Source organism: Apodemus sylvaticus, chromosome 9 (assembly GCF_947179515.1).
Source record: "Apodemus sylvaticus chromosome 9, mApoSyl1.1, whole genome shotgun sequence".
Lineage (NCBI taxonomy): Eukaryota > Metazoa > Chordata > Mammalia > Rodentia > Muridae > Apodemus > Apodemus sylvaticus.
This window is the reverse complement of record NC_067480.1, coordinates 79,458,118-79,600,402: the sequence shown is the minus strand read 5'-3', so window position 1 is coordinate 79,600,402 and position 142,285 is coordinate 79,458,118. Positions and strand designations below refer to the sequence as shown.

General features: G+C 51.4%; 2 protein-coding genes across 12 annotated transcripts in view; both read right to left on the bottom strand.

Annotated features, from left to right (window-relative positions):
* The window catches only part of Mdfi (MyoD family inhibitor), an 18,153-nt gene extending 7,731 nt beyond the window's left edge, over positions 1-10,422 (bottom strand). The window contains exons 1-4 of one of the 10 annotated variants that reach the window (XM_052192757.1): positions 9,793-10,422; positions 8,934-8,994; positions 8,345-8,456; positions 631-810 (exon numbers count right to left, since the gene is read on the bottom strand). In XM_052192757.1, the coding sequence (XP_052048717.1) occupies positions 631-810; positions 8,345-8,399 (235 nt within the window). In that variant the 5' untranslated portion in view covers positions 8,400-8,456; positions 8,934-8,994; positions 9,793-10,422. Of the gene's footprint in view, positions 1-630; positions 811-4,521; positions 4,550-8,344; positions 8,637-8,671; positions 8,735-8,933; positions 8,995-9,792 lie in introns of those variants that run through there. The other 9 variants (XM_052192753.1, XM_052192760.1, XM_052192755.1 and 6 more) reach the window with 9 other exon arrangements.
* Positions 10,423-49,455: 39,033 nt separating this feature from the next.
* Positions 49,456-105,371, bottom strand: Foxp4 (forkhead box P4). 2 transcript variants are annotated; one of them, XM_052192486.1, is made up of 17 exons: positions 105,285-105,371; positions 86,539-86,777; positions 71,077-71,172; positions 63,280-63,402; positions 62,763-62,849; positions 61,207-61,354; positions 60,882-61,095; positions 60,534-60,638; positions 59,780-59,867; positions 58,015-58,098; positions 57,695-57,863; positions 57,531-57,607; positions 56,680-56,781; positions 53,171-53,292; positions 51,453-51,519; positions 50,823-50,992; positions 49,456-50,518 (listed from the first exon to the last, which is right to left on the bottom strand). In XM_052192486.1, the coding sequence occupies exons 2-17, from the start codon at positions 86,758-86,760 to the stop codon at positions 50,371-50,373; spliced, it is 2,022 nt and encodes a 673-aa protein (XP_052048446.1). In that variant the 5' UTR covers positions 86,761-86,777; positions 105,285-105,371; the 3' UTR covers positions 49,456-50,370. The 2 variants fall into 2 exon arrangements, with proteins under 2 accessions (XP_052048446.1, XP_052048447.1); XM_052192487.1 differs by having other exon boundaries at positions 60,882-61,092.
* Positions 105,372-142,285: the final 36,914 nt, after the last annotated feature.

Genomic DNA, 142,285 nt, shown 5'->3' with positions numbered 1-142,285 from the left:
GAGGCACATTGTTTATGCCAACAAGGCAGGAGAGCACAGTGGCATGGGGCCAGCAGACTTGAGTACCAGGCTTGTGTCCTGCTCTGGTCTAGGTCTGTGCCTCAGTTTCCTCATCTGTAGAATGGGCTTGCTAAGAGCTACAGCGATGACTCTCTAGGAAAGCACTCAAGCTCATTCAGAGACAGAAAATTCACTTTCAGGTACTATCATAGAAGGCGGCAGCTGGGTATTACAAAGTGATCCCGTCAACCCCTTGTTTGGCTCTCAGGGCCAGGGGATCTCCAACCAGGCTTGGTAAAGAAGATGGACTGTGGCTCCTTTCTCCCCAGCTGGGAACTTTCCTCTTTCCTTTGCACCCTGGTCCTGCCCTAAAGGATATACTGTACTGCGGTCCAGCGCCTGGCCCCGCCCAGCAAACCAGTTCTCTCTCTGAGAGACAAAGGTGCCTCTTGCCCTACAACCTTAAGCCTGGCCCCTTCCAGGGCAGAGAGGTAGAGACCTGATGATGTCACATGGCCCACAGGACCACCTCCGTGACACTCCCCTGCCTGCGTCAGCACCCAGTGCAAAGACTGTACTTCTGACAGCAGATCTGGGTTGGATTTCCCACCACAAACCCCTGGGACTCACACGTCACAGCTTCGGTGGGGACATCGAGGTCAGTGCTGTTCAGAGCCTGGTGAGCCCCAAGACCACTGTCTTGGGGCATGGAGGGTGCCGCCTCCTCCAGGGAGCCCTCCTCAGACGATGCCTCTGCAGGGTGAGTGGATCTGGCTACCTCCAGCCCAGGGAGGAGGGACATGGTCTGGGCTAGGGAAAAAGCAGATGATCAAAGATTGTTTTCCTGGTGTCCTGTGTGCCCAGGCCCAGGTCTGACCGACAGCCCAGAGCACCCAATGAGCCCTCACTTCTGGTCCCTTCACGATCACCCCGCTATCACCCCATCTGGCTGTGGTGTTTGACTTCCAAATTGGAAGTTCCCAAATCATAACTCATACATGTGCAAGAGCATGTGGGCATGCATTTGTCCATGGGTGAATACATACATGTGGCATCAGGAGAAGGGGCCTGTGGTATAAAGAGATGTAGGGAAAGAAGAGGCGCACAGTGTAGAGAAAAATGGACGAGCTGCTCAATACTGTAGCTGAAGCCTCAGCCGTGGAGACTGACAGGCACTGGGTGGCAGACGGTGGGAGACTGGGTGGAGAAGGCCGAGCAGCTGAGATCTGGTGACAGGCAGTCTGGGGTGAACAGGAAAGTCAGCTATGAAGGAGAAAGACAAAGCCTAGATAGTCAGGGCCTGGGCGGACCCAAGCAGGGAACTGCTATGAGACAGGAAGAAGGCAGATGTGGAGAAACTGGGTCAGAGAGGGGATGCTGGCATGGGAGAGAAATGAGAGAGCAACCTGGGGGTGAGGAGCCGGGAGGGGCCCAGGCAGGAAGAGAGGCCGGGAGGCAGCCAGGGGCACTGGGAAGAGGTGAACCACAGGCCCTTGTAATTAGAATGGCTCTGGGCAGGGTGGGCGGGATGGATGGGGGAATGAAGCCACCTACAGACCACAGCTCCCCTGGCAACAGGATTGGGCCCCTCGGGCTCCCAGGAAAGCACAGGGGATGGGAGGTGTCTGAGAGCCTTCAGTCTTGTTGTCTGGGTTTGGGGAGATCTGGGGCTAAAGCCAGGGGGTCACAGGACCCAAGCTATGACAATTTGGGGGTACAGTTGCCTCTTAGCAGACCCCAGGCTGTGCTTTGCAGTGAGATGGCGGTGGTTTCAGGGCATGTTCCTTCTACCTGTGTCTCCCCTCATACTTCCCATGCTGGAAGAAAGAAGAAACAGAAGCAAGAAACTCTGAGAGAAGCAGACGTTAAACGGCAGGGCTGTGGGGAGGCAGGTTACAAAGATGTGGGTAGGAAGGTGGAAGGAAACGGGAGTGAGGCTCAAAGGTAAGAGGCCCCCTCAACCTGGATTAAGGAAGCAAAAGTTAAATGTCTCTTGGCAAGTCACGGGGCTGAAATAGGGGACAACAGACAGGCAGAGCTGACAGCCAAAGACATGCCATGCTGTCTGCTAGGTGGAATCCCTACCACGATGGAAGTCGGACACTGAGCTGGCCTAAAGAACACAACTAGGCACTTAGGTCCAAATTCTAGGAAGAAAAGCCTGCTAGTCCCAGACACCATCCCCTGGCCCTTGGAAACATCTCTCCGTGGGCCCAGGCCCTGGGCTGGCATCCTGACTCTCCCACACAGTGTCATGGAAAAGACCCAAGGAAGAGTAAGTTCCATAATTTAAAAAAAGCTTTATCTCAGAGCTAGAGAGATGGCTCAGTGGTTAAGAGCACTGGCTGCTCTTCCAGAGGCCCTGGGTTCAATTCCCAGCAACTACATGGTGACTCACAACCCTCTGTAATGGGATCCAATGCCCTCCTCTGGTGTGTATGAAGACAGGGCACTCATAGACATAAAATAAAGAATTTTTTTTTAAAAAGCTTAGTCTTATTTTTAATTGTGTGTCTGTATGTATATGTGTGTGTGTGTGCACACACATGTAGGTTTGTGCACATGAGCACCATTGCCCACGGAGATCAGAAGAGGGCATCAGCTCCCATCTCCATCCCTCCCCACCTGAGTGCCTTCGGCAGGTAAGGTCTCACTCTGTAGCCCAGGCTGGTTTTTAACATAATGGGCAATCTTCCCTTGGCCTCCTGAGTGCTGGGATTACACGCATGAACCACCACCACACGTGGTTTGTTACAAAATTTGAGTTACCTTGTGTGGGAAGGCGGCACGAATACCCAGATGCACAGCAGAGAGGCCATTTGCCGGCAGTTACCCACTTACCCCGCTAACCTCGCCTTCTCCTTCCTTCCCTTCTCCCCTCCAGCACTTATCAGTAAAGTACCTAACCTAAAAGATGCCTAACCTAGCCAAGCACCGGGTGTACCAGAATGAGGAAAACCAGGCTACTGCCAAAGGAGCTGCCTGCTGTCGTGCAAGTGGCTGTCATATACACTGAGAGGCAGGCTGGCTAGGCCTGGTCATGGTGGCTCACATCTGTCATCCCAGCTCTGGAGAGGTTCAGGCAGAAGCTCTGCCCATGAATTCCAGGTCAGCCTGGGTCACAGAATGAGACACTCTCAAAAGGAAAACAAACAACAAACGAGTGTCTGTGGGCTGCTGGGTGTGATGGGGTAGATCTGTAGGCCTAGCACCTAGGAGGCTATGAGAGTTGCAGGTCTAGACTGAGCTACGTAGCGAGACCCATCTCAAAATAAAATAGAGTAAACTAAACTAAACACTGGCAGGGATATTTACAAGGGTTGATGAGGAAGAGGGCTGGGGTGTGGTTCAGCAATCAGAGAACTTGTTATAATGTTAGCATTTAAGGATGCCAGTGGGGTGTGGTATTACTTACCTATAATCCTAGCAATTGGGGGGTGAGGCAGGAGGATCACAGTTAAATACCAGCCTTGGCTACATAGCAAGTTCAAGGCCAGTCTGGGCCTCATAAGACCAAGTCTTTAAAAAAATTTTTTTAAAAAGCATCTCCTCACCCCATGTGTGTAGGTATGTATACATGTAAGTTTGTGTATATGTAGTTGTGTGTATATGTACACATATATATACATATATGTAAGGATGTGTGTGTGTGTGTGTGTGTGCATATAGGTGTTTGTGTATTTAGGTGTGTGTGGGTAGGTGTGTGTAGGGGTAAAGGAGTGTGTGTATGTAGGCGTATGTGTCTATATGTCGGGGTATGTATGCATGTGTGTGCACATATACATGCCAGGAGGTTTGTTCCCTGGAGAAGGGGAAATCCCGAGTGTAGTGCCCTTCTGAAGAACTCTGGAATTTGGTTTCTTTAAAACAACAATAACAACAATAGCAAAAACAACAACACAGAAATCTTCTAAGAATGTGCTTTCATTTTAACCCCAGGTGTGGGACATGGGGTGGCTATGGACTGTCCACAGCAGAACCATGGTTTTGCCAGCTGCAGGTGATATCTGGAGTTGTGGGAAGTCTCCAGAGGGCACATACATTCAAGGACCCCAAGAGGAAGCGTCAGTGCTTGCTGGTTATTCAGGTCAAAGAAGAAACAAAAGGAAAGAAACTTAATTCAGGGATTTTTCCTAATTCCTCTCTCTCCTCTATCCTGTTTCTCTCCTGTCTAGTGTCAGGGGGTTGAAACTGGGGCAGGGGGAAGGGTGGGAAAAAGAAGAACCCACAAAGTAGCCAAGATCAGCTATAGCTTAGTCCCAGAGCATCGCTGGGTTCGGGGACCTCCAGTTTGACGGGCAAGAGGAAGCTCATAGCACTCGGCACTCTGAGGGTGGTGCTTGGAACAGCGGCTGTCCATCAAAAGCCCTTGGCTTCCCAGGCTTTTTCCAGAGATTGTCAAAGTGTACAGTCCCAATAGAGTCAAGATTCCTGTTCTTTGGTTCTTAGAGCTTGAGGGGGAGGGAGGGGAAGGAGAGAAGAGGAAGAGGAAAGTTTAAGGAGACGGGCATTCATTCCCACCATGATGTCCCATTCATTCAAGTGTCTCTCCTAACAATTATCATCTACATGGCTGGTGACCTTGAATCTAGAAGAAACGAAAAAGTTCTAGAGAGACCAGACCATAGCCCAAGGATGCTGACATTGTAGGAAATTTGACTTTCTAGGACCAAGTCCAGTAGTTCGGCCTCGACACAGAGGGGCGGACCTGACGCTAGGAAGGCCATGGCTGCAGGTAGAAGAGGGGAACAGACTATGTGCACAGAGTGAGGCCTGCACTACTGGAAGGAAAAGGCAGAGTCAGGAAGACCCACCCGCTCCACAGACGCTGCTACCCCACGGGGTCTGGACCCCAAGCCATTGGCTGGGAATAGCACTTCTGGGATGAGTGAGACGGAAGGGCCACAGGTGGGCGGAGGACTCACAGATCAAGGAGGCTAAAGAGCCCAGTTTCCTTTCTATGGCCAAAAGACTCCGCTGTCTGGCCATGGAAAAGAGAGTCTCTGAGAGAATCTCCTGATGTGTGAGTATAAGAGAGGGTGAAGGAACCGTGTAGTTGGGAAAGGCATGCTCAAAGGACCCACTGGATAGAGAGGCGCTGATGTCCGCAGCTGGAGTCCTAGCAGGTGCCATTTGGTCACCTGGTAGTACATCTCCCTCATGCCTGACCAGAACGACATCATTCTTTAATGTACACAGTGACCTCAAACGCGCTAGTGTCCTGCACCTCCGGTGAAATCCAGGTAGGATTCATGCTGACACATGCTCATCCCTACCATGGGTTAAGGTTCTGATCTGCACATCAGAACTCTAGAAAGGAGCAGAAGTTACATATTTAAATTTCCACACTGCACAGGAAAGGCAGGGAGACTCACAGCAGCGGCAGGGACCTACCTCGTGAATTCCCTCGGCCTGTTATCCATCAGGTTGGGGGTAGGGGTGGTTCCTGACCAGGAAGAAAGAGGAGAACCTCTTCCAGGTGGGATGGGTTCACTTTGAGCCCTGCCAGGTCCTGTTCTGGGGTTCCAGGTCCAGGCCCCAGCATTGCCTTTGCAGACAGTGCATCTGAGTGAGCTCCCTGCCCTTTGGGCTATGACTATCTCTAGAGAGAGAAGATCTGGACTTCTGGCCAGAGAATGTCTGGAAACCCACATTTCACTGTCTGCCTGACCAGACATTCAAAGCCTCTGGTCACACTCTTCAGTGAATGTACAAAGGTCTTGTGTTCCAGGCCGACTAGCTCATCCACACCCCTGGGCTGTCGCAGCAGCTTCTGACCGAACTCCCTAAGCAGATATAGTTCCTCGTGAACACACTGCCGCCATCCTTCCTGGTCTAGCCACAATATCAGTTCTTTCTCCAGAAAGCCTTCTCTGACCCCCGCGACATCAGTCCTTTGTCCAAATAGCCACGTTATACCAACAGCTTGGCAACGAAGCACTGGCTTCTGCAGACTGGGCCCTTGGCCATCCCCTTCCCTTTTGGAGGTCAGGATTTACCCCTGTACCTCTGTGGCTGAGTGTTGGCACTCGGAATACCCCACGTTAGGGAAAGGAGAAAGATGGGCCATATCAAGGATTAGGGGTGGCATCTGGCTTTGAACCCTAAGGAGACTGGGGAAGGTGGACTCTTCTGATGTCCATTTCACAAGTGTGGATTCCTAGTCACAGACCCAGTCACTGAGCGGAGGACTGGAGAAGGTCTGAGCGGCCGCTTAGGCTCAATCCAGATGTTTTAGGTCCAGGGGTTTCAATTCCCAGGAAATTGAATTTAGACCCGTGGATAGAAATATAACTTTCCAGTGCTGGGTTAGGGAGCCAGGCTCTTGGGGCTCAGGATTGGGTAAGGTAGAGGCCAGTGGGGGCGGCAGAGTCTCAGTGCCCGACCACCTGCCCCAAGCAGAGGTTTCTGAGTCCGCTTGTGCCCGGTCTGTGTCTTAGATGCCTAGAGGAGGCCATTTGTCACTCCCTGGCTATTGTGCCAGCCGCTTCTACTCTGGGGGACAGGGTAATGGCCTCCCTGTTCTGTGGGCTCACAAGGAGCAAGGGGGATTCTGGTCTCAAAGTCAGGCGTCTGTGGGGTTTTGGCTGAGTCTCCTGCGGTTTGGGCTTCCTGGGAAGCAGGCAGAACAGACCAGGACAAGGGTTATAAAAGCCGCATTGTCCGGCCCAGTTCAGGCTGGGGAGGGGGCTTGCTGGAACACTGGGGGCCTCAAATTACAGGCCAGGACCACGCCTTCCCAGCAGCTCCCCCATGGACTCCTGCAGCCTGTCTGGAGCACAGTTTGCTCCCCAACTCTGCCACTGGGTGGAGAGCAGGTCAGAGAAAGGAGGGGCTCTTGGCTCTTGGAAGGAGACATCACAGGAGAGCTCGGAGAGAAACGAATAAGGAATAAGGGAAGCAAGCAGGGAAGCGTGTGTGTGTGTGTGTGTGTGTGTGTGTGTGTGTGTGTGTGTGTGTGTGAGAGAGAGAGAGAGAGAGAGACAGAGACAGAGAGACAGAGAGAGACATCCCAGACACAAAGGCCTCCAAAACCCCCCGCTCCCTCCCCACTTGTCCTTCCAAGCCAAAGGAGCCAGGCCCTTGGAGGAGGGTACCCCTAGAATTCTAAGTCTTGACTCAAGGGCTCTACCAGAATGGGGACTTAGGGCTGGTGAAGACAGAACACAGACACACTAGTCTCCATTGGCCAGACATCACTCAGTTTTGGGAGACCCTCCATCTCTACAGTTGGGGGAGGCCAGACCAGGTAGACAAGGAGCTGAGACCATCCCTCAAACAAACAAACATCCAAACAAGCTTCCGTGGCCAGGGCAGGGGGTAGGGGCAAGAGGTGGGGTGGAGACCCAGGCCAGAGAAGGAGAAAGGACTTGTCCAAGGCCATGATGGGAATTGGAGGTCCAGGATGGGCTTGGATTTTCATTACTGAGACAGTGTTGGGGAAAGGAGAGGTTGGGTTGGGTGGAGGAAGACAGGGCTTCTGACTGAGCCAAAATAGGGGTTTAAGTCAGGAACTCTGGGCCTACACTTCTGCGCCCTGCCCACTCTGACTCTGAACGACCCTGGCCTCAGAGAAAACTCTAAACTGTGATGATGACCAGGGACTGGAAAGCTGATTGGCAGGTTCCCCCCAGGGAGCCACACACCCTTCCTTAGTCTGTAGCTCCTGGGGCTATCAGGGTAGTTTAGCCTCTGAAGTGGGGGAGGGGGCATTTTACTACGTGGTAGATAGTGTGTGTGTGTGTGTGTGTGTGTGTGTGTGTGTGTGTGTGCCTGTGCCACGCAGGGTAGGGACTGGCCGGAGGAACTTCAGCTAGCAAGAAGGAGGGAAGAGGCCAGGTTCCTAACCACTAGTTGCTGAGACAAAAGTTTTCAAAGAGCGCTCGAGCTGCATTCTGCTTAGTTTGGGGGAAGGGAAGAAGAGAGACTCAGACACCGCCCCCCCACCGCCCAGCCCCTACCCCCCTGCGCCACACACCCCGCCTAAGGCCCTCATAAATATTTACACACCGGGCAGAAATGCTTCGGCCACAAGTCCCAATATTACGGGCAGACATCACGGAGTGTGTGTGTGTGTGTGTGTGTGTGTGTGTGTGTGTGTGTGTGTCTGGGACTAGGGGGAGTTGGAGCCAACTCTATACAGCTATGGCCGCCTGCTCGGGGCCCTGCCTCCTCACCCTAGCCCTCTACTCCCCTCTTCTCCCCTTGAATCTGGTCCTCAATACTGAGACTTTCCACCCCCACCCCATCCAGCTCCTGGGGGCCATCCGCCTGTATGTCTCCAAGAGAACCAACAACCCCACCCCCAGAACTTCTTTCAGCCTTCTACACCACTCTGGTCTACCTTCGAGTTCCATTCCCGCTCCTACCTGGGTCCAGGGCAGCGCTGGGGACTCCATGAGGCGGGTCGCAGCGAGAAGGGCACTGACCGCTCACCTGGGACATCGGCCTGGGACCTGGAGAAAACAGCGCTCAGCGGGCGGGGCAGGCCTCCCTCGCGTGTGCGTGGGGAACCGGAGTGGGTTGCCCTAGCACATACTCGTGCAAGCTGCGCGCTGCTGGCCTAGGCAGGTCACCTCGTGGACCCCGCCATGCGACACCCGGGTGTCGCCCGCGCCCCCTCCCCGCTCACTCGCTCTTGGCTCCCATTCCGGCGCCAGCTCGCACCCACCGATCGCCCCTTCCTTCTTCCTTCTCTCGCTCCAGCCCCCTCGCTCCTCCCCTCTTCCCTGGCCCACCCCGTCCCCGCCCCCTCCTCGCTGTCTCAGCCCCCCTCAGGCGTCCCCTCCCCCGTGCGGGACTCGGGGCTGCCAGGGCAGGACACGTCTGTCCGCGGGGCGTCCGAGGCCTGAGCCCCCACAGGAAGCCAGCTCGTCTGGTTTCCTCCCCTCGCTCAGAGCCAGGATCTCCAGTCTCCCCAGATCTCCGCCTACCCAGGGCCGGGAGAACCTCGCCGGTTGCACAAGGGGCCGCATGTTTTCCTTCGGTCTTAAACTTTGCCAAAGTTTCCAGAATATCAAAAAAAAAAAAAAAAAAAAAAAAAAAGAAAGAAAGAAAGAAGTCACAATCACCCTGGGACAATGGTCTGAATAGTAGTAGCCCTCAAATCGCGTCGTCCCAAAGATCAGAGTAATGTAGTTCTTTGGGCGCCCTTTGTTCCTGCCCTGGATTTCCACTTCGGAGCTGGGTGCCTGGAGTTTGGGGCTCAGCCCTTTAGAAACTGGCCCTCCGGGAAGCCGGGGTAATGTCTCATCAACCTCCCCGGTCCCACAGCAGTCAAAAACATCCCCAAGGCCTGCCACCCCCGCCAGTGCCGGTTGGACATGGGAATTCGTTTTAGAAGTACTGTCCATCCCCTCTCTGGGCTCCAGGCTGGCACCCCAACTTTCTCCCACGACGGTGAGTGTAGAGGGATTGAGGGGAGGCCAGTCTGTTGGTCCGGCTGGAATTGTAAGCTATGCGAAGGAACTGTCACCAAGAAGTGGGGGGTCAGTGGGTTCGGAGACCCTCTGAGTGACTCCAGGAGCCGATTCTGAAAGCTTGTAGGTAACCAGGTGGGGTTAGGCAGGCCCATGGAGGTGATCCTCAGGTAGGAAGTCCCTCTGGGACTCACACTGGACCTGAGCTGCCTCCAAACCAGGCGTCTGCATCCAACCACCAGGGCTAATTAGGGAGGCGGCGGTGGCGCCACGACACGTCTTCTCAGCCCGCGTTACAACCGGGAGGAAAGCTGGGACGCCAAGGACGGAGCTCCCCCACGGTCGCCTCCCAGTCCTCGAAGTCACTACTTACAGCTCTTGTAGGTCTTATGGGCGCCGTCGGGGCCGGGACCCGCGTGGCCCCCACGGCGCCCGCAGCTCTCTCGCCGTCCTCGGCCACGTCCCGGGGATGGGCAGGGGTGGCTGCGCTGGGAGGAAAGCGGGGCGGGAGTGGGGTCCCGCCCTGGCCGTCTAGATGCTCGCTGCGGGGGACTTGGTGCCCCAGAGCCTCGGAGATCGGGCTGCTGTCTGGAGGCGTCGCAGAGTTTGGGAGCACTCCTCCTTCCTGGTAGCGGCTGAGTCACTGCGACGCGCCCGCGGGAGGGTTTGGCCGCTGCTGCATTCTTCCCTGCTTACCTGAGCCGGTAGGCCAGGCCTCACCTGCCTTTAAAAGCAGCTCCCGAGTCTCTCCTTAACTTCAGCGCCCCACCTTTTAAGTTCTGTTTCAGATCAGGGTCCCTTTAAGGAAATTCTTGAGCCTCATTGTTTCTAGTTCGTCCAAGGGATGTCAAAGCGCCCCACTCCGTCAGAAGTCTATGTAGCAGTGTATGCATCTGTGTAGCCACACAAACACCTTTACCTTATGCACGCTAGTTACACAGATGTGCCCCCTTTGAGGACACCGCAATCAGAAGAACTAGTGGACTGGACAGCAGGATTTGAGGGCCACTACTACTAAGTATCTTGATACCGTACCAAGTATCACAAGGGTACAGGAGGTGCAGGGACTTCCTGTTGTTGAGACAACATGCTGTCTGGTGTGGTCACAAACTCCTGTGTGATGACCTTCTGCTCTCTGACTACTGGGCACCACATCCGGTTTGAGGGGCTCTAGAGATGGGGTTCCTGTCTGCGGCATCAGTCTTCCAACTGAGCTATTTCCCCACCATGAGCTTTTTGGTATGCTAACTAGTATTTGAATAAAAAGCATTTTATTAAGGAGGGATCAAGGTGAGACAGAATCTCCTCTCATTGTGTCAACAAGCTGGCCTGAAACTCCTGCTCCTCTGGCCCGGCACCCTAGATACTGGGATTACAGGTGGTCACCATTATGCCTCACTTCATTGAGTTGTTTCTTCTTCTTAAATTATTTTTGAGACAGGGTCTCACTATGTTGCCATGGCTGGCCTGGAACACACTATGTAGATCAGGCTACCCTCAAACACTTCCTTTGCCTCCCAGGGGCTGGGGTTAAAGAAGTATATCACTAGGCCCCACTATTACCAGTACTGTTAATTCTTAGATTATCATACAAAAATAATGAGTTATATCGGTGTGTCATTCTTCCGATTCGTTCCCCTCCCCCACTGCTGTCTCCCTTGCCCCCTTCAGCTGGCTGCCCCTTTATTACATTTATTCCGAGACCCTTGTTCTTCTCTAGCTCCCCTCACATCTCCTTCTATCCTCTCTTGACCCCCTTTCCTGGAGTTTCATCGCATGCACGTACATACAATCTATAGATTGCATTCACATATGTGGTCATACCCATTTGCATAATCTTTAAGGCAAGGCTCCACCACTAAGAGAAGACATGCTGTGTTTGTCTTTCTGAGCTTGCCTTGTCTTGCTGACCATAGTTTCCAGTTTCAGCCATTTCCCCGCAAATATCACAGTTTGACGTTCCTCCAGGGCTGCGTAGAATTCCATCGTATATGTGAACTGCCATCGTATATGTGAACCGCATCTTTGCAATCCATGTATCTGCTGACAAGCATCAAGGCTGGTTGTCCCCTCTGTGAACAGCACAGCCGTGAACCCGGTGAGCGAGTGTCTCTGCGGTACACTGACTTGAAGTCCTTCAGGTGTACACCAGGAGTGGTGTAGCTGGGCTGTGTGCCAGCAGAAGCTTGCTTTCAGTTTGTAGGGGAGCCTCCACGTGGATTTCCATCTGGTGCAGGTATGCATTCCCAGCGGCTGTGAATGAGGCGCCTTGCCTGTGGTAGTGGCTTCCCCTGCCTTCTTGATGACAGCCATTCTGACTGAAGTGAGATGAACAGGGTTGGATGCCCTTTTTATGTCTGCACCTGAGCCAAACGTTCCACCTAGTTTTGCCCTGGTGCTGTCTCCTCCTGAGGGACTTGGCCAGGGTGCCTAAGATGTTCTCCATGTGGCAGCTTGGCAGCTACACCTGGGCACAGCCCTTCCTTCCTTCCTTCCTTCCTTCCTTCCTTCCTTCCTTCCTTCCTTCCTTCCTTCCTTCCTCCCTCCCTTCCTTCTGTCTTCCTTCCTGCCTTCTTCCTTCCCCTCCCTCTCTCCTTTTCTCTTTTTCTCTCTCACTCTCTTTTTCTTTCTCCCTTCCTTCCTTCTTCCTTCCTTCCTTCCTTCCTTCCTTCCTTCCTTCCTTCCTTCCTTCCTTCCTTCCTTTCTTTCTTTCTTTCTTTCTTTCTTTCTTTCTTTCTTTCTTTCTTTCTTTCTTTCTTTCTTTCTTTCTTTCTTTCTTTCTTTCTTTCTTTCTTTCTTTCTTTCTTTCTTTCTTTCTTTCTTTCTTTCTTTCTTTCTTTCTTTCTTTCTTTCCTCTGTAGGCCAAGCTAGCCTAGAATTCATTGTTATTCCCCAGCCTCTGCCTTCCCAGTGCTGGGTAAAGATGTGCGTCATCACCACCCAGCTTTCTTGAAACTGTTAACTACAGAGGAAACCCTGCACACATTCCCTGGTTTTCCTATGTAGACCAGGCTGGCTTTCAGCTCACAGAAATCCATCTGCCTCTGCCTCCCAAGTGCTGGCATTAAAAGCCTGTGGCACCTGCCTGGCTTCTCTTTTTATCTTTTTCTGTTTGTCTGTTTGTATACTTTATGCATACGTGTGTGTGTGGGGTGCATGTCCCATGGTTGTGGAGACGCAGGTTTGATGTGGGCTTTTCTCTTTTGTTTTACTCATGGAGGAAAGGCCTCTTCTCCATCACACCCGGAGCTCGCAGATGTGGCTAGTCTTGCTAGCCAGCTTGTGCCAGGGATCCCGGACTCTGCCTTCTGTGGCTGAGGCCCAAGGCAGGCTTCTGTGCCCCAACCGACATTTACATGGAGTCTGAGGAGCCAAACTCCGGTCCTCACACATCAACTGCTCCCATCTACCCAGCCTGTATTTCTTTCTATATTTCTTCTTTAAAAAAAAGATTCATTTTTTGTTGTTTTTAATTAAATGTATGTATATTTGACTATGTGCTTGAGTGTATACACACATACACAGACACACACACACAGAGACACACACACACACACACACACACACGTGCACATTCATGGGAAATGTCTTAGTTAGGATTTCATTGCTGTGAACAGACACCATGATCAAAGCAACTCTTATAAAGGACAACTTTAATTGAGGCTGGCTTACAGGTTCAGAAGTTCAGTCCATCATCATCATGGCGGGAAGCAGGGCAGCATCCAGGCAGGCGTGGTGCTGAAGAAGGAGCTGAGAGTTTTATATCTTGATCTGAAGGCAACCAGGAGAGACTCTGTCTTCCACACTGGGTGGAACTTAAGCCAAGGACCCGAAAGTCCACTCCCACAGTGATGCACTTCCTCCAACTAGGCCACACCTCCTAACAGTAGCACTTCCCATGGGCCAAGCATATTCCAACCCCCACAGGGAGGCTGTAGACTGGAGATCCCTTGGAGCTGCAGTTTCAGGCAGCTGTGATCAGCAGGATGTGGGTGCTGGGATCTGAACCTGGGTCTTCTGGGAGAGCCCCCTATCCACTCTATAGTTCCTCTGCTCACCAAGAAGGGAAGGGGCTTCATACAAGCCACGTGGGAACAGAGCCTCCCAGCCCAATGTTCTGCTATCACCCTTTCAGAGTCCTTTAAATAACCAAGATGACAAGAAGCCACTGGACAGGCTCTGCGGCCCCAAGGCCTTCCAGAGTACAGCAAGCCCTTCCCCTCCAAATCCTTCTCTGTGTACTCACAAAGACTGGCCACTCCAGTGAGGCACATGTCCAGCAGCACGTGCCAGTCTTCTCCACTTCCTGTCTTGGACAGGGGCCAGTCAGCTGGGCTGCATGCTGCAGCTGGATCACAGCTGTAGGCTCAGTGCCCTAGAAACCAAAGATGGGGCATGGTCTCTATGAGGTAAGACACTCCCAGATGAGGAGGAGTCTCATCCGGGAGTGTGCCCAACTTTTCAGTTCATCTGATCACTCCTGTCTCGGCCCGCATTTATTGGGGACTGCAGGCAGGTACCACAACATCTGGAAGGAGTGGAGATGTTGTGTGTGATAAGGGGAGCCTGCTCTGTAGGAATTAAGGATCACTTTCCAGCTTTAACTGGGCATACTACAAGTGTCTGCTTGTAATTGTAGCATTCAGATGCCAAGGCAGGAGGATGGTGAGATCCAGGTTAGCCTAGGCTACACTTCCAGACCAGCCTGGACTACATAGGGAAACTACATGTCAAAAGCCAGAGCAAACTGAGCATGGTCTTGAGTGTCTATAATCTCTGCACTGGGGGGAAGAAGTAGAGGGGTCAGGAGTTCAAGGCCAGCCTAAGCTACCTAGCAATCTCCAGACCAGCCTGGGCTACGTGAGACCCTGACTCAAAAGAGCAATGACTATAGGGCAGGTGAGCTGGATGAGCAGGTAAAGGGGCCGGCTCTGCCAGCCGCCGCGGCAGTCTGAGTTCATCTGTGTGGAAGTGGATGGAGAGAATCCGCTCTATGAAGTGGTCCTCTGGCCTCCGCGTGTGCACTGTGCCATGTGCACCCTCCCCAGTGCATCCACACTTCTGCGTACAGGCACACGCACAACTATTGAATAAATAAATAAACAAGTAAATACCACCAAGAGCATACCCCCCCAAAAAACCAATCCTTCCTTGATGCTTTCCATGCCCAGACGTAGATACACAGCGAGACCCTGTTTTAATTTTTTTATTTTCTATATTCTTTGTTTACATTCTAAAAGCCTTCCCCTTTCCCAGTCCCCCCCCCCCATATGTCCCATAAGTCCTCTTCTCTCATCCATTCTCCTGTCTTTCCCCCTCCCTTTTCTCTGTCCTGGTACTCCCCTACAATGCTGGATCAAGCCTTTCCAGGAATAGGACCCTCTTCTTCCTTCTTCATGGGAATCATTTGGTATGCTAATTGTATCTTCAGTATTCAGAGCTTCGGGGCTAATTAATATCCACTTATCAATGATTGCATTCCATGTGTATTCTTTTGTGATTGCGTTACCTCACTTAGGATGATATTTTCCAGTTCCATCCATTTGCCTAAAAAATTCATGAATTCATCGTTTTTAATTGCTGAATAGTACTCCATTGTGTATATATACCACATTTTCTGTATCCATTCCTCCACTGAGGGATATCTGGGTTCTTTCCAGCTTCTGGCTATTATAAATAAGGCTGCTACGAACATAGTGGATCATGTGTCCTTATTGCATGCTGGGGAATCCTCTGGATATATGCCCAGGAGAGGTATAGCAGGGTCCTCCGGAAGTGTCATGCCCAGTTTTCTTAGGAACCGCCAGACTGATTTCCAGAGTGATTGTACCATCTTACAATCCCACCAGCAGTGGAGGAGTGTTCCTTTTTCTCCACATCCTCGCCAACACCTGCTGTCTCCTGAGTTTTTAACCTTAGCCATTCTGACTGGTGTGAGATGAAATCTCAGGGTTGTTTTGATCTGCATTTCCCTAATGGCTAATGATGTTGAACATTTCTTAAGGTGCTTCTCGGCCATCCAAATTTCTTCAGGCGAAAATTCTTTGTTTAGGTCTGTACCCCATTTTTTAATAGGGTTATTTGAGACCCTGTTTTAAAAGGAGTCAATGTGAGACGTGAGCCACAGAGCCCTGGACCGTGAGTCCTGCGCACACGCACAAACTGCTTGTGAGGGTGCACAGCTGAGTTTGTATTTTTCTCATAATACATGAGGGTGCACAGCTATAATCCCAGCCCTGGTTTGCATTTTTTTCTAATAATAATACATGGTATCAAATCACTTTTTTATAGGGAGCCTGCATGGGACTGACATGCCTTCTGCATGCATGTTACAGTTGTGTAGCTTGGTCTTCTCGTGGACTCTTACCAGCAGGAGCAGGGGCTGTCTCCGAATCTGCTGCCTGCCCTGGCACCCTTTCCTCCTCCTAGCATTAACAGGAGAGGAGGTGCCTAGTCTTACTGCAACTTGATATGCCATGGCTGGTTAGTAGCCATAAAGGCCTCCCCTTTTCTGAAGAGAAGGAAAGAGGAGTGGATATGAGGTGAGATGGGGAGGGGGAGGGGGGAAAAAGGGAATGAAAATATTGGTAGGGATGTAAAAAAAAAATAAAAATAACCTTTTAAATGTTTTTAGCATCCAGGCAGTGGTGGTGCTTGCCTTTAATCCCAGCACTTGGGAGGCAGAGGCAGGCAGATTTCTGAGTTCGAGGCTAGCCTGGTCTACAGAGTGAGTTCCAGGACAGCCAGGGATATACATAGAAACCCTGTCTTGGAAAAAAAAAAACCTAATAAATAAATAAATAAATAAATAAATAAATAAACAAATAAATAATCTGAAGTGTCCAACTCAATAATTATACCTATGATATTGTGCAACAGCCTGTTTATAAGGTTTTCATCACACCACACAGAAATTCTTCAAATATTAAGCAATATCTCCCTGTATTAGATAGATAGATAGATAGATAGACAGACAGACAGACAGATCCTAGTCCATCAATCTTAAGTTCCTTGACTCGCGGACTTATTTCTCCTACTCATCCTTCAGGTTATTTACCCCTCTGGACAAGCTGGAATCCGTGTTCATCATCTTGGAATAATGTAGCATAAAGATTCAAGCAAATTGAGTAGATCTTCCTGAATTCCACAGTGGCAGAACTGGTGGTGTACCCCCCCTCCCACCCCAATTCAGGGGCGAGCACAAACGCAGTGCCTCAAATTACATAGTCAGATTTTGGGGAAAAGCACAGGGGCCAACCCATGCGGAGTGCACGGATGAGCCTCTCCGTGGAAGAGCCACCACCCCACCATCACGAGGTGGCCCGTGCCAGGTAAGCACCGAGACAGCCATGCCTTACTCTGCCCAAAGGAATGAATATTTTACAGACAGTCTTGCTTAACCTCCTGGTCATTATTTTCCTCGATCCTGATTTCCTTTGACAATCTGATGATAGCTTTAGGCTCCCTCTCCAAAAATTTACTCCACAAGTAAACAAAATTTCCAATACAATCTTGGGAGATTCTTGATCTTCAGAGAGCCCCATGGGAAGACATTGGGGGCTGGGGAGAGAGCACATGGTTGCCTCCGTGGCCCTGTCCCTTGTCAGCTGGGTATTTGACATTAATGATAAAAGGTGACAAAAGTACAATATATGGAAAGTAGGTTGTGTTAGGCAGTGAGAAGAAAGCACTCCCTAATAGCAGAGAGAATAAGACAGGATTTCCGGTAGCAAAGGAAGTTGTGGAATTGGGCAGAGACTGGGTGTAGCCCTGTGTACCCATGGACTCCTGTGGGGGGTCACCTGTTGGGGTACCCTGAAGCAGTCAGGCGGATGTGTAGGGCCAGCCTTCACTGCTGGGAAGATCATCATGCGTTTGGGGTTCCTTTCTGCTTCGGCTCTTACTATAATAAGAAGCAATAGATTTTTCACTTTTATCATGTGCTGGTTTCTGTCCCAATCATCAAGAAAACTGAACCTTCAGGGGGGAGGCTGTGTCAAGCAAGGAGGAGCCGGTTTGCAGCCGTCCCAGAGGACAAATGGACGCCATGCCAGGGGTGGGCAGCTGCTGGCAACCCTAGGCTGGAGCTCAGGGACACACTGGCTGGGTAGACAGCTAAATACAGGAACTGGGTGGCTGTCCCCAAGGATTGCCACACTTGCCCAGGTGCTGCTGACCTCCTAGACTGCCACTGCTGGGCATCAATAGTCACCTCCCAATGCAGAGAAGGGTGCTCTCCCCCCTCCTTCCAGCCCGCCCTCCCCCCACACCACTTTGCCACCCTGGAGGCCTTCTTGTCCCTCAGTAGCTCCTCCCATGGGGATCAGTGTATTGGGAAGGCAGCTTGTTGGCTTTTTAGCTCCACATAAAATTCAGAAGGGGAGAGATGAAACCGAGTGCTCACAGGCAAAGCGAAACACCCACTTCCCTCGTCTCTCTCCTTTGAGGAACTGTGTTTGAAACTGACTGCTTCCCAGCACCTCGCTAGAATAGATTCATGGTTTATTAAGTGCCAAGCACGGCGGTCCGGGAGACAAGGTGCTGTCTCACCCGCTCCACTTTCTGCCACAGCTACGCCCAAGCCTGAGTCAGTACCCACTAGAGATGCTCTCCGACGGCTCCATCCTCTCTCCAACAGAGAGGGCCAGTGTTCTCCGCCTTTTATAGCCAGAGATGCCAGAGACCAGAGAACCTGGGCTTACCCCAATCAATACAGCTGCCTGCCGGGACTTGCCTGGCCGGCCCGGCTGAGGAAAGCTGACTCAGCACTGCCTGCCCCCTGCCACGCCCCCCTCCCCAGCTGGTGCTGTGACTCCCAGCCAGGATCTTTCTTGTTTCTGTGAGTTTTGGGATCTAAGGCCAAGAAAGGCTGACTCAGACATGACCCCTTTAAGGCCTGCAACTTCCTCCTGCGCCGGGGAAATAGGGCATCCTGTGCCTTTGCCAAGAGGACCCACAAGGGAGGTCAAGGAGTTTAGTGACTGAGGTCAGGGACAGAGAAACCTTATTCCCCAGGGTGGGGTTCTCAGGCACCGAGTCGCTGCAATACTGTCCTGACCCTGCTTCCCAAACTTGAAATTCTTACCCGTGGTTAGGCACATACAACTGTCCTCGAGAAGAAAATGGGAGAGAGGATTAGAAACAGGGTCTGTCTTGGGGTTTATCAGAGTAGGACCTGGTCCGGTCCTCTCTAAGTCACTAGATGTACTGTGTCAACTTGACACAGGCTGGAGTTATCACAGAGAGAGGAGCTTCAGTCGGGGAAGTGCCTCCAGTGGTGTCCCTGCACTGTGCCAGCACTGTGCACTGTGCAGTGGAAGAGATCCAGCTGTGGGTCATTTTCTCAGTTAGTGATCAAGGGGGGAGGGCCCCTTGTGGGTGGTGCCATCTCTGGGCTGGTCTTCTTAGGTTCTACAAGAGAGCAGGCTAAGCAAGCCAGTAAGAAACATCCCTCCATGGCCTCTGCATCAGCTCCTGCTTCCTGTCCTACTTGAGTTCCAGTCCTGACTTCCTTTGGTGATGAACAGCAGTGTGGAAGGTGTAAGCTGAATAAACCCTTTCCTCCCCAACTTGCTTCTTGGTCACAATGTTTGTGCAGGAATAGAAACCCTGACTAAGACACTAGACTTGACTTCTGTTGGGGGGGTCTCTCTGCAGACCTGCAGGATGTCCTCTTTCCTAGGACATCAGGAAGGTGCCAATCCTAGGGAAGTCACCAGACACATTTCTCAGCCTTAGCAGCATTATTGACTTTTGAGAGAGGGGTAATTCTTTGTTGGGGAGCTATATAGAGAACTGGAGGGTGTGGGACCTCTGCTCAGCAATGCCAGAATTTACCCAGAAACCCTCTCTAAGCATGGAGATAAAATACCCTCAGGCTGGCAAGATGGCCACTAGGTCAAGGTCCAAGCTGCCAAGACTGAGAAGCTGAGTACTGTCCCTGGGAAGAAGGACAGAGCTGACTGACTCCTTAATGTCCCCAGACATGGCCAAATGTCTCAGGGGGAGCGGTGACTAAAGCTCTCTTGGTTGGGGAATCCTGATCCCGGAACACAGGACATGAGTGTACTGAAGATGTTTGGTGTCCAGGAAAGAGTGTCAGAGAAATTCAGACCTCATAGTGTAAGATCCTGACCCTAGACTAGGAAAAAAGGACGGCCTCTCCAGAGAACTTCTGGGACAAGGGAAGGAGCATGAACAGAACAGGCCCTAGGGAGCCAAAAAGAAAACATGGAAGCACATAAAGCACATCATTTATTTATTTTTCTAAAAATGTTTATTTATTTATTATATATAAGTACACTGTAGCTGTCTTCAGACACACCAGAAGAGGGTGTCAGATATCATTACCGATGGTTGTGAGCCACCATGTGGGTGCTGGGATTTGAACTCAGGATCTTCAGAAGAGAAGCCATCTATCTCTTCATGGTTCCCTTCCCTTCCCTACAAAATGAGGTTCTAATCACACCTGTTGCAGGATATAATGAAACCTTTAATTATTTCTCCTTATAAAATATTTTGTTTTTAGATCACACATATGTATTTGTTTTTAAAGATTTATTTCATTTTAAATGGTGTGGCTTTGGGCTGGAGAGGTGGCTCATTGGTTAAAAGCACTGACTGCTCTTCTGAAGGTCCTGAGTTCAAATCCCAGCAACTACATGATGGCTCACAACCATCCATAATGAGATTTGACGCCCTCTTCTGGTGTGTCTGAAGACAGCTACAGTGTCCTTATAATAAATAAATAAATGAATAAATAAATAAATAAATAAATAAGGCAGACCCTCTAACTGGGGCATAGTGGCGCATGCCTTTAATCCCAGCACTTGGGAGGCAGAAGCAGGTGGATTTCTGCATTTGAGGCCAGCCTGGTCTACAAAGTGAGTCCAGGACAGCCAGGGCTACACCTAAACCAGGATGTGGTGGTTTTAGTGCAATCTTAGTTCTCGGGAGGTCAAGGCAGAAGGATCAAAGTTCAGAGTCGTCCTTAGCCACACAGGGAGTTTGCAGGGAGGCTTGGGCCATCCTTGGCCACACGGGTTTTGTGAAGGAGTGAGATGGCTCAGTGGGCAGCAAACGTGGAGCCTGATTTCGGTTTAATCCTCAGGCTCCTTCGATGGCTGCCGTCCTCTGACTCCAACACACGCTCTGGCTCTACTGCAGGAAATCAATCACTAAAGATTTTAACTTGAAAAATGACAGCAAAAGGAACAAGGCATTAGGAGACTTAGCTCAGTGGTAGAACACTTGCTTACCAAGCGCCAGCAAGGTCCTGGGTTCTGTCCCCAACACTGGGAGAGGAAAAAGGGAAAAAGAAAAAAGGAGAGACACAGAGAGATCCCATGCACACATCCCAGCAATCCTCCCACTGACATTTGTTATAAAGGATAAACCAACTCTGACACGTCATTAGTAACTGGGCTCTCAGTTAATTTGGCTTCCTCAGCTTTGATCTAATATCTTTTCCCAGAGACAGGATCCTGTCCAAGACATCTTATATTTAACTGTCAAAGCCTTCTCTCTCTCTCTCTCTCTCTCTCTCTCTCTCTCTCTCTCTCTCTCTCTCTCTCTCTCCAATTATTTTTGTTTGTTACATATGAATGTTTTGTCTGCATGTATGTCTGTCCGCCATGTTCATGACCAATGTCCACAGAGCCCAGAAGAGGGTATCAGATCCCCTGGAACAAAAGTTAGGCTGGCCGTGAACTGCCGTCCTAGTCAGGGATACGGTTGTTGTGATGAAACACTGTGACCAGAGCAACTAGGGAAGGACAGGGTTGATCTCCCTCACGATTCCATATGACAGTTCATCACCCAAAGCAATGAGAGCAGACAGTCAGGGCAGGAACCTGGAGGCAGGAGCAGATGCAGGGGCATGGAGGGCATGGAGGGCATGGAGGGCATGGAGGGCATGGAGGGCATGGAGGGCATGGAGGGCATGGAGGGCATGGAGGGATGCTGCTTACTGGCTTGCTCCTCATGGCTTGCTCAGCCTGCCTTCTTGTAGAACCCAGGACTGCCAGCCCAGGGGCGGCCCCACCCACAGTGGGCTGGGCCCTCCCCATCAATCACTAATTAAGAAAATGCCCTACGGACTTGCCTACAGCCCGATCTTATAGAGACGTTTTCTCAGTTGAGGCTCTCTCCCCTCAGATGACCATAGCTTGTGTCAAGTTGGCATAAAACTAGCCAGCATGCAGTGGTAGAAGGAACGAGGTAGCTCCTCCTCTGACAACCATGAGAGGTGTGAGCCCACACACAAACACATAAAGCATAAATGTTCAAAATACAAAAACAAATCAAGAGAAAAGGAAAAAAAAACCACAAAACAAACAAACAAACAAACACCCCCAAACCACGAACAGCGCATGCGAGGTGGCACACCAGGCTCGGTGGCACACCAGGCTCGGTGGCAGCAGAGCAGTGTCCTCGGAGGCCATCACAGGGGTACTCAAACACACCACCTTACATGGCAAAATGACTTTGTAGAGACAGAAGGCTACACACCTTGAAATGGGATGAGCTCCTCGGGAGACCAAAGCATCACACAGTCCCCAGCCTTGGGCTGAGAGCAGAGAGGCAGGGTAAGCAAAGATCAGAGAAACAACGCACAGGTGCTCAGTCTTCCCCCCAGATGCACTCCAGGAAAAAAAAAAGTCACAGCCCTGACAACACCTTCGGGTTAGCCCTGTCAGCCCTGAGCTGGACCTCTGACCTAAGAACGCTAATAGAAAACATTCACAGGGCTTAGTGCTGCTGACGTCACGATGATTGCAGCAGCTACGAATGAACGCATGTGCTGGCAAGCGTGGCTGCCGTGGGAAACAGAGTCACTGGGCAAAAATTCCTGCTCACTGCCTTCGCGTGAGCTGCCCCTGGACCCGCAAGTTCAGGTCTTTTAACAACAATCACCAAGACAACATTGTGCTGGGCGTGGTGTTTTATACCTGTATTTCCAGCACCCAGGAGCCTGAGGTGAGAGGATTATATGTTCCAGGCTACAGTGAGATGGATCTGTGGGTAAAGAGGCTAGCGGCCAAGCCTGACGACCTGAGTTCAATTCCTGGGACTCAGACTCCTACAAGTAGTCCTTGGATCTCCACATGTGCATGACCCCTAAATAAATGTAAAACAGTAATAATAGCAACAATAAAAGCAATAAAAGTAATAATAATAATAATAATAATAATAAATAAATCTTCTAAGTTCCAGACCAGCCTGAGCTAGAGTAAGAACCCCATGTCAAAAAGTTCCATCCCTGCTGAGGCAGAGGCAGAGGCAGGTAGACATCTGTTAGTTTGAGGACGATAATACGATAATACGTAGTGCGTTTCAGGGCAGCCAGGACTGTTTGTTTGTTTGTTTGTTTGTTGAGGCAAAAACAAGCAAGCAAACAAACAAAACAAGGTCATCAAGGTGGAGAGAGAGAGAGCCAAGGGCACTAAGTTGTTCCAGGATCTCCATGAGGACTCTGGGACATGTGGGCCCCATAAGGACATCGCACATGGGGTTTTAAGGCTCAAGGAAACCCAGACATGGTGGTGTGTGTCTGCAGTCTCAGGACTGGGAAGGGCAGGCTGCGTTGACCATTAGCTCATCAGGAGTCAGTTGAGGTTCTTCAGGCCGCTGAAGTCCTTTGAAGTCCAAACACTTAGTTGAAGGAGGTCATGTTTGCTATTTCGCCTCCGGTCGAGACTCCCTGTGAAGGTCTGGGTGTAAATACCCCTACATCTTGATCCCCAGCGAGTACCAGCATTTGGGGATGTTGTTGTGGGACTGTTGGGAGGTGGTCCCTAGCGGCAGGGATGTGAACCTCTACTGGGTGGGCTTTGAGGTTCATAGCCTGACCCTGCTTCCTGTTGCATCTCTGCATCCTGGTTCACAGAGATGCGAGCAAGCAGCCTGGTGCTCCAGCCACAGCAGCCGCCAGCTGGGGGCTAGTTGGACGCCATCATGCCTTCACTGCCAAGATGGATTCACTGAGTATGCCTTCAAACTACTAGTCCACAAGAGAAGTAGCTGATACACTACGTCCCTGGAAGAGCTTTGGAGTGACCTGCAGGCACTCACCCATTCATTCATTGTCCGTCCACTCGTGCAATGCTTGCTGTATTCATTAAGTTTTTGTTTTTATTGCTGTGATAAAGCTTCATGACCGTGGGGCTGGAGAGATGGCTCAGGGTTTAAGAACACGGACCACTCTTGCTGAAGAGTGAGGTTCAGTTCCCAGCACCCACATGTTGGCTCTCAGCCATCTATAACTCCAGGTGCCTGAAACACACCACCATCTTCTGGCCCCCTAGGGCACCAGGCATGACCATGGCACACACACATACATACATGCAGGCAAAGTGTTCACAGGCATAAGATCAAACAAAACAAACAAACAAAAAAAAAAACGCAAAAAGACTAACGAATGTATGTATACCCCACCACAGCTAAGGGAATTCAGGAAGAATGAGCTCATTTTGGCTTATGGTTCCAGAGAGGTGAGTCTATAATGGCAGGGGTGTGTGGCAGCACACGGAAGGCGTGTCAGAAGGAGCAGAGAGCTAGGAGATCACATCTTTACAATGAGATGAGAGAGAGAGAGAGAGAGAGAGAGAGAGAGAGAGAGAGAGAGAGAGACTCTGAATCTGAACTGTCAAGCCAACCCCCAAGGAAAGTAACACTTTTTAACACCCCACCCCCACCAAACAGCGTCATGAACTGAGGACCAAGCGTTCAAATGCCTACACCTATAGGGAACATTCTTATTCTTCTTTTATTTGTTTATTTATTTTTATTATGTATACAGTACAGTGTTCTGCCTGCACATATGCCTGCTGGCCAGAAGAGGGCACCAGTTCTCATTATACACGGCTATAAGCCACCGTGTGGTGACTGGGAATTGAACTCAGGCCCTCTAGAGAACATTCTTATACAAGTCACCAGCTATAGAGCCCTGGCCCTCACTCTCGGGTTCCAGAGGGCGGATGAGGGACTGATCGATATGAGTGTGGTCTGGAGCAGGGTAGAACTGTGGCCTTCATGGACTGGGCAAGAGACACTAAACCATGAGAGTCTGGGAGGCTCCACGGAAGCGGCATGTTGGCTCTGAACAGGCAAGCGTCACTGCAGAGATGATGTCAGCAGCTGTCCATATGCATGTGTGCACATGTGCACGTGCATACACTTAAAAATAAATAAATCTTTTAAAAGCTAACTAAATTATAATATTAATTGATGGTGGTGATGGCTATCCAACTCTATGTTAAAATCCTTTGAATTACACATTTGAGGGATTTAGATGGGTAAATTTTGTGGTGTGTGAGTTACATTTTAATAAACTGTTACCAAAAAATAACAGATCATACAAACCTCTGGAGATCCCCGGGGCAGAACATTTGCCCGGTATACTCTGGCCTGCCCTCAGCATCATCACCTCCCTCCCTAAAAGAAAATCAAAGATATTAAAAGAAAGAAGAAACAGAGCAAGGAGAGGGGGCCCTGCCAGCTCCTGGACACACTAGGAGGGGGAGGGGCCATGTCCCAGGAGGCTGGGAGGGGGCAGCCCGCACAGTGGTGGGGGCTGCTGGGGCAGAGCGAGGCAGGGAGAGGACGGCACAGAGAGCTCTTTCAGGGCAGTTGGCTGAGAAAGGAAATAGAAGAGGAGGCAAGGAACTCCTGAGGGAGGAGAAAAGAGGAGCGTCTCTGTTTGTGTTTAGAGGGCGGCAGACTGGAGTGTGTCCTCTGAGAGAAACATCTGTGGAAAGAGAGAGAGGTGAAAAGTTCCAGGATAGAGGGAAGGAAAAAAGAAAGTGGAGGGGCACAGGAGGATCCTTTAACCTCATCACCCCCACGACTTTAGACAAAGGAATGACCCCTGGTACAAGGCCAAGATGAACAGTCAATGTCTTCTCCTGTCTCTCTCATAAGGACTGTCTGGGTCAATACGACATGGTACCGTCTGTTTGCCAGTCAGAAGACTGAGGCACAGACAGGTTGGTGACGGCATGAAATGATACCATAGTTAGTCCTGCTCTTATGTTCTGGCTGAGGGGCTCAGAGCCACCATCTGTTCCCTGGAAGGTTCTAGATGTCGCAGCCTACAAAAGAAAATAGATGTGTTAACCAGATGACAGGCTCTGGCCATCAGGAAGTAGCAGAGAGCAGATTTACTCTTCTGTCTTTAAAACTACAACTCCAGGCTGCAGTATAGTTTCTTAGTGCTCTAGCCTAACAGTCACAATGTTCTGAGTTTGGTCCTCAGTGCCCTCAGCACCTATAGACTGGGTGGTCCATGCCTGTCATCCCAGATCATAACAACAGGCAGAGGATAGGCAGATGAGAAATTCAAGGTCACCCTCAGCTACTTAGGCAGTTCAAAGCCAACCTTGGTTATAAGAGCCTCTATCTCAGTGAAAGAGGTAGTGGTAGTGAGGTGGCTCAGTCAGTAAAATGTTTACTGGGCAAGCATGAGGACCTGAGTTTGAATCACAAGCATCCACTTAAAAACCAGGGATTCTAAAATGGGTATGGGGAGCCCCCCTCTTTCATCCCAGGACTTGGGAGACAGGGGCAATCGGTTCCCTATGAATCTGGGGCCAGTCTGGACTACCTAGTGAATTCCAGGGCAGACAAAGCTACAAAGTGAAATCCTGTTTCAAACAAACAAATAAAACATCTTCACCACCACCACCACCAACAACAATAGACCAGACAGGTATTAGGAAAAATGAAATTCACAGATAAATGAATGAAGGCAGAAAAAAAAATCATCCTAAGTGAGGTGTCCCAGACCCCAAAAGAGAAACATATGGTATGTTTTCTCTTACATGTGGATGGGAGCCTTAAAGCCTATGCATGCTATAATCCTTGCAACCACTGAGGTTAGGGGCCTCGTAATGGAATAGAGGGAAGGGAGACTCTCCCAAGGCAGGGGAAATAGACCGTATGGTTATAGAAAGACAAAGAGAGAACTAGAAAAGAAGGATGTGTGGGGAGGGAGATGGAAGAGAAGGCTAAGAGGAGATACAGGGAGCGACAACTAACACCAAAGGCTGTTTGAGAAACCATAGAGAAACATACTATTGTAGAAATGTCCTAAAATATATAAATGTAAAAATGTAACCTAAATGGAGTTACCAAATAACAGGGAGATAATGCCCCCACAGTACATCTTATGTTCCCAAGTAAAACGTCCAGTGCCAGGAACAGGTTGCATCTTGTTGAGTCATTGGTCAAAGGGGTTCTATAGAAACCCCCCAAACATCACAGGCTATTGCCCAGGCTGGTGGTAACTCTCCACATCCTGACACCAGGGCCCTACTGCTGAAGAGAGCATTTACACATGTCACCAAACCTGGAGAGGTTAAGCTGATGCCCAACTAGGGGTTCACCCCTACTAACTAGCATTAAGGCACTAGAATGTACACTGCGTGTTATTAGAGGAGAAATGTAGTCATCAGCATCTATGTAACCTGTAACACTGACCTGCCTGCAAGATGCAGCGATGCATAATGGTCCAGATGTTGGAAGGGCAACCAACCACTGTCTAAGCAGATTTAAGGCTCACTCTCTGAGTTAAAAACCACTCTGACACTGCTACAGTGTTCAAGAAGCTGAAACTAGAAAGGTCATAGGCCTAAGGGAAAACCAGACACTATTATTCTGCCAGAGGAACCTATCAATAAAATAACATAACAACATATGGCTATACTCATAGATCAATGCCACACTCAGTCCTCGTCAGAGAAGCTTCTGCTTGTACCATGTGGGAACTAACACAACTGGACAGTGCTCAGAGAGTAAGAGACTTGGGAGCCCTCGGTCCTAAAAGGGACGTTATCAATTCCCTTTCTTCAAGGCTTAGGAGCCTATGCAGAAGAGAGATGGGAAGATTGTTAGAGCCAGAGGGGATGGGGGACTCCAAATAAACAGCCTTCCAGATACAACAGGAATAACACCATATGAACTCACAGCAGCCGCAGCCACAGGTCTGTTCAGGTGCAGCCAGACAGGGTCCTATTCTTGAGTTATTTGCAATTGATACCCACTTGCAAAGGAAAATTTAGTTTTTTTCCAGTGGAGTCTCTCTGGATACATTAACCAAATCCCAGGGAAGGGCCCATGCCCAGAGGAGTTGGCCACCACAAAACAAACTCAGTGGTATTTATTTTAAAAAGGATGTTTGTCTCATTTTTCTTTGGGCATTTTTAAAAAATTTCTTGTTCGTTTTGACTTTTGGTGTATGTGCGTGTTTCTTTTGTTGTTGTTGCTGTTTGTGTGTGTGTGTGTGTGTGTGTGTGTGTGAGAGAGAGAGAGAGAGAGAGAGAGAATGAACATAAAGCTGAGTAGTGGGGAGGTGAAGAGAATCTGGTAGAAACTAGGAGGGGGAAAAACATGTTCAAAATATATTATTTGAAAAAAAGCAAATAAATCAGATGTGAATAGGCTAGGTATGGTGACACATGTCTCTAATGCCAGGACTTGGGAAGCAGAGACAGGCAGATCTCTATGAAGTCAAGGCTACCCTCATCTACAGGGCAACTTCCAGGCTAGCCTAAGCTACATAGAGAGAAACTCTGTAACAAGAACAAGAACAAGAACAGCAACAATAACTGCTATTGCTACTACTATAAATACAGAAACAACAGCAGCAGCAGCAGCAAACCAAGCCCAGACACAGGGAGCTAGGGATACAGGTCAACAATTAAGAGTACTGTTCAATTCCCACACTGTGGCTCAGAACTGCCAGTCACTTCAGTTCCAGGGGATCCGACACTTTTCTGTCCTCACGAGGCAGCGGGTACACACATGATGCACAGTCTTGCATGTAGATAAAAGTCTCCCACACATAAAAAGCAGAATACAAAGAACCCAGAGTCTGAGCCTCAGTGTCACACGGAGCACATGAAACAAGGACAGACCAACGCCAGCTGCTCACACAGACCACATACTAGAGCAGCGCCTGGCGCTCACACAGAGCGTTTGCTGAGATTGTATCCATATTGGATAGTGCCTGGAATCCTCTCATCCTCAGAATATTGCTTTAGTGAATGTCTAAACTAGCCTTAGTCAGCTACTCTGTATCTGTGCCAAGAAGTCTTAAAGGCCAGCGTCACAAGGAAACTCTGATTCCGGCTGCGGAGATGGGTCAGAAGTTAAAATGCAAGTGTGAGGACAGATGTTGGGTCCCCAGAACCCACCTGCGTGCCAGGTGGTCATGGGAAGCCACCTGTAGTTCCAGCCTTTGGAAGTGGAGTCAGGAGATTCCCAGAGCAAACTGACTCCCAAGACTTGCCAAACTGGCAAGCTTTGGGTTTGATGGAGACCTTGATAAATAAGGTGGAAGGAACACTGGAATGTGGATCCCAACATCAGTCTCTGGCTTCCACTTGCATGTGTGCAGACACACAGTCACATGATCATAATTCTCCCACGTGATGCTATTCCTGAAGAGATGTGGACAAACTCATCCTAGATAGGGAGCAGTTATCAGATCAAAAAGGAGAACACCACTAAAGTCCACTTGTGTAAGGAATAAGTATATTAATATTCCTTACAGGGATATAGGTGGGACAGCATCACCAAAAGCTGGCCACAGCTTGGGAGATGCTTCTGAAAGCAGGAAACTTGGAGGGCGCTGCACAACCCGCAGGCAGCTCAACAGGCTAGGAAGCGCTGTTCCAGGAAACTCAAATGCGGTTTCTGGAAAAGAAACAAAGTATTTTAAAGACAAGATACACTGCTTTAGAAAAAGAACTGCTTGACTCAGTGGAAGGAAACAAAGTATCTTAAAGACAAGATACACTGCATTAGAGAAAGAGCTGCTTGACTTGGCTGGGGAAAGTCCACAAGGAAAACACCTAATATAGGTGGTGCCCAGGGAGACCAGAGCGGGAGAATAAAGAGATCCCCAGAGATGTCTGGCTTATAGAAAACAATCTAATGCACAATTGGAGACCCAGACTGAGAGAGGGGGTAAACATGCATTTTATGTGTGGGTTGTCGACATGGTTCAGCAGATAAGAGCTTGCTTAGTTGTACCAGGCAGAGGCCAGAGGAGTATGTTGGGTTGGATGTCCTGTTCTATCGCTACCTTATTCCTTTGAGACAAGGTCTCTCACTGTATCCAGAGCTAGGGTCACCACCTGGAAGCTTCAGTGGTCTCTGTCTCTACCCTACACAGTGCTCAGGATATAGGAACTCACATAGTCATGTGGGTCCTTTTTATGTGAGTTCTGGGATTCAAGGGCAGGACCTTAGGCACATTCAGGAAATGCTCTTACCCACCAAGCAACCTTCCAGCACTTAATGTTTTATTGATTCTGTTCATTCATTCATTAATCTATTTATTCACTTTTAGGGATTGAATCCAGGGCCTTGGGCATGTTTGGTGCTCTATCAATGACCTCCATCTCCTGCTCTCTCTCTCTGACTCTCTGTATCTCTTTGTCTCTTTCTCTGTCTCTCTGTCTCTCTACTCCTGGAGACTGAACTCAGGACCTCACTATGCTGGGCAAATTCTCTACTATTGGGCTACATCCTGAGACTACTTTTATTTTGAGACAGGATTTCACTAGGTTGCCCAAGCATCCTTAAACTCATTCCATAGTTCAGGCTGGCCTCAAACCTGTGATCCTCCTGCCTCAGCCTCCTTACTAACTAACTTCCAGGATCACAGGTATGAGTCATCAGGTCCAGGTTACATTTTAGTATTGCAAGTCATTGCTACCAATACAATTATTTCATGAAAATCTTGGTCATAACACTCTAACTGTGGGTCAGATGGCTCAGTGGTTAAGAGCATTTCATGCTCTTGCAGAGGACCTGAGTTCAGTTCCTACCATACTGGATAGCTAACTGCAGTTCTGGAGCATGCACCACCCTCTTCTGGCATCTGTGAGCACTGCACCTGTATTTTCTTTCTTTCTTTCTTTCTTTCTTTCTTTCTTTCTTTCTTTCTTTTTGAAAAAGAAAATTGTGACTGGTGATTTTTAGAGCATGAAGGAGAGGTTTTGTAGAATAAACATTCAACAATATGTGGAATATTGATTTTAAATTAATTATTAAACCAAATATTGCTGCCAGCCCTTCAACAGACTTTGAGGTATTTAATATTACCTACATTCAGTGATTTGTATATTTTTCTCTTTAAAAATGGATGTATGGGAGCTGGAGAGATGGCTCAGCGATTAAGAGCACTGGCTACTCTTCCAGACGCCCTGAGTTCAATTCCTAGCAACCACATAGTGGCACACAATCATCTGTAATGGAATCTGATGCCCTTTTCGGGTGTGTCTGGAGACAGCAACAGTGTATTCATATACATAAAATAAATAAATAAATTTTAAAACAAACAAACAGATGTATGGCAACCCAAGATTTTTGTTGTTTGTTGTTGTAAGGAATGTATGTATATGTGTGTGTGTGTGTGTATGTGTGTGTGTGTATGTCTGTCCTTCATGGGCAGGTTGGTGCCCAGTGTCCATCCTGGAAGGATGTACTCCTCATATATATTTATGGTATATATATTCCTAAGATATACACACACATAAACAAACAGACATATATCTATACCTGTATCTATATCTTAGGGTTTTAATTGCCGTGAAGAGACACAGTGACCAAGGCAACTCTTAAATAGGAAAACATTTAATTGGGCTGGCTTCCAGTCTCAGAGGTTCCGTCCATCATTGTCATGGTAGGAAGCATGGCAGTGCCCAGACAGACATGGTGGTGGAGAAGGAGCTGAGAGTTCTACTTTTCTCTGCACTGTGTTGTCTGGGAGGAGAGGGTGGGCATAGGGTTTAGAAAGGGCAGAAGTGGAGATGTTTCTGGAAGAGGTCTATAAAGATGCCACATAGTGGAGAATAGAAGGAAATACTGTAGAGGAAAAGTTTGATGGACTGTGGTGTGAAGACAGAGTAATGGGAGTAGACGTGTTGGGGACATTGATTATTTGCCCCCTGGGGACAACAGACTCATTGAAAGAAACGCCAGCAGGAGAGAGCGTGCAGCTTGCAGCTGAGGCCTGGGTTCTGAGTCCTTTTTTGAGATGGCTTCTTTACTCCGATTGGTCCTTGTCACCCTGAGAATAGAAGCCAGTGCCACTTGGCAGTCCTAAAAATAAACACAGGCCAGACAAAGATAGAGACAAGGCTGGGTCAGAGCCAGAGACTAGCTAGACTTGCAGAGGGGCTCCTGACTGGCCACATTAAGCCAAGATCCTTATGAATCAAAACCTTGTGATCTGATGGAATCAAAGGAATTCAAGGCTTGGGTATGTGGCTCAACTGGTGGAGAGGCTGCTTAGGACTCATAAAGCCCTGGGTTCAACACCCAGCATCACATAAAACCAAGTGTGGGGAGGCACAGTCCTTTTACACCAGCATTTGGGTGGCATGTGCAAGAGGGTCAGAACTTTGAGTGTGTGGCCAGCCTGGGATACAGAAGATCCTGTCAAGCAAAACAAAACAAACAAAAAACCAAACCAAATGTGAAGTTACTTCTCGTGCCAAAGGTCACCAGAGGATCCCTAGCTCCCCAGGAGCACGCTCCCATGGTTTCCCACCAGAGACACCAACCCCTTAAATCAAGAGAGGCCTCTGCACTGTGCCGTCCGCCAGCCCTCCAACCTCCTGCTTGTCTTGACAATCTCTGTCCTCTCGGGGCCTGTCCCTTTAAGACAACAGTTAAGGTCTCAGCCTGGAAAAACAGAGATTAAACTCCACAAGGATCAGTGGACCATCGCTAGCACAGGCTTTGGTTGTTTTCGTTTATTCTGCTATGTAGCCCAGGCTAGCCTCCATCTCTTCATCCTCCTGACTCAGCCTCCTCTGGGTGAGATCATTGATGTGTCCCTCACTTCTGTCCCCAGCTCTCAAGCCCAGTTTTAGAGGGAGCCTAGCTGCTTCAATCTGGATTCCCTGGACTCTGCTGAGCGCGTTGCTGGGGCAAGTCCAGTCAGCCTGTGTGAATTGCCAGCACCACAGCAGAAGGAGGCAGATGAGGCAGCCTCACGTCTATGTCACAAGTGTGACAGTGAGTAGTGGCTATGTTAAGTCACTTAAGCTTTGGAGTGGTTTTTCTTGTTTAGACACCTGGTTGGCCTGGTACTTGCTAGATCAGGCTGGCCTCCCTCGTGCTAGGATTAAAGTATGTCTTGTTCATCCTTGGAGAGGATTTTATATGAGACAGACGTTCAGAGCTCTGTCTGTACGAGCCTTCTAGATCATTCCATCCCAATAGGATCCTTGAGGGTGGCACTTTCAATTCTGCTTTCAAGTGAGAAAACTGAAGTTCAGGGGTAGCCTCGTCCTGGCCCCCCACTCTCTCAGTTGAGGAGCCATATAGCCTGATTCCTGATCTAGGTCTGTCTCACTACTAGGAAGCGGGGCTGGCTAGAGGGCGGCAGGGAGGGAAGGAGAGGGGAGGGGAGTGGTGGGGGAGGGGGAGAAGGTGTGTGGGGACAATGTCACCTGACATTAGCAAAGGAGTAGCCATACTCTCCATGCCTCTTACCTACATTGGGCCATCCTGGGCTACAGCAGGAGCAGAGTGAGGGAAGGACAGGGCCAGCTGCAGTGGCGACCAGGCTCTGCATCTGGTGAGCAATGATTCTTTGTGGCCAGAGGTTCTTTGATCCAAGCTGACTGGGATGGCAGGCTCGCCCTCCCTGCCCCTCACTTTGTGTGAAATACCTTCTGGTGTTCCAGGGTCCTGGATGAGCACTATTTCCTCAAAGGTCCCCTGGCTTGGCCAGTTCATCTGCCTGCTGCCCCGTGTGTATGTCCACAGAGTGGCTATCACATCACGGGGCCTCCTGCACCGAGCATCCCTTGGTGTATGGAGAGTCCCTGAGCTCAGGGCCACATGAGACTCTCTTTCCAACCCACGCCACTCGCATCCTTTTCCATGGTGAACTCTCTCTGTCCCCTCCCGCTCGCTGTCAGCCTGTGATGCGCTGCCTGTGGTCCCCTCATGGCTCCAAGCTGGACCTGAGCCCTTTGTTCCCCTGGGTTGATTCTCTTCTGATGGCCTAGCCAGGAAGGACCAGGTGGACGAGGGGACCTGCTAATGACACTATTCAGGGGCGAGCACGACTCTGGGGATCCTGCTGGGTCAAGCTCTGCAGGACTGGTCGGTCAGTGCTCTCTGGGTACCTGTTTGTCACACCAGGCAGTGGGCGTTTCTTTGGAAACCTGGGAGGAGAAAGGAACTTTTCAGTGCAATCAATTGTTGGGGAAGAGAGGAGTGTGTGTGTGTGTGTGTGTGTGTGTGTGTGTGTGTGGCGGGGTGGGGGTGGCATAACAGGGTAAAGTCAGCTAGCCTCAGATTTTGTCACAGACAGCTGAGCTAATAGCAAAGTGAAAGAATGTTCTGGAAGCTACTGAATGGACATTGGGGTCTGTTGTGTAGCTTCCTGACACCTGATTGCAGCCTGGAGTATGACTTTGAGCTTAAATTATTGATTCATTGATTGATGTTTGATTGATTGCATGTGTGTGTAAGTGTGGTGTGTGTGTGTGTGTAAGTGTGTGGTGTGTGTGGTGTGTGTGTGTGTAAGTGTGTGGTGTGTGTGTGTGGTATGTGTGTGTGGTGTGTGTGTGTGTTGGTGTATGTGTGTGTTGGTGTGTGTATGTGTAGTGTGTGTGTGTGTGGTGTGTGTGTGGTGTGTGGTGTGTGTGTGTGATGTGTGTGTGTGGTGTGTGTGGTATGTGTGTGTGTAAGTGTGTGGTGTGTGTGTAGTGTGTGTGTGTGGTATGTGTGTGTGTGGTGTGTGTGTGTGTGTGTGGTGTATGTGGTGTGTGTGTGTAAGTGTATAGTGTGTGTGGTGTGTGTGTGTGTTTGTGTAAGTGTGTGGTATGTGTGTGTATGTGTGTGGTGTGTGTGTGTGTGGGGTGTGGTGTGTGTGGTGTGTGTGTGTGTATGTGTGTGGGGTGTGTGTATGTGTGTGTGTGTGTGGTGTGTGTGCGTGTGTGTGTAAGTCAGGACAACTTGAAGGCGTTGCTTCTCTTCTTCTACCATGGGCTTCTCACAGATCTAACGCCAATGCTGGAGGACAGAGCCTTTACCTCAGGAACCACCTCAGCAGCCACACCCTAGACTCTTACTTGTGTGTGGCCTTAGAATTAGAAGGTTCCTGCTGTCACCTCCTCTTAGGTGAATTTCCATTCTCTCAGCTAGCTGAGCGTGGTGGCGCACGCCTGTAATCCCAGCACTTGGGAGGCAGAGGCAGGCAGATTTCTGAGTTCGAGGCTAGCCTGGTCTACAGAGTGAGTTCCAGGACAGCCAGGGCTACACAGAGGAACCCCGTCTCGAAAAAACAAAAACAAAAAAAAAAACCCCAAAAACAAAACAAAACAAAACAAAAACCATTCTCTCAGCTTTGGCAATGTGACACAGTTCTGGTAGGGGCCTCTTCCCTATGCCTCCTCCTGTGTGCCTTCTGAATGGTGGCAGTGTCTTCTTCTTCTTCTTCTTCTTCTTCTTCTTCTTCTTCTTCTTCTTCTTCTTCTTCTTCTTCTTCTTCTTCTTCTTCTTTTTCTTCTTCCTCTTCCTCCTCCTCCCCCTCTTCCTCTTCTTCCTATTCCTCTCCTCCCCCTCTTCTCCCTCCCTCCCTCTCCCACCCTCTCCTCCCCTCCTCTCCCCCACTCCCCCTTACTCCCCTCCCTTTTCCATACACTGAGGTTGGGAGCAGGGCAGGCAGTGTGCCAGGTGAGCACTCTCGCTCACTACAACTGGGCCATGCCTTTCTTTTTTTTCCTTCCTTTTGTTCTCTTTGGAAAGCCCCTCCCTCTGGGAGGGAGAGATGGCTCAGTGGGTGAAGTGCTTGGTGTGCAAGCATGAAGATCTGAGTTCAAATCCCCAGGACCTACATAAAGCTCCCCCAGGGAGGAAGGAGGCAGAAACAGGAGAATCTTGGAAGTTGCAGGACAGCACAACAGAAACCAAAACAAGAGGCCCTGTCTCAAGGTGGAAGGTGAGACCTGGCATCAGCTTGTATCCTAAGCTTTGCACATGCCTTGTGCGAAGGGGTGGGTCTTGCATCCACACATGCAAATGTGTGTGTGTGACAATAAATAGGCCCGGGCGGTGGTGGTGCACGCCTGTAATCCCAGCACTTGGGAGGCAGAGGCAGGCAGATTACTGAGTTCAAGGCCAGCCTGGTCTACAGAGTGAGTTCCAGGACAGCCAGGGCTATACAGAGAAACCCTGTCTCAAAAAACAACAAAAAACCAAACCAAAACAAACCAAAACAAAAAAACCAAAAAAAAAAAAAACCCAAAAAAACAAAACAAAAGAAAGAATGAAGCCCACTCGTCCTCTTGCTCTCTTGTTCTCTTTCCCTCGTGGGCTTTTCCCTTCCCCTCCCTCCATGTGGTGTAGTCGTGGCCAGCCTCTACTTCTCCACTCTTCTTCTCTCTGCCTTTCTCTGCCTCTACTACCCTCTTAACTCCCCTCCCCACGCTCTGAATAAACACCATTGTGTGACACTGTAGCCTCGGGTCGGGGTCGGCACTCACTTCTTCCTGGGCCGCAGCCTCCTAATCCATCGGTGATACAGCAAAGCAAAAGTTGTCTGCTCTCTGGAGAGTCTGTGACTCACCCCATAATCATGTCATTGAGGGCCTGCTGTGGGGCAGGTCCTGCCTGGGCTGGTGTGGGGCAACATGGTGAATGGGGCCTGGTCTGTGTCTGTGTGGTCATGACCCTTCACACACACACACACACACACACACACACACACACACACACACACACACTTTCTCTCTCTCTCTTAAACTACTACACACATGCTCACATTATAAACACAAAAACATTCACACCACACACACACATACATACACACACCACATATACACACACACAAGCACACACACTAACACTACACACACAGACACACATGTACACACAAACACAAAAATACACACTCACACACAAACACACTCACTACATACACATACACACTCATATACACACATAAAACATACACACAAACATCACACACAGACATATACTTTATACACAAACACAAACATCACACACAGACACACACAGAGTAGACGGCGCTCAGAGCCCCTGTCTCCAGTCTCCAGTGTGATACAGTCCCTGGCTACCTGGGGTCGGTGCTGCCGAAATCAGGGCTAAGTGTTACATACAAACAGACTCTCTGTTGCTATGCCTTTCCTTTAGACATTTTCCTCTCTTTGACCTCTCTCCTCCTCTTCTGTGCCTGTCTTCTCTGTATATATTAGTGATCTGACCCCTAAACCTGCAGGGTAGACACTGTCACAACACATTCCAAGGTTAGACTCCAAACTCTCAGGCTGACCTTCTGGAGGGAAGAATACTTGCAGGAGGAGCCTTGGAACCCTCTAGCCTGCCCCGCCCTGTTCCTGGTTCAGTGCCACCATAGCTTTCTTAGGTTGAACCTGGGCTTTCCACATCTTGTGTGTGTCTTGTGTGTAGGAGGCACAGATCTACTCCCTCTGTGAGAAACAGTGAACTTGAGTTCTGTATGGGAATTTGCATGTCTCCACGGTTCCCCCTGGTGCTTAATTAATAGTCAGGTAGGCTGAGTTTCAGCTTGGGGATAATTTCCCCTTAGAATGTCAAAGGTGACTCTCTCTCTCTCTTTTTTAAGTGGCGTGGCTGAACAGTCAAGCACTACTTTGAGTCTCTGCTTTTGCTGTGTCTCTGTGAGTCCGTGAGATCTGCTCTTTCTGCCGGTGTTCTGAAACGGTGGTGGTGCTCTGGGGAACAAGTTTATACTTGCTCTTTGACTTATGCAGCTTAGAAATCCAAGTTGAAAAACTCTTGAATTGCTCTTTTTTTTTCTCTCCCCTGTTTCTTCTCTGACTAACCTGTGCTTGTCTCTTTTGAGAAGTCTTCAATGTTGCCTGGGCTGGCCTTGAAGAACTGGGTTGAGGTATGCCTCCTGCCTTGGCCTCCTAGGTAGCTGGTTCTATAGGTACCATTGTCGTTCCTGTTTTCTTTTATGGTCGATGTTGTGTGTGTGTGTGTGTATATATGTGATTACTTTTAATATGGTCTTTATTTTACCATTAATTGTTATACTTTAATAAATAATAAATATTAATTTATCTCCAGTTTTTTAATATTTACCGACTTACAGATTATTTATTTATTTATTTATTTATTTATTTATTTTTGGTTTTTTGAGACAGGGTTTCTCTGTATAGCCCTGGCTGTCCTGGAACTCACTCTGTAGACCAGGCTGGCCTCAAACTCAGAAATCCACCTGCCTCTGCCTCCCACGTGCTGGGATTAAAGGCATGCGCCACCACCGCCTGGCAGATTTATTTATTTTCATACTATTTATTTGAGTGTTTGTCTACATTCATTTATGTGCACTACATGTGTGCAATGCTGCAGAAGGCCAGAAGAGGGCGCTGGATTCCCTTAGAACTGGACTTACAGATGGTCCTGAGCCACTATGTGGGTGCTGGAAAGTGAACTTAGGTTCAGTGGAAGTATACAGTGCGTGTTCTTGACCACTGGGCCATCTCTCTCCAGCCCCTGTTTTGTTTTATTTTGAGATTGGGTCTCTCATATCCCAGACTGGCCTCAAATTCTCTGGCTAGCAGAAGTTGTTCTTGAGCTCCTAATCTAACCCTCCTGCTTCACTCTACCTCCCAGTCACTGACATAAAAGCTGTGCCTGGATTATGTAGCGTAAGACCCTGAGTCTAGAGCCTGCACATCGTAGGCAAACACTGTACTGGCTGAGCTTCATCTTTGGACCTATTTTTTTGTTTTGTTTTGTTTTGTTCTTTCTTGAGACACGGTTTCGCTGTCTGTGTAGTCCTTGCTGTCCTGGAACTTGCTTTGTAGACCAAGCTGGCCTCGAACTCATACTCATAGAGATCCTGGCCCTATTTTTTTTTAAAGGACATGATCTTGCTCTGTAGCCCAGGCTGGCCCTCCTACCTCAGCCTTCTCAGTGCTGAGACTATAGGTTTGTACGACTATGCCTGGCTAGACCCTGCCTTTAACTTCCAGTCTTCCTGGCTTTTGTTTTCATTTCTGCTATTATATTTTTAGTTTCTAAGACTTCCTTTTGTTCTAGGAATGTTCATGTTTATATTGCGTGACCTGTATTTTATGGCTATAGCATGATATCTGAGAATAAATGATTATTTTAGGCCAGGCATGGTAGTGCACACATTTAATCCCAGCACTCAGAAGGCATAGGTAGGTGGATCTCTGTGAGTTTGAGGCCAGGGTTGTACAGTGAGACCCTCTCTAAAAAAAAGAAAAGTAGTGAAAAAATTAAGCAGAGATTTACTTAAGCATAGTGGGCACAGCTTTAATCCCAGCACTTGGGAAGCAGAGGTAGTTGGATCTCTGCGAATTCAAGGCCAGCCTGGTCTACACAGAGACTTCCAGGACAGCCAGAGGTATTCAGAGAAACCCTATCTCAAAAGAAAAAAGGTTTATTTCAGATTTCCTTATGTGTTTCTGTGTCTGCATGTGTGTGTGCATGTGGGCATGAGCTGAGTGTGTGAGTGTGTGTGTAAGTGGGTGTGACCTGAGTGTGTATGCAGGTGGGCATGAGCTGAGTGTGTGTGTCTAAGTGGGTGTGAGCTGAGTGTGTGTGCATGTGGGCATGAGCTGAGTGTGTGAGTATGTGCAAGTGGGTTGAGCTGAGTGTGTGTGCAGGTGGGCATGAGCTGAGTGTGTGAGTGCGTGTGCAAGTGGTGTGACCTGAGTGTGTGCAAGTGGGTGTGACCTGAGTGTGAGTGCGTGTGCAAGTGGTGTGACATGAGTGTGTGCATGTGGACATGAGCTGAGTGTGTGAGTGTGTGCAGATGGGCATGATCTGAGTGTGTGAGTGTGTGTGCAGGTGGGTGTGTGAGGTGTATGTGAGTTGTGTGTGTACACGTGTGTGCAAATGGGGGTGAGCTGAGTGTGTGCAGGTGGGCGTAAGCTGAGTGTGTGAGTGTATGTGCATGTGTGTGCAGGTGGGCGTGAGCTGAGTGTGTGCAGGTGGGCGTGAGCTGTGTGCAGGTGAACATGTGTGTGCAGGTGGGCGTGTGTGTGCAGGCAGGCGTGAGCTGAGTGTGTGAGTGTGTGTGTTTGTGTGTACAGGCGGGCGTGAGCTGAGGCACCTCATCAGCCCGTCATGAAGGACGGCTGCAGCTCAGCTCTCTCCCTGAGGACTTGGCTGGCGCAGCCACCCACCCTTCCGCTTCCCCAGCTTGTCGTCTTGTCTTGTGTTCATCTTCTGGATTCTATTCCTTAAAATAAAACAATGTCTCCCGTGGCGTCTCCGGCTTCAGGAGGCAGGAGGGGAAGGGCATGAACTCCGTCCGTCTGTCCTCCATCTTTAATTAGAAGTTGCTCCAATTGGGTTTTCTGTTGTCACCTCAAATTCTACTGGACTCGGAGCCTCTCTTTCATCTTCCACCACAAAATGAGCTCCTTCCCCCAAACCCTTGGCCCTGCCCTGCTTTCCGCTGTCGCTGTTACTGAGCTTTAAAACCATAGGGTCCCTTTGTATCTTTGTTTTCCTTGCCTCCTATTTGTGGAACAAGGTCTCCCTCTTCCCCTTCCTCACGGCTCCCTCCGCCCGCCCCCCCTTCCTCTCTGTCTTCTCTCAGCAGGGCAGGAATGAAAGGCTTTGCCCTCACAGCTGATCTCCAAAATGAAAATGTCTGCCTGGTTTTAGTTTTCTTTGGTTCATGTTTAGCTTCTGTTGTTTTGTGTTTTCAGGCAGGGTCCCATTATGTAGCCCAGGTTGGCCTCAAACTCACAATACCGTCCATCTCAGCGTCCCTAAGAAGTCTGTTTCAGAAAAAGAAGAAAGAGGCTTGAGCGCTGGCTCAGGGCTCCAGAGCACGCTCTGCTCTTTCAGAGGGCCCACGTCCAGTTCCCAGCATCCACCTCGGGTAGCTGCAAACTGCCCTGAACTCCAGTTTCAGGACAGCTCAGGCCTCTGGCCTCAACACCTGCACTTACACGCACACAGCATGCCCAGTACACATACACATACCTGCAAAATAAAATAATTTTTTTTCTTTTTAAGATTCCAAGGCTAGAGAGATAGATGGCTTAGTGATTAAGAACATGGACTGCTCTTCCAGAGGGCCAGGGTTTGATTCCCAGCACCCACATAATGGTTCTCAGCCACCTGTAGTTCCAGGTGCTGGGAATATGATGCCCTCTTGTGGCCTCCTCAGGTACTGCATGCATGCAATGTACAGGCAGACATTTAAATATTAAACCAACAAAGCAGGCATGGTGATGCATGCCTTTAATTCCAGCATTTGGGGTAGGGAAGGCAAAGGCATGTGGATCATTGTGAGTTCAAGACCAGCCTGGTCTATATAATGAGTTCTAGGCCAGCCAGGACTACATAGTGAGACCCTGTTAGCAAACAAAACAAAACAAAACAAAAAGAATAGAGGTAGAAGAGGAGGATGTGATGAGCATGTCTATAACCTCTGTCCTTGGGAGGCATAAGCAGCAGGTCCAGGAGTTCAAGGACACCCTCAGAGCCAAGTTGGCCAGAGTCTTTTTCAAAACCCAAACTAACAACAACAAAACACAATCAACAAGGAAACAATAGGCTTAGCAGGTAAGAGCTCTCGAGGTGCTGTGTGAAGACTTGAGTCCGATCTCTGGAGCACACCGAGAGCCAGATGCTGTGATGAACAGGGGTCATCCCAGCACTCCTGCCGCAGAGGGAGGAGGAGCTTGGAGCAATGTCTGGAAGGCCGAGGGCTAGAGAGCTCGGAGCGCATACATGCACAGCAGCAGAGGCAAGAGAGACTCTAAAGCGGGAGTCTCAGATCGCCACATGTGCACTGTGGTGCGTGTGCGCGCATGTGCTGGAGCACACACAGAGACATACCCACACACATGAACACACATATACCCATGCACACACTCATGCATAAACAGACACACATGTGCACACCCAGCACACACAGACACATACCCACACCCATGTACACACCTACACACACCCACATGCCCATGTGCACATATACACACACATGCACACACCCATACCCACGCACACACTCCCATACACCAGACACACGTGCACAACCCCCCACATACACATGCTCACACCCCACATGTGCACACACACAGACACACACAGAGACACACACACATGAGCACACACAGACACAGACACACACACACATGTACACATGCACACCAGCAATAAGAGCAATAATAAAAAAATCAGAGATGGGGAAGAACTGTCCCAGCCACCACACATAAAGTGGGCTACATCCCCAGGCCTTTGTGTAAATATGGCTGACATCCAGAGTGGGAGTCCATGCTTCTGAGGCGAGCAGCAGCTTCCTCCCTCTGACTCTGCTCCAGGCTGCCGCCTCCCTCACTCTCTCAGGGTGCATCCACCCTTCCCAGCCCCTCCCTCTGCCTAGTCGGCCCCCATCACTCAAATGCCCCGGGAGTTGCGCGGACAGGGCCTCTCCTAGGTCCCCCTTCCTCCCGCCTCTGCTTATCATGTGGCTCCCAGGTCTTTGAGGAGAGACACTGTCTAACACATTCTGTATTCCGAGGTTCCCACCCGGGTCTAGAATGCAGGACAGCCTCCATCGATTTTGAATGTGCGCGTGACTGGCCCACTCCGTTTCATTATGTATCTCTCTCGTCCTCTGCAGCTGCCTTTGCTGTCAAGTATTAATAACATCCTTTATTGGCGTCCTCTTAAATAATTAAGGCACTTGGGCGTGTCAAGAAGGACTCTCTTCCCGTGGAAAGGTGCTCAGAGCAGAAGGGACTGGAATAAGTTCTTTCCTTTGGTGGGAATGGGGAAGGAGGTTGTCTCTATGTAGACCAGGCTGGCCCAGAACACACAGCGATCAATCCGCCTCTGCCTCCTGTAGGCCACCATAACCAGCTGGAGATGCTTCTTTTGAACAATTTTTGAAGTTGTGTGTGTGTGTGTGTGTGTGTGCACATGTCAGCTGTTATTCCGTAGAAGCCATTCACTTAGTTCTTTAGATAAAGTTATCTTTCTTTCTAGCCTGGGCTTCCCTGAGTAGGCACTGAATGATCTTTAAGCCCCAGCAAGAAGGATTTCTGTCCCTGTCTCTCCAATGCCGAGATATCATGCATGCACCAGGCCTGCCCCTCCACCTGTAACATGGGCTTCTGGGGCTCGAACTCGGGTCCCCAAGCTTGTGCAGCCAGTCGCCGACTGAGCCATCGCCGCAAGCCCCAGCTGAATGCTAGTTTTTGACTTAAGAGTTTACCTCATTACTCACTGGAGATTGTTTAACATGTGTTCTGTGGCCCCCACGAGGCCCCCAGTACCAGTCTGGGTGTAAAGAAAGAGGCTCAGTTAACCCTGATAACCTGACTTCGGACTCTGAGGTAGAAAAAGACCCACGAGCCAGCTTGGGGTCCTCTCTGAGGCGAAGCAGAATCAGGCCTGCGGCAGCTCGGGAAGAGAATGGCCTCTCTTAGGGTCTTCTCAGTGAGAGCAGACTTCTCGTAGAAGCGTGTGCGAGTGAACTGGCAGCTGTGGCGGTGGGCTAGGGACACGCTGCAGAAAAGAGGTGAGGTAGGTAGACAGGTCCCAGGAGGGGAGGGCTGAGGACCCTTCTTCACACTCAGGCTGATGTGCTGAGCCCCTGCCCTCCCCTGACACTTGCTTGTTCCTGCTTTGGTGCCCAAGGGAGCCCCAAGCGTCAGTGAACCACATCTTATCCACGGCACCCATTAGGCTGGGGCCTTGTTGGTAGAAGAGACGCCCTCTCTGTTTCCTTCCTTTCTGACGCCTCTCTTTCTGCATCTGAAGATGCAGCTAGGCAATCGCATCTTCAAACTTAGATGAGAGTTAATCTGCTTTGCTCTGGCCTGGGCTGAGTGGGTAAAGATTCTTCCTGGGACACAGGCCTCACACCTTGGAATAATCACCTCTTCCTCTTCCTCCACCTCTTCCTCTTCCTCCACCTCCTCCTCTTCCTCCACAGAAAACAGACTCCTTGAGGTATCAGCCCCAGCCACTGAGTTTTACCCCAAGTTTACTTATTTACTGGAGGAGGGTCGTTTGCATGTGGAGGTCCGAGAACAACCTGTGGGAGTTGACTCTCTTCTGACCATGCAGGGCCTGGGGATTGAACTCAGATCTCAGCAGCTAGTGTCTCTACCTGCTGAGCCATCCTGCTACCACACGTTGACTGTTTTGGAGATAAGCTATCAGTCTACTCGTAGCCCAAACTGTCTTCAAGTTCTTGAGGCTTCCTGCCTCAGCCTCCTGAATGGTCGGATGTTGTGGATAGGCCTGGGCTTGTATTTTGATGCTAATTCCACTCCTCAGAGGGGCTGCAGACGAGGAGTTGCCTTGTGAACCTTCTCCCCACCTTAACTTTTCAATAAAGGCTTGAGCCAATGATTGGGCAGGAGGAGGTGGGAGGAGCTGAGAGTCGAGGGGAGGAGCCACGGGAAAAGCAGGAGGAGGAGCTACGGGGGATCAACAGAGAGGCTGCAGAGAGAGGAGCTCATGGCCTGGAGAAACCGCAAGTTATAGGGGATAAAATAGTTGGAATATAGTAGTGCAGTGGGAGGTCGCCCAATCTAGGCTTGTAGCTTGTTTTGTTAGCTGATGGAGGTGAGCTTTCTTTTACCAGGGAATTGGGTTGGAAACAAAGTAGCAACAGGGTTGGAGACAAAGTAGCAACAGTAGGACTACAAGCTTATAGCACCGCTTCCGGCTGCTTCTCCTTGCCCCTCCCTCCTCCCCCAGGCTAGCCTCAGCCTTGCTATATAGTCAAGGCTGGCCTTAAAATCCTGGATTCTCCTGTTTTAGCCCTTAAGACACAGGTGTTTGTTGCATCCGCCGGCCCAGCCAGGCTCTTCTTTTGAAATTGTTACTGCCCTTATTTATTTACTTACTGTGCGCGCCCATGTGTGCCGTGGAAAGCATGCAGAGGCTGGAGGTCAACGTTTAGGAGTCGCTTCTCTCCTTCCTCCATGTAGGCCCCCGCGGTTGAACTTGGGGTTCCTCTAAGGAACGTTCCCTACTACCGAGCCAGCTGCCTGAAAGCCAGCTTTCCCTTTTTTAAATTTGTGTTTATTTATGTTTTGAGATAGGGTCATGCATGTTGAGACAAGCTCAAGCTGGCCTGGAACTTTCCATCCTCCTGCCTCAGTCTCCCTTTGTTCCAGCCCCGGTAACGGAATGACCCACGCTCTCTCTGCCCACCTCAAACTTGACGTCAGTCACACATCTGAAACCCCTGAGGAGTCTCTCCTCTTCCATCCCCTTCCTCAGAAGACAGCCAGATCCTGAGGGCTTAGCACTCCTGGAAGTTCACTAAATCTGTTACATATATATATACCTGACAGAACATTGCTACACATGGTTTCAAACACGCTATAAATCTAAGAACTCTCTGTCTTCCTCCTCCATCATCATCATCATCATCATCATCATCATCATCACTTCTCTTACATTGGCCTTGCTGCTGGGATCTCTTGCTTACCCCTTTTCATTGCTGCAGACTATTCCACTATAACATGCTTGAGGGTCCCCCATCTCTTGGTCCCAACACTTAGCAATACCCAGCTCATTGCCCGGAAATGCACGGACTTTTCCCCATCTCCACCTATTTCTGGGCTATAGGAGCAACTGTCCCTTGATGGATACTTTTGTCACTGTCCTGCCCACCCTGCTCCCCAGAGCAGGGAACAGGTAGTGGCCCGGCATGACCTGGGGTCAATCCCGGTCCCAAAGGCTGGGGGTGGGGCTGGTGCAAGGACACACCCACTTCACCTTTACACTGCCAGCTGGCTGAGCCATCAGGGGTGGCCAGCCCCATGCCTGCCTGGACCCTCCTGCTAGGACAATGGCCCTTTCAGGCCAGGCAGGCACAGGGACAGGCTGTCTTTCCAAACCTCTTTTTTTTTTTACATCATTTATTTATTTTATGTGGAAGCGGAGGACTGAGGTGTGCCGGTTGGAGAAGTCAGTTCCCTTCTTGCACCGCGTGGGTTTCTGGGGCTTGAACTCAGGTCATCAGGCGTGGCAGCAAGCGCCCTCAGCCCATGAGCCCTCTTGGCCCTGTTTTGTAGACTTTTGATCCCCAGGCCCAGGGAGGGGGCCTGGCCCAAGTGGTGGGACTTCTCTGCGGCCTGTGGAAGGGGCCTCTGTGTGTAAAGTGATCAGTGACGCGTGTGCATGCACACGAGGGGCCGTCTGCTCGCTCTCTGGACAAGGCTCCCTTTGTCTGCCTGGCCCGGAGGTGCTGCAGAAGACTTCAGAGGGCCCTGCGTGTGATGGTTTCCTCAGGGCGGCTCGGCCTTCCTCCGCTGCTAACCTAGCTTTACCTCATTCTACCTAGGGAAGAATATCGGCGGGGGCTGAGGGCGGAGGCTCAGAGAGCCACAGTTTAAACCTTGCCTCTGAGGCTCTCTGAACTTAAGTTTCCATAATGAATATCTCCAAGGCAGTAGGTACCAATGATCTCTCTTCCCCACCCCCGCCCCAGGGGCAAATTTAGCCCCCTACTCACTCTGTAGCCCAGGCTGGCCTTGAACTCAATGCTGGTCCTCCTGCTCAGTCTCCTGAATGCTGGGACTACAGGTACAAGCCACCGCGCCATCTGTACAACCTGTTAGCTAATTAGACCATGACTCAGTTTCCCTATCTGAGAAATGGGGATACAGTATCTAACCCAGAGCTGCGGGGAATGAAATGCAAAGGTCCTAGAAGCATCTAGCACACAGTAACATCTCCTTAAATGTTAATACTTTTTTGAGGGATATTTTTAAGACAGGGTCTCGTGTAGCCCAGTGTGGCCTAGGTCTGTATGCATCAGAATGCCCTTCGACTCCTGATCCTCCTGCCTCCCACGGGCTGAGATCTCAGGTATGAGCTACCACACCAGGCTAAATATTGATACTAATTGTTGTTAGAACTGGTTTCATCTCTCCGTGTGACTGGAGTGAGCAGGTGTGGTGGTCTCTGTCTTTGGGTCCCTACACTTTTCCTCCTTCCTTCAGATTGTTTGTAGAATGTCTCATAAGCCCCATGTTGGAAGAATCTCGAAAGCCGCCCCCCCCCCCGCCCCCCAGACATCAAAAAGGAAGCCTGGCTTAGGCGAGGGGGCTCTCAAAGGACTTAGCTCCACCTTCTTTGAGCCCTCTGAGCATTGCAGGTCCTCTTTGTTTGAAGCGCCCTCTGCTGGCCGCGGGCAACAGGCCCTGGGACAGAGTGCTGAGCTCTGGAGGGAAGGATGATTTGGTGTGTGCTGGGAGTCAGGTTCCAGAGAGCTTCCTCAGGGCAGAAATGCTAAAACCAGACCAGGTGCTGACCGGAGGGTGTGGGGTGTGTGGGGAGAGGGACACGGGAGGGTGTGGGGTGTGTGGGGAGAGGGACACGGGAGGGTGTGGGGGGTGTGGGGAGAGGGACACGGGAGGGTGGGGGGGGTGTGGGGAGAGGGACACGGGCTGGGGGAGAGGCTCAGCACTTAAGAGCACTTGCTACTCTTGCCAAGGGCTTGAGTTGGGTTCCCAGCACCTACATGGTGACCCCAAAACCATCTCTAACTCCTGTTCCAGGGGATGTGATACCCTTCTCTGGCCTCTGCAGCACCAGGCGCTTACATACAGGCAGGCAAGAAATTCATACAGGTAAAATAACCTTTAAAAAAATAAATAAAATAATCAGACCCTGTAACAAAACAAAAGGATAGAAGCTAGACTAAATGAAGGACATTTAGTCTAAATGAAGGACACTGTCCTGGTGGGACAGTGACCTAGAGGGAAGATTGCTGGTGCATGGTGGCAGACATCTGTAATCTTAGCACTGGGGAGGAAGAGGCAGTATTCGCCTGAGTCTGGGTCCAGCCCAGTCTCCATACTAAGTCCCAGGACAGCCAGGGCTGTATAGGAAAATCCTGAGTCAGAAATGAAAATGGAAGATGTAAGCTCAAAGGTCCCAGCAACTTCCTGTGTCATATACTGTAGGAACAGTTTTCATCAACATCCAAAGTAGATATTCAGCCTTCTTCTTGACGTAGTTTAATGTTTCTGATAAACATTTCCATCACTCTATGGAGGAATGGAAAGACAAAAACAAAACCCACTAGGATTCTAGTTGAAGCAGGAGAAACTGAAGTTAGACTGCTGGGAGAACTATCCTGAGTACAAAGATGGGAGTTAGGGGGAAAGGATGGCTTCGTGTCCCTTCTAGGGCTGCCCCTGGGAATTGCTATCAGAACAGATCCTCTTTTTGCAGGGCTAGGGTAAGGGAGTTTGCAGCTGACATCCCTGGGTTCTCCTGAGGCCTTCTGTGGAGCTGGGAGAGGGTATAGGAGAGCATGTCAGGTTAGACCGCCCTGCAGGTGTTTTCCAGAGTAAGCAGACGCCATATTGCCCTTTGGAGGCGGGGAGGGCAGATCAGGGCATCAACGAAGCCTATCCGAGTGAGCTGTGTGTGCGTGCATAGCGCGAGCACGCATGCGCACCCGTGTCTACTGGACTCCAAGCGAAGCCCGGTCCTCTCCAGATCAGGTGTGTGTGTGTGTGTGTGTGTGTGTGTGTGTGTGTGTGTGTGTGTGTGTGAGAGAGAGAGAGAGAGAGAGAGAGAGAGAGAGAGAGAGAGAGAGAGAGGAGTGGATGGACAGGCACAAGGAGATCATCTCAGACTCTTGCCAAGTGTACAGTGGCCCAGGCGGCGCGGAGTGGAGGAGCTGAGGCTGGGAATGAGGGTTCAGTGAGCCAAGGTTAGAAGCTGAGGCGCGAGCAGAGGTCAGCAGGCCGTCCACCCGTGCCATAGCCACGGTCCCTGGGAAGTCCCAGCAGCTTGCGGGGGGTGATAGCACTTAAGTTTGCTACTTCTCTTCCCGTGCCCCTCCCCCCCCATTCCCGCCAGCTCATCAGCTTCCCCAAGCACCGGCAAAATAACACCAACTGACATGGGAGATGAAGCCCTAGTGCGTGCCCCGGGAGCAGGATGTCGCCCGCCCACAGTAGAACTCACCTTGGGACTAATAGCTGGGCCACTTCTCCTCACTACCCAGGAACCCCCTGAATGGATTAAACCACCTCCTAGTCTTAACCGAGAGGCACCTGCACTATGCCCCTGCAGACATGCACCCTGGAGTGCACATATGCCCATCCAGGTGACATGATGGCTTAGCTGGCCACCATGCATGGAGCGGCACACAGCTACAACGACAGAGCCCAAGCTGGAACAGAGTGCCCTGGCAGAGACTCCCCTATCAGCATTCTGAGCCGCAAACCCAGGGCCTGGCCCGCAGGGCTCAGAAGCCTGGCATTCACACCAACCAGGGGAAGGGGAACCCAGGATCACCCTTGCCTGGCTCGCCTGCCGCTTCTGCCTTCACCAAGGCTTCTGCCTTCACCAAGTCGTCTCCTCCAAGGCCCCTCTCCTTTCTCACACACACAGGGCCCGGTAAATAGAGGACTTTAATATTTCTGTGCTGGTCAAACGGAACACAGGTGGGGATACACGGGGTAAGGCTGAGGGGGGGGGAGGGGCTTGCCTCTCAGGAGGGCAGCTTGTGTGGGGTAGGGCTAGGGCGTTGGTGGTGAATGTGGGGTTCTCCTGGGAAGTATCCAAGAAGTCTTTCTCAGGGAAGGGGCCTGGTCAGGGTGTTCTGGGCATCCCTTACACCCGGTCCGTGGCCTTGGGTTGGGGGATCCCCCATAGGGGGTCTGTGGAATCTCATCGTTTCCAGCTCTTCTGCTAAAATCCACACTCTCAGTATAGCGGGAACCTGGTCCTGTGGAGGCATCTGAAGAGCCCCGCCCCCAGAAAGCAGCCCAGGGTTGGGGGCAGGATTCTGCCCTCTCCTGACTCCATAGGCAAGGTTAGAGCAGAAGGGAAGTGGGTGGGACCCCTGGACCCTTGAGGGAGGGGAGGAGGGAGTCTTGCCACCAACAGACACTGTAAACTTTGGTTTAACACAATAACTTAAGTGAAGGGACGGCTTCCAGCCTGGGGCCAGGGGGCAGGGTCGGGAGGGCAGGGTGCTGGGGAGGCGGCAAAAGAAAAAGCCAACAAAAAGTTTTGGTTTTTGCTTCCGGCATAAGAAAGGTCTTTGGTCATCCGTTTAACTGGGAGGGGGAGGACAGGAAGAGGTGAGGGGCAGGGGTGAGAGGACCCCATTTCGGGGACCTGTTGGCTGGGGGTGAGGGTGGTCCCAGCCTGGCTTTCTCCGTGCTGTGATGGTCAGGGCAGAGGTCACTGATGCACACAGCTCTGAAGGTGCCCAGTGTGGGGTCCTCAGTGCTTCCTCGAGTTGAGTCGGGGTGCCGCAGGAGTATCCAGCAAACAGGGTGGGGTGGAGGCCTGCTCAGTCTGGGTCCTGTCTCAAGTCGGGGTGTGTGTGTGGGGGGAGGGCACAACTTGCTCCACCCCAGCAGCTGAGGGGTTGGTCTGCAGGTGCACCCCCAGCCTGCTTGCCCTGTTGGGCTTGGGTGGGAAGCTGGGGCTGGAGAACTAATTTTCACAGTTGGGAAAACAAGATGGGGGAAGCTGAACCGGGAAGGGTCCTCTGGCCAGATCCCTCTGCCACAGACAGGGCAGAGGGGGTGAACGTAGGGATGTGGGGGTGACTCAGCCCCGCCTGCGGGTCTCCCCTTGTGCTAAGGGGCCTTGGAGGGGAGCGCTGGTGGGGAGGGAGAGCCCTGCTGCTGCTGCTGCTGCTGGTGGTGGTGGTTGGGATACAGGGAGGGGCTGAGAGGGTCTGAACCCTCCATGTCCTCTATGGGTCCCAGTCCACGGGTTCTGTGTTCTCTAGGGGGGCAGGGATGTGCCTGCTCCCAGGCGTCTGTCAGTCAGGTGGCATGGGAGCTACTGGCCCAGATCTCCCCCGGCTGAGTCCCCGAAGTGCCTTGAGGTTGGAGGGGCAGCAGAGTTGGGGGGGTGGGTGGGCGGGGTCCAGACTGACTGGCAGGGTCTTGGCCTGCCCACCCAGCCCTTAGGACATGTCCTCTCCTCCCAGGTCCTCCTCCAGGTCCCTGTCTTCTGGGGGCCCCACAGTGCTGGAGTTGGGGGCGCCCAGGGGAGGCCCCGGCCGTCGGTCTTCCTCTGCCTCTGCAGGCTCCTCTTTGACTTGAATCTGGTGACTGGATGGGAAGGGTGGTGTGGGTGTGGGGCTGTCAGGGTCTCCCCTTCCTCCCACAAATTAGCAGAAACCCTGCTAAGATCCCACTGTATCTGCTAAGATCCCCAGGCTCTGTGCACAGAGGGGAGGAGGAAGGGGAGGAGGGAGGGAGGGAGAGAAGCAGAAGTGGGAAGTGAGGACGAAGACAGTCTAGAAAGATGGAGGGAGGATTGAGAGAATTGTGGGGAGACTGTCCTATGAAGATGGCTTGCCCCTTCCATAGAGATGTTAGGGGAGGGATGAGACAAGGGCTTGTATGTGCTCACCTGTACTGAGGAGGGGAGAGGCGAGGGGGGCTGCTGCTCCCATTGCTGGGTAGAGGCTCCCCAGGGGCACCCATGTCATCCTGGCTGAGGGGTAGAAGGCTGCTGGCTGAGCCAGGGTTCAGCATGCCGGGACTGCTGAGGAGAGGGAAACTGCTCTCTGCCAGGGCAGCCTGGAGCACACGGGGCGGAGCTATCAGTGGCTGGACACCCTTCCCAGTTGTCAGAGCCCTTATGCAGGGGGACAACTGATCTAGCTTAGTAACACCCCCCTGCCCCCCTTGCTGCCAACACATACCAGCAAGAACTCTTCACCCCATCATCACCCAGCCTTCCAGGAAAATTGGTCTGGCCTAGCAATGCCCGCCCCCCCCCCCCCCACCTGGGGACAGAGGACCTAGTCTGAGGGACTGAGAGATGGGACTCATCCCTGTCTGTTCCAGTCTGCATGTGCTACGCCCACCCTTTCCTCAACTCAGGCTTGAAATCTGAGGGGGGCACACTGGTATGGAGAGGGGCTGAGGGTAAGAGTGGGGCGTGGTCTTTACCCTCCTTCACACCTATGCCCCTCCTCTGGGGGAGGAGGCTAGGAGAACCTGGGACAGGGCAGGGGGGAGCCGTGGGCTCTGTCACCTGATAGCTGGCGTTAAGTGCCCCGTAACTGAGGCCCGAGATCATGTTCTTCACCAGAGTGGGGCTCCTACAGGAGAGAAGGCAATCTCAACTCACACATCCGCAGATGACCTTCCCCTGACGCAGAGCCAGGATGAAGAGGCGCACCTCACTCTCCCACTGCTGAAGGGATCTCTATTTTTTTTTGTTTGTTTTTTGTTTTGTTTTTTGGATTTGGTTTTTTTGAGACAGGGTTTCTCTGTGTAGTCCTGGCTGTCCTCGAACTCAGAACCGCCTGCCTCTGCCTCCCAGAGTGCTGGGATTACAGGTGTGCGCCACCACCGCCCAGCCCTGCTCTGTTTTTAAAGCACACAGATTGTAGGGAGCAGGGACTTCCAACCTTAGAGCGATCTGGGCCGGATGGGTTGGGAAGCAGGAGCCAGCTTTCCCAGAATGCCCCTCTCACAGGGCATGGCCAACACTTTCTCCCTCTGACCATTCTCTCATATTCTAATCCCCCCCACTCAGGCACACACCTTTAATCCCAGCATTCAGGAAGGAGAGGCCAGCAGATCTCTCGAGTTCAAGGGCAGCCTAGTCTACAGCATGTGTTTCATGACAGCCAGGTCTATACAGAGAAACCCTGACTCGTAAAACAAAACAAAACAGAACTTCCGATCACTAGCTTCCATCTCCCGAGCACTGGGTTACGGACATGCGCCATCATGCCTGTTTTCTGAAATTTGACAAAGTCTGACCTACAGCGTACGTTACCCCTTGTACGTAAAGTCTGCTTTCTGGATCTCTTGAACTCAGGGCAGGTGAGGCATGTGCTCAGACCTGTTCCCAGGAGCACCATACACCACACAGGCTCTAGAAGCCAGCCTACTGGGGCAACCAAGGCTCGGGGCTTGCCTCCTCCTGTCCCCTGCCACCACCTCACCCCCACAGAGCTTCTCAGAGGTGGCCCAGTAAGGGAGAGGCAGAGGAGCAGTAGAGCCCAGGCTGGTAATGAGAGGCACTCACTACCAAGTGTGGGAGGCTAGAATGTGGGCATCCCGCCATCTTACCCTGGCCCTGCTACTCTGCAGCCGTACAGCAAGCCTGTGGCTTGGGAGAAGAAAGATTGGATACTAAAGGTATCTTAGCCTCCTTCAGGTTTCCCTAAGCTAGGAGCCCGGTGCCAATGTATGCAGGCAAGAACGTGGGTGCTGGTGGGATAGGGATAGGTTCTGACCCACTGTGTGCTGAAACAGCGTAGTAAACCTGATGTGAGGCCCGGCTCTGGACCCAGCTCTGCCACCAACCTGCTTACCCGCTGGCTTCCCGCCAGCCCCTGATCCCCTCCACTCAACTCCTCCACTGTGAAATAAAGATGCGGGGTCCAGGATTCTTATCCTATAGCACGAAGAGTTTAGGACGGTAGCTGTCGCCTCAGGCCACACGCCAGCTCTAGCCACGCTCACCGTGGGCTTCATCTCTCTGGCACCCTGCTCCTCCCCATGATTCCCTCCCTTAGTCAGAAGTGAGACCGGAGGATGGCAGTGCCCATCTCTGGATGGCCAGTCCCGTCCATGCAACCTGCCAAGCTCACTGGTCTCCTCCACCCTGGACACCCGCAGTCCCTTCCCGGGGGGGTGGGGGTGGGAGGCATCTGGAACCCAGGGTGTCCCCGGGAATCAGGAGCTGAGCTGGTTCGAGCCAGGCTGGGACAGCTCACCCTGCTAGGGCCCACATACCCTGTCATCTTTGGCGGTCTCCGTTTCTGATATTCCCGCTCATCCACAGTCCACACGGCTCCCTTGACATTCTCCACACGGACGAAACACTTGTGCAGGCTGAGGTTGTGGCGCACGGCATTCTGGGGGATGCAGTAAATGGGATTCACCTCCGTTCCGGTGAACAGACAGAGAGAAGCTTCCCATGGTCCCACATCTCACATCCCAGGGAACAACTACCACATTCCCCGCACAGGGGTAGTGAGAGGGAAAGTTCTTAATGTCTGTCTCATCTCAGAAAGTGTTGATTCGGATAGGGTGTGGTGGCACATGCCTTTAATCCAAGCACTCGGGAGGCAGAGGCCAACCTGGTCTATACAAGGGGTTCAGGCCAGCCTGGGCTATGTAGGAGCCCAGTCTCAAGGAAAATGCTGTTGCCAATGAAATTAAATTGTTCCTTTTTCCATCTTCACTGACCAAATATACTGGCAGAAATCATTCCTGACTTCTGATTTTAAGCTTGCACAGGGACCCTGGTGGCTGAGAAAGGCTGGGACACTGTGCCTCAGGCATACAGGAACATTGCAAATAACGTCTGCTCCTAGCTCACGGTCCTCACTACCTTTACTGAACCCCTAGGAGTCGGGGGTGGGGTGGGGTGGGGCTTTGAGCTGTGGCTCTGGACAGACAGCTCCATGGAAGCACAGGTATCCATTGGAGCCTAACAGAAACCAATTGCTGACTTGAAAAGACAACCTAAGCCTACAGCGGTGAGACAATAAGACAGGGAGAAGGTAAGACATCTTGTCACTACCTCCTCCTGGAAAGAGAACTTCAGAAATTGAGGTCACCTGGTTGGAGGGACGCATGGGCGGGGCTGCTGGGCCCAATTCCCTCTGGAAGCCTGGGTGGTGGCGCTGATCCACCTATCTCCCATCCCAGGTCCCTTGGCCCCACCTCCATATCTCCACTCTCAGTTTTTCTGTCTCTCACCAGCAGCCCCAGCCCTGTCCCCATTACATGTCCCCACCAGTCTCCTCCAATCGGCCCATCCCCGGCTCCTCTTTACATTTCTAAACGGGGAAGAAAGCGGGCAGGGCGGGCAGTGGGTGCCCCTGGAGATCCCCTCTCCCTCTCTCCCATCCAACTCTTGCCTCTTGCAACTGGCCCGATTTCATTACCAATTTTAATTTGCCTCTAATTAAATCCTGTGTATTTTTCCGACTCGCTTGCTAATCCACGAGGGAGGCGGGCGGCTGGAGTGGAATCTCACGGAGCGATAATTACAAAGGGCCTAATCACGCCGGGGCTCCTGCTTCGGAATAAATTTGCCCGCATTACGGGGCTCCGATCCTCCGCTTTGCAAATGAGAATGACCCCAATTTCCGAGGGTGGCCTCGCCGGGGCTTTTTTCCCTCGTTTCGAAGCCTGATTCGTGACGAGAGACTAATTCGTTACGCTGAAACATTAACGGCAATTTAAGGGGTCTGGCGGGGGCTGTGTAAACAAAGGACAGGCCCACAACACAGGCCCTAGGAGGGGACGGACATGGGAGGGCTGCTGAGGACCACCGACTTGGCAGATGGTAGCTCTGTCCCTAAGAAATGGCAGCTGGCTTGGCACACGCCCACTGCCAAGCCTCGATGTCCTAGGTCTAAAGCAGCCATCATGGTCTCTGGATGGGGACCAGAAGGGGTGCAGGTGGGGGAATCAAGAAATGTAGAGAGAGACGGCCCGGAGAAGGTGCAAAATAGACAGGACAGAAGCAGAGGGAAGAAACCACAGGCTACTCTTTCCCCAGTAGCATGAATGAAGTTGGCTGGCTGCAAAGAACTCTCAAAGACAGTGTGGATCTCCTGACAGGGCAGCGAGACACCCCTGGGTGGCGCAGATAGCAACAAGCAACAGTGTATCAGATTAGGTTTGTGTGTGAGGGATGAAACAGAGACCAAGGCGAGGCTTTCCGCATGGCCACTGAGTCGCTGTGAAAGCCACCAGAACCAGCTCTACACTGTTTAGGTGATGGGATTTTATCATCTGTAAAGTCGGCCATATGTCCTGGCCTAGACGTCGGAGGCTGGACCAGGTGGCTCTTAAAACGCGATGCTAGCTCAAAAAGAGGGCAGGGCTGTGGTTGCCAGGAAGTGACATCACTCATAACCAATCAGAGTGGCTGCCCCAGCTACATAGTCTCTTTAAGCTTTGGGAGCTTGGCATAGGAAAGGGAAGATGCCACGAAAGGCCCTTCTGGTAGTCCTTTGTACATTACCGAGGTAGAAACGACTGGGCAGCTGCAGATCCTACCCAGTGCTTGGCAGTGCCCTGGCACGGAGGGCCTCCTCAGTTACACTGTGGAGAGACCCGTCACACTGCAGGAGGTGGTCTGTTAGACTGCAGTTTTATCATTGGCCAGCAGGGGGACCCGAGAGCCAGGGATACTGAGAGAGAGCCGTCCTCTCCGGAATCTAGACTTCCTGAAAGGGCCAATACTCCACCCCCACTTCCTCCTCCTCGTCCAACTCCGCCTTAATTTAGATACCACCTTCCCATTTTGCTTCTTAGTGCAAGACACACACACACACATGGTGCGCATGCATACCCTATCTCGACCACAGAATGGTTTAGTGTCCCAGCCTACATCTCTGGCCCATTTTCCTAGTGCCCTGCATTCTTCTGGTCTCTAAGGAAAATGCTATGGCTGAAAGTGTTAAATGACTAATTGAATAGAGACAATTATCTCCCTGCCACTGGTAAGCTGGGTTGTGCATGTATCCATGTGTCCCTGGGAATGGTCTATGGGCCTCAGTCTACATTGGGGCCAGTATACACACACCTTTGACCTCCTCCTAAACTTGATTAGTTATGAAATCTAGACCCATGAATTTACCCCAAGACCTGCCACTGAGCTGACCGTCAGCCCTCCCGAGGCCCTGTATCAGAGGGTTGGATTTTTTGTGCCATAGAAGAGAGAAGTAGTTTCTTCCCATTAAAGAGACAGCGCAAGGTTGGTCAAGGTCATTAAAAGGAAGACACTGTGAGCCTAGCACACAAGGGCTAGGTTCCACACCCAGCAACTGCCTAACGGTGTGGTGATGTTCACTTGAAATCTTGGCAACTTGGAGAGGTAGAGTCATGGTGATCATTTGAACCCAGGGCTTTAAGACCATCTGTTTTGTTTTTTGAGACAGGGTTTCTCTGTATAGCCCTGGCTGTCCTAGAACTCACTCTGAAGACCAGACTGGCCTGGAACTCAGAAATCCACCTGCCTCTGCCTCCCAAGTGCTGGGATTAAAGGCATGTGCCTACCTGGCTAGACCATCTGACACAATGTAGTAAATCCTGGATTTACAAAAAGGGAGTTAGGAACACTGGAGTTCCTGCTGAGGGGATCGGGTGAGGGCTGTTTGTGGCCCTGGTGGGCTATTTCTGCAGAACTGTTGAGAAAGTGTTAGGTAGGTAGCCTTGGTCTCAGTAGGATGGTGGCAGTTTAGAGAAGAAAGTCGGGATGAGGGAGATAGGGCAAGCCTTACCTTCCAGGTGGCCGTGTTTCTTCGGAAATAGGCGAACATCCTGGTGAACCAGTTATAGATCTCATTTAGAGTCAGCTGCCTATCTGGAGTTTCCAGAATGGCCTGCAGGCAAGGAAAGGGCAAAGAGACTCTCAGCCTAGATCTGGAGGCCTCAGGGCCCCGTGTCACTCCTGAGGGCCCCGTGTCACTGCTGAGGACCCCGTGTCACTCCTGAGGGCAGGAGGTCCATGGCAATGTGTGGACCCGATGGATAGAGGCAGGGTCTTTTGAGTGGCAGGTTGGGAGTCCCCGCTAAGCTAATGAGCTAAGAGAGCTGAGGGTACCGGGAGCCCGGCCTCCAGAGGCTACACGTGTGCACCAGGGGCACGGGAGCCTCTTTGGGGTTGGAGTGAGGGGAGAAGCGGGGCTTCACGTGCCCTACCCCGAGGAAGCACTACTGTTGAGGCAGTTGGGAATTTTCTTTATTTGGGCAAAGTGCACCCTGACAGTGTGAGAGGATGCACACCTGCAGGAAGTACCACAGAACAGCCTCGCGTGTAAGCCATGTGTTTATGAATATCGAGTGTGAGCATTAAGAACATGAGGACTGTGGACAGGAGACAAGGAACCGGAGGAGGAGGAAAGCGAAGTGTAGGAATGCAGAAATGAGCGTCACACTGTGCATACGGAAGGACAATAAAAGTGACCGGGCACGTACCCAGTGAACTCAGGCGACAAGCTACAGCCTGCAGGAGGCAGATGGGATGAGAGGGGCCCAGGAGGGATGAGAGAGGCCCTGACCTCAGGGTCAGGCATCAGGAGGCCTGGGTGCAGCTAACTGGCCTTCCTCATCCTTTGCCGTCCATGCCTACCTGGCGGATAAGGGAGGCGTAGGTGAAGGGGGGCCTGACGTCAGCGTTCTTGTAGAACTCGTGATTCTGGGCCAATTCTGGGGGGAGACAGACAGAAGGTGAGGGAGCCTGAGGGGGAACCCACATCGGTGTGGGGGGCGGCGTCCCTCCTACCGCAGCCTCACCTGAGGAGATGGGGGAGCAGAACTTGTCGTTGCTTCTCCTGCGGGCAGGGCCCCCACCGTGCAGAGAGGCAGAGCCCAGGCCAGGGGGACGCAGGGGCGTGACAGGGGCAGCGGCCGAAGTTGGGGGGTGCACGAGGCCATCTGGGAATGGGTCTGCGGAGACGGTCACCTTGGAGAATGAGGAGGAGCCAGGGGCTGGGTTCAGCTGTGAGCAATGGGGTTGGTGCAGAGAAAAGCACCCGGAGAGGCTGTTCCCTGAAGGCCCAGGCTGTGCTTTGGGAGGGCGTGGGGATGCTGGGGAGTGGGGGCAGGGCACTCACGGGCTGGCTGAAGGGCTTGGGCTCTGAAGGGCGCATGTGCAGATGTGCCATCATGGCCTGCAGCCGCTCGCTCTCCTTGGCCAGCTGTGAGGAGGCACAGGTAAGGAGGGGCACAGTGGGGGGATGGGTTCTCATCTCTTACAGGCTACCTGCCACCGCCACCGAGGCCCCTCAGAAAGTCTCAGCGTGCGCGCACACATACACACACACACACACACACACACGCACGCGCATTCCCTCCCTTTCCCCACTTCTCACACAGACAAACCCCTCCCACCTGTCTCATACACACATACAAGCACACACACACATACACATATACACAGGTGCACACACACACACTCACTTAGTGCTTTTCTCACATCTCTCTCTCTCACACACACACACACAACATGCCTCCTCCATCTCAGTCACACATACACATACCTCCCTCTCCTCAACTCCCCAGACTTGCACACATGCACACACACTTACCTCCCTTTCCCCACCTCTCTCTCACAGACACACACACTCCTCCCTTCTCTCACCTCTGTCACATACACACATACACAAACACATGCACACATGAGCTCATACACACACCTACCTCCCTTTCCCTATCTCTCTCTCACACACACACACATACACCTCCCTCTCCTGTCTGTCTGTCTGTCTGTCTCTCTCTCACATACACACACCCCTCCCTGTCTGTCTCTCTCTGTTACACACACATACACACACACACACTCTCTCTCTCTCACACACACACACACACACACACTTTCTCTCTCTTTCTCTCTCTCTCTCTCACACACATACACCTCCCGCTCCTGTCTGTCTGTCTGTCTCTCTCACACACACACCCTTCCCTCTGTCTGTCTCTCTCTCTCTGTTACACACACACACACACACTCTCTTTCTCTCTCTCTCTCTCTCTCTCACACACACACACACACACACACTCTTTCTCTCTCTCTCTCTCTCACACACACACACACACACACACACACGCACACGCACATGCACACACGCACGCGTACCTTCTCCCCCTCCCACAGAGGCACCTGTGCCCTATTAGCCTCACTTCTGAAAACTTGCTAAAGGCCTTGGCCAGTCCTTGCCGCTCTGGACTCCCACCTCCTCGGCACCAGGATGTGAAGCTCTCTCTCTTTCTCCACAGCCGTCTGGGCTCACACCACCTCACACACTTACACACGGCAACCTTCTTCCAACCAGCAATACCTTTCTCCTACCCCAGTGCCTGCCTGGCTCACTACCGAAGAGGTATGTGGGAATGGAGAAATGATTCACTTCCTCCATTCATAAATCTGAGGCATCTTTTACAACCACCCTCTCCCCACCCTGTGCGGAGCCAGAGATGGTTAAACACAGATGGCTGATTCGGTGACTCTCTTAAGGACTCGATACCGGAGCAAGGGTTCGAATCCCAGTCCCTCCATTCCGAGTGGCTACTTGAAAGTTACTGAGGCTCCCTAGGCCTGTGTTAAGTGGATATGACAGTATCCTGCAGGCAGGCTACTCTGAGGATGCCTTGAGCAACCTGGATGGCGGAGGAAGCACGCCGGCGGGCACGGCAGGCCTGCACGTTAGCCATCACAAGAGTCTTGTTTTTACGTGGCCCCTGCATACAGGGCCTCGGCCTCAGCTCGCCCTCACGACTCAGCTGTCCTCACCTCACATGATGGTAAATAAGACCTAGAGAGCAGAAGAGGGACTCTGACCATTGGACCTCCCAGGACCCTCCCTGCACACCCCTGGGTCACACCTGGATCTCCAGCTGTTGGACCACCTGCATCTGCACGCGACATTGGGCCGTGCTCCGGTCATCCAAAGCATGCTCTGTGTTGAGGTGTCTTAGGGAGAAGGAGGGCAGGAAAGAGAGTGAGTGCAGGGTTTTGCTACTTTACAGCTCTAACCCATCCTCCAAGCCCGCCCGGAGTCTGTCAGCCAGCCCTTAGCCAGAAAAGCAGACAGAAGAAGAGATACAAAGAAGAGAAGGGTGGAACAAAGGGGGGGGGGTGCGGCAGTTGAGGAAGCTTTCTCCTCAGCCTCCTTTGATGTCTTAGCTAAAACCGGGCTACAGAGAGATCTAATTGCAAATGAACTAATTAAGTAAACCTCTGACGAAGCGTGAAAACAATTTGTTTGACCCTGATGCTGCAAGGGTCCGGGAGACAGCGGAGTTAATCAGTCAGTGACAGAGCTTGGCACTGTGGTGGCAGCTGGCCGCCTGCTGCCAGCGCCTGTGTGCCTCCCACCCTGCCTGTCCTCTGGCTGGCTGTCCTAGGCCATCACTCTGCAGGATGTGGAGAGATAGGCTTCCTCCTCTGACACCCCTGCTCTGGAGTGAGTGGGGGAGAGTCGGGGAGAAGCTGCCAGCGGGAATGTGGGGGGGACAGGGAAGGCAGTGGAAGAGCTAGGCCACCCCACGTCCGGTTCTGCTAGGACAGTAGGACCCCAGGTGACAAGAACTGGCTGGACAGAGGGTTCCTGCTGGGAGAGCGCTGGGTGACACCTACTTGATAAACTGGCCCAGGTCTTCACACAGGGTCTCACAGCCTGGCCACTTGCACTCCCCGTGTCCGTAAAGAGGGTGGGAACTGGGGGTCTCCTCATGGGAGGAGCTGGAAGGGGAAGGAAAGCGTAGTGGTCAGAGCTGCGGATGCCCTCTCCTCAGCGGCCCTGGACCCAGCTTTTGTCTCTACTACTGGTTTAGCATTCTGGGAGGAGAGGTGAACTCCTGCCTGGGTCCCCGAGGTCCAGCCCCCTCCCTCCCTCTAGATCCCCACCACAAGTGCCACCCTCGAGGTTCCAAGAACAACCCAGAGCAGAGCCTTGCCACGTGCTACCCCCATGGCCATCCCTACCTGTCTCTCCGAGATGTGAGCACAGTGGGTTGTCCGTTGGGTAAGGGGTGGTGGGAGAGGGGTGGGGAGACCTTGGGGGGGCTGGCGAACGAGGTAGCAGTAGCAGCTGTGCTGGCGAGGTCCAGCCCCTCCTGCCTGCCGCTGTCCTCAGCAGGCTGCCCTGGGGCACCCTCCCCTTTCCACAGCTGGGGCAGGTCTGTCGGGCACACGGCTGCTGCGGGAGACAGAGGCTGGCTGTCTGGCTGGGAGCACAGCGGAAGGGCCCGTGCCTTATCCAGGGCTTAGTGAAAGCTGTGGGTTGGGGGTGGGGCGGGGCATCGCTCACCTTGCGGGAGGGCCTGGAGGGGCCCTGAGGCTTGGCTAGGCTGCAGGCTGACCAGCCCCTGCCTCTGTAGGTTGAGCAGGTGCTGTTGCTGCAACTGTTGCATCTGCAGGAGCTGCTGCTGGAAGGCCAACTGTTTGTTCCCCAGAGCCTGGGAGGGAGGCCGAGGGGGTGGGCAGAGAGGGGTGCCGTTGGCCTCAGCCGTGCCATCTGGCCCCCACGCTGCCGCCACCCCCTCCCAGGGCCTGTCAGCCCCTGGAGCTGTCGTGGTGGCGTCTGCAGCTGCAGCTTCCCTGCTCCCGGCCCAGCTTCCATAGGGCTGCATGCCTTCTCGCAGTAAACACACGCATGCACGCACGCACGCACACGCGCAAACACACACAGCCAGACCCAGACACGCAGCACGACGCCCTCCCCCCTCCCTCCTCCTCCTCGGCGGCAGCTTCTGCTGTGCACACTGCAGCTGTGTGCTGGGGAGGGTGGGGGTGGCGGTGGTGGGGTCTCTCTCTCATCACAGTGATCGATGAGTCTGTCAGATCTGGGGACCACTCCCACCTGGAGGAAGACCCCTCCCCACTTGCTCAGGGCCTCCTTCTTCTGGGGTGGGGTAGACTTCACCCCCCCCCATCCCATCCTAGTTTAGATACAGTGCTAAAGGACTGGATGGGACATGACCAGCCTCGGCTGAGTCCCGGAACAGTGACGTCATCGCTGCCCAGACCCAAGCTCCCACATATATGTTCCCCCACCTCTCCCGATTCAGTTCTTCACACAGGCACTGACAAGTCAGGCTGTCAGCAAGTTTCCTTAGCCCAGAGAGTCAAGCATATCCTGGATGTTTGGGGATGCAAGGATCTCTGCCTGCCTGCCTGGGGTGGGCTGGTATATATTTGGGGGTAGCAGTTCTTTAAGGCGAGAGGATAAACAGCTTAGAGAATCAAAACCAGATCTGTAGCAGTTGAAAACACACTGTGCTGAGGGGGGTGGGATACCTTGCTACCACCATTGCAGCTTTCTGGGAGGGGGCAACCAGGAAGTGGGGTTACAATATTGTCAGGAATGAGACTGCCTAGGACACAAGGTGGAGCAGAAGGCTGGGCTGGGGAGTTACAAGGATAAACTGGTGAGGGCTACACAAGGTATCATGGGGCAGGACAGAGGCCAGGGCAGGCTGAGGTATGGAGGTATACTGCTGAGAGCCCTCAGGATGGGGCAGCTGGCTCTCCAGGGGACAATGTTAGCAGGGAGATGGCACGACAGGAGTCTGCTGCACACACATCTGATGGCTTGCACACACACACACACACACACACACACACACACACACACACAGACCATACAGTCTGAGGCATGGAAAGAATGGTTAGGGATAAATGGTTGGAGGCATATAACTTCTCTCTCAAACTTCCTTACAACTTTTTTTTTCTTTCTGGTTTCCTATTATTCCCACAAGGCCACTCTTTTTGTCAGGCTAGAAGGGAAGGGGGGCCGGGCTGTAGGTTTTGGGACTGGAGCCCTCAGGGGACATCACTGAAGGAGGCTGGGCCGGCATCGCTCACCTCTTTGGGCTGCTGTTTTCCAGCCTGCTGCTGGGTGAGGAGCTGCAGGTGGAGCTGTTCTTGTTGCTTCTTGTAATATTCCTGCAGCTAGGGGAACAAGAGGGGGCAGTTTCCAGGGGCTGCTAGAAGCAACCTATCCCTTCCTTGCAGGCAAGACAGGGGAGTTCAGTCAGTGAACAGGGCTAGGCAGGGAGAGAGACCTAATCTCTTCAGCATGTCAGTGTGTGTGTGTGTGTGTGTGTGTGTGTGTGTGTTGGGGATTGGGAGGCACGGTATTCCAGTACATCAGCCTGCTCCCCTCAGAGTTCTAAAGTGAGGTCAGCACAGGAGAAAGAAGGGTGGAAAATATTGGGGACTGTCCCAGGAGCCCTGGAGGAATGCAGATCCACCTGGCATGGGCAGTCTCTCCGGTTTCTGCCACTGCCTAGGTCCTCAGTGAGACTCAGGGAGGGAGCAGTGGGGGTGGGGTAGGGGTGGGGGGATGGGAGGTGTCTGCCCTGGGGCTAGCTAGACTCACCTGCTGGAGCATGAGAGCCTGTTGCTGCTGCAGCAAGGCCTGCAGCTGAGGTGGTGACAGGATCTGCTGCATCTGCTGGGGGGTAAGCATCTGCTGGGACATCATGGCCACAGACACAGGCACCTGTGGGATTCACCCCATGAGTCAGAGGCAGGACCCAGGGCCTCACCCACAGCATGGCAGAGTAACCCCCCCACCCCACCCCCGCCCCGTGCGCTTGCCTGGCTTCATAGTCTGGCTCTGCCACCTATGAGGCTGTGTCTTTTGACTTTTTGCTTTAAATGTTTATGTTTATTATTATTATTATTATTATTTTGCTATTTTTTCCAGGGGCTGATGAGACAGGGTGTCATTATATCTCCCAGGTTGGCCTTGAACTCCTAATCTTCCTATTTCCAAGTCACAGGTCTATGCCTCTATACGTCATCTGTTTTATTTGAAGACATTCCCATTCTGTAGCCCAGGCTGGTTTCGAACTCCTCTTGCCTCAGCCTTTCAAGTGCTGCAATTACAGAATGAGCCACACACTCCATAGAGCTTTGGCTCTGACATATGATTTACCCTGTTCTCTGATAAAAGGTAAACCAGCCATAGCATCAACCTCTTCAGGCTACGAGAGGATTAACAAAAACAGCAGTCAGAGGCTAGCACCTAGCAGTGGCTGACTGGAATGGCTGTGGTTGTGGGAAGCCTGGTTCCAGATGTGGGAGATTAGACGGCACTGCAACAGGCCACTGGGCCACTGGGCCGCTTCCAGCTCCTATTTAGCATGTTTGAGACAACTAGCCAAGGTGAGCCTGTGCAGGAGGGCAGCCGAGACAGAATCGAAAGCTGCCCACCGGCTGGACATGGTGATGACTGCCTGTAATCCCAGCAAGCAGCCAGATCTTGCGAGTTTAAAGTCAGTCTGGTGGACATAGCAAATCCCGCACCAGCCAGAGCTATATGATGAGATCCTCTGTCTTCCCCAAAGCAGCACACTTGACATGATCACACTCTGGCACAAGCCCAGAGCAGAGGCCCAGAGAGCACACACTCGAGAGACCATTCTGGTGACTGTGCATGTGAGTGGAGCGGACAGCATAGTAGGCCAGCAGGTTTAGAGTTGCTTGCCCTCTCTGGTATGTCACTGTCCTCAAACACAGGAGTTGGGCTTCAAGAAATGAACTCAGGATCCCTGAAGCCCAAAGAGAGGGGCTGTCTGTCTCCTGATCCTGTTAGCGCTCTCTAGGAGGCGCAGGATTCATTCACCTGCAGTACAATGGCTTCGAGAAAAAACAATGACATCATAGTTTCCCATCGGTCTACCTTCTTTGAGCTCCCCCAGACACAGCAACGCAGTCTGAGCCATCACACAGTCCTATAGTGGCAGCCAGATGCTCCCAAGGGTCTGTCTGTAACCTTAACCATTCTGTGAGCCCGGCACACACACATGACTAATTTTCTACTCCCATGCACTAAGGCAAGATCTGGGGCACAACAGGCGCTCAGCTGAGTACTTGCTCCCAGAACTGAAAGGCCTTTTCCCAACTGACCAGAAGTTTCTTTGTAGGTCCTAGGACCCAGAGGGAGGGGAGGGGGTAGGGCTGTCAGGAAGCAAGCCAGCAAGCAGGTCCTGGGTTGAGACGGCCTCAGTGTCTAGGGGACCCTTCCCTTAACCCTTAAATCAGAGATCAGAAAGCTCTCAAGCAAGAGGAACAACCCCCTGCCCCTCCCCCATGTCTCAATGTCCCCCAATTCTTCTTTCCCCTACCCATAACCAGTGGCTGGCCTTTCCCCAATACTCCCAGCCCAGATCTGCACTGAAGCTCCCAGGAAGGGTGACAATCCAGCTGTTAGTTTCAGACACAAACAGACCTTGCTTAAAGCTTCCGGGGTCCCAGGCAAGGTGACAATCCAGTTAGTCTCAGACACATGCACACACAGACCCTTGTGGGCTTTTGTTTTTAGGTCCCACTCCTACCCAGAAGTGAACTGGACAGGTCAGATAGCTATGACAACCTGGGATTTGAGCTCTTGTCTACAAAGGACAGGAGTCCCACCACAGGCAGGCCTAGAGGATGGCAGACAGGGACTGGGCTAGTCTAACCTGGAGTAGCCACGTGGCTCAGGGTGGCTCAGCTCTCAGGGTGACTGCCCTCTTTGAAGTTTCAACCCCAAGGCTAGGGGTGTGATCCTTGGTAGTGCACTTGCCTAGCATGCAAAAGGCTCTAGGGTTGAACCCCAGCACTGTATAAAGTCAGGTGCTAAGCATTAGAAAGCAGAGGCAGAAGAATCATGGGTGCAGTCTTAGACTATATATTGAGTTTGAGGACAGCTTGGGATCCATAACACTGACCCAGAATGTAATAAAACAACAACAACAACAACAATAAAAACAACTTTGCTAGGCAGTGGTGGTGGTCACGCCTTTCATCCCACCATGCAGGAGGTAGATCTCTGAGTTTGAGGCCAGTCTGGTCTACAAAGCAACTTCCAGGACAGCCAGGGCTACACAGAAGAACCTTGATTTGAGAACCCCAAAATAACTAGTAATTACATAATAAGAGAAAAAGGGCAGATAGCACCGGGTCAAGGAGCCTAGGTCACCTGACTGAGGAACTCAGGCTTGAGGTGTCCGCCTCTCAGCTGGGGCACCCCGTGAGAAGGGGAAGGGAAGGACAGTCACAGTAAATGCTCAGTGTTGGGGTGCCACCCACCCACCCACTTTTAGGCACCTAGAAGCAGGTGCAGGACCTAGCTCCGTGGTCTGCAGACACCTCAGTTCCTTAGCCCTAGAGAGATCCTGTCTGGGGTAAAGTTTCCTCCTCCTCCTCCATTCCCCCTTCTCCTCTTCCTCTTCTTCCCTCCTCCTCCCGGGGTTTTTCCTGAGACAGGGTTTCTCTGTGTAGCCCTGGCTGTCCTGGAACTGGCCTTGTAAAGCAGGCAGGCCTTGAACCTAACTCAGAGACCCACCTACCTCTGCCTCCAAGTGCTAGACTTAAAGGTGTGTCACCAGCCAGGCTGGTGGTGGCACACGCCTTTAATCCCAGCACTTGGGAAGCAGAGGTAGGTGGATTTCTGAGTTCAAGGCCAGCCTGGTCTACAGAGTGAGTTCCAGGACAGCCAGGGCTACACAGAGAAACCCTGTCTCAGGAAAAACCAAAAACCCAAAACTAAAAAAAAAAAAAAAGGTGTGTCACTACTGCCTAGTTTTTTTCTTTCAAAAATATAATTTATTATTATTGCTGTATGTGTATGTAGGTGTGTGAGAGAGGGGGAAGGGAGGGATGATGGAGAAAGGGAGAGGGAGAGACACACCTCCACAAGGACAACTTTCGGGGAGCTGGCTCTCTTCCCATGACAGTTCTAACTCCTTTAACTCCGGTAGCCAGGCTTGGTAGCAGACACTTACCCACTACGTCTACCTCGCTGCTCAGTGAAATCACTAGGCATCACTGTCCCTACTGGCCTTTGGGATTTGAACGCCTTCTCTTCACAGCCTCAGGAAGGAGACAATGAAGAGGCTGCTACTGACTTAAGAGGGTGCCAGGCGTGTGGCCAGGCCATTTGTCCCTGAATGCCCAGATCAACCACTGAGTCCTGTCCAGTAGGGAGACCCAGAAGATCCTCCTGGGCACCAAGGTGTGAATGACTGACAATGTCATGCCCTATTCTTCCTTGGGGCTTTCTTACTTGGAGGCAGGGGAATGGGAGAGACATCTTAACAGGCACTTCTGGCCCCTGTGCCTCTCTCTGGCCAGTTGGCTGCAGAAGCCTCGGTGGACACTTAGACAGCCTTCGCCCTGCGTTCTGTCTCCAGGTGGCTGGCCCAGCAGGGCTCTGACGTGAAGGGAGGCCCTCCCTCTCATGGCATCCTTGAAGACCCACTAGGCTGGGCTGGGTCAGTATGGACACTGGTCAGCTGGGAGGCTCAACAGCTGTGGTCTAGAGACCAGCCTAAGCAGATAAATGGCCCATAGTGCCCCGGCAGGGAGCATGCTGACTGAATTTTCAGCCAGCTCTGCTCGGGCCCTAGCCCTCCACCTCCTCTGAGTGCAGGAAAGACAGTGGTGGCCAGGAATGGGGTTGAGTGTCTATGAAGTCTGAGGCAGGAGGATTACCTCAAGTCTGAAGCCAGCCTGAGCAATATAGTGAGTTCCAGGCCAATCAGGACTATAACCATGAGACCTTGTTCCAAAGAACTAAATAAAACGGGAGAGGAAAAGGGTAGGAATGGAGCTTAGTAGTAGCACTTATCCAAATTCCCACAGAGCACTGTGTTTAACTCCTAGCACTACACAAACCAGGGGTGGGGGGTGCATGCCTATAATCCTAGGTGCAGACAGAGGAACCAGAAGCTCAAGGTCCTCGTCCTCTATATCTACCTATAGAACTGGAGGCTAAGCCGGGCGGCGGTGGTGGTGGTGGTGGCGGCGGTGGCGGCGGTGGCGGCGGCCGGCAGTGCACAAGGCCAGCCTGGTCTACAGAGTGAGTTCCAGGACAGCCAGGGCTAAACAGAGAAACCCTGTCTCAAAAAAACCCAAATCCAAAAAACCAATAAACAAACAAACAAACAAACAAATAAAACCAAAAAATAAAAATAAAAATAAAAATAAAATAAAAGAACTGGAGGGTAGCCTGAGCTACATGAGACCCTATCTAATGTTTTGTTTTTGAGACAGTTTTTCTCTGTGTAGCCCAGGCTTTCCCGAAACACGCTCTGTAGACCAAGCTGGCCCTGAATTCAGAGATCTGCTTGCCTCTGCCTCCTGAGTGCTGGGATTGAAAGTGTGCTCCACCGTAGCCTGACTGGGACCCTATCTCAACCAAAATGAAGAAAAAAAAGAAAGAAAACTCCATAAAACACAAAGAAAAGGCACAACTTTTGGAACTGTGGAGCTGACAAGCCAATGACCGTCACCCTTTCTACGTCCTGGAAATTCCTGGTGCCTGCTCCGCCTCCTATGACTGATTTCTACCTGTCTACAGCACCGGCACCCCTCCCTCAGCCTCAGTGGTGTTTGGAAGCTCACTGATGCTGGCTGCAGGAAGATAGTAAATGAGGTAAGGGACAAGTGGCCCTTCCAGGGGCAGAATGTGCCCATGGGGCCCCAACAACCTCCCTCTGTGACCCATGTCACTCAAGTCCCAATCCACAGCACACAATTTCTGGTAAGCGGTCAGCCTTAGTCTCCCATGTCCTCACCAGCCCAGAGCCCACAGGAAAGCTATTTCTAGGCTCCTGGGCCCTGAGTCCCACTGTCTCTCCTTAGGGACAGTAAAAGATGGCATGTGGATGGGAGACATGGAGATCAAAATTGGCTGCAGGATAAATACGATTGGGGGGAAGCTCAGCTGCAGCCAGCCCCACGGACCCCACGGACCCCACGTCCCTGGGACCCTAGGGGCTTCAACGGCACTGGACTTGTCTGACTGAACAACCTCATAAAACTGAGCTCTGAAGCCAGTACTTTGGGCTCAGTGAGCTCTCTGCCCTTGTTCGCAGGGTGTGACGGTTTTAATCGTCAACTTCACACAACCTGGAATCACTTGAGAATAGAGTCCCGATGAGGGACGGTCCAGATCAGGTTGGCCAGTGGGAGCGCCTGTAATGCATGGTCTTGATCACATTAATTGACAGGTGAGGTGTGTGTGTGTGTGTGGGTGGGACTTAGCCAGAAAATGAACTGCCTGTTGGCACAGCTCCCTGCACTGTGTCAAGAAGGCAAGCGACCCTGGGCACGCATGCGTTCGTCCTCTCTGCTCTTGGATGTCCCTAGCCACCTTGAGTTCCTGCCTTGAATTCTCCGTAGTGAATATATCCTGGGCTCGTGAGTCTACTAAACCCTCTCTTTCCTGAACTGTTTTGTTCCAAGGTACTTTATTACAAAATTAGGACACAGAGTGACTTTGGACTAGTTAGACACCCTCTCAGAGCCTTTTTTTTTTCCTCATTTGAAAATGGATTAATAATAGCAGCTGTCCCAAGGGTATGAGGGCCGGCGCTGGATAAGCACTCTGCATCCAGGCTGTCGGGTGGGGTGGCTCTTTTGGTAAACGCTCCCTGCAATGTGACTTGAGAAGTCCTGGAGTTTGAACTTCAACACCCACCCCTGGGACCTGTCGGCCAGCCAGTGTGCTACTGAGACTGTCTCAGATGAGGCGGTGAGGATCCTGACGCTGCCTTGGGGATGACACGGGAGGTTATCCTTCTGGCTGTCACAGGTACTTGCTCATATGTGCACACAAATATGCACACATGTGCACACATGTGAAAGAAAAAAAAGCACTTGGTATGTGCTGAATGGGGGGGTTGGGGTTGGGGGGAGAGGAGCTGATTCCTGGGAGGTGAAAATGTAAAGAAAGAGCATCTTTTCTCTCTCAGAGCCCACCACGGCAGTTCGCTTTGGCAGGGAAGGCGTGCTAAGGAAGTGACCTTCGGATCACCATCCCGGCCCCCAGCTGGAAAGTCCCCCCTGATGCGGGTTCTCCACCAGAGCCACCCAACTCCTCCTGTCCTGCTGGGGGTCGTGAGGCACTTTCCAGCTGCAGATGGGGGGAAGCGGTGGAGGTCAGGGTCCTGTTCCACAACTCACACCTCCCTGTTTTACAAGGAGGTCCTAAGCCAGCCCAGCACGGGAAGCATCCATGGGGAGAGCCCTCATCCTATGACACCTAGTCTGACAGCCCTGGAGATCTGCTCCCACTCCCTCCTTCTGTCGCTTTTCCAGACTTTGTGCCCCCCCCCAAGCCACACCCCTTTGCCAGCGCCCATCTTGGAAGATCTTAGGAGTGCATAGACAGACAGACAGACAGACAGACAGAGACGACGACAATGACGACAGCTATGGCTGCACAGCTGTCTGGCACCTTGAACTTTTTCAAAGCCCTTTCCAAACATAAGCTTTAAAAAGAAAACCCAAGCATAGATAACTTGTCTCTGGGCACTAGGGCTGCGTCCTGAGAGCCCCCGGAACCTGGAACCTACCTCATGTACCTCACGTCCCTGTTCTCCTCCGTGTGTCCTCCAGGTCCCCTAGGGCCCCAGGGGTCTCAGGATCAACACAGCAGTGCCCACCCCATTCCCCCTTACATAAACTTCCTTTCAGAGCCTGGTTTAATCTTCCCCTCAGCCCCCAGCCCTCTCCTGTCCCCCCCCCCCACACACACAGCAGGGAGGGGCGGAGGGGGGGGATGCTGGGAGGAAGGCCGTTTGCCAGAGTGGTGACCCAGTGGGACCCAGTCTGCAATTCTCCCAAGTTCTTTGTGACACAAAAGGTAAACAGAAGGCCAGGCTTCCCCACCCCCTCCCGCTCCCCCTCCCCCTCCAGCCAGCCAGATGGGCCGACAGGCTGGGGGGGGAGGGGGAGGGAAAAAAGGGCAGATTGTGCAAAGGAAAACAGAAGAGACAGAGAGATGTCAAGAGACAGGAAACGGGGAGAGAATGGGAGAGATGGGGGGAGGGGAGACTTAGTGATTCTTCAACTGAGAAACCTGGGAGGGACCTAGACTCAGTTTAGGGACAGGGTAACTCGTGGGGAGGAAGGAGGACTCCCTGAGAGCCAGTGGGAGGAACCCCAGTGAGTCAGGTCCAGAGAGGTGCAGACAAAGAAACTAGGCAGTCCTAGCCCTGGCCGATCAGGTGGAGACACAGAGGTGAGAGTGTCTCCGCCCCACCCTGCAATGACTGTACTTCTTTTAAGAGCATGGAGCTGGAAAGTCTCTCTGACAGCCCCCACCCCACCAAGAACAACCCCTCGAGCCCTGTCCCCCTTCCCACTCCTGCCTAGAACGGGTGGGTCCCCCCCTTCTCACCTGCACTGCAGAGGCCGACTGTTTACTGTCATTGTTCCCCGGGGAGTTCAGGCTGGAGGCTTGCTGCAACAGGAACTGCCGGGCCACCTGGAGAGCCTGTAAGACAGGGGCTGAGTCAGTGAGAGGCCCCAGCAAGGCCTTCAGAAGTGGCTGGGATCAGGGATGAGTACACGGAAGTGCGGGTGGGGGTGGGAGTGGGAGTGGGGGTGGAGGTGGAGGGGGTAAAGAGGCAGAAGGTAGTGAGGGTCACAGGTCTGTATGGTCTTGGGGTAAGGATGGAGGTAGGAGTCGCTGAGGACAGGGTCACAGTGCAGCCTTCAAGGGCTCCCCCAGGGCTCGGAGAGTCCATTGGTTTTCAATTAAGACAACAAATGAAAGGGTCAAGGGTCAAAAGGACTCTAGGTAAAAGTGCAGGAGGGCGAGGTGAGGTCAGGTCAGAGTAGCTGTTTTTTGCTGAGCATCCACATGACTGGGGCTTTATGGATGTCTGTTTGTCTGCCTATGTATTTTTGAGAAAGGCCATGGCTGCTCTGGAACTCACTATGTTTGAGACCAGGCTGGCCTTGAACTCAGAAATCTGCTGCTGTCACTCAGGGCTGCAGGCAAGCTCTTGATCTTCCTTTATAAAGCCTTGAGGTAGCTTATCAGCTTCCTCTTACAGAAGAGGCAGCTAAATCCCTAGGAGGTCAAGTAAGTAACTTGTCCCAAGATCAGCTGATCTGTCCAGGAAGTCTGACTTAAGGAGGGGAGGGGACTACAGACAGGCCATGCAGCTAGGGTGCACAGGTGGGTGGAGGGGAAGGGTCACTGGCCCCAAGGAAATTGTATTTGAAGGCTGTGTCTAAACGATTAGTCACATGGGTGCCTGGGCTTGGTGGTTGCAGCGACGAAGGACAGAACCAAGGGGATCACAGGAATAGGATGTGGAGTGGGGTGCAGCTAGGGATAGGTGGGGAGTGGTAAGTCTGGCGTGAGACTGAAGGGTCACGGAGGGTCAGGAATATGGGTCTGGGCCAGGAATATGGGCCCAGCCAAGACCTTGTCCCTGAGACCCAGAGGTGGAGGTATGACAGTGGAGACCTGTCCAGTCAGCTCCAGGTTCCTTAAAGGCCTCCTCGAGAGCTGAAGCAGACGTATCCAGGTCCTGGAGGCAGGGCTCTGGCACCAGACAGATGTGGGCTCCAATCCCACCTCTGTATGCAGTTCGCTCGCTGTGACCTTGGGTAAGTCATCCCATGTCTCCGTGGTTCTGTCTCCTCATCCTTCTCTTTATCCGTGAAACTGGGACACTCCCCACCTCAGGATCACTCAGAGGGATTAAAAGACCCATGCCTGCCGCCGACTCGTTGGCATTCGGGGGACATCTGTACCCTTTTCTTCTCAGTAATTCCCAGGTGGCTCCCTACTTAGCCGCTCCCCCACCCCCTCCGCCCAGCCCACACTTGTTAGCTGAAGGTGTCCAACTTGTGGCTGGCTCTCCTACTGCCACTAACACCTGCTCCTTTCTCACGTGGGTCCTACTCTTCTACCCCGGAATCTTTTAGGATAAAACTCTTTTCTTTCCTTTCCCCTACACCCTCTTTGCAATGCTTGCCCCATTTGATCAGGCCCAGGGCCTCCTGCACATCCTTAGGCAAGTGCTCTCCCATTGAGTCACACCTCCAGCTCCTGCAGTACCAGGGATGTGTGTGGTGGACACTCACAGCTCAGCAAACACCCTCTGAGCACCCACTGTGTACCCAGGGTAACTATTTATATACAGTCCACCTGCATGGCCCTTCCCAGTGTTGACTGGCATGGTTTCCTGGGGTTTCAGCCTAGTTTACCTTCGGACGCTATCTAAATACGCACTGGTGTATCTATGGGAACGTGTGCTCCTTGGCAGCCCTGGACCCGACCACTCCGGCTCCTCCCCACCCTAAATGTTCCAGACTTCCAGGAGGAGTCAGAACGCTGCCTCTCCCAAAAGGTTTTCTTTAGAAAGCAGAGAAATCTGACCTTCCTGGGTGGAGACTCTGAGATCACAGGAGGCTTAGCTGGTGAGGAGAGGCGGGGAGGTGGCCTGGGGTCCCTGAGGAAGGTGTTCTGGCCTCTGCGACCTAGCTTTTCTGGCCTCCAGGTCTAACCTTACAGAATGCTTCTTGTTCTCTAAAGCTGGAGAGAGTGATGAGAGGGCGGGCAGGGTCAGAGGACAGTTGTGGGAGTGGGGGTTGACGCCAGAGCTCACCAGCACGGGTGATTCAAAAGAGACGCTGGTCAGTGGGAAGGGGACAGATCCCTGATGTGGGGGGAACAGCAACAGAGGGATTTCTGGGTATGTGGGGGGGGGTGAGGGGGAAGAGCCTGCCCAGTCTCTGAGGCAGCAGAGTAGTCAGGGGAGTTGAATTCAGTCCTCACCCTCTCTCTTACTTTGTGGTCCCATAGAGCATGAAATTACAAGATTTACAGGGTGGGGGCAGTGGAGGCAGCAGAGGCAGCAGGCCCTCCACTCCCCATCTCATAACTCCCTCTTCCTCGCCCCACCCTGCCCCTGCCCTAGGAATCTCCCTCCCGCTTGGGTCAGATTTTTCCCACTCCACCTGGCAGGCTTGTCTGCCCCTTTCCTCCCTTCTCATCCCCACTTTCATTAGCATGAAGTACCTACTGTGTGCTGGGTCAGGCTAGGTGGCCGGGGCTCCTGTCCCCACATGGAAAGGACCTCCAGAGAAAGGCCACCCAGAGAGAAGTCTTGGAGTCCCGGAGGGCCAGCTCATCAGGGGACAAGGAGGAGAAAGAGAGGTGTTCCTACAGTGGTGACAGCACACAGGAAGTGGCATGTGGCAGGGGCAGAGGGGACTGGAAGACACTCCCACGGCAGGCAGAAAGCTGAATTGTGCTGGGGAGGCAGGAGGAAAGACTGGAGAAGGATGGAGGGGCCGCAGAAGCTGGACATTGTGTCTCTGGGCACCCCAGTCACCCATTCATTCATTCATTCTTTCATTCACTAACTCACCCTCCTCTTCCCACCACACGCAGGCCTTGGCCTAGTGATGGGAAGCTGATGGTGGACAAAGTAAGTGCCTTTCTCATGTTTGCCTGGAGCCAGCCTTGACCCAGCGGGGACCTGATGTCACCTAGAGACTACACTGTAGGTGTCAAATGGTGTGTGTGAGCAGATTCCAGTGCTGTGGTCTAAGCTCTCCTCCTTGGATGGCCACGGCATGTCACACAGCGCTTAGGGGGCAATGACTGCTGTTTTGGGCTCTTCTTTATGCCACGGGCTTTGCTGTCTACACATCTAGGCCCTGGCTGAGGAAGAGTGCTCTGGGAGCCTTGGGCATCCCCAAACCCTGGGCTGCCTTTTTGTACACTGCTTGCCTAATGGATCAGGCAGGCCTAAGATCCTGGAGCTTCATTTGAATTTCATTTCTCCATCAGTGAGAAGCACCAAGGGTCAAGGTCTTTTCTGCTCCACCACTGAGGGCTACATGAACCACTGGACCCGCACTCTGTGGTATATGGAAGCAACAGGCCCTGACCTCACAGACAGGCTCACCTATTTTAATGATGCTGACCAAACTGGGGCCACCCATTGTGTGGTTGGGTGTGCATGTATGTGTGTGTGTGTGTGTACATGTGTGCATACCTGTGCATGTAAGTGTGTATATGCATGTAAGTAGAGATCAGAGGACAACTTTTCCCCCTTTTCCTTTATATGGATTCTGGGGTCTGAAGTCAGAAGGCCAGGCTTACACTGGACCAGGAGCCCCTCAAGAGCACAAATATTGTCAATCGCAGCTGTGAGCATCCTATCCCAGCACACAGAGGTCATTATCCTTGCACACAAAGTCCATATGGGTCCAGGCTAAGTGTGGAAGGCTGGCACAGGCCTGTCCCAGGTCACAGGCAAGCCTTGCAGTATCCAACTTCTGGAGAATGTCAGGGGAGCTGAGAGGCCCACAGTGCCAGAGCCGAAGTCTGCGGACATTAAAAGACTCGGGAGGAGCAACGCCCCCAACCTTCAGCCCCACACTAAGCTAGGCCAGGCAGGTGTAACTATGTTCACTTTAGGGGATAGAGAGATGGCTCTGTGATTAAGAGCACTGGCTGCTCTCCCAGAGGTCCTGAGTTCAATTCCCAGCAACCACATGGTGGCTCACAACTATCTGTAATGACATCTGATGCCCTCTTCTGGTGTGTCTGAAGATAGATCACTCATACAAACAAGCATGCAAATAAACAAACCTATATTCACTTTAAAGTCAAGGAAATAGGCCCGAGGTATTGGGGCCCCATGAAGGCACCCTGAGGCTGTAAGCAGAGCCACGAGGTCCAGGCTTCTAGTACTTTGAACAGGAAAGGGGTTGGGGGTGCAGCAGGCTGAGGTGGGAAGGAGACCAGGGCTGTCCCAGAGTTTCTGAGGAGTGGCACCTGAGAGGGAAGGCTGCTCAGATGGCCAGCACGGGCCAAGCCACCAGGGAAACCTTTGTGGTTTCGTGTCTGTATTTTTGTGACAGGGTCTCACTATGCAGTCTTGGCTGCCCTGGAGCTCACTGTGTAGTCCAGGCTGTCCTCAAACTCAGATACCGGGCTGCCTCTGACTCCTGAGCGCTGGGGTTAAAGCGTGCATCATCAGGGAAATCTTAAGGGATAAGAAAGGAAAAAGGGTGGATGAGACTGAAAATTAGGGAGCAGCTCCCCAGCCCCCCTTCTCTCTTCCTCGTCTTCCAACTGAAAAGCATATGTGGGTGGGGTCTGCAGCTTCCGATCTATACTGTACACCGTCTCCACGTCTGACTGCACGCACAAAGCTCTTGTCATGAAACGGGATGAAACCTGGTTCAGCTCCAGTGTCACATAAAACCAATCTAGGTGGTCTCAGTTCAGGAGGTAGAGGTACTAGGATTAAAAGTTTGGGGTCATGCTGGTGGCAGTGGCAGCGGTGGCGGGTGGTGGTGGTGGTGGTGTTGATGGTGACAAACAGGTCTAATCCCAGCACTTGGGAAGCAGAGGCAGGTGGATCTCTTAGTTCAGAGGCTAGCCTGGTCTACAGAGAGAATTCCAGGATAGCCAAAACCAAAAACAATAAAGAGGTATAAGGAGGAGGAAGAAGAGGAAGAGGAGGAGGAAGAGGAGGAGGAGGAAGAGGAAAAAGAGGAGGAGGGGGAAGAAAGAAAGAAAGAAAGAAAGAAAGAGAGAGAGAGAGAGAGAGAGAGAGAAAGAAAGATAGATAGATAGATAGATAGATAGATAGATAGATAGATAGATAGATAGATAGATAGTTAGTTCAGGGCCATCCTTAAATACGTGGTGAGTTTGAGGCTAGCCTGAGTTACATGAGACCTCACTTCAAAACAAAACAAAACAAAACCAAAAAACCACCACACACTATGCTATGTTTTGCGGGACAAGGCTATCCTTCCTCCTCTAAGGGGAGGCTGTATCATTCACTCAGCACACAGACCCTGGCAAAAGAGACAGAGACCTCTCCCCTCCCCCTTTATGCTGAGCGACCTTAGCAAAGCCTGACCCTCAGTCTGTTCCCGCTGAAAAGCTGGAGTGAGCTCTGACTGCCTTCACGTGGATCCCGTGTAGAAACACACGCGACAACATACATGGAGGACTTAGCTCAGCACCTGACACACAACCAAAACACTGCCATTGTCACGAGCGGCCGCCAAGTGCTCGTCGCTGTCACTGCACCTGAGTGAAGGTGCGGCTGGCATCATCCTCCCCTGGCTCACACCCCGTCCAAGCTTCAGGACTCCTTAAGGGAGTTGAGCTCCCCCCCTGCACCGCAGGGCATCAGCGGGATCTCCACAAGCATCTATGGCTGATGGGTGGAATCAGGGAGCATCCAGCAAGGGTCTAGAGCAGAGGCTGAAGCTGCAAGCTGAGAACAGGACTGGCCGCTTTGAAAAGAACACGTCTTGGGGCTGGAGAGACGGCCCCCGAGGTTTAAGAGCATTGGCTGCTCTTCCGGAGGACCAGGGCTCAATTCCCAGCACCCATATGGGGGCTCACAACTGTCTGTAACTCCTGTTCCAGGAGATCCACATATGTAGGCAAAATATCAACTTACATAAAACAAAACAAAAATTAAAAAAAGGACTCAGGAAAGAGGGATCTCCCACCTCTGGGCTGAGGCTATGCAGTTGAAGATGGTGCAGGGATGCTCAGGGCCTTTTGTCAGGCTGAGAACCCCAGGTGGTGTTGGCCCCTTCCCACCCCTCTGTGTGTTGTGGGGGAGGGGAGACCCAGGAATATGCTGGAAGAATACACTGTTTTATCCTCTGCTTGGGAGACTTGAGTATTGGAGGGCATCCAGCCAAGTGGGGTCCAAATAACCCAAGAATTGGTCCGAATGTCCTATCAGTAAAGGAATGTCAGACAGGTCAACAAAGAAGATGTTTACCCAGAGACACAGTGGCACAAGCAGGACCAGCGACCACCAGACCTAAAGCTGGGCTCTGCAGGGAAGCAGACTGAGAGCCTGCCACAGGTGACGGGAGATGCCACACCAGCAAACTACATTCACGGGTGATGCCACAGGCAGCCCTAACCAGCAAACACCACACTTTCTCGTGTGCCTCTGGAAATAACTGACAAAGCTGGAATTCAGTCTCATCCATACTGTGTCCATAGTTATGTGAGCTTCAGGGATTAAACCCAGTCCTGTGCCGATCATGAGTGTGTCTGGGGCACGCTAGATTTAGGCTGGATTGAAGGGGAGCCCAGAAGGCCTCTAGAGATGCTACTTACACCCGCCCCCCTCCCAGCGTCTCACATCCGTTCTTAGGCTGTGAGCTTCAGGCCCAGGACAACCCAGTCCCTGACACTACTGTCCTAGGAGCCACTGTCAAGGTCAAGGAACAACTCCTAACTGCCTGGGCTACCTAGCTTAGAGGGACAACCGACCACCAGACAAACAAATCCTAAGGCAGCTAAGCCCTATGCTGAGAAGAAGAGCTATGTAAAGCACTGCAGGGAGTCTTCTGAGGCTGCTCACCACAGAGGCCCCTAATCCTTCCTAGGGAGAGTATTCAAGGCTGAGAAACAGGTGGTGCAAAGGCCCTGGGGTAGAAAAAGCAAAACATGAGGCTTATGGAGCACATGTGTGAGCCTGCAGGTGGAGGCCATCACCAGATATCTTCCTCAATAGCGCCCCCTTTGACAAGTTTGTCTACTTGGTTGAGCTAGCTGGTCAGTCTCTGCCTTTACAGCACTAAAGATTCTAGACCTTTTAAATGGGCACAGGGGCTAGGACTCAGGTCCTCATGCTTGTTTGCCAAGCACTTTACTTGACTGAGTCACATCCTTGACCTGTTGGCTTTGTCTTTAATCTTATTTTTTAAACATTTTTTAAAAAAGATTTATTCATTCATTCATTCATTCATTCATTCATTCATCATTTATTTATGCTGTTGATGTCTTCAGACACCAGAAGGGGGTATTGGATCCCATTACAGATGGTTGTGAGCCATGTGTGATTGCTGGGAATTGAACTTAGGACTTCTGGAAGAGCAGTCAGTATTCATAACCACTGAGCCATCTCTCCAGCCTGTCTTCAATATTTTTTCTCTTAGTGTATACAGTCTTTTTTGATTGTCTTTGCTTGTATGTGTGTCTATGTACCACATATGTGCCTGGTGCCCACAGAGGTCAGAAGAGGGCATCAGATTAAAGACAGTTGTGATTGTGAGTCACAGGTAGGTGCTGGGAATCAAACCCCAGTCCTCAGGGAGAAAGTCAGTGTTCTAAAACACTAAGCCATCTCTCTAGCCCCGTCTATTTCTGTTTTTTTAAGACAAAATCCTGCTATCTGTGGGCTAACCTTAAACGTATGACTCTTCTCCCTCAGCTTCTCGGTGCACGGACCACAGGCGTGCCAGGCAGGTGGGGTGAAGATTACCTCATTCAACACCCGGTGATGGGGGGTGGTCCTCTGGAAGACTGAGCAGAAGGTGATACCTAGACCCCGGCTAGTAAACAGCTGGCATCTAATAAATGTTCCTACTTGCTCATCCACTGCTTAAAACTCTTTTTGGACAGATAGGAGGGGGGTGGCAGGGAAAGAGGGTCAGAGGCCTGAGGTCAGTGGCGGGCAGCACGAAGGGAACTAAACTCAGGAAAAGACACAGGTTCTTAACCAGGGAGGCTTTGTCTTCCAATGAAGAGACATAAAGACAAAATTACACAGGAAAGGGGGGGGCAAAAATTGTGTGGGGGGAAGACTATAAAACCCCCAAAGTGATTCTACTTTTCTTCCCTTGGATCTCTCTCTTTCTTTTTTAAAGAAAGCTTTTTGGAAAAGGCTGTAAATTTTTTTTTTACACCAACCTCGTAAAAATGACATCGGCACATTCTCAAATTAGAACCATTAAAATGAAACCCAGGGAAGCACATGCAGACAGGCCCTCGAGGGTGGGTGACACCCTGATACAGTCGCAGATTCTCTCCGCCAACTCTACAGAGGGCTCCCTCTTCGTGAAGAGGTCGACCTCTGCAGGTGCACAGCAGTCAAGGAAGGGAGGCTCTGCAGCGCAGAAAGGACTTGGTCCTCAGAAGGCTCCCCCATCCTTCCCTCCCTCGTAGGCAACACAGGTGAGCTTAGCTGGCAACCACAGCCAGAGCCAGCTCGGCACAGTGCTGCCGGGCTGCAGGGTTGGGAGAGACAGGACGGCAGTCCCAGTGTTTGAAGGTATGGTATCCAGCCACTGGACAAGGACCGAAAGTGCAGAGATGGAGATGGTGGTTCATAGTCAGGTCCTCTGGCCTAGCTGTAGAATTCTCTGGAAGCAGGGCTATTCTGCACTGCCTGGCCCCAGCTAATTCTACAGGGGGCTGGGTTTACACTACAAACTGGAAGAGCCCTTCCTACCCTGGACTCCTATTAGAGCATCTCAGAGCAACACTAACTCCAATGGAAGATTTTAGAGGAGCCTTATGGGCGGCTAGGATATAACCCTCCCCCCTTCAACCCTATCCTAAGCCCATTGCCTTCAGGTGAAAAAGATCCCCCAAATCCTCCTCCAGCCCCTCAATCCCTCTCAATGAGGATGAAGTCTTTGCCAAGAAAAGAGGGCGGTCCTTCCCCCAAGCCTGGGAGGGTCCCCTCCCCCAAGTCCCGGCCCTTTCCTCTCTCCTAAAGGGGCTACCTCTTGGTAGAAGGGTGACCTTCGGCTTACTAATTCAGAAAATGGAGGGCAGCCTTTCCCCATGTACTTTTGTGCTGAGGTACAGTTCCGAAGCACTCTCCACCCTGGGCAGTATCTCTCTGTACACCCCAGCTCCTCTGGGGAGGACCTCCATCTCCAGTGGGACAGAGAGAAGTTAGTCACAGGGACCAGCGCTGAAGCAGAGGAATCCAGGGCATGGGGCTGGAGTGCTGAAGACATGGGCCCCGGACCAGCAGGAAGCCTTCAGACAACTGTTGGCAGCCTGTGTGCAGTGGGGCGGGGCTGATCCCCTCTGGAAGCTCCTTTTCCACCCAGTCCTTCTAAGTAGCTTGGGCAGAAGAGGGCCAGATGGAGGAAAGACTCTTTCTATTCTTCTTCTCCCCTCCCCCAACCCCCTGACTCCCCAACCCCCATCTCTTTCTCTTTGGAGGGGGTGAGTTAAAAGCCCATTACTGTGCTGAGCCCCCCCAACCCTTTTGAATCTCCCTCACAGGATGTGACCAGGGTGGGATTTGGCCCGGTTGCTGTGGCAACTGCAGGGGGAGTTCCCAGACGCTAGGCAACCCTCTGGTGACCCTCCCTGACCTGTCACCCCTGCAACCCAAGGACAATGGGAACGCTGGGGCTGGGGGGCCCAGGATGCCTTTCAGCTCGGAGGCTAGAGGCTCTGAATCCCCCCCCCCCACCCCTTGCCAGCTCAGCCTTCCTGGCTCCAAGTCCAGCTGTCTGCCCGCCAGCAAACCGGACCAGTCCCTAAGATCTTCTAAAAGCAGGGGCGTACCTCTCCCAGCCCAAACCCAAAGGGCATCTGTGGGTCCCCACAGCATTTCCAGTAGGAGAGGCTAAATAAGGCTCGACCGTCACTTGCTCAGGGTGACCTCCAACTCAAATAAGGTGACAGGTGACCTTGAACTTCTTAGGTCTCCACTTTTCAAGTACGGGTCTATAGGCCTGTGACATCATGCCAAGTTTATGCTGGGGATTGAACCCACAGCGCCAGGTATGTAGGGCAAGCACTTTACCCACGGAGCTACACCCCCTGCCCTAGAGTTTCTGCTAAAGGATCTGAAAGGTCTGCGGTCTTCCCACACCACCTTCACAGGATCGAGGCTCCACAGAGTACAGCAGTAGATTTGGGGAAAGCCCCAGAGTGACTATAGAGCCAGGGACTCCAGTGGCTCCGTTACTCATAAAGGCTCTGGGAAATACTGAAACAGGGCAGCGAGGGACTTGGTGCAGCCAGAACTGGCCTGGCAGCTAAGCCGCGTCACCTCTTCACCTCTGTTTAAACAAGGTCGCAGCCTGCAGTTGCGTGGAGACGAGCACTAGCTCTTGTTCTGAAGTGACGCGGCTGCCCTCTTCAGCACTGTTTGCTCCAGCCTAAGATCCTGCCACCGCCTGACATCTGACAGCCCTGCCCGGCTGTCTCTCAACTCATTCCTCCTAAAGGCCAGGACTAGATTTGTTTACCCACAGCAGACAGACAGGGACCCACGGACAAAGGGATCAGGGCTCAGACACCCAGGAAGGCAAGATGACAAAATGTGACCTACAGACTTATTTTTGTCAAACTTCTGCCTCGAAGCAGGCACCATGAATGGCCACTTAGGGCAGTGGGCAGAGTCCTCCCTGTGGTCCTCTTTCATGTAGGCTAGCCTCCAACTCTATGTACTGGAGGATGATCTTGAATTTCTCAGTGTCCAGCCTACCACCATGCTCTGCAGGGATGCTTGTACACCTGTGTGTGTGTGTGTGTGTTCACAAGAGTGTGCACTGTGCTCAACTGTGAAGGTGCATGGGTTGAGGTCAGAAGCTAACAGTGGGGTATATTCCTCAATACCTTTACCACATTACTGTTTAAAAATGTATCTATCTATTCTTCAAGGGTCATGGACCTGTATGCAATGTATTTAAATTGTATCAACCCCCATGCCCCTATGCAATGTATTTAAATTGTATCAACCTCCAAGCCTGAATTCCCACTTTATTGAAACAGTGTCTCTCACTTAAGGGGGGGGGGCTTATAGTTCTTATAGTTTCAACTAGACTAAATGGCTGGCCATATTGGGGACTCCTTTCTCTCTCCTTGTCCCCCAAACACACTATGCTGGGATTACAGGTTTATCCTATGACACCCACCATGTATGTGGGTGCCAGGGATCTACACTCAGGTTCTCATACATGCACTGTCTCTACTCGGCCATCTCCACAGCCCCAGAACCACCGAGGGTTAATCAGGGTCTCACCAAGAAGCCCAGACTGTTCTTAAACCCAAGATGCTCTGGCCTCAGCTTCCTGGGTGCTGGGATTCTTGGCCTGCATTGACTATACTTGAAATACTTGTTTTCTGCATTCTTTAATTCAGTTTTGACGACTAGTGTGTATGTATGTGCATGCCGGTGCCCTGGCGCCATGTTGGAAGCTCGTGGACAACTTTCAATAGCTGGGTTTCTCCTTCCACCGAGGGCCTTGGGACTTCAGCTCACTCAGCTAATGACCTGCCTCTTTTTCTTGTTTTAAGAGACCCTTACAGTCAAGCAAGAAGTAGTCTTACTCACCAAGCATTCACACATGTGCTTAGCACCTACTGTGTGGGAGAAGTTCTTCCTTGCACATCAGGCAGGGGACTGGGTGCCTGTCACTGGAGAGACTGCTCAGCCAGGAGGGAGTGCTCCTCAGTCAGGAGGGAGTGCTCCTCAGTCAGGAGGGAGTGCTCCTCAGTCAGGAGGGAGTGCTCCTCAGTCAGGAGGGAGTGCTCAGCCCTGAAGGAGGCATCTGGAGGCTCTCAGGGCTGCAGCCTGTGGTGTGGGAATGACACAGCTCCCTCCCCAGGGAGGGCAAGGTAACTTAATGACATTTAACAGACAGGGTGAATCCAAAAGCTGTCTTCTGCAGACTTCCTGCTTGTGGCTGAAAGGCGGGGAAACCCAAGAGAGCAACTTCCTTTTCTCTATCTTGTCTACCCTACCATTAATAACATAACATAACATAACATAACATAACATAACATAACATAACATAACATAACATAACATAACATAACATATCATATCATCACATCACATCACATCACATCACATCTGTGTTTGGGGGTGGGGGGGAGGAAGGGACACAGCCTCCATTTGTCTGTTAGAAGTAGGAGAATGACCCTCAGACTGTGGTTTCACTTTAGTTGAAAATGTCATAGTTTTAGAGCCAATGAAACCTTTTTTTTTTTTTTTTTGAGTCTCACATATTTTCCTTGGGCCTGGGCCCTTCGCCCACAGTGAGCCCAAATGGATGAAACGGACCTCCGCCGGCCTCCCAGTCCCCATCCTGGTGTATTTGTGAAGTCAACACAGGATTTTCCAGGACTTTGGGATGGTACTTAAAACAAACAGGAACAATTGGACCGTGGAATTGTAATGGGAAGTCTGTCCAGGGCAGAGCCCAGAAACTTGATCGGTACAGACGGTTCTGTCTCTCCCACCCAAACATCTCCCAGTTACCCAGAGGCCTGTGTTTATGCCTTGTGGCAAGCTCTCTAGTTTGCTTTTTAAGATTACATTTTATTTATTTATTTTGTGAGTATGTATGTGTGTACAGGAGACACAGTGCATGCGTAGAGGTCAGGAGACAGCTTGCTGGAGTCAGTTTGCTCCTGCTACCTTGTGGGTCCTAAGGATTGAACTCAAACTATCAGCCTTGGTGGCAAGCCTCTGAGCTGTTTTGCTTTACCCAAGGTTTTTGTTTTTTAATAAAAATTTCCAGTTTAGGTGGCTGTTCTGACCCTCGGCCACAATTGAAATTGTGCATAGTTCTCTTTGCAAAGAGATGTAGTGGGGTCCAAATCAGCAATATGAATCACGCGGTCTCTGGAAACTTCTAGGGGTACATTTTTTTAAATATTTATTTTTAATTAGGTGTATTTTAAATTATGAGTGCAGGTGCCTACAGAGGCCAGAAGAGGGCACCAAATCCCCTGAGATTGGAGTTAGAGATGAGCGGTACCAGTACTGAGAATCAAACCTAAGTCCTCTGCAAGAGTAACACGTGTTGTTAACTGCTGGGTCACCTCTCCAGCCCACGTTTGGAGAATGTGTGTGTGTTATACATATATGATTAAATTTACACACACACACACACCACGATTCTGCTCTATCAGAAAGCACTGACTCAGTGGGTCTCTTCCCACAGAGTCTGCTTAAGAAGGGAGAGGAGACTGCTCACCCAGTCCCAAGGACCATATATCCCTGAGGACTCTGTGATCCCTCAGTCACACATGGTGGAAGAAGAGAACTCTCTGAAACTTCATAAATGCACTGTGTCATATGAATACTACACACACACACACACACACACACACACTTTCACAAATGTAACATAAAAATGAGAGGCCAAGTATGGTGGCTCACTCCTTTAATCTCAGCAGAGGCAGGACCTCGGTGAGTCCCAGGCCAGCCATGGCTACATAGTGAGACCTTGTCTCAAAACAAAACAAGCAAGCAGAAACAAACCAAAAAACACACAAAGATGAAAAGTGATTAAGGCAGACATCCTAAATCCATCACTGACCTCTAGGCACAGGAGCATACATATGCAAACAATATTCACAGAACCCTTTAAGTTCATACGTACTAGAACAAATGTCACACCTGTCTGCTTCTGGTCCTAAGAACTCAGTATTTTAGTGGCTGAGGTTATACAGCTGATAAAGGCACTGGCTGAGACTGAGGACAGGTTCCTTCTGTCCCTGCTTTGAAGACCTCTGATTAGTTGAAGCACCAGTGAGTTGCTTCTAATGCAAGCCTGAAGCCTTAGGTAGTATGGGATGTGGCATGGTGTGGTCTGGGATAGAGAGAAGGCTGGAGGAGGCGCGAAGGCCCTGGCTACACAGCAGAGGAGGATGGTGTGGGGCACATCTGGGATTCTCTGTTCTGCTTCCCCAGATGTGCCCCTAAGGGCCAGGCCATTAGCAGCAGTTTAAGAGGCAAAATCAGACAAGGCTCCAATGCTAAGGCTGGTTCTTCTGAGCTCTGTAAGCATGATCCCTTCCATCTTAACCACTGGGCGGAGCTGGAACCTAGGGGCGGAGCTGGGACCTAGGGGCGGAGCTGGGACCTAGGGGCAGAACTGGGAGCTAGGGGCGGAGCTGGGAGCTAGGGGCGGAGCTGGGACTTAGGGGCTATGCTCATTCATACCTATGCTCTCCACCTAATGCCCCTGCATCTTCAGAGAGGCCAGGCTTGAACTCCTGGACCCCGCCCCTTCAGGGTGGAGATTATAGGCATAGAAGAGGAGAGGGAACACAGCCTGGGTTCCTACTGTGAGCTTTTACATAAGAGCCAGCGCTGGTGAGGTGGCTCCACTGTTAAGACTATTTGCTATTCAATCAAAGGACCTGAGTTCGATCCCCAGCACCCATATCAGGTGGCTCATAACCATTGATAACTCCAGCTCCATGGTACCTGACATTTGGGAACCTTTGCACGAACCTGAACTCACAAGTGCATACCGTGAGCAAAATGTAGACATACACATAGTTAAAAATATAAAAATAAATCTTAATAAGAATGTATGTATGTATGTAGTCGGGCAGTGGTGGCGCACACCTGTAATCCCAGCACTCTGGGTTTGGATTTCTGAGTTCGAGGCCAGCCTGGTCTAGCAGAGTGAGTTCCAGGACAGCCAGAGCTATACAGAGAAACCCTGTCTCAAAAAACCAAATCCAAAAAAAAAAAAAAAACAACCCAAAAAAACAAAAACAAAACAAACAAACAAACAAAAGAATATATGTATGTATGCATGCATGTATGTATGTATGTCAGTTACTGCCTTTCCCTCCCTTCCTAGTTCCTCCTTCACATGCTTTGGCCACCCACTGGTGCCTGTAAGTTCAGCCTCTTCACAGCATGGTTCAGGGCCTAGGCAGACTTGGAATGGTGGATGGCTCAAAGTAGAAATAAAGACATTCCAGTGTGCACAGCACCTCTCTCAGCCCTGCTAACACAGCCAGTTTCCCAGCCACGTGCCTACAAGAGCCAAGACACCCACGCACTCAAAACAGACTTTCAAAGCCTGCTGCCCAGGCGGCTGCCGGTCCTTATGGCTTTGCTGGGACTATTTCAAACTCCATAAACTTGGGCTCCCAGAAGCACTTAGAGCTCCTGAGGCTCAGGCTAGCTATCAGAATAGGAGACACACAGGGACGTCCCTGGAGGCTGGCCCTTCCCACGGAGAAGGCTGCTGGCCGGGACAGAGCCAAGATACCCGGGTGACCCAGAGGGTGTGGGCTAAAGGCCTGGGAAAGTCAGCCTGCTCCTACCTGTTGCTGCTGGAAGTGCAGGAGCTCCGCGGCGCTCATCTCGCCATTGCTGTCAGCTCCGCTGGCCGCTTCCCGGCCTGAGGCGTCCCTACCCGCTGCGGGGGCCGTGCCTGCGGTCCCGGCCCCACCGCCGCCGCCATCAGCCTGCGCAGAGAGGCTGCCCACGCCGTTCTGACCAGACGGAGCCGACCTGATTGTCTCCGATGCAGACTCCACCATCATTGCCGCTCTATCGGGACCTGGAGAAGAGACATGGGGGAGGGGCTGAGGCTCAAGAATAGACGGGCAGGGCAGGTTCTACCTGGGACTGCAACTGAAAGCCGGCCCCACCCATCGCCCACCTCACCCACTCCCGCTCTGAGGGGTCTCTTCCTCAACCTCCCAGGAGCTTCTCCTGAGACCCTCTTAGTGACACCCCTTCCTTAGGGACCTGGTTGAGGGCAGTATATTGAAGCTGAGGCTCCTTCCCTACAACCTCCCATTTCCTCCTTCCAGTAAGACTACATGGGGGGAGGGTAGGAGGTGAGCCTTTGCCTCTTCCCTCGGGGTCCTAAACCTGTTTCAGTCTCTCCTTATAGCCGGGACCTACCACATCTCTTCCTTTTCCACTAGTAAATGGCCCCTGCCTTCTTTCCTACGTAGACACAGCGTTCCCTGGGGGCAGGAACCGCTTTCCCCAGGCCACAGAAGGCCCTAATCAGCACGGGAAACCAGCTGTCCCAAGCCCCAGCTAGCACTCATGGAAGGGATCCCGGGCCCACCACCCACTTTCAAGATCTTAAGTCCTTAGGCCAGCTACCAAAGCTGTTGTATCTTATTTCTTACTACCCACAGCCCAAGAGTCCTCCTCAACAAGGTCTCTACTTAAGGCCCATTTCACTGATGGGAAAACAGAGGCTGGGGTGTATGTGTGTGTGAGAGAGAGCTTAGATAAAGGCTTAGCATGTTGGATTTCCTAGATCCAAGCTGAAGCAAGCCCCACTCCATGTAATTCAAGGATTGAGTGTGGGTTTGCCTGTGGGGCTTTGACTTCTGTTCCCAGCACTATATAAATGGGGGGGTGGGGGAGAGAAAGGGAGGGAGGGAGGGAGGGAAGGAGGGAGAGAGGAAGAGAGGGAAGGAAGGAGGGAGGGAGGGAAGGAGGGAAGGAAGGAAGGGAGGAAGGAAGGAAAAAACCGGCCACGTGCATAATCTCTGTTTGAGAGGTGTGGTAGGAGGAGCTTCAGGCCAGCCTGGGCTACAGGAGAGCTTGCCTCAAAAACAAAAACTCAGGGCTGGAAAGATGGCTCAGAGGTTAAGAGTTCTTGCTTTTAGTTTCCAGCACCCACAACTGGAGGGTTCACAACTGCCTGTAACTCCAGCTTCAGGCGATCTGACAATCTCTTCTGGCCTCCTACACACACACACACACACACACACACACACACTCACACTCTGAAAAAATAAAAAGCCCAAATGAGCAAATTAATTAAAAGCCACGCCTTTACCCGAAGCACGAGGGGCCAGGCCTAGGTACCCTTTCCTTAGACACGGGGAAGACAAGATGCAGTGGCTATAAATTCTCCAGAGAGGTGTGTCTGGAGCAGGGAACAGCAGGAGGAGCAGGGATGGCTGAATTCCCTTCCCTTAGATATGGAAGTCCAACCTCTCACCAGTTGGACAAACTGACTTCAGAAGGGGGCTTTTAGTATGAAAAGCCATTCTGAAGCTAGAAGAGCGAGTGTACACCTTTGACCCCAAGTGTGTGCCTGCAACGGAAGCAGAAGCATCGCGAGTTCATGACTAGCCTGAGCTTTACAGTAAGCCCCGCCTCAGCTATGCCTACCACCAGCACTCGCTATTCACACACACACACACATGCACACACACACGCACACAAAACTCTTCTCACATTCTAGTTTCTATTTCCCAATGGATAACCACCCTAAGGGGAACAGTTGGTACCTACTCTGGGTTGTTTAAAATATGTTTCAAACTCTCTAAATCTCCGTTTCCTTGTCTGTCAAAAGTATTTAGTCCCAGTCTCTTGTAGTCCTTTCAAGACAATCAAAGTACCTGCCCGAGGAAGCTCCCCCGTCCCCACCAGCCATTCCCCAACTACATAATTGCGAGCTCAGAGAAGTCAAAGATTTGTCTGACATCACACAGCAGATCAAGTCACCTGTGCAAGGACTGGAGATCCCAGGTCCCACTGTCTCTCTCAGCCAACAGGATGAGGAAACGGTAGGAAGGAGCTGAACTACTACTTCTCTTCCCGGGGTGGAGGTTCCCAGTAGCATCTTCCTCTCATCCCTACATTCAAGGCTTTCTCTCTCTCCCACTGGACCACTTGCTGAGTCCTTATCTGCACTGTGTGTGTGTGTGTGTGTGTGTGTGTACTGAGGGCACAGGGAAGCTTCCCATCGCTCTGGAGGCCTTCTCAGCTTTTGACTATGGCTTGCCTCTTGTAGGGTTGGGAGAGAGATCCACATAGTGAGTCCTAAAGTGGCCTTGGTCTCACTGTGTTCTCTCATCAGAGTGGCTCCCACTCCCGAGTTCTGGAGCTGGAGCAGGGTTAGGGTGTGGGGGCGACGGTTTGGAAGAGATTAAGCACTCAGTTCCAAGCCTTTAATGGTGGTGTCAGCCCCAGGGCTAGTAGCTGCCAAATGATGGATGGGGTGGGCTCTGGCCTCTACCCACCACAGCACAGGGCTTCAGCCCCCTCCCCTGAAACCACCCACCCCGCAAACTACAGGAGCAACTCCCCCACACACATTCAGGCCTGTGCTTCAGCGGGGGGTGGGGGAGGAACGTGGAAATAGGAAGACAGCAGGGAACCCGCTGCCCACTCAGCTCTCCGGCTCCTCTGTTACCAGCCCTGCTGGGGTAGAGAGCAGTTGCCAGCCCAGACTCCCAGACTAAGCTGGGCCCCAGGGGACAAAGACTAGAGCCTCAGGGGTGTAGGCAGGCAGCGGAGAAAGCAAAGAGAATCTGGCAGCTACTTCCCCCAGGGAAGGGAAAGTGGTCCCCTTCCAACCTTCACAGGAACACAGCAAAGTTGTAACTCTGACAAGCTCTACAAGTTTTGTAAAGGGAGGATGAGGGAGAGGAGGATGCCAACAGATGTGTCCCCTCCATCCCATCGTTCCGGGGAGCGGGACGGGGCCTATCAAAACCAAGTGAACAACATAATTGTGGCCATGTGCCATGTAATAATAGCTATTCAAGGGGCCGATCACTCGAATTGAACAGGGTGAAGCAAACCTCTCATTTGCATGCTTGAGATTATATGCATTTCAAAAGTCATTTCTGCGGGGTGGATGGAGAGCAGCCGGCCCCTTCTGGAGTGCTCCGCCCTCTCCCGGGGCCTTTGCCCACTGACACACACCTAATGTATCTCCTTCCAGGCTTCCAACCACCCACAAGCACCACCCACAGGGCAGAAACTTCCAGGCCCTCTAGGAATCCTCACTTGTGCCCTGGGACACCGGCCCTCTAAGGCTGAGCAAGCCCAAGACAGCCAGCAGCCTCAGGACTCCTGCCCACCTCTTCGCAGGATGCTGTAACGACGGCAGGGAGTCGGCTGTTCCGTGGGTAAACAGGCACTGGTGTATGGAGCCCAGCCAGCTCGAGGGTGGAGGCTTCAGTGGGATGGGGTGCTGGGATATCTTTGTCACAGTGCCTAGGTACTAGGAGGCACATGGGGGCAGTCTAAACTCTGTCACAAAGCAGCCAGGAGCCCTTTGCCTCCCTACATCTATGGACCTCAGTTTCCTTCTCTTCTTGAGAAAGTAGTTTCTCACAGAGAGAATTAGGGATTTGGGGAGGGGCTGCAAAAGTCCCCAGGGCAATTGGTGGATGTGAAGCCACAGAGGTATTTGGGTGCTGCTGGGAGCCACCAGGAGGCCACTAGATACAATGCTGTAGTCCCTTATCCTAAAGGCTCCACCCAACACTGGTCCCAGTTGTCTGCTCTGGGCCCCCCTTCATTCCTACACTCCCACCTTACTGACTTCACACAGTCCTGCTCCCTCTAAATACAGAGTCACCCCTTCCCGCAACAATGCTAACTCAACTTCCACAGCTGCAGAGAGTACAAGCTGTGACTAAATCATTTAGTCCCAGTCGGGTAGCCTTGGGCCCGTCACTCATGCGAGAATGTCCCCAACTCCTAAGCTTGGTGTGTGTGTCTGAAATCTCAGCACTCCCAAAGGGTCTGCAAGGATAATCAGGAGTTCAAGGTCAACCTCAGCTGAACCATAAGTTAGCAGCCAGCAGGCCCTGCTCCTCCCTCAAACAAACCAATAAGGAGTGGACACCAAGCCTTTTCTAATTTCTCTATAGTTTGCTAAGACTTCACCCTGGCATTCCCAGACCACACTCCCACCACACGTCGTGGGTAGTGGAGGACAATTTAGTCGGTGTGTGGAGCTGGATGAGGTGGGATCCAGGATTTGGAGGGTCCCCTAGTCTCCCATTCTTCAGAGTCCCTTGGGAAAGTCCGGCCATTTAAGGAGCAGTGGCCAGTGCGGGTCTCCGGCAAGGATCATTGGAAAGAAGCTAGGTCAAAGCCACAGCCACTTCTTCCGCTTTGGGGAACTCTGCGGCCATCTGGGGGCTCCCACTTTCCCTGAGGCTTTTGCTTTTATGACGCACCCCAGTGGGAATGAAGACAGCAACGCCTTCTCCGAACCAGCCAGGGTCCGCCCTGTCCCCTCCCTGCCGGAAGTGACGGGTTGCACCTAGCTAAGGGCCAAAAGGGCACTCCGGCCTGGGGTGCTTTGGGAGGAGAGAAAAAGACATCAGAGCCCCACACGTGGACAAGCCTTTTGTGCCTTTTCGCGGGCCCATATGGCGTGGGGAGTATTAATTACCATCGCGTTTTAATTAACAGTCGCTTAATCTGAGCCGTAACATTTGCCACGACACCCTGCGCCTCGCCGCGAACCCGCGCCGCCCGCCCTGCCAACTCATCAATTAATTTTTATTGACGTTTTCGTCCCCCAAACAGGCACAATACCAGGGTTTTCCAATTAACACCTCCGCGATCTCTAATTAGTGCAATTAACAGACTGATGGATGCCCGGAGTTTACCCGCGGGGGAGGGAAGAAGGGAGGGGGCCGCGCAGCTTCAGCGCGCTCTCGGGGCGCGCGTCCGCGGGGGGGGGGGGAGCAGCCTGCGCACCGGCAGCTGGCGAGGGGGCAGATGGGGGCGTGGCCACGGGTCACCTGTACCCAGAGTCCAGGTGGCCCTGTGGGTCACACAAACTTGCTGAACGCACTTGGGGCGAGTAAAAGTGAATGTTGTCTACTTAAAACTCCAAAAGGAGACGACGAGGAAGCTGACAGAACATCCTAAAACCTAACACCATAGAAGAAAAGGAGTTCAGGAATGAACCAAAACCTCAGTCTGTTTGTATTGAGCTCCGTTCGAGAGGCTAATTCTATTATTGATCTGAGTAGGACGATAATTTGTATTGCCTAAATGTCTCTAGAGCTGCCGACCCGCTTGTCTGAGGCAGTAAGGCTCCTAGGACCAGAGCAGACTCAGTGAAGAGCTTTCCCATGGTCCAAACAATTTGATGAACCACTAAGGTCATGTAGTCACTCAACAAGCACTTAGGGTCCAATTAAATTCAAAACTTAGATCTAGCCACAAGAGCCTGAACCATTCAGAAAGGACTCAGCCAGGCCAAGGCACCTGGCAGCAGTGAAGGTCCCCCTGCCCCCCTGGCCCCACACCCGTTTTCCTGAGTGTCTGTTTCTGAAAGTGTGGACACTTGTGGGGATTCTCTCTCCCTACGTGTGGCTAGCCAGTCAGGAGGAAGGATGTTGCACTAGCAATGACACTTCACCTATAGTCTCAAAAAGTGTTTAGGCACAATGGTGCGCCAGGTCGCAGAGACAAGGCATCAACCTGCAGTTCTGGAGCTCCTGTTCCCAGGAGGGGAGACAATGAAAAAGACACATAAATGGCCCCTCTCAGCGGAGACGGAGCCTAGCCAACGTGCGTATGCAGAATAAATGTCACCCTGATTTAAATATATATAATGCTTTTAATCTGAGACTTTCATATATACACACAGTGTCTTTAGAGCATCTGAAACCCCTTCGGGGCTCTACCTTAAATGCAGACTCCATTTAAGGGAAGGCCTCTTTTGCTGAACCCGGTGAAGGCTTAGCAGGAAGGATGATCTGCCAGACTCTGGCTTGTATGCTCTGAAAGCACTCGCAAAGGTCATTTCTCAAAAGAGTGCCTACTGGGTTCAGACCTTTCTAGGGCTACGGGTCTCTGACACGGTGACATTTTCTAGGCACGCATACAGACAACATGCGTGTGTCATGGGGTAAAGTACGGGGTCTGCCTTAATGGTCTAGTCCTTTCTTTCTGATTATTCTGCTGCTAAGGGATCTTTAGTAAGAAACAGACGGCAAATGGCTTTCCCGAGCCCTCGACCTTGGTCCTACAGGCAGCTGCGTATACATCTCAAGTCAAGGACCCAGGCACGGACTCTCTCAATGCATCTCTGACCTTCGCTGGCTGCAGGCTACGGGGAGTAGGGAGGGCTCAGCCCGGCAGCCATGTCAACCAGGAGCTGGTCATCTGCCACCCCACTGCTAACCCTTTCCTGTCAGGATTCATGACACGGAACAGGGAGACCACCAGTCTGACGTTGGTGTCCAGATCTCCAATATAGGACTGATGCACTTTTCTCTCCAAGGACCCTTCAGCATCAAATAAGACATCGTGCAAGGTCAGGGAAGGACAGTTCCTAGGACTCCTAAAGGTGCTGCAGCAGTTTAGGGGTTCCCCTGGCCCCTTTCTTCCAGTCCTCCGTTCAGCTTTTGAGAAAAATTAAGGGAGGACCCACAGGTAGAATGCCCCTCAGTGCTGGGATGCAGCTCAGAGACACGGCAGTTGTCCCGCAAGGAACAATGCCCGGGTTTCACACACACACACACACACACACACACACACACACACACAAACACACACACACACACACACAAACACACACACACCCCGCCCCCTGCAACAAACAGCACCCCGCCCTCAAGTTCCTTTCCTCCAGGAGCACGGGGACTTTCCCATCTGTGGATCAGAGGCCTGCACCCCAGTTTCTCCATCCACCTGTGCCTGAATGCCAAGCCTCCATAAATGACATGTGGCACTGGAAGAGCTACCTGTCCCCAGCTCTAGGGACCATTCGAGGCCCCTCAGGGGCAAAGCAAGGATGGCCCATGAAAACGGTCACCTCACCCACACAGTCCTTGACTGGGCTAGGAAGGATTGTAAGGGATGGTTCTCTCCTAAGTTTCAAATTTTTTTATTTTCTAATTCTAAAAGCATCAGACATCTTGATGAAATATCCTGGGAGGGAGGGGTGTATCCTGGGTGTGGTACTACATGCCTAAAATCCCAGCACTGGGGGAGGCTGAGGCAGGAGGATGAAGTTTCAGGCTAGCCTGAGCTGCACAGTGAGATCCGGTCTTAAAGAAACAAACACCCAGGTCTGGCTTCACAAGCCTGTAATCCAAGCACTTAGAAGGCAGAGGCAAAAGGGTCACTGGGAACTTGGGGTCAGCCTGGTCTATGTAACAAGCCCTATCTCTCAAGCCCTCAGAGTTAATTTCGTTAACCCCAGAGTCTGAGACCTGGGCGTTACCTACCTTCACGAATGAGACCAGGACATGGTATGGTTTGCTTAGAAGAAGGTACAATCATCTCTTCTTTTTTGTCTTGTGTTCTTCAGTTTGGCTTTGCTGTTTTCTGAGACATGATCTTACTATGTAGTCCAGGAGCGCCTGAAACTCCTAGGAGTCTCCTGACTGTCTCAGTGCTGGGATTACAAAGACAGTGTCCAGTTTTGGAATTAAGAGTTTTGGAGACAGGGTCTTACATAATCCCTACTGACCTCAAACTGGCAATTCTACTGAGGATGACCTTGAACTCTTGATTCTCCTGCTTCCACTGCCCAGGTGCTCAGATCACAGGCGTGTGCCATCTCTGCCCGGGTTTTTAACTGTGCACTTTAAAGCTCTTGGGTGCATGTGTCCACTGATTGGCACCAGGTTGACCTTTCCTCCCGAAGGCTCAGAATGGGGCCCTGTCTCTCCAGTCTTCACGGCTCCTTCTCCTAGACAGCCTCAGCTCTACATAAGGACCCAACCCTGAGCCCTTGCAGCGTACACAAGCTCCTGGGGCAGAGGTGGGAGTGGGCCTTGTTCTGCAGCTGATGCTGGGTACATGCAGGGGGAGTCTTGGCAAACAGAGGTGAAGAAATCACGGCCCTGGCTTTCAGCAGAGTGAAAAGAATCCTAAGCAAACAAAGGAGGTTAAGGCTCTTCTGAGGGACGGACAGAGACTTGAAAACAAACCATTTCTCCTCCTCACCCATGGTCAGTTAAATCAGACTCTACGGAGTCAAACAGCTTTGCAGAATTCTACAAATGCAGCCAGGGCAGAGAAACTCACTCTCTCTCTCTCTCTCTCTCTCTCCCTCTCTCCCCCCCCCCTCTCTCTCTCACACACACACACACACACTCACACACTCACACACATGCGTTCTCTCTCTCACACACACACATACATACACACACACTCATACACAGGCTCACACACATACACACGCGTTCTCTCTCTCTCTCTCTCTCACACACACACACACACACACACGCTCACACACATGCGTTCTCTCTCTCACACACACACTCATACACACACACATGTGCTCTCTCTCTCACACACACACTCATACACATGCTCACACACACACATGCGTTCTCTCTCTCTCATACACACACACACACACACACACACACACACACACACACCCTCCATTCTGCAAATGTTATGTTATGTACGGAAAGGAAGGATTGGTGCCCTACAGGGTGTGGTACTCCAGAAAGGCCTTCTGCAGGTGACTTCTGAGCTAAGCAGTAAGGCCTCCCAAGCATAATTTCTCGATGTATTTTATTCTCTCTGTGTGTCTGTCATTCTGTGTGTCTCTCTGTCTTTCCTTCCTTATGGTACCGGAGATTGAACTTATGTATGGTTCTTATGTATGGTAGGTGAGGGTGTTATTACCAATGAGTTACGACATCATCCCCAAAAAACATTTCCCCCTCAAGCAGGAGACAGGGTTTCCCTTAGAGAGTCAGGACTAGACCTGAACTCACTCTAACCTACACAGGCCTTAAAAGTGTGCCTGTCCTGGCCCAGCCTCCTGAGCAGTCTTGATGATAGGTCCAGACCTCCAAGTGCATCGGATGCTTCTTAGTCACGGGTCCACTCCTGGTCCCTGACTACCTCACCTCCTGGGGCTCCATACCCAGGCCCTCTTCTCTTCTCCACACTCCTGGGGCTCAGTCTGAAAGAGGAACCAGTCTCAAGACAACACACTGAACAAGGTCATCTAGCCGGGGACCTTTCCCAGCACCCCACCCCCATGGTGACAAATCCACAGACCTGAGACACTTTGCATGACACTTTTTCTCCATTTCACCTTTTGCCAGGAGAATGGGGACATCACAATGCTCCACCAGGCCCTGGCAAGGAAGCCTCATTCAGTGCTCCTTCCTATTACCGTGACCAAAAGGAAGGATTAGCAGAGAGGCAGAGACAAGAGAGACGGGAGAGAGAACCAAAGAGCCCACTCCATCTCATTAAGAAAGTAAACATAAGAGCCATCTAAGTGTCTAATTAAGCTTCTAATTAGTCCCTGCTTGTTACTAATGCAAATTAGATTACTCCGCTTAACTACAGCATGTCCACAACACCCTTGTTAATTGCGGCCTTTTGAAATTAAATTACTCCCTAATTAGCATATCAAAGCCATTGATTCGGAGCTGGGAAAGATGAGGGCATGAGGAGCCTAATGCCAAGTTTGGTTAATCAGACACAGCTAATTAAATAGTGACGTCTTACGTGGGGGGCCTGACGGTTCAGGGGTAGGGGCGACCCATTCAGGGCCCAAGTGACCATCTGGAGCCTGTCTGGAGTCTGGTTCTGGTGCTGCCCTTGGCACCAAGGGCTCCTGTAGGCCTGCAGCAGACCACCTGGTCTGGTACCCCATGGCCCTTGACCCAGCCCCGGCCCCTCTGTCTCCCCAGAAGATTTCTAGGCATGGCATTCAGAAGGATCTTAGGCACCAATCCAAGGACATCTAAAACACAGCAACATGCAAATCCACAAATGCTGAACACCCCTGCACCTCTCTGTCCCTGTGTCAAGATTGGTTTCAAAAAGTGCCTTGTTCTCGCTAGGCCTTTGTAGGCCAGAGCCCACTTGTGAAAGAGACAGAGAGAGAAAGGGGAGAGGGGAGGCGAGGGAGATCCAGGGTTGGAGATGGCTTAGTGGTTAAGAGCACTGGCCTCTCTTCCAAGGGAGACTGTTGGAGCCAGGCACACATGTGGTACACAGACATACGTGCAGGCAAAACACCCATACACATAAAAGAAAGGGAAGAACTAAGTAATATGCCCCCAGTAGCTATGCTAGCCACTGAATAGGCCAGGGGGGAAGCAGCTGCCACTCAATCTCAGTATGTCCTCACTGCACAGAAAGGCAGGCTGTGTTTGATTGTCCAAAGGAAGCCCAAGCAGGGAATATTTATATGACATTTACCATGGGTTGAACTGTGTGGGAACTAGCAAAGGTCACCAGGGGTGAAATTAGTCAATAGGTGGCACCCCTCCCCCTGCGATAACGAAGCATTTCAAGAGACACGTTCCAGTGAACAGGTGATTCCAGCTAAGTCAGATCACGTCCCTGGACCTGGGTCCTCGAGCTGTCATGACAATAATAATCACACCGCGGAAGCCATCCATGTGGAGTGGGTGAGGAGGAAGCTGTAAAGCCTCTCAACCTTTCCGATGCTGCAAACCCACCGCACAGCTCCTCACGTTGTGGTGACTCCCAACCACACATAACATTATTGCCTTGCTACTTCATAACTGTAATTCTGCTGCTGTTGTAACACGAATGTAAATATCTGATATGCAGGATGTCTGATCAGGAACTCCTGCGAAGCATGTTGTTCCTCGTAAATCCTAGAATGGGGTTATCTTATAAAACCTCGCTACCACCGTCTTTCATTCAAGGGATGATCCAGGAACTCCACATGTTTCTGAATGATGTTGAGAGCTGGTTCCTGCAGACGGTTAACCTGGCTGTTAGGAAGCTGTGGTAGAGGGGGCCATACTGGTATATTCTGTCCTGCCAAGGGTAACAACTTCTAAATAACTCCTAAACATGGCGGAATAAGATGGCAGGAGGATGGATTAGTTAGATGGCTCTGCAGGTAAAGGCGCGTGCCACCAAGCCCGACAACCTGAGTTTGATTCCCAGAACCCACGCGGTGGGAGAGACCTGACTCCCGAAAGTTGTCCTTGGACTTCCCCACGTTTGCCATGGCTCACGCTCATGTGTGCACACACAAACAAAATGTTTAAAAAAAGAAAAGAAAGTTGGTGAGAGATTCCCTATTCTGCCTGTCTCCTTCCCTAACTAGGATGTAGCTTCCCAACCCCTCCCAGGTTCTAGCCTGTGGAACACACAGGATCAGGGTCAGAGACAAACCCAGAAGGGTGAGATTTTGTTTGTTTAAGGAGAAACCAAATAGAGAGGAAGACCGTCTGTAAAGGTGAGTCCAGCCAGGACCCAGCTGGAGGGAGCCATGCAGGCCAACCCTGGCCAGGAGGCTCGCAGCAGGGCTTTGACTTTAAAATATATGTGAAATTAAAAGCAGAAAGAAAGAGTTTCTGGGGAGGGGAGGGAGAGGCTGTCTTGGTAAGTGGGGGTGGGGGGGGAGACAGAGACACATAAGGGCCAAGCTTTAGCGGCCTCTCGGAGCTCTCTCTCCCAACGAGATTCAATTAATTGATAACAAGAGGCATCAAATTAATTTCTGGAGGATGTGAGATTCTGATGAAGGGAAATTTCGTCGATGGGGATCAGGCAGGAGGAGGCGGGCAGCACTCCTTTAATCAGGCTCTGCCTGTCTAATTGGCAAAGAGGAGGCTGTGAGAGTCACAGGGTTTCTTGCCCAGAGTTCCACAGCGCCCCCTTCAGGAAGTTCCTTCAAGGGCAAAAGGCCAGGGACAACACAGTTGGGATAAAGATTGTGCACATCCTCAAGAAAGTTAGGCCAGAGACAGGAGGCTGCCCGATCATCACCTGCACAGTAGGAGACCTGATAATGGCAGAGACCAGCAGACCAAAGTCTAGGCAGTGAGTTAGGCATCTGTAGAGGTGCCGTGCAGGGGCCCTCCACAGTACCTGAAGGACCCACAAAGTCATCCTTCAGCATGGGAGCAAAGCACTGGGCTGTGCTCTAGAATAAAGCGCAGATAATGAAACCTGAGCACCCACAATGCACAGGTGCATCCCTAGGCCCAGGTCTTCGTCATCCGCGATCTTTCATCAAGGGACAAGGATGTTCGATACTCTTGAGGCTGGGAGGAGATGGTGGGGATGGCGGAGGCGTTTAGAACGTCCATCACTATTGGGCTCCAATTGGGAAGGGCAGGGACCTCGTGGTCTCTGGGGTAAACCCAGAGAAGACTGTCCCAGGTGACCAAAGATAAGACCCTGACCGCAGCCTACTGCCCTGAGTGCCATTAGCGCCTGGCTCCCCCGCCCCTTCCCCCACACAAAGCATTTCCAGCAGCTGCCCTTCAGGGGACCCTGGGTGCATCTCAATGTTTCACTATTCCTCTCCAATTCTCCCTGGCAGGGCCTTTTCCTTCCTTCACACAGGGAATTCCTACAGAAAAGGAGGAAGCCTTTGGGAGTGACTTCTTTAGGCTAAGGTCTACTACAAATGCAGACTCCTAGAAATGCAGGCCAGCCTGAAGTGTATCCCAGGAGCCAGCTCTGGCTCGGCAGGGTTGAGAAAAGCAGAACTCAGCTCTCCTTACCTGGCCACCTCTCCACTCTCCCCTCACGCTGGGATGGGATGGCTGGCGGTACGGCCAGAATTCTGCACCCACACATGTGCCTTGTCAGAATCCCAGCTGGTTTCTCTTGTCCCCCGCAACCATCTCTACGATCCACATTCCCCTACTTGCTCAATTTGGGTTTCTGAGTTTCAAGAAAGCCCTCTCTCATTTCCTGTCTTCTCTGGGTCTTTCCAATGTGTCTGCAGCACACAGGAAGGATAGGGGTTGAGACGAGTTGCTGGAAAGCCTGTCTCTATTTCCCAAGTTCTATCGTCAAGTCTGGCAGCCATCACTCTTCCCTCTCTGACTGTCTGTCAGTCAGAATTCTGAGACACGCCATGTCCCGTACCATGACTGACTGATAGACAGACAGACAGACAGATCGATTTGGGTTACTTCTGCCCCACTCCCTACTTCAAACAATTTTTCTGCTCACTGTCCTACTATGAGGAAATCCCCCATGTGTTCCCGGCACATTTACACAGCAGTGGCTGGGGTCTGATCCATCAGAACCAACCCCAGTGGGAAAGCAAATTCCCCTCACTGCTATCTGGCATCACACAAGCAGCCCAGCCATCCTGAGGTAGTAGGTAGTAGCAAAGAAGGGACCCAAGAGATGAGGTGTCATCTGGGGCTGAAGGTACAAGCCTAATAGAGCTGGAGGTAAGATTCTCGTGACTTTACTGAAGGTAACTGAATATGTGTGTGTGTGTGTGTGTGTGTGTGTGTGTGTGTGTGTAAGAGAGAGAAGGGGGATCTACTTACCTACAATAAAGCCATGAAACTTCTCCCCTGTTCCCTCTCTCTCTCTCCCTCCCTCCCTCTCTCTCTCTCCGTGTGTATGTGTGTATGTGTGTGTGTGTGTGTGTGTGTGTGCGCGTGTGCGTCTGTCCTGGAACCAAGGAGGGCCACCTGACCAGGAAGACTGCATGACTCGCCACCCCGGGGTTGTATGCAGTAGACCTTCTGTGTGGGGTACTCTTGTTTTCCAGGCCATCAGTGTCCCCCAGTCTCTGAGAGAGCCCAGAATATGCACAAAGTCGGCGGCTAAGGGAAGCAGGGTTCCTCCCAGGAGCCTGGGGCTCAGCACAGCCAGGAGTAAGCAAAGGTGCTCATTTCTGTAGACAACTCCAGCCGGGGATGGGAAGGAGAGCCAACACGTTCAGGCTCCTAGCAAGAAAGGCTCTTGCCTCTTTGAGATGACCATGCAGTGGTAGTTCCTAAATCTGAGACTCTCTGCCTGACAGTTTTCTGTAAGAACAGGAGCATCCATTCCCAAACACTAGGAATCTCCTTTCTGAAAAGAAGAGACACGAGGCTTCCAGTAATTTTTTTTTCCTTCAGCCTTCTGGAGAAGTCTGTCTCACTTGTACTTGTATTTGTCTCCATTAGTGCCTTAAGAAGGCCTAAGGGACAAGCCAGGGTACGTGGCTGTAGGGAATGCAGACCCTTACTAAAGAAAGGCAAGCAGAAAATTCAGCCCTAGCCAGGCGGTGGTGGCACACGCCTGTAATCCCAGCACTCTGGGAGGCAGAGGCAGGCAGATTTCTGAGTTCGAGGCCAGCCTGGTCTACAGAGTGAGTTCCAGGACAGCCAGGGCTATACAGAGAGACCCTGTCTCGAAAAAACCAAATCCAAAAACAAAAACAAAAGCAAAAACAAAAACAAAAAACAAACCCCGAAAATTCAGCTCAGACACAGTAGTGGGAGAAAAGGCTGGGCCAGGCTGCTGAAAGGAGTGTTCAGCCCCTCTAATCCCGCCCTTCTCCCTCACCACAGCGGCGGCTCCAGCCCCTGCTCATTCTGGAGCCCGACAATTTAGTCCTCGCTCTGTGCCTGAGCAGGAGTGAAAACCTCACACAAGTTGCCACCTCTCTCTGGCTTCATTTCCCCAGCCTGTAAAATGAAGGTTTACACTCTAACATTTCCAGTGTTCGGCCCAGTAAGTGGCCTGGCAGTGCTGCTGAACTAATTCTAAAAAGAAAGAAAATGATGCAAAGGCCATCAGTGGATGGCCCTCGGCTGGCCAGACACTTGCTGGGCTGTGGAACTTTACCTCTGATTCAACTCCCAAGCCGCCCTTCTACTCTGGGCTTTGTTGACCTACTTTATAACCTAAGAAAATGGAGGCTCCAGCAGCTTAATTAAGTTCCCCAGAGCCCTATCTCGAGTGCCAAGTTCCAAAGCCCTTTCACTCTGACACATCTACAGCCCTAGGGACCCATGCCTCAGGTTCTAGGGCTCCGGAACCACCTCAGAGGAAGCTATTTTGGCCAATGGAGGCACAGAATCCTGACCAAAAAAAAAAAAAAAAGATGGGCCCATGGCTGCCTTGAGCCCGGGAAAGCTGAGGGAGGATAAGAAATCAAATGAAGGCAGAGAAACTGAGAAGACCCATGAAAGGAAGAAAGTATTTTGTGCTGTTTAGGAAATAAGAATAAAGGCCCAGAGTGGGGGGCGGTGGTGGCGCACGCCTGTAATCCCAGCATTCTGGGAGGCAGAGGCAGGCGGATTTCTGAGTTCGAGGCCAGCTTGGTCTACAGAGTGAGTTCCAGGACAGCCAGGGCTACACAGAGAAACCCTGTCTCCAAAAAAAAAAAAAAAAAAAAAAAACCAAAAACCAATAAATAAGTAAATAAATAAATAAAATAAAAAATAAAAAAATATAAAAATAAAAAAATAGAATAAAGGCCCAGGCTGGGGCATAATGTGTCTGGATGGGAACCATTTGCACTATGGGCAGCGAAGGGTTAAAATGTAGAGAAGAAAGGATGGCTTCAGGGGGAGATGCCCTTTCCTTCCCTCAGGCAGTCCTCTGAAACCAAACCCTTCCCAATGCCACCCCCCCCAACATATCTGTCTCTTCCAGGAATCTGAGGTCCACAGAGGAGATACCCCCCCACCCCCACCCATGACAGCACAAGGGTACCGTAGTACCCAGCCTGGGATCTGCCTAGACAGGGTAGGGACTCGGCAAACACTGAGGAAATTACCAGATCAAAGAAAGCCACCCTCTTCCAATCCACTGCTAAGAAGAGGTGTGTTTGGAGTCCGGGCCCAGCAGGATGTGCACATTCCTGGCAAAAGGGGACCCAACCTGCCAGACAGTCAGAAAGGAAGTTTCAGTCCAAAGGTAGAGGAAAGGGGAGGGTAATAATCTAGGAAGGAAAGGGAACAGGTCCCCCAACAAGTTTGGCCTGACCAGCCCTGCTACCCCGTGTTCAGAGGTTCCTTAATTCTACACCCTCCCTGGGGCCCAGCCTTAGCGCCAGAAGAGACTATAGCCACGGTCTCCTCCATCTTATTGCCAAGGTTGGAACTAAGGTAAAATAAAGTAGGCGCCTTGGTGGAGTGCGTGTGGCACACCTGTAAGGCCAGCATCCCAGAGACTACTGCAAAAGAACTACACTGAATATGAGTGAGGCCGGTCTAGGCAACATAAAGAGACACTGTCTCAAGACTCCACCTCCTCGCCCAGAAAACAAACAAAACAACACAGTGGAAACAGCAGCAGCAACAGTAACAACAACAACAACAAAACAACAACCAGGCACTTAATGATCCCCACAGGATTCAGATAGCACAGGATCTGTGGCGTGTGGAAAGCAGGACACAACATTCCCGGTACCCAGGCCGCCTTGCCCAACAGCCTAGATTGGTGGTCCGCTGCAGTCTCTATACTCTGTTCTCAGTGCACCACAGAGCCAGTAAGCCATTGAAGTGTCTCTCTCCAACCTCCAGAGGATAGTCCCTGAGTCACCCTGGCAAGGGGGAAGTTTCTTAAGTTTAACGAGAGAGAAAGAAAAAGAAAAAGAAAAAGAAAAGAAAAAAGGAAAGAAAGAAGAAAAGCTTGCAGACTTCCCTACAGCGGTTTTCCGCGGGGGCGGGCAGAGGTCGTCTGAGGCCGACCGCTCCCCTTCGGGAGGCTCCTCCTGGCTCCTCGGTTGAGATCAGCCAGGGGCTTAAAATGCCGGTGCCGCAGGGTACCTAGGCCAAGGGGCCAACCCACGGAGATTCACGTGGGTGGGATGGGAAGAGGGTGGTGGAAGGTTAAAGCTTCGCCAGGAAGCGGTGGAACAGCAGGGACCACGCGTTCCTTTCTTCGTGGGGCACGCGGGCAAACCACAGCGACTGTCGCTGAAACTGCGTTCTCTCTCCCGACCCTGAATTACAGACCCAACGCCATCGGCTGCCAATCTAGGCGGGTGCTCCCGCAACTCGGGCAGAGATGTTTTTAATTCGAGGTAAAAATCCCGCATTAGCCAAAATTCTTCGGGGATTGCTCCGGAACCACCAGACGGATGGCTCGGACTCAGGCTTGTTCCTCCCGGCCCCCAAGTCTATGCTCGGATCAGAGCGCCGCGGTCCGCCTGGTTGGGAAACCGGCGCAAGGGTGCGGGCCACAAGCGCTGATCTCCAGATATCTGAAATCCCAGGTGCCAAGGAAGGGAACGTGGAAACCCACAGGGCAGTGTTGGCGCAAGAGGCCCAGGGTGCAAAAAAGAGGGGCACTGTCTGAGGGAAAGGACCCCCGCTGTCCCAACCTACAGAGTCGCCGGATGCAGTATCAGAATGTTCACGAGGTCGCTTCAGTTTGGGGGGTTGGGGAGGAGGTCAATCTGTGATGGTTACAGCCTTTGCCTCAGAATCCGCGTCCCACGAAATCACACGTTCCTTCACACAGGTGGCCTCGGCCCCGGGTCTCACAGGACACCTCACCACCGGGCGCCACCAGGTTCTGCTCCGGTGAAACCCAAGTAGAAGTTTTACGAAGAAGCGAAGTGCAAGGCTTGAGCTCGGTGGAGGATGGCCGCGGGCCAGAGGGGAGCTGGGGGACTGTCTAGCGAGTCACCAGAGTCCTCAGTCTGGGGGATGGAGTCCAGGTTGGTCACTCCGGCAGTGTCATCTCTGGTGGCCTTGGGCCCACGCTCCGTTCCCTTATGCCCCCACTCTCGAACCTCACTACCCCGCAGGAGCTCTGTCCGAATGAGGAGGGGTATCCACTACTTCAGTTCCCACCGACCAATTCCGGAGCGCGCGCGCGCGCGCACACACACACACACACACCCCGACACGACACACAAATCACAGGGGCCATTACCAGTCTCTCTCAAGTCCCCAAGAAGTTTTCCGCTTTATCTTAAATCTGATTAAGGGAGGCAGGGAAAAGGGGTTGACGTCGCAGCACTTCCGAAGTGTGACCTCCGCAAACCAAGGCGACGAGGTGTTTGATATTGTTGGTGCCCCCACCACACACACACAAACACACACACAGAGACTCAAGTCCTTCTGTTTGTCCTGGGGAGTCCCGTGCAGCCTGGACTTGGGGGATCCCAGTTCACCACTTCCCTTCCCAGCTCAGGAAAGTCCGGGCCGGGAAGTATTCTTTGTCTCACTCCGGGAGGGGGGGTCGCGCCCCCTAACACCCCATTCCCAGCAGCAAGGCCAGGAGGGGGCGGAGCCCAGATTCTTGGGGCAGGGCGGGCCTCTCCAAGCCGCCCCCCCCTGGCGGGCTTCCCGCTGTCCCCCAGCCCCGCGCCTCAGCCCCCACCTGTTCCCCAGACAGCTCGGATCGGCTGGGGGCCCGGGCCGGGGGCAGGGTCTCTCAACTCACCAGGGCCAGTGCGCCGCGGCCGGCCCAGCTGGAACAAAGTGCTCCGGCCCCGGGCTGGGCTCCTCCCGGCGCCCGACGCGCCTCGGGCGGGCAGTTTGCAAACACAAAGTGAACCAGGGAGCAGGCGAGAGAGTGAGCGAGCTGAGGAGTTGGACGAGTCGCCGGCCCAGCCCCCACCCGGATCCCTAGGGTCCCTGGATCGGCCACCTACCTGTCCGGCCCGGCCGCTCAGTGCGGGCTTCGGCCCGTCAGCCCGCACGGGGCATGGGGCTCGCTCGGGTCGCAGCCCGGGCCCGCCGCCACTCGCCGGGGCTGCCCCTGCGTTCCGCGCCGCTCCGAAGCGATCTTCCTAGCGCCGATCGCCCTGCGCCTCAGCCCCTTGGGGGCATCGCACTTTGTAGGATGGCTTGGTTCTCTCCGGCTTCCGATCGTCCTTCCCCGGGCTCCGGCGACGCTCCGGAGCTCGCTCCGGCTCCGGGGCTCCGGGACCCCGGCGTCCCCGCCCCCGGCCCAGCCCTGGTTCCGGCCCGGGCTCCTCCCCGCCGCGCCGCGGCCGCCTGCGCCGCGCCCTGCTCGTGTGCTGGGGTCTCCGTCCCGGCAGCTGGTGGCACTGTCCGGTCCACAGGGGCGACCGGCTCCGGACTCCGAGGGGCTGCGACTGAGCCCCGGCTGCGAGCGGCTGCGAGTGGCTGCGAGCGATCGGCGCGGGCGGGGCGCACCGGGCGGGGGACCGGAGGGGTGGAGGGAAGGAGGGAGCGCGCCGAGCGACGAGGAGGAGGGAGCGAACGAGCGAGCGGCGGAGGGAGGGGAGACTAACTTCTAGTGCTACCATAATTCGCCTAAAGCAGGTGCAGCCACTTTTTTCCCCTGTGAGGCGGCCAGCGGCAAGCCGAAGAGGACCACGTGGACCAAACTTTGGGGAAGGAAAAAATGGGAACGTGGGGCTACAGATCTGCCAAAGTCGATAGGCCATAGAGGTTCACCGTGGACTGGGGACCCATCCGATGGGTGGCTTTATTAACTCTGGCCTTCTCTAGGAGCCTGAAGGTACCGCCAAGTCCTGCTGGCACACGGTTCACTGGTTTCGGGCGGGCTGCGCCTAGTGCGGGGAGTGGTCAGGGCTCCCCCCCCTCCCCGTCCGAAGCCGACGTCCAGCGCGGGTCCTGCCGCGCCTCCCTCTGACTCCCCACTGTGTGGGGGCTGGGGCTGGGGGAGGCTCTTTCTGGGCTTTGTGAACTGAACAAGTCTTTCTCCCGTCCCGGCGCGCACGCGCTGCCGCCTCGGTCTGCAAAGGGGAATTTCCTATAAAATGCTGTGAGAACCGAGGGAGAGAGGGGCTTCGGGCTGGATCCACGCGGGCCAAGCACCGAGCAAAGTCGAGGCAATTATCTGAACAAATTAGACTGTAAACAAAACTCGGCGTCCCTGAATACCGCTTGTGCCCAGGGGGACCGGGAGGATGGGGGTTGGGGGTGGGGACGCTGGTGTGTGTTTGGGTTGGGAGGGGGAAGTCCGGGCACGGAAAGGCCCAGGTTCCGAGGGGGAGGGTTAAGTTGGGTAGCAGGAGCCAGGCTCAGACTGGTGGAGAACTGAAAAAAAAAATCCTCCCACTCTCTACCCCAAACATCTTCCCTTTCCGGGTGTGAGAAGAGGTGAGGGGCGCCTCAGGGACCCTCCGTGTTTGGCCCACCCTGCCCAGCGAAGCCAGGTCCCCAGACCCCTGCGATGGGTTGAGCACAGGAAGACAGTGACCCCTGGAGACCCTGTTGGCTTCGGGTTAGCTTGAGGCAGGTGACAAGGGCAGACAGATCCTTGCCCTATAGAGGATGAACTGGGTAAGGACTGGGCCTAGTTTCCTGGGGATAACATATTTTGGAGAAAACTCTTTTTTAAAAAACGGGGTCTCCGAGATTACAGTTTAGGCAGCTTCTGCTCGGCTATTCTGCCCTCCCGCCTTTCCGTGGGCGCGCTGCAGCCAGGAGCTGAAGGGTGGTAGTTACAGCCCAGGTCTGAAGCATTTCTGTTTGCCCAAGTGGACAGCCACAATAGGCAGACATAGACCCTGTTGAAGTCTATGGCAAACTGTAGGTGTCAAGCCGAAGAGGGCTGCTATACCACTTGTTTACATGTTTGTGCCGCTGGGGAGCAAATCAGGCCTAAAAAAAAAAACCAAAGCAACAACAACAAAACGCTAAACGCATGCTTTCCCACCTAGCCACACCCACTGCGCAGTCATTTATTTGGATATCACAGTGACCTTTCTAGTAGAAATGAAAATCAAATGACAGTAGGTGTAGTGGCCAGCTGTTGGGTGGCAAGGGCAGAAGGTTCAGTAGTTCAAGGTCATCTTCACCTACAGATGGGGTTCCAGGCCAGCTTGGGCTACAAGAGACCCAGTTTCAAAAATCCAAAACAGTGCTGGCCAGATGGCTCAGTGGTTAGAGACACCTTCTATCACCTTCCTGTTAACCTAAGTTGGACCCTGAGACCTACTTTCAAGAAAGTATTCTCTGACTTCTGTGCATGCATACACGCACACACAGTGAATTATTATTTTTTTTTTATTTTTAAAGCATCTTTTAATCCAAAACAAACAACAGAAGTCGAGGACTAGATGATAGCTAACATGTGAATCTTGCCTCATGCCAGGCATGCTGGCTCTTTGAATCTTCATGATTATCCCATGGGGAAGCTATTTCGTTAGCTCTGCTTTGTAGAGGAGGAAACTGAGGCACTCACCATGTCTAAGTTTACACCCTAACTGGATGGAGCAGTTCCAGCCAGAGCAGTTTGTCTTGGACAGGGTCTCATTCTGGAGGTTTTTAACCAGGGCGTCTTCTTCATATTACCCTGTGTGGAGGGGCAGTTGGGTGGGCATCATGGCGTGCAGACAACCAGGGACTGTTGCACTGGTGACCCCGCTCTGCGACAGGGGCTGAGGGTGAGGTAGCAATGAGAGACTGAATAGGAAAGAGAAGGTAGGTGTGGGCTGTCACAGAACCCGCCTCCTCGGTTTGCTAGGACAGACCCTTCCCCACTCCCACAAGGCACGCTGGGAAAATAACTTTTGTTTTTCTTTCGTTTCAGTTTACCCCTGTACTCGGGCCCGCTCAGTCCTCTGTGGGACTTGTGAGTCACAGTGGAAAGCCCAAGGGAGTCAGAAGACCCCATCTTGTCCTAATTGAGGCAATTCAGGGGAGAAAACAGACTTCTTGAAAGAAGGTAACAGAACAGACAGTGTCTTAGTCACAGTAGCCGGCTCAGAGTCCTTTCTCTCAGAGTTTGGAGGGGTTCCCCACAGGAACCCTAAGTTCCCCAGGGGGAGTCACTGTGACTCCTCCTAGTCCAGCATGCCAGGCAAGGACAGAAGAAGCTCAGACAAGGCCTGCAGGCCTGACTGGAAGAGAGAGGTCAAAGGCAGGACCATGAGGGCAGGAGTCAGGCAGTCTTAGGCTGAATGGCATCCTAAGCACGTCCAGATGTTTGACCTGGACAGATTATAGGTCTCAGCCTGCCTTCCTTACGTGACAAAATTGAAGCATGCCTTTTTAAAAAATTATTATTATTATTATTATTATTATTATTATTATTATGGTTTTTCTAGACAGGGTTTCTCTGTATAGCCCTGGCGGTCCTGGAACCCACTCCATAGACCAGGCTAGCCCACTCAAAAATCCACCTGCCTCTGCCTCCTAAGTGCTGGGATTAAAGGCGTGCGCCACCAGCGCCTAGCTGACCGCGTGCCTTCATAAAGGGGTTAGAGTGAAGAAAGCTTGTGGAAAGCTTAGTGACCTACGCCCAAGGTGCTTTCCTCAAACACTTAGCTTTCCTTTTGAGACCTGGTTTTCCTTTCCTTTTTCCCTCCCTCCCTCCATCCCTCCCTCAGTCTGTCCTTCCCTCCCTCCCTTCCTCCCTTCTTCCCTTCCTCCCTTCCTTCCTTCCTTCCTTCTGTTTGTTTGTTTGTTTTCCAAGTCAGGATCTCTCTGAATAACAGCCCTGGCTGTCCTGGACTTGTTTTGTAACTAGGCTAACTTCAGACTCACAGAGATCTGCCTATCTCTGCTTCCAGAATGCTGGGATTAAAGGCATGCACCAATCCACATCAGGCAGCCCTCAACTCTGCCCTAGAGGTTCTGACACCCTCTTTTGGCCTCTGTAGGCAACCATACATATGCATATATCCACACACAAACACATAAATCAAAAATAAAATGCAATAAAATCTTAAAAAAAAAAAAAGCCGGGGCGGTGGTAGCACATGCCTTTAATCCCAGCACTTGGGAGGCAGAGGCAGGTGGATTTCTGAGTTCGAGGCCAGCCTGGTCTATAGAGTGAGTTCCAGGACAGCCAGGGCTATACAGAGAAACCCTGTCTCGAAGAAAAAAAAAAAAGCATGCACCAATACACCTGGCTCACCAACACGCCTGGTTTTCTTCAGGTGACCTTGGAAGGGCCAAATTATAAAAGCTGTCAGTTAGGAAATCCTGGAGTGTATTAGGCCATCTGCAGTGGCTCTTCTCCCATTCTACAAGCAAAGATGGCTCCCAGGGGTGGAATACTTTGTTTGGGATCACAAAGCCAGGAGGTGGTCCAACAAGTGCTTGCTATCAAGTCTCCTTTGAGCTGGGAAACAGACTTCCCAGGGCATGAGCTGGCCAATAAAAGCGATTACTTCCAGCAGGAGGCCAAGATCACTTTAGAGGCCAGGATGGTGAGTATGCGTTTAGAAACAGTGTATCTAAGCCCACACTCTGAACAAGCGCAGATATTTTGTTTCAACTCATCTAGCTGCTAGGGAACTTATCTTTTTTTTTTCTCCTCAAAAGTTTTCAATCATTTTATCTTTTTAGATTTATTTTTTGTGTGTATAGGAGTGTTTTACCTGCATCTACTATATATGTGCACCATATAAGTGCAGTTCCCAAGGAGGCCAGAAGAGGGCGTCAGATCCAGGCCCGAAAACTGGAGTTACAGATGGTTGTGAGCCTCCCTGTGGGTGCTGGGAACTGAACCAAGGTCCTCTGCAAGAGGTGCTCATAAAGACTGAGTCAGTCTCCAATAGTTTTTGAAAGATTTTTTTTTAATGTATACGTGTGTGTGTGTGTGTGAGAGAGAGAGAGAGAGAGAGAGAGAGAGAGAGAGAGAGAGAGAGAGAGAGAGAGAGAGAAGTGTGTTGGGTGCCTGAGGAGTCCAGAAGAGGTGTCAGATTCCCTAAAGCTGGAACTACAGGTAGTTGTGAGCCACCTGCTCTGGTTGCTTGGACCCCAACTCTGATTCTCTGGAAGAACATCATGCGCTCACAACTGCCTCCTCTCTGGCCCCTCTCTATCCCCAGCACACGGGAGGCCAAGGCAGAAGGATTCGGAGTCCTGACAACAAATTCAAGGCTAGTCTGCTGTGCACCTGAATCTCTATGCTGTGGAATATACCATTCCGCTGTCTGTGTCTGTCTTTCCCGCCTCCCTGTCACTGATGGACAGTTAGACTCTGGATGTTTGCCCAGCACAGCCTCACAGCAGTTCCCTTCCTTTTGTGAACCCCATCTCCCTTCTACAGAGTTGTTCCTCCTGTCTTTCCTCGCCCCCCAGGTCCCTCCTTCTCTGGAATTTTCTCCCCTCCCCATCGACCATTTGCAGATCTTTCAGAAAGATCTGTGCCGCTTGGAGGTGGGGGAGGGACCCAAGGGCAGCTTTTTTTTTTCCTTCCCACAAAGGCCTCGGTTCCCTAAGATAAATGACAATTTAAACAAAGAAATATTTCATTAAGGGTTGATATCTTAATGAGCTGTGCCAGGATCCTTCCAGGCACTCTGTAAACTCCCCCTTACACCGAGAGGGGGCTCCAGCCCCTGCAGGAAGCACATCAGTTTACCATATTGGCCCGAATAGAAGACCACACTGTGGGGCTGGCACAGTGGCCTTGAGACCCGCTGACCTACGTGCCCCGAGCCCTGAGAGATGCTTTTAGCAGCTCTGGAATTACCTTAAAGACTACAGACACCTAGATTTGTGTCTGTGGTGGTGGTGGACGCAGTCAGGGACTTTGGGATGATTGATGGGAAATCTCTCATTAAAGATCTGGAAATGAACAATACCAGGACAAGCCACGAGCAGTTTTCCATTAATTAGAGAACACCATCAACGGGTCACATGAGAGCTCCAGCACAGAGAGGTTTCTGTGTGGAGAAAGTGAGGCCGGCACAGCAGGACCCAGGAGAGCAGCTCTTGGTACCTTAACTTTCCTTCTGTGGTTCTTGATGTCAGTGAAGTCCCGAGGCCGTCTCAGCACATGGCAGGGGCAGGCAGATCTCTGGGAGTTTGAGGCCAGTCTGGTCTATGCAGTGAGTTCCAGTACACAGGGCTGCATAGTGAGACCCTGTCTCAAGAGAGAGGTAGAGACAAGGAGAATAGCTCAGGCTGGTCTCAAGGCCAGGAAGGACTATGACAGTCCCTCCTTCCTCAGCCTCAGTGTTGGACTGCAGGTGAGCGCGATACTGTCTACCCACTGCGACATCACCGGCCACCCTGATTCTCACATCCTGTCCCTATAGTGCTGAGGACAGACAGCAAGGCTTTGTGTGCGCTCTATGGGTCCGTATCACTTTGCTGCATTGCCAGCCGCCTCCACCAACCCAGACAGACGGTGGGTGTGAGGTGGCCTTTCTACACCCCTACTGAATGTGGTATATGAGCTGACCTGTTTCTTAGGTTTCCTTACACTGCCCCGAGCCATATTCTATGTCAGGCCTGAACCCCAGGATTCCCTTCCTGGTTCATTTATTCCCTCTTCTTTCCGGTCTCCCACTTATTGCTTAGGATCCATTCTTCTCCAGTTTCCTCTACATTTGACCTCTGGCCTTCTTATCCCCAGGATTCTCTCTGTTGTCAGGTAGCTGGAGATCCGTGGAGTCAGCAGCTGAAGGCTTGGGTGATGCTGGATGTCCGTGGAGCAGACTGGTACCCTAGACCGAGCCTGCAGCCGGCCTCATCGCCTAGGGCATGATGTGGTGCTGTCTCGTTGTGTCTCACCCTGACCATTTGCTCCTTTAGCTTCCCACAAACCAGTGCCTGCTTTTCCTTTCCCCAAGGGTTCCCTCCAAGAATCACAGCCGAGCCAACTACTCCACCGGGAGGAGTACATATATGTGGGGAGTTAATCCTCTCTACCATGATAGATAGGATCAGATGTATAAAAAAAAAATCTGCTCGTGCATGGGTCAACGGTAGACCACTTGCTTAGTATATATACAACCTTGGGTCAGATTCCCAGCACTTTAAAAGAGAGTGGGAAGGAAGGAAGACCAGAAACGATCATAATTAAACAATTATGTTGGGCTGGGGAAGATAAAGATGTGGCTCAGTGGTTATGAACACTTGTTGTTCTGGAAGAGGACCGGAGTTCAGTTCCCAGCACACATATCAGACGGTTTACAGCCTCCTGTAACTCCAGTTCCAGGGATCCTACATTCTTCCTGACCTCCGAAGACATCTGTATAAATGTGCACAGACATACCCACACATACAAGTAAACACACACACATAGAAGTAAATACAAAATAGTTAAGATATTTTTATATGTGAGTATGCCACATATGTACAGGTGGCCAAGGAAGCAAGAAGAGGGTGTTGGGTCCTCTGGCACTGACGTTACCCATGGTTGTGAAGCACCTGGTGTGGCTGCTGCAATGTGTCCTCTGGAAGATTAGGTTCCCTTAACTTCTGAGCCATTGCTCAGTCTTCCTTGGCATTCACGTCTTGAAGGTAGAAGGTGAGGGCAGGTAGGTCCAGTGGACACAGGCAGGGCATAGAAAGTATTTCTGGGCTCTTCAGTCTCCCTCCCCTCCCCTCAGGGTCACTGGCTGACAGGTCCAGTCAAGCCTGGGATTGAAAGCTGAGAACAGCGACATTTTAGGGCCAGAGACAGGGCAAATGTGGAGGAGAAAAGCCACTAGGAGGGTGGGGCAGAAGACGGCTGGGCTTGGGACTCTGTGGCAGCTGAAGAATCTTTCCAAGCTTTCGCTTAAACAGCATTGTCCACGAAAGGGCAATTGAGGTAAGAGGAGGAGGTTCTGCTGTTCTGGGGTGCTAGGGACTGAACTGAGAACTTTTTACATGCTTACATGCAAGGCGAGTGAGTGTTCTACCACTGTGCTACATGCCCAGTCCAGGAAGGACTTTCTCACTGAAGTATGTTCACCCTCTGAATGTAGGGTGTCATCCCCTGTGAGAACCTTAGGACCAGAGGACATATTACTCTGCTTCTTTCAAGAAATATTGTGCGTGCGTGAGTGCCCCCCCCTCTGTGTGTGTGTGTATGTGTGTGTGTGTATGCACATGTACTACATACGACAGCTCATGGGGGTCAGAAAATGGTATCGTATCCTGGAAACTGGAGTTGTAGAAAGTTGTGAGGTGCCCTGTGGGTTCTGGGAACCAAGCCCAGGCCTCTGCAAAAGCAATGTGTGCTCTTAACCACTGAGCCATTTCTTCAGCCCCTACAGTCGGCCTCTTTTATTAATATGGGTATGGAGGCCAGCACCGCAGGCAGGATGACGATGCCTTCTAAGCTGGAGAGAATGTGGTAGAATCTTCTTGCCTTACATCCTCCCAGAGGCAAGGCAGCCATAAGAATTCCAATGGTGCTGGGCAGTGGTGGCGCATGCCTTTAGTCCCAGCATGGGAGGCAGAGGCAGCTGGATTTCCTTGACCAGATGTGCCCTCCCCACCCCGGCAAAGAGCAGGTGTGGCAATCCAAGTCCATTATCAAAATCTGGGAAGTGAGGGAAGGGTTCCGACACCTGCCGCCCTCCGCCCTCCTTAGCTTTCCCTTGGTGTGGGTTTCAGTGGCTTCATCCCTAGCCCACTGTCCCCTCCTTCCTCTGCTCTTGGGGTTTCCACGCTTCTGAGCTGGACCCAGAGTTACGCTCACACTGTCTTCTTGGGCAACCCTGTGGACTCTCATAGTTCGCTTTAGCTTGACGTTACTTTGCGTTGCTTATCGATATTGTATGTGCGTACATGGTCACGTGTGCTGTGGCGCATGTGGGGTCAGAAGGGGCCTTTGTGCAGTTGTTTCTCTCCTCTCACCTTTATGTGAGTTCTGGGTGCTGATTCAGCTTTTCCAGCTTAGCTTTTCCAGTGCCTTTAACCCCTGTGCCCTTTGCTCTCTAGGTTTATCTTTATTTTATGTGTGTGGGTGTGTTGCCTGCCTGCATGTATGCATGTGTGTGTATGTATGTATGCATGTGTGTGTATGTATGTGCATATGTATGTATGTATGTATGCTTACCTAGCACCTGCAGAGGTCAAACAAAGACATCAGATCTCCTGGAACTGGAGCTACAGGTGGTTGTGATCTGTGGTGTGGGTGCTGGGAACTGAGATCTGATCTTTGGGAGAGCAGCCAGTGCTCTTAACTACTGAGCCATCCCTCTATCCCCCTGCTCACTTGGATTTAACCACCACCTGTCTGTTGGTGGCTTCCGGGACCATCCTGCCTTAGATTTTTATTCCATACCTATTCCTGTGGGCCTCTAGGGACATCACACCCAAAATGTCTCCAGCTCTCATCATCATCACTGAGTTTCCCATCCTCCTGCCTCCACCTCCTGAATGCTTAGGTCACAGGTGTGGAGCATCAAGCTTGGTTTATGTGGTTCTAGGGACCAAGCCCTGGATATGTGCACACAAGGTAACCGTGTCACCATTTGAGGCACACCCCCAGCCTCACACTCACTGATTTCATTTGAAACATGCGTCTTCTGTGGATCCACTAAGAGCCACCGGGTTCTCCCATCTTCTCCTCTACACATCCAGTCAGCCACCTGTCCTGCCAAGCGGCTTCCGGAGCTGTCCACTCTCCCCTCTCCACACACACACTGCTTGCCACTGGGACCTCATTACTGATGACTTGGAACGTTCTGGTTTCTTTCTTTTTTTTTTTAAATTTATTTATTTTATGTATATGAATCCACTGTTGCTACCTTCAGACACACCAGCGGAGGGCATCAGATCCCGTTACAGATGGTTGCCACCATGTGGTTGCTGGGAATTGAACTTAGGACCTCTGGAAAAGCAGCCAGTGCTCTTAACCACTAAGCCATTTTTCCAGTCCCAAATTCTGGTTTCTAAACTGAACCTTTATTTCCAGTCTGATTCTCTCTAAGAACCTCCTCTCCAATGCATCCATCACATGAAGGACCAAAAAGCTCTAGGCTAGGAGCTGGAGAGATGGCTCAGCAGTTGAGAGCACTGGCTGCTCTTCCAGAGGACCTGGGTTCAATCCCCAGCACCCACATGGCAGCTCATAACTGTCTGTAACTCCTGTTCCAGGTGATCTGACACCCTTGCACAGACATATGTGCACAAAAGTAAATAACTGTATATTTTTTAAAAGCTCTAGGCCAGGCATAGTAGTCCACATCTCTAACTCTAGCAAGCTGGAGCGCGAGACAGGTGAGCCACAAATGGGCTCCCCAGCGAGACCCTGTCATAAGGGGCAGTGAGGACTGAGCAGGGGAGAATATAGTGCAGTTGAAAGAATGCTTGCCTAAGACTTGCGAAGCTCTGGCTTCAGTCCCTGGGACCAAATAAATAGGCGTTATGGCACACATCTGCGAGCGTGGTATTCAAATGGAGGCTAGAAGATCAGAAGTTCAAGGCCATCCTTAGTGAGTTTGAGACCAGCCTGAGGTATATATTTGGCCCTGTTAAAAAAAAAAAAAAAGAAAGAAAGAAAAGAAAAAAGGAAAAAGAAAAGTCATGCCTGGTGCCTGGTGGTGGTGGTACATGCCTTTAATCCCGCCACTCGAGAGGCAGAGGCAGGTAGATCTCTATGGGTCTGAGGCCAGCCTGATCTACAGAGTTCCAGGGCAGCCAGGGTTATAAGAAAACCTGCTTCAAAAAACAAACAAACAGAAAAAAAAAGAGTTATATGTTCAAGAAACTTGAAAAATATTTTTATTATTATTTACGTGTGTGTGTGTGTGTGTGTGTCTATATATGTGCATGTACCTGCACTTAGGGACATCCCTTAGATGTTGGGGTTACTAGCAGACATACTCTGTCTGATGTGGCAGCTGCAGTTGTACTCCACTTCTCTGCAAGAACAGTACATGCTCTTAACCACTGAGCCTTCTCTACAGCCCGGGAGAAAAGCCTTTTTAAAAGTAAGCTCACTTCTAACTACCCTGCATTCACGAAGCCATGGGTTCAATTCATGTACTGCCCGAGACCCATCCCAGGATTAAAAGACCTTTCCACGTAACCCTGATGATCTGAGATGGATCCCTAGAACCCATAGCAGACAGAGTACGAACTCCTGAAAACTTACCTCTGACCTCCACACATTGCACACATGCTCCATAGCGCTGGGGCACCCCTATCACAGTCATGCACACACGTACACACACAGGCATGCACACAGGCACACACACTAATAATACTTATATTTATATATATTTTAATTCAGCACCCTAGCCAGACACAGAGGGTCCAGGGTGTGCTTTCTGAAAACCTCCCATCCTGTCCTGTCCTCTCTGTCACCTGACACTCGTGCTGTGCAGTCTTCCTCTAACCCCTGTCCTCCATCCAGGATATCCTTTCTCCCATTTGCTGTCGTTCCCGACTCTTAAGACCCATCTTGATGCACCTCCTCTTGGAAGTCTTCCCTGAATGCCCCAGGCTGGATTACACACTCTTCTTTTGTGAGCTTGTATCAGTGCAAGCCTCAGGGAAGCCACTTCAAAGGCGCTTAGGTAACAATGGAAATGGATCAGATGTGTTCCTGGAACTGCCAGGCCCAAGTGTCGAGGTTTGCTGCTGTTGCTGTGTGCTCTGGGGCTTAAAATAACACAGTAGGGCCTCCCGTGGCTAACTTCTGCCTTTCTCTGAGTGAGCTTTGTTCGCAGAGGTCCTGACTGCCAGGAGGCTTCAGGCTCTCACCCTGCCCAGCTCGGGTCCAGGGAATTGTCCAAGCGAGCACTGGCTTGTCTGAACCTTACAGAGGCTTTCCTTGGCCCACCACACATCAAGATGGCCAAGGGTTCTCAGAGTCCTGCTGGAAAGGCTGAATCCTGCCCACTATCTATCTTCTCTGTAAATAAAGTTGCGCTGGGGCTTGGCCACACCCATCTGTTTATGCACGCTCAGGGCTGTTTAGTGGCACTGTGGCAAGTAGTAGAAACGGAGACCAGAACTCTTTATTATTATTATTATTATTATTTTGCAGTGATAGAGAGTAAATATTTTAGGCTTTGTAGCCTGAGAGGCCAAACCAAGGATGATATATATGGATTCATAAAACGTGTTATTGATGAAAAATTAAGATAATAATTAGCCATTTATTTCATAGTGATGGCCTACCTAAGAGACGCAAAAGGATGCTCTTTGTTTTTGTTTTTTTGTTTTTTTGTTTGTTTTTTTTTGTCTTGCTTTGTTTTTGTTTTTTGAAATAGGACCTTAATCTGCCGTCTTTGCTGACTTAGAAAAACCAGGCTGCAGTAGCTATATTTTTTTGGTTACTTTATTGGGTTTTTGTAAATACCCTTTTCCACCCCAATCCCTTCCAACCCCCACAACACTAGGTAGGAGAGAAGGAAGGTTGGTTATAGGGGGGAAGACGGCATAGACCTCTTTAGAATATTTCTTGCTGATTAAGGGCATCAGGTTCCTTGGGCAAGTTCAATTTTTGTCAGCAGACTATCTCCAACCAGCCAACCAGCAATAGCGGAAGTCGCAGCAGGACTGAGAGCAGCAGCACTACAGGCTCTCGGGATGCTCACGTTTATACCCTCTCCAGAGTCCTAAGAATTACAAACGTTATCTATCTGCCGCTGGCAAAAATCACGCCCTTCCTAGCGCATGAAATAAATCATAACCGGTGACTGTGGACAATCTGAAGTGGCCCCCTCCTCCATACCTGGGATTAAAACAAAAACATCCACACAGTATAACTGGGTTTTTAAAGAAACCAAAATTCTCACTAGAGGGTGGCCTTGAAATTCACAGAGAGCCTCTCGCCTCTGCCTCCTGGATCTGGGATTAAAGGCACACTCCAACGTTGCCTGGCTTCTGTTCTCTTTCCACAGTGTGAGTCCCAGGTTTCAAGCACCTCTATTTGCTCCACCATCTTGCCAGTCCCAACATTCCTTAGGCTCATGAGTTGAGTGCTTTGGTCCCTAGCTGGTGTTCAGTATTTCGGAAGGCTCTGGAAACCTTGAAGAGGTAGGGCCTGGCTTGAGGAGGTTGCTAAGGGGGAGGCGGGCCTTTGATGGGTGTGCCTGTCCCCTATGTTCTCTGCTCCCTGGTTGGCCATGTATAAAGAATATTTGCTGCATGCTCTTGGTGCCACTGTCTAGGCTGTTCCTCCGCGTCTGTTTTTGCATGATAGACTCTCTGAAACTGTGAGCCACCCCTGCCCCGCCCACCCTAACCCCACCCACCGTCCCGCCCACCTTAACCCCTGCTTTTGTCCCTCCCAACCCTCCCATCTTAGCTCCCTGCTCCTGCTTTGTGCTTTACCAGAACTGTGGTCTGGGAATTGCTAAAGTAACAAGTATAGCTAGACGCGGTGACACACACATTTAATACCAACACTAAGGTGGCAACAGACAGGTGCATCTGTGTGACTACAAGACCAGCCCGATCTATACTTGGGGAGTTCTAGGCCAGCCAGGGCTACATAGAGAGAGCCAGTCAAACAAACAAACAAAGAAAACAAAAAAAGAAACAAACAAAAAAAGAAAAAAAACAAACAAAAAAAAAAAGGAAAGAAAGAGAGGGAGGGAGAGGGAAGGAAAATATAGTTGGAGTCAAATCTAAAACTTTCTTTCTTTCTTTCTTTCTTTCTTTTTTTTTTTTTTTTTTTTGGCTTGTTTGGATTTGGGGTTTTTTTTCAAGACAGGGTTTCTCTGTGTAGCCCTGGCTGTCCTGGAACTCACTTTGTAGACCAGGCTTGTCTCAAACTCAGAAATCCGCCTGCTTCTGCCTCCCAGAGCACCACCACCGCCCAGCTAAAGCTTTCTATTATCAAAATGATGGTAAATAATTACCTATTACAATTAAAGCCAATCTGGGTGTGAAGATGGAGCTCAATAGACTGCCTAGCAAGTGTGTAGTGATGTTTGCACTCAGGACTGAAACCCTGGTGGAATCCTGTGCCTCAGTAATCCCAGTATCCCAGAGATGGAGGGAGGAAGGGCAGAAGCTCAAGACAGAAGTTGGTGGTCAGCCTGGGCTATAGGAGACTCTTCCAAATCACACCTGCACTTAAGCGTCCCCCCCCCCACACATGTATACACGCATGCACACATACATTCTAGCGCGCGCGCACACACACACACACACACACACACACACACCCTGGTGGCTTTGGGGACAGTAGATGCAGGAGGCTCAGGAGTTCAGTGTCATGCATGTATATAGTGAGTTCAAAGCCAACCTGGGCTAAATAAAATCCTATCCCAAAACAACAGAACTGTAGTCTTAACCCTGCTTGCTTAGGATGCATGCGACCTTGGGTTTGTCCCCAGAGCCTTTACACAGGAGAGCAAAGAATACGCATAGAGTCTTGGGGAGAAAGGAGTCGAAAGGACTGGATGCTTTTGCAAAGGACTCGGGTTTCATTTCCAGCACCCACATGGTCACTCACAACTGTCTGTGGCTCCAGTTTCAAGGTACCTGACACCCTATTTCAGCCTCTGAAGGCACCGCATATGTGGAGCACATGTGTATGAGCATCTATACAATAAACATAAATACATCTTATATATGTGCACGCTTAGCTGGCAAACTACAAACTACGAAAGCAGTCAGTTTGTGGGGCTGCAGACCCCTGAATAAGGCAAGACACCATGGACTCTGGGGAAGGGTGAAGCAAAACGCTCTGGTGGTGAGATGGCCCAGCCACTCTGGGTCTTAGTGTAAGGGGCCAGCTTAGTGAGGAGTTAGTGTCAGAGTCTATAAGCCAGACATTCTATAAGACATTTTATTTTATTTTTTAAAGATTTATTTATTTATTTTATTTATGAGTACACTGTAGCTATCTTTAGACACACCAGAAGAGGGCATGTAATCCTATTACAGATGGTTGTGAGCCACTATGTGGTTGCTGGGAATTGAACTCAGGACCTCTGGAAGAGCAACCAGTGCTCTTAACCCCTGAGCCATCTTTTCAGCCCCTCTGTAAGACATTTTAAAGTTTTATTTTGTGTGTTGGGGGGAGGTGCCCAAGTGTGTGTGTATGTATGTGTGTGTGTGTGTGTAGTTGCCATGGTGTGAGTGTGGCAATCGGAGTCTGTTACTTCATTTCTGGAACTTTCAGGGGTACATGCTCTCCACATAGATTCTGGGCACCAGACAAGTCCTGGAGGCAAGCACCTTTACCCAAGGCATTTCTTTTTAAGAAAAGTAAGTCCGTGGACATTGAACCCCTTCATGGTGACACATCTCTGTGAAGTTGGCGAGGTAAGGGTGACTGAGTCCTTTTCAGAGGAAAGGGGCCCAGCAAGATCTGTCTGGGTTGCTATGGAGGATTCGGAGACACAGGCTTTGTGGTGGGACTGCTATGCTGTTCCCGGACTGGATGGCTGAGGTGGCCTGGAGGCAATTGAGGGCAAGACTATGTGCTGGGCCACAGAGATGCTCTGAAGTCTTGGGCGATGGGATGTTTCAGTGGGTGACAGCACCTGCGATCAGGCCTAGGACCTTCGTCAAGGCCTGCCTGGCAGCGGTAAGAGACCCTATCTCAAAAATCAAGCGGGTTCCTCCTAAGGTTTGAGGGAGAAGGCCTTCTCTCCAAGCTTCAGGGGTCTCCAGATGCTTCTTGGCCAGCAGACCCATCACTCCAATTTCCCTTTCAGTTCCAGAACACTCTGTCTACATGTCGCCTTCATAGGAACAATTTTGAACACAGCTCATAATACCTTAGGGTCACACAACTCCAGTTCCAAGTCCTCTTTACTGTTCACATTTATAAACATCTGGTCTTCAGATAAAGTCATTTTCCAAGGTGCAGGCTGTTTGGATGCCATGTACACGCGCGCGCACACACACACACACACACACACGCACACACACAAACACACACTGGGAGGGAGGAGTAAATTTCAGCTTCTAACACCACCTCTGGCCATAAACTCTGCATGCAGATGGTATTCCCCACAGTGACATCTGTCTACACATCTGTCTCCACACACCCATAGTCCAAGATCACAAATACTGGAATATGCCACCAGGACTACACACCTCCACAGTCTCATACAGCTCAGCACAGGCCTTCCTGCTCTATGCTCCACACCACACTCAGTGATGGCCACACTCAGAGGCCACCCTGGGGGACATCACGCTCGGAGCCCTAGACGCTTGCAGCCTGGACTAGCCTTCTGGTCTCACATCCCTTCCCACTCACACAGCCTCCTCCTTCTGATTCCGCCCTTCTACTCCAGCCTTCTCTACCTCCCACCAGACCTGAACTTGGCAGCTCTGTCCCATCCTATATGGGCCACCAGAGGATGCCTCTTTGTCTTCTAGAATCAGGTACCCCTTACATACCAGCTTTCCTCCCTCAGAGATCCTCCTTCTTCACCCCTCTGGTTTCATGAGTAGCAGACATATTCTCTTTCTAACACCACACACACACACACACACACACACACACACACACACACACACGAGACCAAGCCTCTCTACCACACACATATATGCATTAACATACACACACAATATAGCCTCTCTGACATACACGCACACATATACATACTTACACATGCATATACACACATGCACACATGTGAGATCTAGCCTCTATCACACATACACATTAACGCACACAAGATATAGCCTCTCTAACATATATACACATACATATGCATACAAACATATACACATATACACACACACAAGGCCAAGCCTCTCTACCACACACAAACATACACATTAACACACACACAATATAGCCTCTCTAACATACATACACATATTTACACATGCATATACACACATGATCTAGCCTCTATAATGCATACACATACACATTAACACACAAGATCTAGCCTCTATAACACATACACATACATATTAACATACACACAAGATATAGCCTCTCTAACATATACACTTACACATGCACAAACACACATGCACACACACAAGATCTAGCCTCTATAATGCACACACATACACATTAACACACACACACACGATATAGCCTCTCTGACATACACGCACATACACACACATGCATATACAAACATGTGTGCACACAAGACCTAGCCTCTCTAACATACACCCACCCACTCACACACACACACCCACACACACACACACACACACCTTCCAGCAGCCCCTCGGCAGCAGTCTGTTCCTCATTATGGGCCAATGTGCCTGTTTACTCACCCAGCTGGAGCTGGTTAGAGAGGGATAAATAATGAAAGGGAAAAGTGGCTTCTCCCCTCTGCGGCTTCTATTTATGTAACATGTGTCACGGCGGACTCAGACTCTGCTTCGGAGGTGATTGCAGGAAATAGTTTATTTTTTCCGGACAGTGGCTTGAGGGGTGGGGTAGAAGGCCAGGGTTTGGGTTTCTGGTCTCATACCCATGGGAGTTTCAGAATCTGGCTTCCAGAATTCTCTTACGATGCCTTGTCTCCTGACAAGATCTCACCATACTGCCTCCTACCCTGGAGTCACACCCGGGCTTGGGACTGCCTGTTAACAGGGGTTCTTCCACTGCAATTTTTGGGAAGGAACCTGCCTGGTTGGGGCCCCCTCCCAGACACCTCTGAAACCTCCCAAACAGATGGGCTTGCTGTAAGAGCCAGCCAGCGTAGAGCTGGGCCCTGAGAAGAGCCCGTTAGAAACGCAGCTTTGTGGGCAGCCTGCACCTGTCACGGGGAAGGATGCAGAAGAATTCAGTCTCAAGAGAGTGAAGGGCCAGGGAAATGGCTCAGTGGGAAGAGCACCTCCTGTGCTTCCGGAGGGTCTGGTTCCTGGCACCCATACAGGGTGGTTTACAACTGCCTATAGCCAGTTCCATCGGACCCAACACCACTGGCTGGCATGAGCCCTTGCACTCATGTGCACCTACCCATAGGCAGATGCACACACACTATGATGTGCACACACAGCATGATGGCTCCTGCCTTTTTATTCCAGCACTCAGAGGCAGAGGCAGAGACAGAGGAAGGAGGATCTCTGTAGCCAGCCTGGTCTATCAGAGCGAGTTCCAGGATAGCCAAGGCTACACAGAAAAAACCTGTCTCGAAAAACCAAACGAGCAAATCAACAAATGTAGAAAAAAAGAAATCTTGTTTTTAAAAAGTAAGAAAGATAGATTCCTAACCAGGTTCACTTTATGTGTTGGGGATCTATCTCAGTGAGACTCCTCAGCATGGACTTCCCAGATGCTGGGAAGGGCTTGCTCTGTCTGCTCAACTAGCCATGGCTGCCAGGACTTCAGACTCCCGGCCCGAGGCTCCCAAAAAGACCTCCCTGTCCTGCTGCCTCTTTCTCTGTGCAGCACCCACTTGGTAAGACTGGCCTGCCTCACTGTGCTAAGACTGGTGGGAATCTGTATGGGGTTAGAATGGTTGGAAATGTGAGGAATCTGTGGGGAATCTGAGAAGTACTCATTTGACCCTTCCCAAAGGTGGGCACACTGACCAGATGGAATCAGCACACAGCTGTCTGCTCACCAGCCTCCAGAGCCTGCAGACCACGACCTGAGCTTGCTTTCCCAGGGTAGGGGGACAGGGCTTTTGTTGAACATGGAGCCCCAGGAGTCTCCGAAGAAACTGCCGCTGGAACCCAGAGGCACCAAAGGACCTCGGAGAGGTAGGGTTCACCATGGAAACTAGAGCAGGAAGCATTCACCTTTACGAGTTGTTGGGGAAGAGTTTAGGATTCCAGGCCAGAATCCAGCCCAAAGTCTCAGAGTTATTTGAAAGGTGTCTTCTCCTGGCCTTCGGAAGAAGCTTGCACAACTCAGCCAAGCTTGCACAATCCTGTGTGCCAGGCAGTGCTGTATCATGCCGTTAATCCCAGCACTCAGGATGCAGAGGCAGGAGGATCTGTAAATTCAAGACCAGCCTTGTCTAGAGAGTGAGTTCCAAGACAGCCAGGGATATAGAGAGAAACCCTATCTCGAAAAACAAACAAACAAACAAACAAACAAACAAACAGTGTGACCCAGTACAAGAGAGAAAAGGCTGGGACTTATTGTTGTTTGTTAGTTTGTAGCCCTGGCTGTCCTAGACTCACTCTGTAGAACAAGCTGGCCCTAACTCACAGAGATCCACCTTCTTCTGCCTCCAGAATGCTGACCTAAAGCCATGCGCCACTATGCCTGGCTTGGGTTTTCTCTACTTTTATTTCTTTTTGTTTTATTTATCTTCTCTCTGTATGTGCACATGTTTATAAACATGTGCACACACACGTATGGATGTCAGGAATTGGGTCTCTCTTTCCACTGTCTGGGTCTCTGGGTTTGAACTCAGATTGACACAGCCTTATGAAGATGGTCTCATGTTTCTCAGGCTGGCCTTGAACTTGTGATTCTTTTGCCTCAGCCTCCCAAATGTTGGAATTGCATGTTTGCTGGGATATTAGAAAGGAGGTGTGGGTCTTCAGCAGTAAAGGGAGCCAGGTTCAGCATGGCTTCTTACAGGATCTTCCTGGAGTCCCTCCTCAGCAGGCCGGGTGCAGGGTGTCCAGAGTCAGCCTGCAGGGACTAGTTCCTAGTACTACTGAGACTAGCAGTTGATGGTTTCCCAAACACTGGCAGCAACAGTGGCCTGAGGGGCCCTGAAGGCATTCCCCTCCATCATTCCCAAAGACGCAGACTGAAGTACCTGGTCCAGTTAGGGAGGAACTCCCCCAGAGTGGAATCCAACTGGAGACCAGGAAGGATAACATCGGTTTGGAAGGAAAGAAAAGAGGAGGAAGATTTTATCATCACCTATTAGGGACCAGGAGATGATAGGACACTTTGACCTGGTTGCTTAGAAATATTGGGCAGGCCAGACATGCTGCAATGGAGAGTTGAGGCTGCAGACTGACCTTCATTCTGCTGTGGCTACTCACAGCAGCGTCCCCAGGCTCCTGCATGACCCTTGTGCTCATGCACTGAGCTCAGATCCAGAACCATTCATTCATTCATTCATTCATTCATCCATTCACCACATCTCTCTATAGTCTCGGCTCTCTCGGAGCTCACTCTAGACCAGGCTGGCCTAAAACTCAGAGATCCCCCTGCCTCTGCACCCACGTCCTGAGATTTAAGGCATGCACCAGCATGCCCCACTCCAGGACCATTGCTGAAGACCCCACCACAGCTGCAGAGATGTGTCCCGGGAGACACCGACTTGGATGGTGACTGTCAATAAAACCCGACTGCTCTGCCCTCGGGACTCTGTCTCCCCCGCGCTGCTGTAAGGAAGCTATCACGGTCACCACTCCCAACCTTAGAGAAGAGAGGCAAGGGGCTCAGGAAGGCGAGCAACTGGGCCTCAGCTACCATATGGCAGGGTGGGATGGGAATTAGCCTCCCCCTCCTTGCCTTTCCCAGACGGCTTGCAGCACTTGGCAGGTGTAAATGTTGGTCCAGACCCCTCTCTAAACCACACTACCAAGTTCCTGGATTGGTTGGTTTCCAGTCTCTCTCTCTCTCTCCTTCCCCCCCTTCTCCCCCACCTCTCTGTCTCTCCTTTCTTTCTGTCACCAGAATCTCCCTATGTAGCCCTGGCTGTCTGGAATTCACTATGTAAACCAGGCTTTGGCCTCCTGTCGAATTCATAGAGGACACCTGCTTGCCTCTGTTGGGATGAAAGGCATGGGCCACCACATCCAGCTGTCTCCAACAACAAAACAAAGTTTCCTTTTTCATGCATTCAGACAGGGCGCGCGCGCGCGCGCACACACACACACACACACACATACACACAGTCAGGCTCACACATGTGCACACGCACACACATGTTCACCACACAAGGCACATGGAAAGGTAAGAGAAGAACTTGGAGGAGTCTGTTTTCTCCTTCCATCCTGTGGGTTTCAGCCACCAAACTCTGCGTGTCAGGCTTGGCTGCAATCACCTTTACCCACTGAGCACACTCTGACCTCTGACTTCTTATTGGCCCACAACTATATATAACCCCAGTTTCTTCCCCGCCCACCACTTTAAATTCCTCGAATCCTAGCCTCAGTTTCTCCTTTGCCTTTCATGCCTACATACCCCAGCATCCCTGCCCTGCTTTGATAGACAGGCAGTACTGGCTGGGCCTCTGCCCCAGGCCTGACCTCACTCCCAAAACCTCTCTGGGGCCCTGCTCCCTCCACTCTGACTCCTCCTCAAGAACATCAGAACTGGCACGGCCCCGCCCTCCCACCTCCATCCCCAGCCCTCCTCCCAGCAGCGCAGCCTCATGGGAGCCCAGGTTTTGCTCGAGGGCATCGAGTGAAGCAGCCTGTAACAGAGAAACCTCGGGCTCCTCTTTAAAAGTCCCCAGAGGAGGTAGATCTGAGGAAGGGCTGCGGAGAAGGTGCCTGAAGCAATGTCAACTCAGAACAGCCGGCTGACAGGATGCTGAGCAGGGATTAAGGTCGGGATCAGGGAAGCCGGGAGTGAAGGCCGGTTCCGTCTCTGTCTCCCTCGTTGCTGCCACTACCGTCGCCTCTGGGTTTGTCTTGTTTGTTCTCTTGTTCTTGCTCTGGGAAAGTGGGTTGGGAGGGAAGTGGGCAGGGGTGACTGGAGAGGTTGGGGCAAGGACAGGTTGGTAGAGGACAGACGGGGCATGAGGGTGTGTGTGTGTGTGTGTGTGTGTGTGTGTGTGTGTGTGTGTGTGTGTGCATAGAGAAGGCTAGGCCTCCTGTGTCTCAGGGATGAGCCAGTCATGGGACAGATAGATGCCCAGACAGTTTTATGTCCCAGTCAGGCAGGCGGGGAGTGAGGCACAAGTCTTCTCCCCTGTCACCTGTTTCCGTGTGGTCACAGGACACATTAAGAAAGAACTGGGCCCTTGTGAGATCCTCCAGGAGGATAAAGCAAAATCCACCTTCAGCCTAGTCTTGGTGTCAAGTTTGATCCTGGCACTGGAGGAGAGTTTGGGAAAATCAGGAGTCAAAGATCATCTTCAGTTATATAGTTAATGTAAGATCAGCTGGGCTACATGAGACACTGGCTCACACACTAAAAATACAAACAAACAAACAAACAAACAAACAAACAAACAAGTAGTAGTTCGTGTATAGGGTGGCTGCTGCGATGGCTGGAGCGGTCAGGGCCCCTACCATTCGAGCCTGTTGAACTAGGTCAGTCAGTGGATCCCACTGTAGGATCACCCCAGAGCTGCTCTCTGATCTCTACACATAAACTGTGTCACACAAGTGCTCTTATTCAGACACACACTAAATAAAGTGCTGTTGCTTTTTAAATACTTTATTTTATGTGCACTGGTGTTTTGCCTGCATGCATGTCTCTATGAAGTCAGGTACCCTGGACCTGGAGTTATAGACAGCTGTGAGCTGTCATGTGGGTGCTGGGAATTGAACCTGGGTCCTCTAGAAGAACAGCCAGTGCTATTAACCACTGAGCCATCCCTCCAGGCCCAAATGAAAGTCTTTAAAGAGAGGGCCAGGTATGGGGGTAAATGCCTCTAATCCCAGCATTTAGAAGACAAAGGCAGGAGGATCTCTTTGAGTTCAGTGCCAGCCTGGCCTACAAAGCCAGTTCCAGGCCACTGATTGCTACATGATGAGACCTGTTCTCAAAAACAAGTTAATGAAAATAGATAGATAGATAGATAGATAGATAGATAGAGAGATAGATAGATAGAGATAGATAGATAGATAGATAGATAGATAGATAGATAGATAGATAGAAAGAAAGGTGATATTCCCTGAGGGCTATCTAAAGCTGACTTCTGTCTCTCTCTCTGTCTTTCTGTCTCTGTCTCTCTCTCACATGTGTGTGCGCACGCGCGCACGCGCGCACACGCAAGCACACACACACACACACACACACACACACACACGCTCTTCTGCACATATGAACACACACAAATAGTGGGATTCGTTGTAGAGTTATAAGGGTGTATAGTTAATAACTGTTTAAGGCTCACCATCAGCTGTTGAACACTGAGGCCCAGGCAGCTACTGGGTCTTGGTGAGCCAGCCCCTCCCCTGCCCGCTGGGCTGACCTCCCACCTGCAGGTGCAGGCATGTGGTTTAAGCTTTAAGCTTATATACATACATATATGTATATGATATATATATATAATTTTCCCCCCAGAAAATATACCTGGGAATGGTGGTGAACAGCTGTAATCTTGTCACTAGGAAAAGGAGGTAGGAGGATCAGGAGTTCAAGGTCATCCTTGACTAATAGACCAAGTTCAAGGCCAGTCTGGGGTACCAGAGAGCCTGTCTCAAAAAACCAAAACCAACACATACATACACATACAGGAAGACTTAGAAAATACAGAAACACACACACACACACACACACACACACACACGAAAGGAGACAAAGATTATTTATAAATTTATAATCCCAAAGCCCAGAGAGACAGGCACAATGACACTTCCTGTATCTCCTGGATCCTTTGCTATGTGTGCGCATCTACAGACTTGCGGGTGCTCACTGCCAATACGCAGAGCCTCAATACGCAGAGCCTCATGTAGTTCAGTGTTCACCTAGCATGCTCAAAGTCCTGGGTTCATGTCACAGTCCCCAACAAACTGGGCATGGTGGCACACACCTACCTTCCCAACAGATGGAAGCAACAGAAACAAAAGTTCAAGGCTAGGGGCAGGGGAACTCTGTGGTTAGGCGTGCTTGTTGCTGTGGCAAAGGACCTGAGGTCAGTTTCTAGCACCCACAAGGCGACTTGAAACCATTCACAGCTCTGGTTCCAGGGAATCAGACTCATCTGACCTCTGCAGGCACCAGGTGTACTGGAGGCAAGCAGCCATACACGCAAAATAAAATAATAAATCCAAAACAAAGTAAGGTCACCCTTCTCTGTATAGCTCTGTCTAGGCCAGTCTCAGCTACTCAGAGGAAGACCATGCCTCAGTAGATAGATAGGTAGATAGACAGACAGACAGACAGACTGACTGACTGACTGACAGACTACAGGAGATCCAGTACCATCTTCTGACCTCCATGGGTACTATACACGCTGCACACAGTCATACATATGGAAACAAATACACATTTTAAAAATGTTTTAAAAAGAAGAGTGCTCCTACCTTTCGGTTTATTAGGAAGCATCTTATCTCATCCATCCAGTGGTTGGTTATACAGACTGTTTCTGGATTTTTTGTTTTTTAAATTATGATAGACATCATTGCAATGGGCATTTTAGAGAGAAACTGTTGAGGGGGCCGATTGTCCAGTAGTTGTTTGTTTGTGTGTCCATCTGTTGTCACTTTTCTTTAGGACAGGTCGGCTCCTCAGGACTGGGGAGCCTAGCTTGGCCCGGTTCCCTGTGGGTGACTAGAAATCAGTGAATTGAGTGTCCTGGACCAGATGCCCTGGCGGATAAGAGATGAGCCTAGCTTTCCTGTTAGAACACTCCGGGGTCTTCACTGGCCCTGTGCTGAGCCCGTAACCTCTCCTAGAAAAAGATATTCCAGGCCTCAAAACTACTAGATTTCAGATTCCCTGAGCACTCCATCGCAGGTCTAATCTTCTGAGGTAAACCTGGCCTCTCCCCCACAGGCCTAGGCTCTCCCCCTCAGACCTCTGTCCCTAACTCTCTCTGGTTCTTTTGTTAAGTTTAAAGCTGAAAGCCCATCCCACAGGTCTCTTTCACTGGCCCCCTCGTATGGCTTCCTGGCTTCCCAAGGGGCAATATTCTTTCTGATCCTGTTTTTAACAGCACCACCCAATTTAGCTCCTGGGGTCCGCCCCTCACCCCCACCAGCACCCTTCACCCACCGTTCCTCCTGCCTCCCACCACACCTAAGACACGTTGTCTCGACCCCAGGGAGCTCTAAGCAGAGGCTGCTCTTCTCACACAGATTTGACCACCACGAGGTCGGAAGGGAAGATCTACCACCAGATCCACCACCGAGCCTTTCAATGGTCTTCTGGGGTAAAGGAAGGAATCCTGCTGAGAACGTGGCTCAACTGCTAGCACACCTGCCTAGCAAGCACACAGCCCTGGGTTCAATCCCCACTACTGCCTGAGCCAGGCGTGCAGGCACACCCCTCTAAAAGCAGCACCCTCCCACGGGGAGGGCTCTGGGGGCAAGAGGATCAGAAGTTCAAGATCCCCCTCCGGCCTGAGGTAGAAGAGAGCCAGAGTGAAAACAAAGCAGATTTGAGAGATGAAATGTACTAATTTGATTTCTTTCTGTCCAGCACTTGTCGTGTGCCAGTTCTGCGGTGTTTCCTCTGTGATGTTTTCACGCCTCCCCACTGTCCGCCATTCTTGCCGTCTCTCTCTGCTCTGACCCACAGCCGCCCACCCTCCTGTCCTCATCTCCCCTCCTCTCCCCCCCCCTTTTTTTAAGTTTTTTTTTTCTTTTAACTTTCAAGGTCATTCCGGACTCCTGATGCCGCCAGTCCCTCAGTGAGACGTGAGCGCCATTGGCGTCCGTGGCCTCTGTTTCCGTGGCAACCCAGTAACCATTAATTTTCAATTAAAGGAGACAAAAAGCTGGATGACAGCTCTGGGTCTGCTGAAGATGTCAAGAATCTGTATTAATATACAGCAAGAGAGCATAATTGTGTGTCCATCTTCCAGAGCGGTGAAAAATGGAGGGATAATTACCGGCTCGAAAGCCACTCTGTAATTTAGTTCTTACTGTCACCACAGCCCTACACATTAGCATAAATTAAAAGCAGGGTTTATTGTTATCAAAGTGCATTGATATCGCCAGACCCGCTTTCTTCCTTTTAACTGTTTGTTGTGGGTGAAGTGACTCCCCAGTTCTCGCCGGGGTCTCCCAGGGATAGAGGGGAAACTCCAGTGCTAGACCTAGAAGGTTGAGACCAATTTTTTTTTCTGCTATCTTTGGGTCCTCCAGTGGGGAGGGAACTAGAGGGAAGGTGGTGTCTCCTGAGCTGGGCTCTGGCTGATGGGCAGGCGTGGCGTGTGTTTATCTCACCTATGAGGTCGTGGTTATGCTTAAGAGTTCTCCAGCTCTTTCTCAAGGGCATCACTGCTCCATCCAGGTTCATCTGAAGTCCATCTCCAGTCCCGTTGGTCCAGGGTCGGGGCAGGGATCCTTTAATGTGCAGTAGGATTGCGGTCAACCTGTCAGAGGGATGGGTCAGCACAGATGAGTCTCCTCTCCCTGCCTGGAGATGGAGATGCCAGGAGACCGGGCCTGGTCGATGTCGTGGTTCAGGATATTGTCAGCTGAAGTGGAGACACTCCAAATGAAGCCACACACCTTCTGGGCCACCTAGAACCCAGAGGCCCCAGACAGAGCCCTCCCCCTTGCTGTTTGGCCATGCCTCCCCGTGGCCTTGAGTCCTGTCACCCTGCAGCCTCAGCTCAGAGGAGTCAGAGTGCCTCAAAGTCAGAGAAGCCTCTGCCGGAGTGGAGTGCGGGTGACAGCCACGGAGAGCCAGGCGTTTCTACGAACAGGGCTATGGTGTGCGGCTTTTCTTGTATTCTATCCAGAGAGAGCTGTCCTTCAGAGGGGAATTTAGTGTAATTACCCTTAAGGGAGAGATCCTTACACAGCCAGTCACAACACTGACCTCCTAGCTGAGGTTTGACAGCAAAATTACAGGCTGTGTACTCAACACAGGGGTATCCTCCCTTTTTGAGGGGTGGGGGATGAAGGAGGAGGGAGCAAAGGAGATAGAGACGCTTTGAAAGGAAAAGGGCTGGCTTCCAGCTGCCAGGCACGAGGGTTCTCCTTGGCAAGGCATCGGCAGGGCAAAGAGAAGGAACCCTGAGGTCCCCGGGCACTCTGGCTGCCAGGGAGGAGGGGCTGGCTGAGCAGTCGGCCCCTATGTCAGAGCCACAGTCTGCCATCCTATGATCGCAGCAGAAGCTCACTGATTCCAGGACGAGCTTTGGAGTACTAGGAATTATGTAATAAAATACTTATAGCATGTCTCCCAAACACATCTGCCCCTCAGTCCTTCCCGTGGTGCTGGGATGTTCTTGTACCTCAGAGAGAACACATTCAAGGCCCTGTGAGCCTCACCTGTGTTGCCTGGGTAAGGCTTACAGGCTAATGTGCTGCTGGTTTAAACTTAGCATGGGTTTATCTCTCAGATGCGTGCTGGCCAGTCACCTGGCAGGACGTTAAGGACAAACAACAGATGACTTTTCTTCCAGAGGATGGGAGATGCGCTTGGTGGACTTTGGGATCACCGCAAGGAGTGGTGGAAAATTTTGAAATCTTAATGTAGAAGCAGCTCTAGAGACTTATGGGGGGTACCCCTCCCCCTCCATCTCTCTGCCCTGCCCCCACCCAGCCCAGGAGCTCTGTGCCTCCAAGTCCCCTCTACGAGTCAACAACACTGACTTCTTGGATTTCCTGCTGAGTGTGACCGCAAACCCATTGTTCTGGATTCCTACCCTTGTGAATCTCACAATGCCAAACTGGACTTTCACAATGAGACGGTCTTCCCAGTGTCTGCAAACAACTTAGCTGCTCCTCATCTCTTCCAGTTCTGGAACCCGGTAGACAGACCCCCCATTTTCTAGTTCATCTTTTCAAGAGAGAGTAGCAAAGAAGATAGAGAGTGCAAGGGACTCAACTGGGAGACCCAGTGTTTACTGATCATCTACTATATATACCCACACATGAATCGGTGTTTATTGAGCATCTACTATATATACCCACACAGGAGCACCCACCATTCTTCCTTCCATCTTCCCGCCCAGGTTACCTGGTTAGCAAAAGGCAGAGCCAAGATGGAAGCAGGGATTCCCAGCCCCACCTGTGCTGCTCCTGATCTAGACTCCGGGTGCCTTCAGGTTGGAAGTGTGTCCGGAGTTGCCTGTCGTCCTGTCTTCAGACCTTGTGTCCTTGCTGCCAGAAAGGGAGAAAGGATTCTTGGGGAAAGCCAGTATGAATCCTCGGCTTCCTGCCTGAAGGCTCACCAGCCCATACCCACCTCAGCCAAGCGTTGCCCAGAGCCTGGGCAGCGCTGTGGTTCTTCCTGCCCATTGGCCCTGTTCCTCTGGGCATCTGCCCTGGCAGGAGGTCCTGCCCCGCCTCCACTGGGGCCTCCATAGCCGGTGCATGCTCAGCGTGTGTGCAGAGTCTTAACGTGGTTCTTTTGAACCTAAGTCGCTCGCATGGTGGAAGGCAGGTGGATCTGGACGTTGGAAGGATGCATCCTCAGCATCCCGAGACTCTTCAGTAGGCCTGCCAGTGTCTCGGGGCATGAGTGAGGCAACACTCTGGTGTACATCGGATTTCGAGGTGTAAGGTTTACAGCATGGGCCGAGACCCCACTCCTGTTCTGAACTTTGAGTATGGCAGAATGGATTCCTGGGAACCTTTTTTTTTTTTTTTTTAGTTTAATTGTGTGTGTATATGTGTGATGTGCGTGTGTGTAGTATTGTATGTGGGTGATGTGTGTACATCTTAGTATAGATGTGGTGGCTGATGATCTATTATTATTATTAATTACACTTTATTTATTTGTGTGTGTGTATGTACATATGTATGAACGGTTTGCATATGTGTGTCAGAGGACATTTTGCCAGACTCTTTTCTTCCACCACGAGGGTCCTGGCATTCGGGTTCTCCCGCTCGTGTGCCGGGCACACTGCCCACGGAGCCATGCCTCAGCTCCTTCGTAAGGGGTTTCTGCCTCCATCCCCCCAGCAGGTTCTTCTGGTTCCTTCCTTCCTAATGGCTGCAGACTGAGAAGGGCTCCTTCCAGCCCCTGCTGCCATCAGCCCAGGAGGACCTAGAACTCCAGCCAGGCTCTCCTCCCTCTCCCCCCCCCCACCCCCAAGACTCAGGTAGCTTACCTGGGCAGGAGTCCACACCCAGGAGTCCAAGGGTGCCCCAGGGAGGCCCCCACCCTAGCCTCCAAGTGGCTCTCCTCCCCACAGATGGTAAATCCTGGCCCCATTGTGGCCACACAGAGCATGCCTCTTAAACAAACACTACTCCGTGCTGTTTATCTCCCTGGCCTTTAAACAAACTCTTTCAAAGGTTTCTGCTGATAGTGGGAGATTTGCTGAAAACCATTCCTTGCTTAAAAGCCCTGGGTTTATGCTGTAGGGTGGGGGTTGAGGGCCTTCAGGCCTGGCGTTTCTCAGCCTCGGGACCACATGTTTATCCTCTGGGTCTTGATAGAGAAGCAGCAGAGGCTAATCTTTATGGAAAAGAAAAATAATAAAGCAGGAAAGGGGAGTGGGGGAGGCGGGGAGTGTTTGGTTCTTGTCACAGACTCCAAGAGGCTGTGGCAGGTTGGGGTGTGGCAGTGCCCACCAACTCTGCAGTGGGGGTAGGGCCCAGTCCCACGGTGGGCGGGGCCCCTGGACTTTGTACAGAAGGCAGGTGAGCCTCCTCTTGGCCTTCCATCCCCTACAGAGATTGGAGTGGGCGTCTCCCTGGAGCACTGGGCAGGAATAGGGGTAAGGGGGGGGGCTGATGGCAGTCACGTGCTCCGGCTGTTTGTCCTCTGCCTTCAACCTGAATTCTGGAAGCATGGCGTGCCTTTTAATATGTCCTTCAGTGTGCCCGCTGATCTTGCTCAAAAACCATTCACTTAATTCAGTGTTTCTCAACCTGTAGGTCGCGACCACTTCGGGGTTGAACAACCCTTTCACAGGGGTCACCTAAGACCAGTGGAAAACACAGACATTTATATCATGATTTGTAACAGTAGCAAAATTACAGTTACAAAGTAGCAATAAAAATAGTTTTATGGTTAGGGGTCACCACAACCTGAGGAACTGTATTAAAGAGTAGCAGCATTAGGAAGGTTGAGAACCATTGGTTTAATTCCTACAATGCTCAGATCCCAGGAATAGATACTGTAATGAGCTTGGCTTTGCAGCTGGGGAAACAAAGGCATAGAAAGATCACTGGGACACAGACCCCCACCCCCTGAGGTGATGACGTATGGGGTGTCATATTTGAAAATGACTCTTCTGCTGGGCGGTGGTGGCGAACGCCTTTAATCCCAGCACTTGGGAGGCAGAGGCAGGCAGATTTCTGAGTTCAAGGCCAGCCTGGTCTACAGAGTGAGTTCCAGGACAGCCAGGGCTACACAGAGAAACCCTGTCTCAAATGAGAAGCTTTTGTTGTAGGGAGTGACACTGTTTCCCTCGATCCCCCAATAATCCAGATTGTTCTCAGTTCCATGCTGTCATTGACCACACCAAGATTTCTGTTTTATTGTGTTTTGAGACAGTGTCTCATGAATCCCTTGGCTGGCCCCCAAACTCCATATGTTGTTGAGGTGACTTTTTTTCTTTTTTTAAGATAGGGTTTCTCTGTGTAGCTCAGGCTGTCCTGGAACTCAGAGATCCACCTGCCCCTGCCTCCTGAGAGCTGGGATCAAGAGTGTGCACCACCGCCACTACCTGGCAAGATGACCTTTTTGTTTTATTTCTGCGCATGTGTGGGTATCTGTGCATATTCACATGTGAGTGCAGGTGCAGGAAGAGGCCAGAGGTGTCAGATTCTAAATGCCAGAAATTCAGGCACGTACCACCATGTCTTGCTAAGCACATGACAGTTAAGATAATGAGACTTCCTCGAATCTGAGGTCTGTGGCTAGTTGCTCTTGTTGCTTTTATGACTGCCTCTCTTTATATCCATGGCCCTCTTCACACAGAGATCCACCTGCCTTCTCCTTGGGTGATGGGGTCAAAGGTGTGCACATCCACGGCCAGCTTCATTCTGAGGTTTATGAAAGAAGGGACAGGGGCTGGAGAGCTGCCTTAATGGCTAAGAGCCCTGGCTGCTCTTCCGGAGGACCTCAGCTTAATTCCTAGCACACACACAACTCACAACCATCTCTAACTTCAGCACCGGGGATTCAATGCCCCCTTTTGGCCTCCATGAGCATCTGCAGTCAGGTGGTGCATAGGCCCTCACCCGGAAGCACCGGCACACATAAAATAAAAATAAATAATAATAATAATAATAATAATAATAATAATAATAATAAGTAACGAATGTCTAGAACAGTGGGGCGGGCATGCGTGGGTGATTTGTGCTCATCTCACAACCCACCTCCAAAGCGTCAAGGCAATCATATGAACCCCTGAGGTGGGAAAAGCTGTGGTGGTTGGAGTGTCTTAGCTGGCAGAGAACTTGTCTGGCATGTGCAAAGCCCCAAGTTCAAGCCCCAGCAATGCATAAAACTGGTTGTGGTGGTGCACACCTATAATCCCAACACTTGGGAACGGATCAGAGGTTCAAGGTCACCTGTAGCTACAAAAGACCCCTGGGAGCGGGAGAGAAAGGTGCTGAGACAAAGACCCGAATGGACCATCTACATCCCCAAGCCCCACTATGATGTGGAGGCGGGGTTTGAACCACACTACGTGGCCTTGTACTTTGTTCTGCCTTTCATTTTTGTCCACTGACTCTGGAATCCAGAAAGGTCAAGTGGCTTGACTGCTTCAAGACTGCCTTCCACAGACTGGAACGTGGCCCAGGCCAGGGCTCTTAGGCAGCGCTGGTGTAGCCAGGTTCCTGGGCTCCTGGGTGCTAAGCTTGTCTGAAACCTCTCAAGGGCAGAGGCCCGGGCAGGGCAGGTGCCTCACTGACTTCCGTCTTCTCCTGGTTTGTTTGTGAAGTCGCTCCAGAGGCAGGTTGGGCTGGAGCAGAGGGCCAGGTAGGAATTTCCACAGCCCAGGAGCTCAGGCAGGAAGCCACTCCCTCCTCTTGTTGACAAGCCCGGGGCCACACCCCTCAAGTTAGCACGGGCTGATATTCCCCTCCCCCACCTTCCTGATCCCTGCCAAATACCTTTCCCTTCCAGAAAGCACCTTTCAGCACATGAGCTGCCCCCAGGAAGAGAGAGAGAGAGAGAGAGAGAGAGAGAGAGAGAGAGAGAGATGGTTGAGGGCAAGAAGAGGTGAGGTGGGGTAGTTCAGGGGTTGGGGCAGAGCTGTATGAGCGACTGTCTCCCACCTCTCTCCTTCCATTTTGTATTGCTCTTTCTTTATAGAGAAACATCTGGCTTCCAAAACGTTTCCTTCCTCCCAGCAACTCTTGCTGTAAGGTACTTGATTCACACCAAGATAAACATGACTAGTAACGGGCTCCAAAGCAACCCTTTCCAGGGAAGAGTCTTGGCAGCTGACCCCTTTGTGGGTTCTTTGATTCACTCAACAATTTCCTTGGGTGTTCCTGGGGGAGACTCTGTCGTCGCTGCCCCACCTCTCACTGCCCATGCTGGGACATCTCTCCAGAGTGTTTGGCTAGGCACTGTCTAAGCTTTGGGCTTTGTGGGTCATGATAGGCTGGTTATGTGACTTGCATTTAGGTATGCTGCTAGTAACCCTAGTTCTGCGATGCCCTCATCCATATGAAATGTTGGGGGGACACTGCCTAATGACAGGCCTTCAGGCGGAAGCTGCCTGCCTGTTCAGTTAGGTGATGGGGGTGAGCTGCCCAGGAAGCTGGGCAGGTGTTCACCCAGGACGCCAGACCTTGAAGTGGAATGTCCACCAGGGTCTCTACACAGGAGCTTTTCTGTATCCTTAGCAGAAGAAGGGCCCTCTTTGAGTTATCAGAAGACACAGGGCTCAGGGATCCAAGCATTCATCTGGCCTCCTGGCTTAGAGAAGGTACAGCCATGGGACTATAGCTCTGTTAATAGTATTTGCCTTGTATGCATGGAGTCCCTGGGTTCAATTCTCAACACTGCAGTAATCAGTTTTACTGGGGGTAGGTACACTTGTAACCCCAACATTTAAGAGTCTGGAACAGCAAGATCGTGGGTTCAAGGTTAGTTAGCCAGGGCTACCTAAAGAGTTCAAGTCTAGCCTGGGCTGCTGCCTTAAAAAAATCAATCAAGCCAGGGGCTCAGTTGAGAGTATCATTACCCACAGTCAGTCTGAAGAAGTCTCCTCAGGGACTCTATAAGGAGTCAAGGGGAGGGGAATGGAGTCTCCCCCAGGAATGCCCAAGGAAATTGTTGAGCGAATCACAGAATGCAGAAAGAGGCTTCTGCCAAGACTTCTTTTGCAAGGGTTGACAAGCACGAGGACCTGAGTTTGGGTCCCCAGTACCCATATAGAAAGTGGCGCTACAGCCCATGGCTGTAATCCCAGCACTGAGAAGTTACAGACAGGTAGGTTCCTGGAGTCATGGCCAGCCAGTCTAGACCGATGTGTAAGCCCCCGATTCGGTGAGAGACCGTCCCTGAATGTACATATAGACCTAACCACTTAGGAGGTGGAGACAGGAGGATTAGGAGTTCAAGACCATATCCAGCTGCATAGAAAGTTCCAGGTCAGTCTCAGCTATGTGAGATCCTATCTGAAAAACCAAAAAGAAACAAAGGGCTGGGGAGGAAACTTACTGGTTAAAATCTCACTCCCCCCTGAGACCTAAATAAGTGCTGGGTCCTCACAAGGCTGAAACAGGATCCTCAGAGCAAGCTGGTTAGGAAGGCAATCCGTATTGATGAGCTCTGGGTTTGATTGAGGGAGCCTGTCTCTATAAAGAAGGTGGACGAGTGATGAGGGAGTGATTCTTTTTTTCTTTTTCTTTTTTTATTTGGTTTTTTTTTCGAGACAGGGTTTCTCTGTGTAGCCCTGGCCGTCCTGGAACTCACTCTGTAGACTAGGCTGGCCTCGAACTTAGAAATCCGCCTGCCTCTGCCTCCCAGAGTGCTGGGATTACAGGTGTGTGCCACCACTGCCCAGCGAGGGAGTGATTCTACACAACAACCTTGAGCCTCAACACACATGCTCACACATGCATACAATGCACATACATGCACCATGCACATACACGGATACATGTGCACACAATGCAATGCATGTACACATATGAACACACATAAAAATACATACATACATAAATGTATTCATACCACACACACAATAGAAATTAAAAAGAAAAAAAAAACCTTAACAATAAAACAATGGGGGCAGCTGGAGAGATGCCAGTTCTCAGCAGTTAAGAGCACTGGCTGCTCGTTCAAAGGTCCTGAGTTCAATTCCCAGCAACCACATGGTGGCTCACAGCCATCTATAATGGGATCTGACCCCCTCTTCTGATGTGTCTGAAGGGAGAGACAGCGTACTCACATTAAATAAACAAACAAACAAACAAACAAATAAATACATCTTTAAAAAAAAGCCAGTGGGGCTGCGGCTCAGCCGGTGGCCTGCTTGTCTAGGTGGGGCTAGACATTGACTAGAACCCTATAAACTAGGCATAGTGGTGAATGTCATAGTGAGTTCAAGGTCAGCCTGGCTATTGACACTCTGTCTCAACCCCATGACACCCCCTCACCCCCAATGCCACCACAGACCTCAGAAATATGTATCCTACTTCAGGCTTGGCCTTCAGAGTGTGACATTGTCTTCAAGGTCAATTTCAGGGCGGTTTCCTCTGTGGAGCCTTTCTCAGTCTCCCTCAGGCTGACAGTTTCTGTCTCTCTCCTCAGCAGCCCCCCCCTTTCATTTTTGCTCACTGGGGGCCAGTGTAACTCTCAACATCCAGTCTTCCAGTCAGCACAAGATCGGTTCCCTTTGTTCCCCCCCCCCCCCCCAGGGTTTCTCTGTGTAGCCCTGGCTGTCCTGGAATTCACTTTGTAGACCAGGCTGGCCTTGAACTCAGAAATCTGCCGCCTGCCTCTGCCTCTCAAGTACTGGGATTAAAGATGTGCACCACCACTGCCTGGCCCAAGATCATTTCCAAGGCCTACTTTCTGGGGTGCTGGGGAGACACTTGGCCACACAGGTCCGGGACAAGGACAGACTGTAACTGACTTTAGAGAACAGTTACTTAAAGACAGGGGAGGGCCACAGAGCCCTCTGAGCCTGGTGACCAAGGTTGACTCAGCCCCAGCAGGTCTCCATCTCAGCACAGAGCAGATGGACAGCAGAAATGGAAGCCGGGGAGGAGCCTGGGCCCTGGCACCCCAGTGATTTCTGGGGTGTCCTGGGAGCTCAGCCCTCGGCCTCCAGAGCCTCCAACACTCTGAGGGCTGTTGATACAACTACATCTGCAAGTGCTCAGCCCTCAGCTTAATTACTTAAAAGCCACTTGAGGCTCAAGGGACCCAGAGCCAAGCCCTGTTTGGGCAGGGAAGGGAGGGCGGCCCAGGCCACTGTGCCTCAGACCTTCCTTAATGACATCACTGAGGTCACTGGGGACGGAGTCACTCTAATCCATATGTCCTTCCCTACCTCTCCCATCAGAAAGCCCACTCTCTAACCTTTCCTTAGACCCCTTCCCACGCAAACCCAGAAGCCTTCGGGTGGTTAGACCAGATGTGTCTCCAACTACCCAGACTGAGAGTCAGAAAGTAACCAAGGCAGGGTGTCTGCTGAAATGAAGCTCCTCATCTGAATCTTCTTCAGCTGCTGTTGGCATGGGAGGGGATTCTTTTGAGACCGTAGACAAAATGGGAGGCACTGGTAAATACTGAGCAGGGATGACAGAGTGACATGTTTTTATATTATTATTAATTATTATTATTAATTATTAATTTTGATTTGCTTCAGACAGGGCTTCTGTATTCCAGGCTGGCCTCAAACGCCCTATGGGATTTACAGGCATGCAACAACTTGCCTAGTTTTGGTTTGCTTTGCTTTTTTGTTTGTGTATCTGTACAGCCTCACCTAGTTGATTTGGTTGTGGGGATCAGATCCAGGTCTTCGTGCAAGTTTGGCTAGCATTCTACCAACTGAGGCACACACAAACCCTGCTTTACATAATGTTTCTTGGTGTTGGAGATCGGACTAAACACGCCAGGCCAAGTGCTCTACCACTGAGTGACAGCCATCGCCTTTGATTTTTCTGAGACAGGGTCTCTCTATGACGTCCAGGCTGGCCTTGAACTTGGGATCCTCCTGCCTCTTCCTCCCAAGTGCTTTGGTTACTGATGCGTGTTCCTATGCCCAGCAGCAAAAAGATTTTAATTTAAATTATTTTATTGTTAAATTATGTGTCTGTGTGGGGTATGTGTACGAAAGTGCAGTTGTTCTCAGAGGCCAGGAAAGGATGTCAGATCCCCTGGAGCTGGAGTTCTAGGCAGTTGTGAGCCGCTCTGCAGGAACAGTCCGTGCCGTTCGCTGTGAGCCATCTCTCAAACACTTTAAAAACATTATTAGTGTATTCTGTGTACTTACTTGCGTGCACATGTACAGCCACTCCTGGGGTGAACACGGTGCATGTGGAGGTCAGAGGACGACTTTGGGCGTAAGTTCTCTCTCCGCCATGGCCACGGAAGGATCCAGCCTAGGCCCTCGGGCGTGGCAGGAAGTACCTTTACCCACTGAGCCATCTCACCAGCTGCAAACACAGTTTTAGAAGGGTGTTGATGCTCACACAGGGCCAGCCTGGGGTAGGACAGGAGGGGAGGCAAACGGAGCAATTAGGAAGCTATCTCAATGGCCGGTGAGAGGTGTTGGTGGCCAAAATCTGGAGAGAGACGGCCAGGTTGCAGGAAATGTGTCCCATCAGATCCATCTGTCAGTGGGTGGGCTGTTGTTAAAGGGGGAGAGTTTACGCATTGGTGACGTAAATACCAACTGGTAAACTGGTAAAGTGAAATAGTCAGAGGGTAGACTGATGTGTTTAGAGTGTACAGAGCCCTCCCTCCCTGTTCCAATCCACCGCACTGCATAAGCCAGGCAGTGATCCCAGGACTCAGCAGGTCAGGGGAGGAGGATCGAGGATCCAAGGTCATCCTGGACTACATTATTTATGAGTTAGAGGCTAGCCTGGGCTGCCCAAGATCTTGCCACGAAACAAAACAAAGGCTACAGGTGCTTGAGGCTTAGAGGCGGTTTCTCCTTGTCCAGAACTCACAGATATTTAGAAGGAATAGGCGGCAGCCGAGAGGAACAGGGCTCGTTTTATTTAAGTTTGTTAATATGATTTATCACTTTTAAATATTTAGACATATGGAATGTGAACCCCCATTTGTACTTTTGCCCCATCCAGGGATGAATGGAAAACTTCTGAAGGCTGGGATCATGTCTTCTCAGGCATGATCACCCTACTCTGGGCCCCTGGTAATTTCCACCAGACTGGAAGGAGAAACAGATCCCAGCCTGGCAGTAACACATGTGCACTC

Bases quoted from the DNA above. Each gene is read 5' to 3' on its own strand.
- Foxp4 (XM_052192486.1), bottom strand. From the start codon at position 86,760: ATGATGGTGGAGTCTGCATCGGAGACAATCAGGTCGGCTCCGTCTGGT. The intron at 57,608-57,694 runs GTGAGGCTGCGG...GTCTCCCCCCAG, and splicing joins CTGCTCCCCCATCTCCTCAG to AATTGGCCCAGAATCACGAG. The intron at 56,782-57,530 runs GTAGGCATGGAC...CCTTGCCTGCAG, and splicing joins ACGCCTCCCTTATCCGCCAG to GCCATTCTGGAAACTCCAGA.